Source organism: Eschrichtius robustus, chromosome 6 (assembly GCF_028021215.1).
Source record: "Eschrichtius robustus isolate mEscRob2 chromosome 6, mEscRob2.pri, whole genome shotgun sequence".
Classification (NCBI taxonomy): Eukaryota; Metazoa; Chordata; class Mammalia; order Artiodactyla; family Eschrichtiidae; genus Eschrichtius; species Eschrichtius robustus.
Genome location: NC_090829.1, coordinates 81,108,551 through 81,251,706, shown reverse-complemented (window position 1 = coordinate 81,251,706; position 143,156 = coordinate 81,108,551). Strand labels below are relative to the sequence as shown.

Genomic DNA, 143,156 nt, shown 5'->3' with positions numbered 1-143,156 from the left:
ATAGGAGACAGTGGGGGTGTGGAACAGAATGGAAACAACAGGGATGAAAGCAAAACTTCTCTGAGACCGCTTTTTTATATAATTTTAACTTTTCAACTCTGTAGTTGTTTTACATATTCAAAAATTAAGTTAAATTTCAAAAAACAAGCCTGCTAAGTGATGGGCAGAGGAAAATAGCACTTTGTCAGTTCTGAAGCATTATTAGTTCTGACATCAGAATGCTACTACTGGGTCTGATTTCAAAGCCAGCACTGTGGTCAGAGGCCTTAAGTCACCAGCATAACTAGTGGCCATGAGAAGAGTTCATTCTCAATCACTATACTTTTCTGAGCTTCTACTGTCTGTCTGACACTGTACTAAGTGCTTTGCCTCTCTAATCGACTTTATCCTCACAACAGCCCTGTAATATATTATTATATATTATTATGCCATTGTATCAAGGTTACAAGATTCATTGAGAAACTAGCATTTGAACTCAGGTTTCTTTAATTCCAATGTAAACAATAATAATATCACTGAGGATCTGCTATGTAACAAGCACTGTGCTAAGTACTGAGCCTGTAATCCTACACTGTGGAAACAGCCTTATACAGTGAAATAGGACCTTCTTCAGGCAAGGCAGTAGGGGCCAAACATGAAGTCTGCCTCGCTCTCTAGTGTCTTGGTAGATGTTTAAGATCAGAGCTTAATCACTTTAGATATAAAGATATATCCAAATTGATGTGCAGATCACCCCTGGGAAGAGTCACACGGGAAGCTGTAATCATAATCATAATACATCTTTGTAGCTTGGTGTAAATCACAGGTTTCTGTGACCTTAGGCAACAGGCAAAAGACTGGATTAGCGCCAGCTTTCTCAACCTCAGCACTATTGACATTTTGGACTCGGTAATCCTTGTCGGGGGCGGTCTTATGCTTTGCAGCATGTTTAGAAGCATTCCTGGCTTCTACCCGCTAGATGCTGGTAGCCACTCCCCACCATCCGGTTGTGAGAACCAAAAGTGTCTCCAGACATCACCAGATGTCCCCTGGAGAGGGGAGGAGCAAATGGTTGCCAATAGAAAACCACTGGACTAGACGATCTTCGAGGTCCCTCCCATCTCCAACAGTCTGAGACTCTGGGATCAGAGGACAGATCATTGGTAGGAGGAAAGGGTAAGGAATGTGAGGGAGCAGTGAGCTGGGAGAATTCCCTCCAGCCATGTGACACAGAAGTAGCCCGGGACAAAGACTGTGGGGGGAATGGCCTCTCTTGAATGGAGTCTCCTTCCACTGATAACTCTCATCCTCATTGCAGCATCTGTACCTAAGAAGGCAGCTCTTGAGAATATTAAGCCAGGACCAGATGCAGTGAGAGCACTGGAATGCAGCAAAGGCCTTCCCCAGGAGCCAGGCGGCCAACTGGAGAAGAAAACCTCAGAACACTCCCTAGGCTCTCGACATTCAAGTGAATTAGAGAAGAAGTTGGATGCAGAGAAGGCGGTGGAGGAGGGTGGAGAGACTGGCCAGGTGGAATCCAGCGCTCTGCAGGAGAGCCCTGGGGCCAGAGCCAAAGCAGTGTTTCTCCATGAGATGGTAAGGTGGACTCACTGCCCGGTCCAGCCAGTAGGGTCCTCTTTTTCCCAGGGGCTCTTGGTACAGTTTAAAGTTTTTTGTTGCTGTTGTTTGTTTTGAAGAACCAGTTTCTGCCAAAGGGACTTTAGGGCACAGCCTTCTAATCAGGTCTGGGATTTTTTTGCAGTGAACTTGTCAGGGATCCTATGGTGATACGAAGTAACCATCCAGCTCAGATTCCCTAGGACCGACTCAACTCTTAAATATTTCTGACCTGAAGTCACCATAAACCAGTAACATGTCCTGGGAATGTAATGACATTCAATCCCGGAAGCAGCACAAAACCTGCTTCTCGTATCCTGGTCCCAAACGTGATGACCATTCATGGGGGCCAGCTCTCTTCTTCCAGACATCCTGGATGGACAGTTGTCTATGTTTATCTGTAAAAATCTTCTGTAAGATTTTCAGGATCTATTCCTTCCTCCTATGGCTCTGGAGAACTTAAAACATGATGCCAGAGCACACTAAACCTTTTCCACTTTTTAGAGGTGGGATTTTCCAAGGTCTTTTGCGGGGGGGGATATTCTTGCTCAAGATGAAGTCGTGAGGAGGTTTTCCAGGGACATCCAGGGAGGAGTCTTGCATTTGGGAAATAGCTCTGTGACCTGGAGGAGTGTGCCATAGGGGAAAAGAAAACACTTTGCCTTTTAACTTGCTTCCAGGAACTTGGTTTCTGGGACACGCACAAAAGGCTTGTGGGCTGGGAGTTAGGGCAGTGCAGGCACACCACAGTGGCCTCCGGAGGGCTGAATAAGGGTTCCTGTAAGGTGTGTTTGTATTTCTAGAAGGAGAAGGTTGCAAAGAGCATTATGGGGATTGAATGTGGGGAGGGATCAAGTATGAATGACATTGCTTTGAGAAGCAGATGAAGTTAATGCTAGAAGGAGAACCAGGCTGGATTCATGGAAACAAGTAAAAGCGGCAATTCATTCATTCATTTAAAAACATGTATTAAACACCTGTTTTGTGTCAGACACTCTGCTGAGCACTGGGATCACTGCAGTGTACAAGACGGTCACCATCCCTGTCTTCCTGGAGCTGACAGCTTAGTAGGTGAAAGGTCATTAACCAAGTCTTTTCTAGGGTGATATGGAAGTATGAGTTGTGTGGGAGCATATAACAGGGGGATGCAACCTAGTCAGAGGGAGGAGGTGGGGTCACAAGGGTCAGGGAAGGCTCCTCTGAAGAATAGATATTTAGATTGAGAACTTAGCTAGGAGAAAGGGGTAGGGAGCAGAGTAGGAAGGGAGAGACTCTCAGGCAGAAAGCGTAAGATGTGCCATGAATTTGAAATGGGAAAGAGCACGAAACATTCAAGGAACAAGAACAAGGCTGGAGAACGGGAACGTGGACTAGAGAAAGTGAGGCTCAGAGCAAAGCAGGAGCCACGTCAGGCAGGGTTGCTTGGAAGGGATTTGGAGCTTAACCTAAGGGCAAAGGAAACTCTTCAGATTTGCTCAGAATTTTATCTTTTTTTTTTTTTTTTTTTTTAAGAGGTGGCCTTCGTCTTTTTCTTCTTTTTTTTTAAAAAATTATTTATTTATTTATTTATTTTTTTGGCTGTGTTGGGTCTTCGTTTCTGTGCGAGGGCTTCCTCCAGCTGCGGCAAGCGGGGGCCACTCTTCATCGCGGTGCGCGGGCCTCTCACTATCGTGGCCTCTCTTGTTGCGGAGCACAGGCTCCAGACGCGCAGGCTCAGTAGTTGTGGCTCACGGGCCTAGTTGCTCTGCGGCATGTGGGATCTTCCCAGACCAGGGCTCGAACCCGTGTCCCCTGCATTAGCAGGCAGATTCTCAACCACTGCGCCACCAGGGAAGCCAGAATTTTATCTTTTAAAGGTCACTCTATTCTGTGAGGAGAATGGCTTGGAGAAGGGCAAGACAGGAGGCAGGGATGGCAATTAGAAGGCTAGTCTGTGGCAGACCAGGCGAGAAAAGATGGTGGCTTAGACTAGAGTGGGGGAACTGGGGATAGAAATGGAAGGCTTTCAGAGCTATTTGGAAGGTCGAGTGAATAGGACTTGGTGAAGGATTGGATAAGGAGTGAGGGAGAAGGAAGAATCAAGGACAACCCATGAGTTTCTGATCTGAGCAAAACATGCACTATGGTCCACTTAACTGAAATGGCAGACTGGGGGTGGAGGGGAGCTTAGATGTTCATTTATTCATTTAAATGTATTGTTTCTTAGTAAGAGATCAATAATGTAGGAGCTGCAGAGAGTAAAGAGATGCCTCTGCCCTGAAGGAGGGCACAGTCTAGTAGGCAAAATGGAAATGTACACAGATAAATGCAGTATAGTAGAATTAGATCTCAAAAATACCCCTGCCTTCTGACCAAGTAATCCTACTCCTGGAAAGTTATCAGAAGGAAATAAAAGAAAACAATGAATCCATTTAAATTCACAGACCCCTTACTGAGCAATTACTCACAGTATACCAGGCATCATTTGGCCTTGAGGAATCAAAGATGGATGAACACAATTCCCGATCGAGGAACTCACAGTCCATTGGGAAAGATAAGACAAGCATCCAATTAACTGTAATATGAAATGACATGTGATCAGAGCCAGGGGAGAAGCGATGTCAGGTGGGTAGCACGTCAGACTTCCCAGAAGGGCCGTCCGCCCCTCGGGATAGAAGTGCCTCCCCAAACTGCTTCTCCTCGGGACAGAATTAGGCCTTGAGATAAGAAACAAAAGGAACTGAAGTTTGCTTCCCTGGCCCTGACCAGGCCTCCCTTCATCCCTTTCCTTTCTGCAGCTGTGGGCTTTGTGTAGGGAAAGGGAGGGGCCGAGGAGGGCAAAGAGAAGCTGGGCTTGAGGGGAGACAAGGACAACAAATAAGACGGAGCAGGAGGCACCCATCACAGTTAACAGCGGTTATCTGTGGGCAGTAGGAAGATATCATTTTGCTCTTTTTCATCCTTCTTTCTTTTAATATGTATCCAATCTTTTTTTCCATGTGGAATATGTATTTCTTTGGTAATAAGAGGGGAGAGCTATCTTTATTTATTTGGAAAGCAGGTGTCAGGACAAGAGTTAACATTTCATTCCACTGGGAGACTCTCATTCTTGTGAGCCATCGGGTCAACCTGAGGTTATATGAGATCAGGGGTTGGTTTGTTTTATTAGGCAACAGTGCACAGGGATTAAGTGCTTATGTTCTGGGGCAGACTGAGCTGGAATTCAATCTTGGTCTGCTGCTGTGTGGCTTCGGTAAAATGTTTAATCTATTTGAACACAGGTCTCCTCATCTCTAAAATGGGAGTAATTACAGTAGTATTTATCTTTTACGGTTCTTGGGTAAATTAAGAAAATACAGTTAATGATGTCATGGCACACGGTAAGCATGAATAAACATCCACAGTTATCACTAACGCTGTATCCTTTGTGTACTGAGGTTAGCGCCGCCAGGCACTGCTCCAGTCCCTACACTCTCCCTGGGAAACAGCGCGGATGTCCGCGCCGAGAGGGTCTTTGGTTCTAAGTAATCAGTTTCTTGATGTTTTTCAGGATGAAGATGATCCGGCCAACGCCCTGATCTGGCCTGAGATTCAACAAGAGCTGAAAATTATTGAATCTGAGGAGGAACTGTCCTCCTTGCCACCACCTGCTCTACAGATCGGCGCGACTCCGCCTATTCTTGAGTCTAGTCCAGGGCCTTTTGCTTCCCCGGAGCCTCCTGGGAGCCTGCCTTGTGGCTCCGCCCCAGCTCCAGTTTCCGCCCCTCTGGAGGAGTGGACTAAGGATCCAACCAATCAGAGCACACAGGGCACTTCCGCAGCAGCCAATAGAGAAAAGTCGGAGACAACCAGCATCCTCCATAGATCCGAGCCTGAAAAGGGCCAGCGCCCAGACCCCGCCAGCCTGACTCCTCTGGAAATGGTTCCATTTGAGAAGTCTTCTCCACAAGCAACAGTGGAGGTGGGGGGCCCAGGGAATCTGTCTCCTCTGCTCCTGTCTGCTCCTCCTCCTCCTCCAACTCCTTTGGAGGAGGCGCCTCCAGTCCAGCTATTGAAGGGTGGCCCTGAGAGAGAAGACTCATCTGGGAATTTGAGAACAAATCCATATATAGATCAGCTGAAGTCCAAAGGCAGCCCTGGGATCCCCAGTCTTCATCAGGGAGAGGAGCCCTCTTCAGAACAAAGTGAAAAGCAAAATTCAAAGAATGCTGCTTCTGAGGGCAAAGGCTCTAGCTTTCCAAGCCCAACCAGGGAGGTTGAGATTTCCCCACAAGGAGAGGAGGATGTAGCCCACTTAGTACAGGAGCCCTCAGACTGTGATGAAGATGACACTGTGACAGACATTGCCCAGCATGGCCTGGAGATGGTGGAGCCCTGGGAGGAGCCCCAGTGGGTGACAAGTCCCCTGCACTCACCCACCCTTAAAGATGTACAAGAGGCCCAGATGCAGGGCCCCCAGGGCCACCGACTGGAGAAGAGGCTTTCTCACAGGCCCAGCCTTCGCCAGAGCCATTCTCTAGATGGCAAAACCATGGTTAAGAGCCAGTGGACTCTTGAGGGTTCCTCCTCCAGCAGCTGTGCTAATCTTGAAGCAGAGAGGAATTCCAACCCTCTGCAGCCCTTGGCAGCCAGGAGCGAGATTACTGGATGGGATGAGAAAGCCATGAGGTCCTTTCAAGAGTTCTCTGGCCTGAAAAGGACAGAGGTTCCTCACAACCAGAAGGGACCAGGTGGTTTGCAGCCCAAATCAGCAGAATCCAGCCCTGTCAGTCTAGCAGAGGGAAAGGAAATGGGGACACACCTGGGGCCACACAACCCTCAAATTGAGCAAGGTAGTGATCCTAGGCCAGAAAACAGCAAGGAGAATTCACCGGGTGTGCAGGACAGCACCTCACCTGGAGAGCATCCCCCAAAGTTACAGCTGAAGAGCACTGAATGTGGGCCCCCAAAGGGGAAAAATAGGCCTTCTTCTCTCAACTTGGACTCTGCCATTCCCATCACTGACCTCTTCCGGTTTGAGAATGTGGCCTCATTTGGTTCACCTGGAATGCAGCTCTCTGAGCCAGGAGACCCAAAGATCACATGGATGACCTCATCTCACTGTAAAGTAGACCCCTGGAGGGTTTACTCCCAGGACTCTCAGGACCTGGACATTGTTGCTCATGCCCTGACGGGCCGCCGTAACTCAGCTCCTGTGAGTGTGTCAGCTGTGAGAACCTCCTTCATGGTCAAAATGTGCCAGGCCAGGGCAGTCCCAGTCATCCCACCCAAGATTCAGTATACCCAGATCCCACAGCCCCTGCCCTCTCAGAGCTCAGAGGAGAGTGGGGCTCAGCCCCTGGAGAGGAGCCAAGAGGAACCCAGCTCAACTGGTGGGACCTCTCAGAAACTTGCCAAAGATGATTCTCTCTCCTGCTTGGAAAGCCCGAAGGAAGAGAAACCAAAGCAAGATACAGGAGCCATTGAGTCCTTACCAATGGATGCCGCTGCATCTCGCATGTGCGAGGGATCCACCCTTTCTCCAGAACCAGGTTTAGTTAACCTGCTTTCCACTCAGGATGCAGTAGTGCAATGTAGAAAGCGCACATCAGAGACAGAGCCATCCGGGGACAACCTTCTTTCTTCAAAAATAGAGCGACCATCAGGGGGTTCTAAGCCTTTCCACAGGTCAAGACCAGGAAGACCTCAGAGCCTAATCTTATTCAGTCCTCCTTTCCCCATTATGGACCACCCACCCCCCTCATCTACAGTGACAGATTCCAAGGTCCTGCTGTCCCCTATCAGAAGTCCCACCCAGACAATTTCCCCTGGCCTTCTTTGTGGGGAGTTGGCAGAAAACACATGGGTCACACCAGAAGGGGTTACACTTAGGAATAAAATGACCATCCCTAAGAATGGCCAGAGACTGGAGACCTCAACAAGCTGTTTTTACCAGCCCCAGCGGAGATCAGTGATTCTGGATGGCAGAAGTGGGAGGCAAATAGAATGACATCAGTTCACCTGATGGTGTCTGAGAAAATGTCATGATTCATCTGGAAGTTATTACAGAGGCAACTTGCCTTTATTCCAGGCAGAGGTTATCCGATAAGTTTGGGCTCATTTTGGCCTCTTCTCTTTCTTCAGCCTTTTGACCATTTATTAATTAGGCCATTTGCCAGAAGAGAGGTCAAGGGAAGGACCAAGAGATGACATTTAAATAAGCCTATTTGAGCAGGCAGGGAAAAGTCAGGTTAGGGAAAAGGATGAAATGCTGGCCTCCAGTGATATTTGGGGCTTATAAGTTGCATCACTCCCCCATTGCCATTATCTAGTACTGTTGAGAGCTGGATGTGATAATGTCTTTTGAAAGAAAGAGAAATCCTTTGCCTGTGTTGGAAAATGTTGCTATTGAGGTTTGAAGGCCTCCTATTTACTTCATGCTTTTTAATGCTCTTTAAAGCATGTGTTCTTTTAGACCAGTTTTCTGATAAGCTTTGTAAAAGTGTACTATCCAGAGTAGAAGCAGGTTTGGAAATGCAAACTAATGTACACTTAGACATCCAAGTGGGTGAATATAGCCATGCTTTCCCTGGAATGCTTTCCCTGCAGATCTATCCCAGATGGCTCCATATACCAGCATAGAAAATCAGAATCTATACTCAAGAGCAAACTCTGAGACTGGCACAATCCAAGAAGACTTTCTGGCTCTGGCTTTTTATTAATTTGGGACTCCAGCTGCCACGATCCTGCCCTGTGATTTATAAATCCAGTAGTCGGGCAGGGTGGGGGCTGGGCTGAGGGTTACCTCAATGAAATGTGCTAAATCTTCATTTAGTATGAGATAGTGATCTGCTCTCCTTCCAATATCAGAGTTCACGAACAGATTGTCATCATAGAGAAAAGCCTCACACGCAGGCAGAACTACACTCCAAACGTTAAGTGTTTAAATCGGTGGGACTTTCGCAGAAAACACCTCTAGCTCAGTTTCACTCTCCTTCCACGCTAGGCTGGGACCAGAGTACCGGAGAGGATAAGGGGGGAGCCCTAGAAGGAGCGGGAAGAACGCTTGCAGGGTGGCCATCACTCCCGCTTGGTGAGAGCTGCCCTTCTTGAAAATGTATTTCATTTTAGCCAGTGGGTGCCTTCCTTCCTCCCTCCCCCTCCATTGGTCAAGAGCAGATTTGAGGCACCCCTCCCCCTTCCATAATCCCCCTCATCCAGCACCCACCCCAGGCACTCAAATTTGCTCTTCTCCTGTCTATATGCAAGGAGAAGCAATAAACCAATCTGATTTTACTTCAGTTATTTAGAACTTCAAATGGTTCTTTCCTTTTCTGCTGGAGAGAGGAAGGAGAATTAACATAACCTGCTGGCAGATTTTTGGTGCTCTTCCAAAAAGGGCTTCACAGGAGCCCTTCTCAATGCAAAACCCATCAGGGTATCAACACTTTCAAACCTTCTAAGACAACTACCTTGTTTGAGAAACAAAGAAAGATAGGACCTATTTTTAGCTTTATGCACCTCTTCTCAGGTTCAAGCCTGGCTGAACTCTGTCCAGAAGCTCAATCGCTGCAGACATTCCTCTAAGAGCTAGCAGTACCTCTGGGCAGGCCTCACAACCAAGGCTGGCAATGGGCTGGGTAGGGGCTGAACTGAAGTTACCTCCTGCAGTGAGAAATTGGAAGCTGATGTCCTGCAACAGATACACATCCCTCTCTCCCTTCTTCCCTGATAACGCCTTACAGAGAGTTTTGAAATCTTGTCCTGTACCTTTTAAGCCAGTGTCTGTGACAGAGATAAATGGCAAGCCAGCTGACGAGTTCTGCTCTCAGAGGGCACTGAGTGAGCAAGGGGAGCAGTTAATAGGCCTTTGGTCAGTGGTTTCTGCATTGGGTGAGCAAGACATTGGACCAACAGCCAAGGAGATGTAAACCCATAAGAAAAGCCCTAAGGTATAGCATTTTTCCCCTAGGCAAGAAAGGTAAAGGAATATAGTGGTGCCAGATGAGGAAAGCCGTGTTCAGGAGATCTGAAAAGTACATTTCTGCCTTATCAGAAAATGTGGCAGACAGGCTTTATGTCAATATCAGTACACTGTGGTGTCTACATTTTGACAAAGACCATGTTCCAGTTAGGATGTGAGAGAGGGAGGGAACTGCACTTTGCTTCACCATCAGAACTCTGAGCCAAGTAATGAAATATTTAAACTATTTTATGATTATTTAAAATTTTTGTAACACTTAGAGGATATATTTTTATTTGAGGATAGACTGAGAAGCCACCATTTACATATTAACAAGTGAGTTCAACTTGAGGCACCGATGTAGACTAAATGGCTGCCATGTTCCTTAGACTCTGACATCTTTCATTTGTAGCATCATCTTCAGAAGTGTGAGTGTGTGGATGTCATCCACATGTCATCACACACACACAGTGTGTGTGACAACTGTCTGGAGATATTCCCTACGCTGAGCTTTCCCAGCCAGAAGGCCCTGGAAGCTGACTCACCTTCTTGGTCAGTGTCCTGCTGCTAAAGTATGGACCTCTCCATAATCATAAACTTCCTGTGAGCTGGGGCCAGCCTGGCACTGATGAAATTCCATTCCGTGACAAGGAAAACTCATTACGTTTTCCCCTTGAAATTGTTCCCCCAAAATCTCCTGAGATTACCTACTTGGTCATCCACTTGGGACTGAAAAATGAACCCCCTGAGAATGGCTGGATGGAAATCAGACTGCCTGCTTCCATCTAGGGGAAGGAGAGAAGAGGTGCTGCTATTTATAGGAGGATCTACATGGTGCCCTAGAAAGGGCTACAGAAACAAATTCTCAACAGGCACCTTCGAATCAACTATGAGTCATCAAAATGGGGGTGGCTGAATTTAAAGTGAAATGCATGCATATTCTAATGTTTCTTTCAGTGTTAATGGTTGCCTAAGAAGATAATAACCTATATTTATTGGCAAAATGGTCCTCCCAGGCCAACCTTTTTTTTTTTTTCTTTTTTGCCAAAATGTAGCAGGTAAAGGGAATTTAGTTTTTATTCTCTGCTTCAAATGGAATACGAAGGGGCCTGATCAAAAACCCCATTAAGACACTGTTAGCCTAATCTAAGCCCTAAAATTCAAAATATTGGCCAAGGCAAAATTCTGAATTCTGGGGAGATTTAAAATGTAAACATCCTCCTCCTCAACAGACAATATTTATGAAGAGCTTAGTAATATTGCACTGGGTACCTCAGAACTCTGAAATTCTTGAAGAGTCTAATGAAAAAGGGGAGAGGGATGGTAGCAAATCAAACAGCCTATAAGCAACCAGGAGCAAGATCTAGAACCATTAAGTTACCAAATGAAAGCAGCAGGGGAAAACAGGTAGCAACTTAGCATCTTTTAATATGATTGCTAATAGTGTTCAAGTTACCTACTGACTTTAATCAAATTAAACACAATTACAAATCCAGTAGAAGGTACTAGGAAGACATTCAGGTGTTGAGAATTTTGCTTTGATCACTTAAAAACTTAGAGAGTGGTAACTAAGAATAAATAGTTCTGAGGTTTTGCATGGTCTTAATTAGTTTGGCTGTGAAGTCTTGTTGGATCTCAGCAAATGAGCCAGGTAACATCAGGGTTCCATACTCCTTGAGAGGGGGTTTTAGACACTTCCATCATCACAAAATGGGTTAACTCCTGTTGATGATGAAGTCATAGGTCCAAGATAAATTGTTAGTTTCATGTCTAATGTTTAGCACATGATAATCACATTTGCCTAAAGTTGGGTGGGTCAGTCGATTGTCTACACAGGCCTTGTGTTCTGCCTGAAGAGCTACTGGGAAACCTAAGATTCATTTGTCTGGGATTGGAATGGGAGAGGTTCAGCGTAGGTCCAATTCCCACCAGGATTGATTAGGACCACATTCTACCATGGCCTGTCCTATCTGATGACAACATGAATCTTGGGGTTAAATGTTGCCAGGAGTATGATTTCAGGCATTTCCAGCAGGAAGGTCAGTTCAAAATGTGGAATGACAAAGCATGTGTCCTCCTTCATCAACACCTTTCCTAGCAAAGTTAGACCAGAAGAGGGAGCAAGCACCTTTCCAAGCATGGAGAGGAATGGGAGATGGTAGAAGGGTGATTGCCTAAGATGAGGGTAAGTCCAGAGAGTATAAAATTGGGGCCACCACTGATCAACTGGCACACAGTAGATCATTTAGTAGCGTTGAAGTTCATGAGCAATGCAGGGGTCACTTCTATGAGGATGAAGGAGGATGTAGTTACATATAAGAAACCTATGAAATACAGAGCCATGTGTTTTACTAGATGAATCACAATGCTTTGCATTAACTTAATGCCATAGTACTTCCTGGCTTATAATTCTGTAAGGTAAAGCACTTTCTCAAAGGAGTCTATTAGAAAGCCACATGATTTCAGCTGTTTGTTGAGCTTGACAAATATGTTTCCAAAGATATAATCAAAATGTTTTTCTATTGATTAAAAAAGCATAAATATTAAACCTATCCTTAGAGACATTTAAGTGTAATTAAAACAGATTGTTATGCTTTAAAAATGTACTCTAATAAATGATATAAAGCATAATGCTCATGACGGCACTATGAACTAGAGGACATGGGATCAGCAAAATCAATAATAGGAAAAGTGGACTTTATGCATTCAGGCTCATTGTTCTACTTTGTTGTTTGATGTCATTTTTTATTACTTCAAGGTTTGGTCTCCTCACAGCAAAAGTCCTGATCGTTTGCTTCAGTAAAATTTTCTTGCTTTGTTATTTTACATCTTAATAATTGTCAAATATTTGCAACTTCACTCTCTTACTGTTGCAATCATACATGTCACCCAAGATACCCAGTATAAATCAATGGATGTTGTCATGAAAAATGAGAAGGAAAAAAAGCTATTACTTCTCAAAACTCCACAGCTTAAGGAGTTACGTGGGTCTACCTGCAAAGATGTGAACTCAATTTTTCTATTTCTTGAATTAGTCAGGGAGGACTATTTTTTTCAGTGATTTTTATTAATGGTGCTCTGAGGGAAAAAAAGCAAAAGTTTGCTATCCTGGCATATATTATCACAGAAGGGGGTTGGGGGAGGGGAGAGGCACTCAGTGAGTTGAAATGACAGGCCCTTAAAAAAACAATCATACAGCCTAGGCTCACAACTTGGTGATATTTGCAGTGAAAAATATTGTTGCCAAGGGTATTAAAATTCTAGCATTTCGGCAATATTCTGTTTAGAACTTTACACCACTCAGGCCTGCTCTTGTTCCTTCACTGCTGCCATAAATGCCCTTTATCCTATATACTCCCAGATCCCCACTCCTCTGTTTCTCTGAGTGAGCCTACCACCCTTCCCCCCTGCCAAACTGAAAACACACAGTTCCCCTCACTCCTAATCTTTCCTCCAGTTCCTCTAGAGCCCTTCTCTCCTTGAATCTCTTCACTGAACGTTGCCTCCACTCCTTAGACTTCAGTAAAACTTGATACTCACCTGAGGACACTTCTTTCCCTGCCCATTTCTCCCACATTACACAGACTACAAAAAGCCCAGAAATTTTATCCAGTTTCCCACTCCTGCTTATGCACCATTTCTTCCCATCTCATGCAAAAATCTCATTACTAAAATTTATGGCATCCAGCTATTTTACCTTTTCTGTTCTTTGTAGCCATGATGTAGTCCATGTGCCAGATTTCCCAGGCTTTGGCACCAGGCTCCCTGTTTCCTCTCTACCTCCTGTCCCATCGTCATCCTGGATGACTTCAACATTCCTGAGGAAAACTCATCCTGCACCCTTGCCACAGTTGCTTACAGCTTTTGCCTCTACTGAATTTTGACCATTTGCTTCCAGGGTTACACATCAGGCTGTTTCATAACCCAGAACTCTTATGATCCTGAACTCCCAATATTCTTCTCAGAACTCCTGTCTTTGCTCCTTTATTCCTTCTACTTGCTCAAGATCACTAATGCCTGACCCAGCCCTGCTCTTTCTGATGGCCAGCACCCCCACCAGACTTCATTCTTCTTCCCTAGCCTTTCCAGACCCCAAGGTGCATCAGCTCAGCTGTTCTCATAACTCCCTTGGCCACTAGTCCTTCAGCTATACCTGCTTGGCAAACCTACAAACCAGGACCAGGACTCTTACCACCCATCTTACTACCCTTTTACTGTGTCTATTGAGTTAGACTACAGAAAATCATAAAACCATGATGAAAGCCTTTGTAAATTTATGGCTTACCACCTCAGCAGTGGCCTCATTCCCAAAATTCACAAAGGCTATTCCCCCTCCCAGATGGACCACTCCTTCGAAAACATAATTGCTTCTTACTTCACAAGTTCATGCTATCAGATACACTGCCACTTCCCTTATTCATATGTATGTCCCTAAACTTTCTAACTCAGGAGAAGTGCTATTCCTCTTCCAAACGGCTCCTTCTTCCCAATTCACTACTCTGAACCAACTGCAACCTGAGCTCCACCCTCACTGCTTCATTAAACTTCTCTTGCTAAAGTTACCAGTGGTCTCACAATCAAATCCAACAGTCGATTCTTAGTCTCTTGACTTACCTTTTATATTTGATACTGTAATCATTCCTTTCTTGAAACTCTAATTCACCTCATCTCTTGGACTTCCATTTCCTTAGTCTTGTTCACTTGAAAGCTTCCTCTTCCTCTGCCCTTAAATGTTGTTATTCATCAGAATTCTGTCCTTCCTTTTTCACTGTACATACTTCCCCTACATTATCTTATTCATGTCCGTGGCTTTTTCTATCACACAATGGTGACACCCCACCCACACTTTTCCCATTTTCTCTTACATGGACTTTTTAAGTAGTTGGCTAACTGGTCTTGCTGCTTTAAGTCTCACACCCCCCCCATTCTCCAAACCTATCTTACATATTGCTGCCAAAGTTATCTAATACAGGATAGTGGTTCTCATCAAAATCCCCTGGAGAGTGTGTTCAAACAGACCTCTGTATTCATCCAGAGTTTCTGACTGTTAGGCTTGGGTTAGGGCTTGAAAATTCCCATTTCTAACAAGTTCCCAGTTAGGTGATGGCCGATGCTGCTGGTCCAAAAATTACACTTCCAGAACCCTTGACCTGAGAACTCTTTGGGTCATCGTAAGTCCTCGGCTTAAAATCTCTCATTAGATAGCTTCTGTCTACAAAAGGCCCCAGCCTTCTGTCCACTTAAGAATTACCTGAAGTGCTTGTGAAAAGTATGTATTACTGGGCTTCACCCTCAAGATTCTCACTTAGTAGATCTGATGCAGTGCCCATGGATCACTCCTTTGACAATCTGTGGCCTACAAGATAATAAAAATCCAAACCACTTAATGTGGAACTCGAGTCCCTCTGTAACCTATTCCTTGCCTAGCTCTTTAGCATTATTGAACTATTAGTTAAAAACTTAGTGCAAATCTATGCGAGTTGTTGCCTATTCTGTTCACACTGCATGAGCCCTCCCTCCCTCTCTCATCTCTGTGGTAAACTGGTGCTGCTTCAAAATGCATCATGTGTGTTACTGACACAGTGAGGCGTTCCCTGACACTGCAGCTTCCCAGCAAAGTTGATCATTTTTCTTCATTAATTCTGTCTCTTGCATATACTTCCTTGACTGAGCACATTCGTGTTACAATTATTGATTTACTTTTTTGCCTTCTAGTAAATGTGCTCTGAACATGAGTATCTCTGGCACTCAGCAGTGTCTAGCACATAGTAATTGCTCAGTAAATAGAAATGAGAGGGGTGGTGTGGAGGTAATTGACAGGGAGGGGAGGGACAGCAGCTTAGGGAATAAAACATGGAATCAGGGTAAACGGGGTATTGAGGAACGTTTCCATCATGCTAATAATGCCTGTGAACTACCCTCCTCTACTCTGATACATTTACTCACCTTAAGCCACCCAGACAACTGGTCAAGCATCTTCTTTCCTTTTCCAGTATCCCAAGTTCACCTAACTGATCTTTTGCTATACCATTTTTTCCACACACCATTTCCCAATATTTAACAATTACAAAAAAAGGCCATTCTTTAACGGGCATGCGTCTCCCCCCTATCACTAAACAAAGATGGTGTCCTTTATATCACATGATCCCTAAGTAATAGGATACACAGGTAACTAGTAATTCTTCTCTCCCCCATCTGAATGTGGCACCTACAAATGTCAGCTAAAATGGGTAGAAGCATGATGAAATGAAGGGTTTTATCTCCCTGATGCTGTCATATCTGGAAGGAGAAGGGGGGCATTTTGCAATTCCTTTAGTCAAAATTAATTTTTATTTATTATATTCACTCATTTGTTTGGCCAGGTTGGCATCTGGTCCTCCTGTGCTACTTCTTTAGAATATGGCCAAGACAGGTCAAACCAGAAGGGGGAATCATGTCAGCTTTCAAGACTAGTCTATTATCTCTAATAACAGACTAGTCTATTATTAGCCCAGTTATCTGGGCTACTTTTCATGTCAGAACCAATCTGGGGCCATCGTGATGAGACATCTTTATGCCCAGGCCACCCATTTTGCTCTTAGCTGTCAAGTAATCTCACTAAAATATTAGCCAAAAGAAGCATATCTTCAAGACCCTAAGGAAAGAATATTGAGATGGCAGCTTTCCCACCTTCCCCCACTCAAGAACCACCATATTTAGGCTGAACCACTTTACAAAAACAACCAACACACTGGTTATCTTGTTATTTTTCCAATGTACCAAAATTATTCCCACCTGAGGGCACTCACTTTGCTGTTACTGTAACATGGAATTCTCCTCAGTCTTGCTTCATCTGATCTTTGCTCAAAAATCATCTCCTCGAAGATGCCTTCTAGGGACTTCCCTGGTGGCACAGTGGTTAAGAATCCTCCTGCCAATGCAGGGGACATGGGTTCGAGCCCTGGTCTGGGAAGATCCCACATGCCACGGAGCAACTAAGCCCGTGAGCCACAACTACTGAGGCCCGTGAGCCACAACTACTGAAGCCCGTGCACCTAGAGCCCGTGCTCCGCAACAAGAGAAGCCACCGCAGTGAGAAGCTCACGCACCACAGCGAAGAGTAGCCCCCGCTCGCCGCAACTAGAGAAAACCCGGGCGCAGCAACGAAGACCCAGTGCAGCCAAAAATAAATAAATAAATAAATAAATTTATTTTAAAAAAAAAGATGCCTTCTAGCAATGCCATTCCTAGCACTTTCTATTTCCTTGCTCTGTTTTTAATTTTTGCTTTACCACACCTATTGCTACTATCAGGAGACATTAAATTATATATGTTTGTTTACAGCATATCTTGCACCCCCCCGACCCCCGCATGGTAAGCTCTGTGAGGTAGGGCCTTTGCTTTTCTCACTCACTGCTATATCCCCAGTGCATAAAATAGTGCCTGGTGGTCAACACGTATTTGGTTGAATGACCGAATACACTCAGATTGACTGCCAAATAATGTAACTTAAAAACAAAAAAAGTGTATCCATCAAAATATTTAAGGAAACAGTGGTTACACATAGCAGTCACCTTGGGTAGCTGTACACACACCTACTCCTCACAATGCTGCCTTTGCTGAAAACCTGTTGGGAACCCTTCTGCAAGAACTGTTTTCAGAGCCAGTTTATGAATTACGTGATTTTTTTTTTTTTTTTACTTCATAAGCCATATTGTGTTTCAGTGTAAAAAAGCCAAAGTGAGCACAGAAAACACATGAGAATGTATTTCAGGCTCTCAAGACAAGGCCTCAGAAATTTAGATGACTAGTGACATGAACTGACTAAGTATATCATCTCTCAAGAAAATGGACTGAAACAGACATGAAGGTTCTGGAGTACAAAATTAAAAACACACAGATCAAACTACCTGAGGACAAAAAAGTAAATTCTCATATTTCACTTCTGCTTGTAACTCTAAACATGCCACTGTAGGAGGGTTGCTGCTAGACTGCATCCATTCCTCCAGTTACTTGGTGTCTTCAACCTGCCCAGACCCCAGCCCAGGGGATCTGTGCTCATCTTCTCCCACTGATCTAATCACACACCAGCTCCTTCATAAGTTTGGGCACTCTATTCTGTCCTAAAAAGTATTCTTTCAAAACAGCTAACAATAAAAGGAAAATCTTTACAAGCAAAAGAAGTGAAAGAACAGGGAAAATGAGAACAATATCCTGTTTCAGGGTAAGAGCTTACACCAAAGTATATTTAAATGTCATACGGCAGATAGAACGCTGAGTTCCTACCTTAGAAATGCTTCCTCCCAGTAGGCAGCAGCAAAGAGAACCCCACCAGGACGAAAACCCACTTTTGCCCCATGCATTCCAATACTATCTGCCAGTCAAAAAAAAAAGACAATGAGTGCTGTCAGGCAACTCCACTGATCTCTTTCTGCAGCAATAAGGCCAGCTAAGGACTAAAGATAATGAGAAAGACTGGAAGGAAAGCAGACACACAAAAGGTACTCTGTCAAGTGATATATGAGATGTGTTCATAAGTGAATGAGTTATTCCAGAGCCATACAAACAAATCAATCTCTTTACTGGAGAGGCACACCTCTCCTCTGTATATTATTCAAATATACTAACACATGAAAGATCACATCATCTTGTTTATGGATACATTTAATGTCCCTTGCCCTTCCCACCTTTCAAAACATAATAGTATACAAAATATAAAATATCTTAAATATTTATAAAAATCGCAAGAAAAAAATAGAACGTATGAAAATATTTTTATCTGAGTTCTCCCTCATTGTTGAGAGGCAGCTTAGTTTGCCTTGAGTTCATAATTATTGAGTGGATAGGAGTATGCCCTGCCTAATACTATTCTGTCCCGGAGGAGCTTAAATAAAACATAGTAGTTGCAGAAGAGGATGAGAGCCATGGAAAGTGTATGGTTCCACTTCTCCGACCGCAGCAAGGAATAGAGCTGGTAGAAGACAACACTGCCCTCAATAAGGATAAGCAGATTTAACAGCCTTAATGGACGATGAAACAGGAACTGTAAGGAAGTTAAAAAGCAAAATGTTATTTCATAGAAAAGACTGCAGTTATTCTCACATTTTTCTTCTAAAATCATTTCATATTTACAGGCTCCTATGTGCACCAACAAGCAGATCTGCTTATTGAATATCAATCAGGCTATTTCTTGCTATAGAGACCCAAACCCTTTCTTTTTTCCTCAAGGAATAATGAAATACATCTTATTTCAACGCCCCTGAGACATGAAAAGGGATTATATCCAAAAGAACTCTGCCTCAAAAATTTTTCCTAGATTTTATCTTCGGTGTATATTTTATTTGAGATAACCAAAAGTATATTTATTTATCTAAGACAGGGGCTGGATAAAGGACCAAATGGGAAATATTTTAGACTCTCAAGTCAAGAGACAAAAATTGAGGATATTATATATAGGTAACTCATAACCACTTAAAATGTAACTGCTTAAAAATACAAAAATCATTGTTAGTTTGTGGGCTGGTCTAAGATATAAACACCTACACTAGACAAGTCTGCAGGGGGCAGTGGTAATATAAGTTGAAATATCAATAATTTCTTAATTTTTTTCTTAAACTGTTACCCACCATGCTGTCTCTTTTATTTTGTTCAGTTTTTCTGGATATTGAAAAGTAGGGTGAACAAAGACAGAACAATGAGGAAGGAAGGAAAAATTAGTCAGAATTAGAGTTTGGCTAAAAACAGACCTCACTGTTTTCATTCCCACCAAATTCTTCAGTCTAAGAGGCTAAATCCTGGTTGACTAACAAAAATGTATTATGAATAGGAAGATAGAGGTCAAAGATTGCAAACTGTGGTCATGGTAGTATATCAGATCTAAAAGAATAATTTAGACCACAGGACTCGAATCTGAGAATAAAACCAAATCATCATGACAGCTCTGAAAGGTAACTGGGTTCTCAGGATCCTTCTGCGGGAAAAAGAACATGTTTAACCTGCGTTTTATTACATGATCTCCAGTAATATCATGTATAAAATTGGTTCAGAATTAACATTCTAAAAAAAAAAAAATTAGGCAATTTCAGATTCTGTGGCAATTATAACAATTATAATTAAATGTGCAGGTAAGCTATAAACTGAATGAGTAAAAATGTGAGGACAGCCAGAGCTACAGGTAATAGGCACATTTTAAGTGAGTGTTCTTAAACAGTGTGCCTAAGAATCATTTCCAAATATGCAAATGCTGCAAATTCCTAGGATCCTTCAGAGATTCTGACTCTAAGTGACCCAACCACCACTTTGAGAAGCACTGATTTACTTTGGTCACGCAAAATCAGTAATAAGTTAATTTCCTTAATCTTTCTTCTATGGATTCCACCTGATTCTTCAGCTGTCCAACACTATCAAGGAAAATACTTATATTTCAAGCAGAAAATTTTAATAAACTATCTAGTTACTGTAGGTTTCCAGGGGACTGCAAGAGCCAACAGATGTCCTTAATGGCCTGTGGAACTCAGCTGGCTGAATTAAATATTCTGTGTAGAAACCAAATGCTTATGTAGTTGTAACCTAAGTCCACTCCTTCATCTTAAGGCAATCCCACAGGAGTCTAGGAGGTTATGGTATTTCCCTCATTCAAAGGCCTTTCACCTTGCCCCACCCTCCCCTACCATGTTATTTACAAGCATTCTGCCCAGATGCAAGTTTCCAGTATTTAATTAAAAGGCTCTTAGTTGCAAACACCCGCAGAACCAGAAAATCCAAGTACCCTCATAAGGAACTGGGAGGGATGGAGGGAGGGATGGGAGGGAGAAAGGGATTCAAGTATCTAAAAAGTAAATAAATAAATAAAATCTCCAATTCTTTTTCAGAATATGATCTCCATTCAAAGGCAATGCACTGCACTATGTACATTTTTACTAAAAACAGTTCCCTGCATGTACCTTCTTTTCCCCACTCCCATTAATCAGCTGGCCTTTCTCTTATAAGTAAATACATTTGCCTCCTAGAGCCAGAATTTCTGGAAAAGTGAAAGATCAAATAGAACATAACCCAAGGTGTAAATTCAAATGGAACAGAAGCTGGATTTAGTAGGTGTCTACTGCTTTTTCCTTTTAAACTTTTAAACCTTTTTTCCTTTTAATCCAAGAGCAGGTAAAAGGCCACACACAGATCATGGCATTTGCCTGAGTTTCAAAGGGGAAGTCAAAGTATTTTAAGGAGATGATATATATGACAAATACCAAAAAATAAAACCATCACATTATTACTGTATTAAATATTGCTTAAGGATACACAGATATATTATAATAAGGACACCACTAAACCAAACTATTACAAATAAAAGTTGTAAGATGAAAAAATGGAAGTCTTAACTAATTGTGTACTTGTTTCAAGTAATACTAGACTCAACAAATTCCAATGTAACTAGAGAAACCAGTCAAGCTATTAAAGTTGAGATATAGGTATTTCACCTTCAATCTGCCTTTCAGAAGATATTTCCAAAGGACAGAGACCATTATAGTAGTAAAATAATTACCCTGTCTTAATTTCCTAGTACGTGCTACACACTGTGCTATATGCTTACACACAGAGCAACCTCCTAACACTTACTCCTAAGCTTATGTTTGAAAAGAAATAAGCGGTACTTGCATAAAAGCGGGCATGGGATACGTCTGAAGGCACCGCCACGTTGTAAGGCCCCATGGCTCTATATAAGCACCTGCTGTGTCGCACCAGCACCCCTTGAGGCCATATTGTATTTTCTGACCAACTAAGGGAGAAAGAAATGCAATGTTAGCCTATTGGCAATTACAGATAAGACAGTGTCTGGCAAGGCCAGCTATGTTTCTATGGAAAGGATTAAGTATTCAAGGCTTCATCTGCCTGAATTCTGAAAATACAGTAATTCCATGGTCAAACTGGAAGCAGTCAAAAAGGATTTATTATAACTTCATTGCTATATAGTAGAGAGAAACTGCAAAGTTAACTCAGTGTCGAAGGACTTAAGAGGCTTAGGAGAACAAGCAGAAATAAATGTGTAAGGAAGGCATCTATGAGCCAGAAAATCCGGTGTAAGCAGGTGGACTGTCACCTCAATCCCAAGTGAGCAGAGCTTATTGGTGGAAATGCTAGAGGGAACAAACAAGAAGAGAGAGTGGATGGTAATAAGAGTAGTGGAGAAATTCACACATTATCAAACTAGCACGACATTTACTGCAGAATTATATCCCAAAAAGCTACAGAAAATCTATTCATTTATCACACACTTCAAATGCTTCATATATGTGAGAAGCTATACAGAAGAACACAGAGACACACAAGGTACCGACACACAGACTTTTCTTTTTACCACTTTCTTGGGTTTTTTTTATAGAGGTTTCTCTAGGAAAAAGAAGTTATGGAAGAAGCTTCATTCTTTCCAGCACCAACGTAATGGAGTTGGGATGGGGATGGGGATCTTCAGGTTAAGCTTTTTTTTAAAATATCTAAGTTAATTCATCTCTTCCTGATTTTGGAAAGGTTAGTTTCCTAGGGTAAGAACTGGGACAGCATTTTAAATATGTTAAAGAAAAAAAAAATTCTAGCACCCTGAAGCTTTCCCAGTTCAGAAAATGTTCCGTCGGCCTTGCTCACACTTACCAGCATTAAAGTGATGATACACCTCATGGCCATGTGCCATCAGGAGCCTGAAGATGTACAGTACTAGTACTGTGGATTGTATTTTCAATTTTTATTGAAATTTGTCCTTTGCCCACAGTCGGGTTTCTTTTCAGCCTGGCCCAATCTCTTTCAGTTCCTGGGCTTGAAGGCCTGTGCTAATCTGTATCAGACATCAAGGCAAATAATTGAAGGGAGCACTCTGAGGGGGAGGGGGAAGGGAATGTCACCTCAATCTGTCCCACTTAATTAGGAAAGAATTTCTAGGTGACGAGATTTGTGAAATGTTCAAATTATAAAAGGAAGATGAAGATGGTCCAGGTCTGAGAGAGAGGCATGATGAAAGGCTCAGAAGCAAGTGAATAAAAGGGTTCTAAAGTCAGTCATTCTGGACCACAGGGACCATGCAGAGAAATGACTAATAGGGGGACACAATGAGACAATGAGAGGAATACTCAGAAAGAACTCACTTAGGGACAGTTTTCACTTAAATTTAGGAAAAGCAGGGCAACATTCATTAGTGAGTTTAGGAAGAAAAGAAAAACACAAAGATGCAGGCTAAAACAACAACAACAAAACAAACAAAAAACCCAAAAAGCAAAAATAAATAAATTAATTAAAATGCGGGCTAGGAAAATCACTAGAACAAATTTACATTTATTAGAAAGAAAAGATGAGAGAAGCAAATTCCAGCTGCCTAAGTATAAGACAATTAGCTTGCAGCTACTCAGCTGTGGCAATGAAGATGAGAAGATGAATCTCACAGTCGTCTAAAGAAAATTAAAAATATGTCATGACTCTTTGAATTTGGGCAAAGGGTTAGGACTGAAAGAAATCTCCAAGATTATAGCTTGGGAAATAAATTACACATTCTAGAGTGACTGGGGAGTTGAAAGGTAGGAGGCATTTAAGAAGGGACTGGGGATGGTGGTGGAAATGAGTTAATGTCCCCTGCGTTCAGTTTAGAGGGATGATAAGCACCCACGTAGACAAAAACTAAAAATTAAGTGTTCAAAGCCAAGAACAAGAATGACATACAAAGCAAATAAACATGATCAGCAGCATGTAAAAAGGTGTTAAATGGTTTTATCCTCTAACCTACTTACATGTGCTGTGGAGCATTGCTGTAGGACCCATGTTCAAGCTTCTGCCACTTGCCCAGGTGAGCAGCTGATTTATGTAGCAAATCACAGTATTTGGATGGCAGCAGTTGTGTGGTGAGCATGACAAAAGCATTGATCCACACCATAATGAGGTGCTCACATGACCAGCGCATGTCATAGTACTGGGTACTCTGGAAGAGATCAGAAGAGAGAGAAATGATCCATGTACTGGTGAGCAAGACGGCAGGGATGGGTGCGCGTACACACGCCCTGCAGACAAATGCCACTCTGAGTCACACATGCATTTGTTGTCCTCCTGTCTGTGCAGAAAGTTCAAGAGCAGAGTCCTCCAAAATCCTTCAACCTGACTTTCTGGCTGTATGAGTTAGGGTTGGGAGGGAGAGGCAATTATACTTTAAGTGCTTCCTTTCTAGAAGTGAATGATCTCTGTGAATGACCACTCCAGCTGCAGATATGCTTCTCAATGGGTGAAGGAAGGGCACTAAAATGACCCAAAAGATTTTGGGCCCAAGTGACATCCAGATCATTTTTCTTTTCTACTAAAGTAAAGTTTAAAGGTTAGATTAAATTCAAGGAAACTCCTGATAACCATGTTAAGATCAACCACGGTAGGCTGAATTTTACTGAAACCTCAGTCCTCTTAAGCTACCACATACGGATTCTAAGTACAAGTTTATTCTCCCCAGAAACTGGGGGGAAAAAAAAAAATCTTAAAAAAAAAAAAATAAGAAAGAAAAGAAAAGAAAAAAAGAGGGGACCACCACGGGTGCATCACAGATATGGAAATATCTATCCACCAACCAGGTATTGGTGCACTCCAGATGCAGCCGAACTCCACCATCCAGGCTGCCAAAGGGGAGACAGAGAAAAGGGGGATTAAATAAGAAATACCCAGTTTATGTCATTCACACACAAATCCAGGAAGCACATAAAAGCAAGTAACCACCTACCTTCACAAAACACAGGGGGAGAAATGCAACATAGTAGGCACTGAAGAGAGAGTTGAAGAGAACTTCCTTGATTCTGTGGTTGAAATCTGCTTTCAGACATTCTACTTCATTGCGAATGAGGTCTGGAGACAGGGGGCAGCTGTGGCTGGGGATGGGTGTGGCATTATTAAACTGTTCTTTTAGAGACTCCAGCAATAAGGAGAGGAAGTCTTTGGACTTGGCCAAGCCACCCACAGTCGAGGCACCTTCCTCTACCGCCTGGTGCTGAACCATGTAGTTATAGTCTGCAAGAAGAAGTTGAGCTCTACTATCTTGGTGGAAACAGCAGAGAGGAACATAAACACCAAACCTGTAGAAAAAAGGGAGTATGAAAATGAGACCACAGAAGCCACCTAAGATCAGATCATATAACTGTGTTAGTAAAATAGTCATGATTCATCAGAGTGAACGTAGTATAATGGGGACTTTGCTGACGGTAAATTCATTATCTGGGAAGCTCTTTAATTTCTTCCCACAAAGGCAATATATATTCACTGTAGAACAGGAAACTACAAAAAATCACGACAATAGAAATTACCCGGAAATAATCATTTTTATAATTTTTACAGTTGGGTGCACAGACTTTATACTTTTTCTTTTATATGTTTAGCCTCATACAGTATAAACTGTTTTGTATACGGCTGTTTTAACTTTGGGTGTGTGATTATGTAGCGTGTATATATTGAGCTTTTTCTCATGTTGTTAAATATTTTTCTGCAACAATTCTAAAAGGTACTATAGTATTCTCATGTAGCTATACCATAACTTACTTATTTCTCTCTTGTTAGAAACTCAGCCTGTTTCTTACTTTCCACTACCATAAATACCATTGGGATAAGTAACTTCCCACACAGATTTTTGTGTACATCTGGTATTTTTTGAATGGCTTGCCCTTCAAGTTTCCTCTTCTTAGTGAGGGAGCTCCCCTGTGCACCCCCCCCCACCACATCACCCACCATACTCCCACAGGCACTCCTAGTTCCTCTTGCCTGGTTATTTTTCTCCACTGATCATACCACTCCATATATTTTACATGTTTTTTATTTTGGGTTTTTTCCCTTTGGTCTATCCTCCCCTCACTACAACGTAAGCTCCAAGAACCAGAGATTTTAGTCTGCTTATTAGTTCACTGCTATATCCTTGATGCTTAGAATAGTGGCTGAAACATACTAGGCACTAAATAAACACTTGAAGGATTAATGAAAACAATTCTAAAAGTACGATAAATAAATTTTTACAGGTAAAATGACTTGGCTAAAGGACTGAAAATTTGTGAGACTTTTCATAACTTCTTATAGTTGCTCCAACTTTGGTTCCTTAAAAAAATTTTAAACACTTCCCCAAGTCCTCATTAAGTAACTTCCACATTGTAACGTAGGTATGTATAGGTATGTATTGTATTGGGTTGGCCAGAAAGTTCGTTTGCATTTTTCCATGCCATCTTACGAAAAACCAGAATGAACTTTTTAGCCAACCCAATAAATAAAATGGTCATTTCATTGACATAAATTTAGATATTAAAAATAGCAAATAAAAAGACATTTAGTTATAAATTTTATTTTAAAAAAATTAACAAGTGTCACTTGTTCATAGTTCTCTATAGAGGGAGAAAGGATGAGCTTCTTGCTAAGTTAAGAGGATGGTTAGCAGTAGCTCTGGGATCCACTGTGAATGTGCCCTGGAGTAGTAGGATGGGAGGGGGTAAATGCAGAAATATCATGCTAGGATCATAAGCTTGAAATGAGCTTGCCACTCTGTCAATTTCATGTGACCATGTCCAGGCTAGCCTGCCAGAGCATGAGAGACTCATGGAGCAGAGCTCAGCTGTCCTAGCTGCCTAAACTGACAGCCGGTCAATCTCACATATGTGACTGAACCCAGCTAAGATCAGGAGAGTCTCCTGACTTCCAGCTGATCCCAACACATACACAGTAAATACATAGTGTGGTATGCTACCATGGCTCTGTGGATGTTCGTTACAGCATCATATGTCAACAGATAACTGATACAGGGTAACATCAAAGGCTTAGAGCATGGAGAGCTTTGTAAGGTAAAGAAAATGATTCATGAATTTTAGAGGGTTAGTAAATATTTAGACATAAAATTTGTTTAAATTACATGCTTATTTCATTGTTTTATAGGGGTGTGGAGAGCCTCCAAGAATAAGAAAGCTTATTTACAAATCTAAAAAAATGAAAATGTTTGCTAGCCATTTGATGATGGTAATCCTCTTCAGTCTGGCCAAAATATTCCTCAATATATCCATAGTAAGCCTTTCAAGTTAGATAGGGTTAACCTTCTAAATGATTCAACCAGCTATTGTTGATAAATAGAATAACTAAATCATTTGTTTCCAACTCAAACAGCTGAAATATTAATCTAGAAATACAGAAACAACTGATGTAAAATATACACCTTATAAGAAATCTGAATCATGAAAAATAATGTTTATAACAAAGAAAATTCACTCTGTATGAATTGAGTTGATGGGTGTCTTAAGTAATTGTTTAAGGAATTTAATTAGAAACAGAGTACAACCAATAGAAAGACTCTTCCTGCCATCCTTGGCCACACAATCTCTGAGTATGCCTTTATTTTATACTGTCGTTACCCATATAAATTCATGCTTACACCGCAGCACCATAAACAGTATAGAGCAATGGTTCTCAAACTTGAGCTAGCATCAGAATCATCTAGCAGGCTTGTTAAAAGACAAATCCTGAGCCATACTTCCTAGAGTTTCTGCTTCAGTTTGGGGTAGATTCTGAGAATTTCTATTTCTAACAAATTTCCAGGTGGTGCTGATGCTGCTGTTCTGGGAACCACATTTTCAGAACTACTGAATTTAGAGTAGTGGTTAAGACAAGGGCTCTGAATCAGAAAAACCTGAGTCTTTCTCATTAATTGTCTAACCATGGGAAAATTTTTTAACCACTTAATCTGTCTTTACCTATGGCAAAGATTGCTAATTGTCTGCCAATAGCTACTGTTCTCCTGTTTCTTCCATAGCAACAGAATTTTTTGTGTGTGTGAATAGCAGAAACATTTATTCCACCCAGCAAAGTCACTGAAGAAAAGTGAAGTCCCAACACATTTCTTTTGTCTTCTCAGTTATAAATAAAAGAACATGGGCTTCCCTAGTGGTGCAGTGGTTGAGAATCTGCCTGCCAATGCAGGGGACACGGGTTCGAGCCCTGGTCTGGGAAGATCCCACATGCCGCGGAGCAACTAGGCCCGTGAGCCACAACTACTGAGCCTGCGCGTCTGGAGCCTGTGCTCCGCAACAAGAGAGGCCGCGACAGTGAGAGGCCCACGCACCGCGATGTAAGAGTGGCCCCCGCTTGCCGCTACTGGAGAAAGCCCTCGTACAGAAACGAAGACCCAACACAGCCAAAAATAAAATAAATAAATAAATACATAAATTTTAAAAGAACAGGCATTTTATCAAAGAAGACATATACCTGGCAAATGAACACAATAAAAATGTTCAACATTACGAATCATTAGGGAAATGCAATTGGACTATAGTGAGATACCTCTACACACTTTAAAACAGGCAATATTTTTACTACTGACCATACCAATCAAATACTGGTGAGGACTACAGGGGAACTGGAATGCTTCCATACTGTTGACGGGAATGCATAAGGTAACCGTTATTCATTTTAGAATATGAAGCCATATATTCATATGAAGACTTTTATGCACATGTTCATAGTTAGTTTATCTGTGGTGGCCAAACTGGAAACAAACCGCAAAACCCCTTCTGTTATTTTTCAGGAAGAAAATGAACTACTCACACCTGCAACTTAGATGATTCTCAAAATAATTATGCATCATGAAAGAAAAAGACAAATACAAAAGTAAACATTAAGATGCCAATGATATTAACAGTCTAGAAAACACTAATTGAGTGGGAAAAAAAGTAAATCAACTGTAGTTGCCTGGGAGTCCTGGGAGACACGTCAGAAGGTAGACATTGGTGTTGTATGTTTGTTATTATGATGATGGATCCGTGGCTTTACAAGTATTAAAACCTACCAAGCTGTACATTTTAGGTACGTTCATTTCAATGCATACCAACTATACAGCTCAATTAAGTTTTAATAGAAATTGGCTTCACATAAAAATCTGAATCTCTTTTCTGAATCTCCTTTTCAGTAGAACTCTGCCAACCATGGGTTAACTCCATCACCTCTCCTTGTACATGGGAGGGATTCTGTTGCAGTAGCAATGAAGACTGGTGAGCAATGAAAGGTGTTTCCACTTGAGTTATCCAGGAACTCTGCCTGGGTCCTAAAAATCACATGCCTGGACTACACGACTTCCACTCTCATGCAGCTCCAAAATCACTGGTGGTTCTCACAACTGTCCTCATCTCAGGGTGACCTCTGAACCCACCAAAAATTCTGACATCCAGGACTCAACATTAGTCCCACAGAGCCCTGCAGTCTACCCTGGGAGGCCTTGGACAACAATGCAAATTAGACCACAACTGGAGTGAACACTATTCTCTGCCATGATACTATCCCCACTGAGGTATACAAAGTTTGCAACACTCACAAAACCTGTTCCTCTTCATCCGGACAGTCCAATATGGCTCTCAACATCAGTCCAACAGTGAGCAAACACCAAGATGAAAGCGGGCTTAAATAATAGTCTTTATTATGGCATAGAGCAGAGCAAACTGAGGCAGATAGTTTCCAAAAAGGGTGACCTGGAGCTAGAAAAATCCATCCCGAGCATGACATGAGACAATGCCACCAAAGAAGGTGTAAACCTCTGTGAGCCACCAGCAGAACCCAGCCTGGATCTCCATGGTCAAAGGTGGTTAGGTCCTGTCTTAGCCAGCTGATGGAAGAGAATGACAACACCTAAGTGCTCAGCCTATTAATGCTTCACTCCAGGGGATAGGAGAGCACAAAGGTCTACCTACCCTGACCACAGTGAGGTGACTAATGCCCAGTATGGGGATCATAGCAACAGAATTTTTAGTTGAGATACAGCTGCCCTGCTAAAGACTTAATTTTCCAGCCTCCCTTACAATCTATCCTGCTAGGGAGGGTGGAGCAAAAAGATAGCAGAAGCTTGAGTTCTGACACCACGGAGCTATCACAACTATCCGAGATAGCTTAAATACACACTGTGCAGGAGAGAGGAATGAGCTTCTAACTTTTTAAAGCCACAAGCATTTTGGATCTGTTATAGCAGACTAAATATACTACCTCTTGGGTCACTGTGATGATTTCATGAGGTGATGTTTATAAGCACCACCTAGCCCGACACTTAACACTTAATAAGAGCTTAATAAATGATAGCTATCTGTTAACATCTAACAAAGAAGGTTTTAGCCAAATGTAAACAAGTTAAAACTATGCAAAATAGTTTAATAAGCTAATATGTACAATAACATACCACTATACAACCATCAGAACGGCTAAAATTTTAAAAATGGAAAACATCAAATGCTGGCAAAAATGTGTAGCAACCAGACGCTTATAGAATTGCTGAAAGAATAAAATGGTATCACTTCTTTGGGAAAAAGTCTGGTAGATTCTGATAAAACTAAACACACTCCTACCGTGTGGCCTAGCAGTGCCACTCCTACATATTTCTTCCAAGAGAATGAAAAGGTATCTTTGCAAAAAAAAAGACTTGTATAAGAATGTACATAACAGTTTCTTTTTAATAGTAGTCAAAAACTGGAAACAACCCAGGTTGTTTAGGAGAATAGGAGAATAAACAAACTGTGGTATATTCATACCATGAAATATTACTGATACATGCAACCACACAGACAAATCTCAAAAACAACATGCTGAGTCAAAGACAGCTTGAAAGTGTACATACTGTACAATTCCATTTATATGAAATTCTAGAATTGGCAAACTAATCTATGGTGGGAAAAAAATCAAACACTGTTGCCTCTGGGAGACAGGGTGGTCGGGTTTGACTGGAAAGGGACATGAAAGAACTTCTGGAGTGATGGTGATGTTCCACACTGGGAAGAGGTTTTGAGTTACACAGATATATGCTTTTATCGAAACCCAGCATATGTACACAAGATTTGTGAATTTTATTGTGTATGAATTTTATCTGGTGGACAGAGCTAATGAAAATATTCTTCATTGGTAGGAGAGCCATACCTCTTGGGGATAATCTTAGTTTATGTCTACTGTCCCAGCTGTATCCCAGTTTAGAAAATAAATTATATGGTCACTCTAACCACTGATTTTTCTAATCTTCTGAACTCCTGCTTTATATTGAAGAATTCCATTTCCCTCCCTTTAATACCATCACTTGCATGACCCAAATAATTTCTTAAGACTTACTAATAAAATAGTAAAACTGGAGTACTCACGGGTAGCCAAGGAAAAGGAGATTGAGGACTGAATGGCTTCGGAAGAGATTGACCAGGGTCCAACAAAGTACCCATCCACACAAAGTAAGTAGCACCAAGCGAGCTGATATGAGAACCATGTAGTGAATCATTGATGCTGCACCTGCCTTAGTGGCCTGTAAGTTTGGAAGCACCAAAAAGAAAAGCTTGTAAGTGACTTTATTCAAAAGCAATGTGACTCAAGTAAGGACTTAGTAGATTTAGTGGAAGGTAAACTGTGGGGGAAAAAAAAAAAAAAAGGAAGGAAGGAAGGAAGAAAAACTGCCCATCCCACCTTATCTTCCTCATTCTTGAAGATTCGATCTCTCCAGGGACAGTTAGCTGTTTCCTCCTTGAATTCCCATAGTCCCTCACAAGACCTCCTTTAAGTTCCTACGATATCGTCTAATTTATTTACACTGGGGCTTCTCAAAGTATGTTCCATGAACCACACTCATCAGAATTACTGGGGCTGCTTACTGAACATGCAAATTCCTACTGACTTTCATCACCAGATATAGGGAACAAAAATCACAAGTCAAGGAACCTGTACTTTAACAAACCAACAAGTGATTTTTATATACATAAAGATAGTGAGCCACTAATTTATCTGACTCCGGACTAGACGGCAATGGCCTCAACAGCAGCAACAGTGTTTCTATTTTTCCTTGAATCCTCCTCCCAATCTGTTTGCTGAATTAATGTTTAATAAATTACTGAAACTTCAAAGAATAATCAGATCTTCTTTGACAAATCCCTATATAAATAAATGTTTCTTTTTTGACTTTTGCAAATATGAAAATAATGCATGATCATTACTTCTAGTTCTTTACATCACAGCTGTTCAAATATTCTTCTTTAATCCCAGATCTTTAAAACTGATTAAATATAGTAAGAAAACACACTTGTCTAAACATGAAGCTCTGCAATGTCATTTTCTTTCAAACTGAACTAGGAAGGAATGAGTGAAATGCAGGGGAAAATGACAGATTCTTATAACCTCTAAAACAGCAGTGTCAGAACTCAGAAAAACGATTTTCTGGAGTCAACAGCACATGGGCAAGGAGAAGGAGTTTTTCAGGTCCCTCCTATATATCCATTTCTTAGTTCACCCAACATACTACATAGCATATGTAATATATACACAATATATACTATTTGTGTAGTTACTTATAAATGCAAAGAAGCAGTTGAATTAATACTACGGCCTGGGCCTTAAACTGTAGAGCAGGCTCAAGCTGTTCTCAGCCCAGCAGGACAAATAGTTGCATATCACTCCCCTGATACATACCTCATGCCAATGTACCTCATGTGCCAAAGTCAAGGGAAGGCATTTAAGCCACTGGAATTACTCCATTGCCTCCATTCTCAAATGTTTAGGATTAGTAATGAATTTAAGTTTAATATTTGTCTTTCTTGGTTGGGCAGCCTCATAAAGACATCATAAGGACCTCAAAAAGAGGTCTTACTTGTCTGGGTTGCCACTGTATCCCCAGGACCTTGTGTAGTCTCTGTCACATATAGGTAGCACACTGGTTAAGAGCTTGGGGTTTGGAATAAGGCAAAAATGATGAATACATTCAAGCTCTGCTGCCCTGGTGACACTGGGATGAGTGTGATGAGGAAAAGAGTATGTTGCTATTGGAGAGTAAATAACAGGAGATCCTAACCTAGGGAGGGTCAAGATTAGTCCTATGCAAGTGTGGATGCTGTCATTTTAAAATTCTAAGTTTTAGTAAACTCAAACAAATGTCTCTTGCTAGCAACTCCACAAATGGTAAATAAATAATTTCAAGTGAATGTTACTTGAAACAATGTTTTAGATGCAACTCTTTATTTACATACATACAACTCTTCTTAACAATAGTTACCTAAAATCCATCCTGTTTTTACTGCAACTATCAAAATTAGAAAGATTGTACTGGAGAACTCAGAAACTAGAACTAAGCTCCTATTGGACAAATGAGATTTCTAACGGTTGAATTAGTATATCACACTTGAATTTTAAATATACTGTAAGAAAACCTTTTAAAAAGAACTAGCACAATTCATGTAAGAGTAAAGAAATTAATTTATAATTGCATTCAAATTATACTTGGACATTTCACATTTTCAACCTCTAACTAGCTCTAGCTACAAGTGGTAGAATACAGTGAATGAGCTGTTACCTCTGAGATGAGGGCCCATACAAGCCTCCTTGCAAGCATCACTGTGATGAATGCTGCCAGGTGGTAATCAATGAGATGAAAATTCTATAAAAGAAACAAATAACTGTATCAGAAAGAAATGTGTATCCAGTTGGAACTACTACATGAAGAGGTTTGCCCCCTCAAAAGATTGTCCTATATCATCTTACACTTACAGACCACAGGAATTTGAGGGACCTTGAAGAGACTACCTACCTTCTATTTCTTTCATGACAAATTGCTTTAACTTTTCAAACACTATTTTAAACTATCTGGAATGTAACCTTCTCTTTTTTTGCAAGTTTACTGTATTAGAAGGAAAAGATTACGGTATTGGGTTAACAAGTGATAACCTGCAGAATTATGGCAAGAATAATTATCTAAAATGCCATATTTATAATGAGTGTCAAATTTAAATTCCCAGGCTTCAAGAGTTACTGTTGTTGGTCTCTCTTTATGAAAGCTTATATTAATCTAATTGGGCATCTACTAATCTAAACTCCCTACTCACTGATACATCAATACATTCAGTCTTTCCCCTTAACTTGATTTAAAAACATGTCTTATATTTGATCTCTTCTTCCTATAAAATGATAGCATTACCTAGATGCTGTGTATGGTTCCTTCTAGTTCTAAGTCTGTATATATATAACCGTGATAATAAACAAAATGAAAAGTCATTAGCAACAAAAAAAGTTGGGATGTATTTTCATTTTGATGGTCAAAAGGTCTGTAAGTTTCCACAGTCCTCCTTCCAGAATTTCTCAACTCATTCAATAAATATGAACTAGACACCCACAGCGTGCCACGTAGTCTTCTAGATACTGAGGATACAATGCTGAAGAATGATAGACAAGATTCCTGCTCTCCTGGATCTTACTTTTTACTGCAGTGTGAGAGAGAAAGGGGATGGCAGAGATTACTAGTTGTTTCTTCTGCCATCACAAAATTTAACTGGACACTGACTCTTAGCTGACTAAAGGTACATTTCTCAGCCTCCCTTGCAATAACTACTTGCGGCTAAGGGATATGAGGGAAAGTCATGTGTGTGATTTCCAAGCCATGCCCTTAAAGGAAAGAGCTGTCTCTTTCTCCTTTCCTCCTTCCTGCCAGCTGCATGTGATGACAGGAGTTGGAGCCTTTGGACCACGGTGTCTGAAAGAAGCACACTGGGGGTAGCAGAGCAACAGATACGAAGAGTTGCCACACTGGCCTTATATCACCTACCTACTTTTTATACACTAGGGAAATAAGCATCTGTTCCATTTTAGACACCCTGTTACAGCAGTTAAACCCACATCTTTAATAAAGTTGCTTAAGGGGGGAGGGCAATGACAATAAACAAACTAACAAGCAAAAGCATTTCAAATAGTTATGCTGCTGGTAAGAAATAAAACAATAATGACTGGGAAGGGAAGTGCAGAACCAATTTAAATTGGTGCTTAGGGAGGATATCTCTGAGAAAGTGGCACTTGGGCTGACAGCTGAATGACAAAAAAGCACAAGCCATGACAAGATCTGGGGGCAGAGAGCTCCAGGCAGAGGAAAAAGTAATCACACAGGCTCTAAGGCAGGGAAATATAGGCCTGGTATGTCTGAAAATCAGCAAGAAGGCTGGAATGAGGTAATGAGCAAAAAAAGATTGAGTTTATATATTTTTTCCTATGGGGAAGTCGTAAGAGTGTTTTAGGCAAAGGGTGCCATGATTCTATTTGTATTTTAAAATTATCACGCTGATTGCTGTGTGGAAAATACATTGTATTGGGGAAAGATCAGTTAAGAAGCTATTGCTTTCAATTCAGATGAGAAAATATGATCGATTGAACAGGGTCAGTAGCGATGGAGTGGCCAGATTTGGGATACATTTTAAAGGTAAAGCAGTCAGAATATCAAGAGAGTGGCTTACCGTTCCTCAGACCATTTCCTTTTCCCTGTCTCTCTTTAAGTGTTTGGATTCTAACAATTATTTATCCCCTCTTAGTTTTGACACTCCTCCCTGCTCATCCTACTCCTCCAAAATAATGGAAGCAAATACACTACACCCCCTAGCTAATGTCTGGGGGGGTCTTATGTACCACCAATCCATCTAAGACATTTTTTATATCGAAAAATTTAAGTGCCTAATGTACCTCATTGTTAAGCAAATTTTGTTATATTCTAAATCACTGAAAACTAGTAATCTACTTATGATTAACTCTTTATAAACCAGAATATTTGATTAATCAAAGCGCTCCACTCCTGAATATTCTGAATAACTTACTACACCACTTTTAGCTTTTATGTTTCTTAGGGTTAAGACTCACTCAGCTAGTTATTTGATAGCTAGAATGAAACTTTACATATTCAGGTGCCCACATTTTCTTTTTGATAATTATTAAGATCTTGAAAATGAAAAAGAAAAACCATATATATAAATCTGACAAATTTCTGAGTCAGGCATGCCTAACAGAAGAAAACTTAAAAGAGACAAACCACTAGTTAAGACGTAAGTCCCTTGGCGACCAACCCAGTCAAGCTGCCACCTGCCATGCTTGAATACCTTCAGTGGTGGGAAGCAATTAGGTCTGCAGCAGCCCATTCATCTTTAACAGCTCACTGATGCAGGCCCTCAGATTCATGGGCTAAAATCTTATTTGCTATTCCACATATGTTACTCTTAGCTCCACAATTAAATTTTAAGCTTTGTGTGATCAAGGATTATGTGTGGCAGATAAGTTAGCCTGTCCACATGATAACCTCCTTTAAGTGTGCCTTCTTCTACTGTAGAGACTGGAAAGCTAAAAACTACATTTCCGAACTTTCCTGTAACTGAAGTTACTAGATTTGATTTAATGTCTGCCAATCACACAAACTGAGTAAAGTGGGGAGAGGAGCAGGGTAAAAGGCACCCATTTTTGGTGGTGTGAGTCACAGGCAAAGGAAGCCTAATTCTGGAGTCAGCAGCCACAGCAGCACTGGCTCCCTCCATTTCAAGGCAACATTTATAAGGGACTTTCACAAGAACTCCTGTCAGAAATGGTTGACTGGGAAAAGAGCTCTTTGATTACCTTAAAATTCAGCAAGTGAGAAGTTTCCATGGGATGTCAAAGTGAAAACAGTATAACAGAACTAACCAACGGTACTCATGGAGTAAACACAGAATAAATACAGGAAGTAAAGCATAGCAGATAGGTCTGAGTTTGAGTGTTCACTTTGTCACATGTGATTTTAAGCCAGTTTCATAACTTCTAGGTCTTATATTTCTCACTTATAAAATGCGAGTCTTAGAGTGGTACCTACCTGTTTTTAGAAAGAATAAATGAGATAATACTTGCAAATAACATAGTAAACATCTTAGCAAGTATTTGCCAATGTCACTGTTAAGATACTGAGGTATTTACTTATAAAACGATACAGCTGGAAGAAGCCTTAAAGATCATCTAATCCAACCTCATTTTACAATACCATGGCCAAAGAAGGATTTAAAATAAAAATGTTTATTCCCTTCTCATACTATCTTGAATATTTTGGTCTACATTTCCTTTCTATGTTCACTAGGCCAGGGAGGTTTTCTAATCATTTATAAGTGTCAGACACATACAATCTACCCAGGACAATAATCTTCTTTCTCCTAGAGCATATCTCCATTATCCATCCAAATCTGCCATTGCTGACCACTTACCTACTAGGTCACCTGACTATCCTGAACTGTTATTTTATATGCCCATCTGTGGAGAACCCTCTGGGCATCAAGATTACCACAGCACACTAAATAACTGGAAAGAGTTATAACTGCTGATGTACTTCAGCAGAGATGGCTAGTTCTTATCTCATTTTATTTTTGTAACAGAACCCAATTTTACTCAGGGTAACAATGAACCCAGCTAAGGTACTATATTGTCCAACCTCCCCTACAGTTAGGAGTGGGTACATGTGAAAATGACGTGAGCCTGGCGTATAAGAAATTCTCCTTTATGCTTCCCTCCGTTCTTTCCCCTTTCTGGAGAACAGGGACAGACCACAGCCACCTTGGAGGCCACATGCTAGAAGATGGCAGAGTCTCCATCAGCCTGGGTCCCCTGCCAATGGAAATGTGCTACTCTTGCCAACCAGGACAACTGCCTCAGACTGTTACATGTTTGAGGCATTATACAATTTGCGGTTTATTTGTTACAGAAGCTATCATTATCCTCATATAGCCATCAAAAGGGTAAAGTTCCTGGAATATAATCATACTTGCACCTTAAACTTTCAACAAATTTAACATGGAGTAGAGAAAGCTAAATATCAAAACCCTTCTGTGATATGGTTATAATAAACTACTTAAATGTTTTCTGCATTTTCATTTATATTTTTACTACTTCTGGTTATGGACCAAAGCCAGATATTTAACAATCTTATGACATTATATTCTGAAGGTAATCTGTGCTTTAATATAAAAACATTTTATTCCAAGAAAAATTAAGAAAAATAATTTCTACACATAAGTTTTCCTACTAGTTTCTTGGCTAAGTAACATGAAGAACTTAAAGGCCTGTTAAGACTTACCAATGAAGTACAAGAGGCAGGATGATTATAAGGATACCACCACACTGTTTTATAGATGTTGATGTACTGAATGAACAAAGCAACCAGCAAGTAGATGAAAAAGAGAAATTCAAAGAGCAGGCTCCCATCCACAGGCAAATCAGGAATCTGGCAATGACGAACAGGACCTGGGGTGATTAAGGCTGTGATAGGTGGGACCGGAAGGCCAATAGCACTACCATTCCTGAAAAGAGAAAATTATGGTTAATTCAAATGGTGATACCTTTCAGTGTCAAAGAGCACAAAGGGGTTCTGCTTCCTTCTTCACCTACACTTTAACTGTTGGGCTTCCTCAAGACTCTATTCTGGGACCTTCTGCTTGTCTCTTTTCCCTCTGTACACTCTCTCTCCATAATGTAATACGTGGTCATGGCTTCCATTATCTCCTACATGCTGAAAACTAAAATCTCTCCAAAAAGTTCACTGCTGCATTTTAGATCCATGATATCAAGTTGTCTACTGGACATCTCTGTGGTTCTCCTCCTAAAATCCTGACCCTAGTCCACGGCCCACCCAGCTAGCTGCCCAAATCAGAAACCTGGGAGTCATATTAGGAATTTTCTTCTCTAAATCATATATACTCCACTTTATAAATCTTTTTCCAAACTGCACTCTCCTCTCTAAACCCACTGCCTAAGTTCAAGGAGTTACCATTTTTCACCTGAACTACTGAGGTAATCCCTCTAAATTCAACTCTACTTTGAGCAAATCCTCCAACCTGCCTTCAAAGATCTTTCTAAAGTGAAACTCTGATAGTGTACTCTCTTGCCTAAAACTCTCTAGTGGCTCTCCACTAATAGCATAATATCCAAAAATCTTCAGTCTGTCCTATGAGGCCCTCTGCTTAACAGACTACTCTCATCTCTTATCACTCCTCCACATGCACCCTATATACTACCCATGCTATTTGCTATCTGTGAATAAACATGCTATTCCTTTGTATACACCATTCTTTTTACCAGCAATGCCCTCCAAAATCACCTTCCTTAAACCTTCACATACACATTTACAGACAAAATCTTTCTCAAGACTTCTAAAATGATCAAACATATCCTCTAAAAGCTTACTCTGACTCACTCAATCAAAACTGATTCATCTCTCCTCTGTGCCACCATTATACCTAAACTCTGCCTTTATTGCACTTTTCATACTGTTATACAGTTTTTTTTCATACTGTTGTATAATTTTTTTATATACATCTTTTTGTCTATCAGATCATAATCTTAAGGACAGAGACAGTACTTTTCCTAGTTCACTGCAAATACATATCTTTAGGTTAAGGAGACAGCAGACCAATACAGTCATGAAAAAGAGGGAGATCTCTGAAAACACAAATTAAAATGTAGAGATTTTAATCCCTATCTTCTTCTTGTTCTTTCTTCTGAGCTCTTTTGTAAGTCACAAATAGCTGGGCTATCTAAAATGATAAGATGAGGGACTTCCCTGGTGGTCCAGTGGTAAAGACTACACACTCCCAATGCAGGGGGCCCGGGTTCAATACCTAGTCAGGGAACTGGAACCCGCATGACGCACCCAAAAGATCCTGCATGCTGCAACTAAAGATCCCGCACACGCAACGAAGATACTGTGTGCCACAACTAAGACCCAGAGCAGCCAAATAAATAAATAAATAAAATGATAAGATGAGGGTAAGGAATAAAATTTCCCATTGTTTATATGCCTGTGAATAGAGATCTAAGGGTCTACTATTGCTAATAGAACAAGGAAAACAGGCTTGGTTTGGTTATTTCCAAAGAAGATTCTAGAGAAGGAACAATATTAGTGTTACCATTCTACTCTAAAATTTTCAAATATAGAATTCTACCAGTAGTATGTGACATTTACAGTACTTTAAGTGACTCATGGGAATATGAACTCTGCTCATTCTAAACAGTTAAGAATACCAAGGCAGAAACTCAGAAGAGCTAGAAGGGAAGAACAGGGATGGGGGGAGGGTCGGAAAAAATTATAAAAATTTCTTCCCCTCATTCTCAAGAGTACACTCCAATAGAACAAGCTTACCAAGGAGTAGGTTGTGATCTACCAGTAGGTCTCAAAACCTTACTTGCTCAATCATAAACCAATCATTAATACACCACTATCCTCTGATCGGTTCTGGGAGATGGGCCACAGCACTGCACAACTCCAGGAGGTATTTTTCACACAGAATACAACATGAAAGGTGCCCTCTGGAGTTGTTTGAGCTGGTGGACTTGGAGAGAATTAATGCCAGCAGCCATTCTATTCCCTCACTCCATTTAATCATAAAATATGGAAACAAAAAATTCTGATGAGGAACCTCTACTCTAGAACAAACTAAACATTCTCTAGAACAAATAAAATTTCTTATTCCTCTTCAGTCAAAAGTACATGCTAAAATATCTGTTATGGGGCTTCCCTGGTGGCGCAGTGGTTGAGAATCTGCCTACCAATGCAGGGGACACGGGTTCGAGCCCTGGTCTGGGAAGATCCCACATGCCGCGGAGCAACTAGGTCCGTGAGCCACAATTACTGAGCCTGCGCGTCTGGAGCCTGTGCTCCGCCAACAAGAGAGGCCGCGATAATGAGAGGCCCGCGCACCGCGATGAAGAGTGGCCCCCACTTGCCACAACTAGAGAAAGCCCTCGCACAGAAACGAAGACCCAACACAGCCATAAATAAATAAATAAATAAATAAATTTTAAAAAACCCAAAAGTTAAAAAAAAAAAAAATCCCTTAAAATATCTGTTATGATTTAAAGGTTTTTATAGAATTTTCCTAAGTAAAGCAGACTAATTCTGCTGTTAACAAAGTTAATAACACTCTGGGCTTCAAGAAAAATATTCAAAACAAAGTACAAAAGATCTATATTTGTGGAACTACCATATGATCCAGCAATCCCACTTCTGGGCATATATCCAGAGAAAACCATAATCCAAAAGGATACCTGCATCCCAATGTTCACTGCTGCACTGTTTACAATAGCCAAGACATGGAAGCAACCTAAACGTCCACTGACAGATGAATGGATAGAAAAGATGTGGTACATATATACAATGGAATATTACTCAGCCATAAAAAAGAATGAAATAATGCCATTTGCAGCAACATGGATGGACCTAGAGATTGTCATACTAAGTGAAGTAAGTCAGACTCAGAAAGACAAATATCATATGATACAGCTTATATGTGGAATCTAAAAAAAGGTACAATTGAACTTATTTACAAAACAGAAATAGAGTCACAAATGTAGAAAACAAACTTATGGTTACCGGGGGGAAAGGAGGTGGAGGGATAAATTGGGAGATTGGGATTGACATATACACACTATATATAAAATAGATAACTAATAAGGACCTACTGTACAACACAGGGAACTCTACTCAGTACTCTGTAATGACCTATATGGGAAAAAAGTGGATATATGTGTATGTATAACTGACTCACTTTGCTGTGCAGCAGAAACTAACACAACATTGTAAATCAACTGTCCTCCAATAAAAATTAAAAAAAAAAAAAAGGATGCCCTCAATCCTCCTCCCCCATATTTGTAAAAGCGCCACTCTTCTGTACGCCCATTAAATTCTGTCCCTAGTTCCCTTATCACACTTATCATTTCATACAGTATTGAAATATTCTCTCCCCTGGTAGACAGTAAGCCATGTGTAATCAGAAATCAAGATGTTAGAGAACTACTGACCAAAACAACTCACCTTGGCCAGACACCATAATAACTGCTTGCATGAGTTATCTCGTAACAGGAGATCCCAATAAGGAACATGGGGCTGCTGCTGAAAACTAACTGGGAGAATTCGGGAGGGGCCAAAAGGAGGGAGGAGATGCCAGCCCATAATATGTCCCGCCAACCTCCCAGAAACCCTCATGCTAGAATCCATCTTGGCTGAGAGATGCGTGCGTCACCAGGAAGTACCGAGTCAGACCAAATACGGCACAAGCAAGATAACTGGCCAGAGACAACCCAGAAAGCTAACCCCATTACCACAAAACCTGAGACTGCGAGCCAAGTGGCAGAGCAGTTCTCCTGGGTTCCCTTACCCTGCTGCTCTCTGTCCGGGTGCCCCTTCCAAATAAAGTCTTTTGTTTTGTCAGTTAAAAAAAAAAAATCTGTTATTTGTGATAGCCTATACAGCCTTGGCTATTATACTTCAAGCCAAAAGACAAAGAGACAAACATCAAATATAGTGATCCAGAGAATCAGTTGGAAAGAGGAAAGTATTCCTATATGTTAAACGTTTGAGAGGAGATATGATCAAAGATCTTAAAACCAAAAAAAGAAAAAAAAAAAGAGCTAAAATAAATAGACTCGGTCAATACATCTCAGAAAATTAATTACGGAGGTATCATTTAAGAAAAATTAAAAGTATTCTTCCTAGGGCTTCCCTGGTGGCGCAGTGGTTAAGAATCCGCTTGCCAATGCAGGAGACATGGGTTCGATCCCTGGTCCGGGAAGATCCCACATGCCGCAGAGCAACTGAGCCCGTGTGCCGCAACTACTGAGCCTGCACTCTAGAGCCTGCAAGCCACAACTACTGAGCCTACGTGCCACAACTACTGAAGCCCACGCATCTAGAGCCCATGCTCCGCAACAAGAGAAGCCACCGCAATGAGAAGCCTGCGCACCGCAACGAAGAGTAGCCCCCATTCGTTGCAACTAGAGAAAGCCCGCGTGCAGCAACAAAGACCCAACACAAACAAAAATAAAATAAATTAAAAAAAAAAAAGTACTGTTCCTCTGAAAGAATATAAAATAGATTCAAGAAGAGCAAAGTGACACAAATGTTTGAGATACAATGTGGGAGAGTTCCAGTCCCAGATTTCCCACTAACCAGTTGTGGTTTTTGAGAAAGTAACTTTATATCCCTGAGCCTCAGTTTCTTCATCTATAATACAAGGGCTGGAAAAGATTCTCTTCAAAGAACTCTTCTCAATGCTATCACTGAATATTCTCTTTCAAACTGTGCTGCAGGTCCCCAAGACCATGCCTAAGCCTGATGATTCGCTAGGAGGACTCACAGGACTGCGCATATAGTCATGTTCACGGCTACGACGTATAACAGCAAAAGAATACAAATCAAAACTAGCAGATGGAAAAGGTACCAGGCAAAGTCCGGAGGAAACCAGGTGCAAACTTCCAAGAGTCCTTTCTCAGTGGAGTCATATAGGATGCACTTAACTCCTTCAGCAACTAGTTATGACAACATGTGTGAAGTGCTGTCTACCAGGGAGGTTCATTAAGAGACTGAGCAGGCAAGGTTTTTTACTGGAGACTAGCCACATAAATACTCTTTACCTAGCACTACCAAAATTCCAGACTCCCAAAAGGAAAGCAGGTGTTCAGCATAACAATCCTTAGAAAGGACTGCATACAAGGCTGGCATCTGGGAACTTGACTGGTAAACAGTCCCCTCCACTGATACAAAAGCTTTCCTAAATAATAAGAGTGGCTCACTGTGCCTAAACTATTTGTGCAAACACTATGAATTATGGTAAACCCTGCTTTGTCCCTGAATGCAGGAAAGAGTTAACATAGCAGGCCTAAGACTGGCTTTTACGGAGCTAGCAAGCAGCAAATTTTAGGTAAGCAAACGGATAAAGCAAGAAAAATTTAAAGGAATAAAAAAGAACTAAAAGGGATAGAGAATGCAGTGATCATTTGGACATGCTCAGGTGATATTATTAACTAAGCATACAAGAACAAAACAAAGAAAAAAATCACTCTTAGTCCTTCTCAAATAAGATTCTCCCTCAACTAAAAGCTCTCTAAAAACTCAGCAGTTCACAGTATATCCTCCTTCTTTAGAAGGCAATCATCTAAGCACAGAGTCCCAAGAACAAATCCCTGCTCCCCACAGGTAGAAAGCAGGACAGGATGGATTTCAATTCTGATTGTGTCACCAAACTACCTCTTTGACATTTTCAAGTTTAACTTCAAACAGGTCATGAACACCTAACAAACGGGCAAATGCTCTCTTCTTCTACTGACTTCTGTCTTGCAGAATCAAGTATAACATCCAAAATTACATCACACTTAAGCAATTGTCTATTTCTCTCTTCAATACTCTACAGACACTCCAGAAATGAGTTCTCTGCATCTGGACATTGTCTTTCTTTATACACATCCTTCCTAAAACTATATTCTAGGCTATCTAACACTGGTTTTATCCACACTTTTTATACCCTTTCCCCAGGTCTTGTAAAACAACCTATTCTAGGCTGCTTCTTTCCCATCAAGAAACAAATATAGAACAGTCTGTCTTCTTCCAAAATAACCCCTCTAGGTAAAAATGTCACAAAATCATCCCTCATAATAGCTTTAGTGACTTTTCAAAACATGAGCAACTATTATTTTTCACTTCATTCTGATCTGTTGAAAAATAAGTCCTTCTCCCCACCAACCCAATTAATTGCTAAAGAAAGATATGTTAAAGGAGGAAAGTTGATGGAGAATGGTAGATCAAGGCAACCATAACTAGAACCTGGAAAGCCAGGATAGAAGAGCTACAAGGAAGACAGATCACATGCTCAGAGCTAAACTCATTTAAGAGCAGAGGTATTTTCTAAACGTTCCTAGTTCTTCCCAGTATTCTATCTGCAGACTTCAAGTACGTGCAGAACCATCTGAGAATGTGGTTTTCAGCTCTTTTTAAATAGCAGAACAGTTCATATTCCCTCCCCCAAAAGATATTTTACATGGTATCCTAATATTTAAAATACACAGGAGAAAAAGTTAGTCTCATTAAGAGAGGACTGGGAAACCTGAAGCCTAGACTACTAGGTCTGAATGACTTTTTCTCCCTTCTATGTGCTCCTAGAAGCAGCCCAAAACACTGAGGAGGGTTTCCATGGGACGGTATGAGAATCTAATCTAATCTAAGAATCTAGGGAAATCCTCAAAGTCAAAGTAATGAACAAAGAACTACTGGAGTTAATACAGAGGCAGAGTTAGAATATTTTAGCTAGCTAGAATCCTAGCTAGGCACAGCTATGATTTTCTACTGCAATTTGAAAGTACTGAATCACTAAACTGATGGTCAGTATATATTAGTAAAATTAAAGCATGAACTTCAAATAGGAAACATCCTTCATCTCAGTATCTATGCTGGATAGTACTTTTCCTCAAGAGCATTTTCATATAGTCTCATTTTTTCATTTTTCTTTATTTAAAAAAATAAAACAACACATGTTATTTGTAGAAATTTTGGAAAATTCAGAGTAAAGTTTTTAAAAGTTACTGCAATTTACTACTTCATTTATTTCCAAGCATAAAGTATTTATGAAGCAGAAAGTATTACCGTTTTTAAAATGAGGAAATCCAAAGAACAGGAGAGTAAAAATATTACTCTAGGATAAATTATAAGTACTCTGTATACATATGTAAATATAAAATTTGGATTGAAAATTAGTATAATGAGAATCAGAGCCTGGAAAGTCCCTTCAAACTGGAATTTCAGGGAGAGACCCACCGAAATGACAACATCAGAACTGATTCTGAAGACTGAGTAGAGCTTGGAGTGGAAGGTCAGAAAGAAAGAAGGGCAGGCCAGAAAGAGAAAGTGCACAAATAACATCAGGAGGGCCTGAAAAGACAAGAGTAGTACTGATTGCTAGCTGTGAAAATTAGAATCCAGGCCAGAGAAAACTCTATTCAGGGAGGAAGCAGAAAAAAAAAATTATCTTGACCAAACAATCCAGTAAAAGCCATCTCTTTCTACTGCTACATGATCGAACCTCCTGATGAAATGAGTTATCCTGGATAATTTTAGAAATAATTCATTCTAACTTTTGAAAATTAGGAATAGAGATAAATTTCCATTAAGAAAATCAAATTCTTTATTCTCGTACAACATGACACAAATCTTAAGATGTTTAGGCTACAGCTGATAGTTTATTCATTTCATTTTGAACAAAATAATTTTTAAGACCCTTGATAGAATATGACAATTTTAGAATCTCATGTTAACTGTCAATTTTAATTTGCCCTCCCCAAAAAAGAATGCTAGTAAGTAGTTAAACCATCACACTCATCTTGAACTGTAATTAATTTCTCCCTTCTTTTAATAGCTGAAAAAAAAGGTGATGACTAGAATTTGGATTATCAGCCATAAGTATGAATCAGCCTGTTTTCACTTTGTGGGCATCACAACTTTCTATCTCCAAAGTATTCTGAAATACTAGGTTTTCAATCTTTAGGGTCAGGATTTCTACTTCAGTGTCAGAAAACAATCTTGATAAGCAAATATCTGAATAACATGATGACTTCTGTATTAGTCTTACTGATCATAGGATATTACAAATTACGAAAAGTCTTATTTCTTCTTTACCTGTTTCTCAGGCCTGTTCCATTGCCACAGCCCCCACCAACCAAAGTCTGCAAAGAAGGTAAAGCTGAACGGCTTAGCTGCTGCCGACTAGGGCCCCTCCTTCCACCGGGCATGTCCAGGAACCAGTCTGCTTCCAGTGCCACCTGTAGCTGCAACCCAGGTTAACGGCTGTCAGCCTGTTTCAACACTGAACAAAAAGAGACATTTAAATATCAGTTTACTATTTTTAAAGTAGGCAGTTTAACAAAACAACCAGAAGAACTGAGTGAGCAGACCTTGTAAAACCAGATTGTCAAACAAATGCTCCCAATGTCTATTACCTAGTTTATTCTAATGAAAGGACTACTCAGTCTCCAATGGGTCAGAAGCCTAAGTTCTAATCTAAGCTCTGTTTGAAAGATATTACAATCAGGTAGAAATTTACAAGAAACACTGAATATATACATTTCCAGTTCAAAAGTAGTATTTCACAGTAAGCCACTTGAAATGCAGAAGAATCAGCACTGTCCAAAATGTTAGGTTTTGTTATCAAGGGAATCTAGATTCTGAGATCAGTTGGGTCACTTATGATCTGACTTTGAGGCATTTAACCTCTGAGTTTGTTTCCTCATCAGAAAAAAAAGCGTTCCTTGTCCTACAGAGGTGGTTGTCAGGACTGACAAAGATGCGTGAAAGTACATCAGAAGGTCTTTTAAAGCTTTCAAAGTAAAACTGTTCAAGTGGTATCTCCATATGTTAGAGTGAAAATACTGGAAAGAGCTCAAGTGGATGGCCACTCCAGGAAAACTGATGTAAAATCATTTAGAAATTACTGAAACTGCAGGATTAAAAGACAAGTAATACATAAAGACCATCACTGAAAAGAAACTGTTTTTATCAATCTATGGCAAAATCACGGATCCGCCAATATGGATACCAAAAATCTGTTTCCGAAACAATACAACTTAAAAACTGAGGAATGACACCGTGGAAAAACCCTGGTTTTCAAAACGTTACAGCAGATATCCTCTGTTCCCTATTCCTAACAGCTTTCGGCTGCAGATTAACAAACGCCAGGTGAGACAAAGCATTCAAACCGCTGGATGTAGGGGCAGCTGGTCCTTGCTCAATTAACGAGCAAAGGGAAAGAAAAGTGTGGAGCAAAAAAAATGGGACGGAAGAGGGCGAGAGGATGGGGTGGAGGAAGGTGGGCGGCGAGAGGACCACAAACTACAATAGACTGGCCCCTAAGAGGGGATGACAAAGCGGCCCCCGCCGCGCAACCTGGAGGGTCGAAGCAGGCCAGGGACAATCGGACAGCGCGGCGGCTCGGTAATACTCACGCATGGAGGAGGCCAGGCCAGTGGGGAGGGATCCCTGGGAGGAGGCGGCTTTACAGGCTGGACCCCAGGCAGGAGAACTCCCTGCCCAGGTTGAGACGCTCCAAACCAGCTGCTTGCCCGCGGGCCGTCCCCTCCCGGAGAGTCGAGAAAAGGTGTCCAGGCTTCGCGCTGCCAGACCCAGACACCGAGTCAGTGCCAGAGTCAGAGCCAGAGCTAAAGCTAGAGGCAGAGCCCGGCCCCGTCAGCGCTCATCCTCAGCCTCCATTACCGCGGAGCTGAGCAGACGTGGCAGCGCACAATGGTGACGTCAGCTCCGCGACGGCCTACCGCCCCAGCCGCGAACAGGGCCCCGGAACTACACGAGAGCCAGGGAGTGAGCACCGCACACCCTCCTGCGTGCACCTGCGCAGTGGAACTCGCCTTCGCCGCTGGGCTCGCGGTCCCGCCTTCCTCGCTAGCACTAACCAACGTATTTCCTCCCTGGGCTTCAGTCACCAAGCTCCAACGACGTGCGGACAATCATGTCAGGGCTCATTCCTGTTATCTCATGGACTCCAAGTAACAACCGTGTTCAAGTTATCAACCCCCTTTTTACAGATGGGGGAGGTTGGGAGACATCACCTGGGCTCAAGTCACTGCTAGGTAAAGGAGACCGAGCCGCCAAGTCGTGCTTCAGCAACAAATGTTGCGCTTATTTTATGTTAAGAAAAGGACTAGGTAGATGGTGGAGTTACAAAAGTGAATACCCCAAAGAGCTCACAGTCTAGTAGAAGAAACAAGACACCAGGAAAACACAGTAATTACAATTTATTACAATAAATATAACACTAAAAGTATGCCCAAGGGGACTTCCCTGGTGGCACAGTGGTTAAGAATCCACCTGCCAATGCACGAGACAAGGGTTTGATCTCTGGTCCGGGAAGATCCCACATGCCGCGGAGCAGCTAAGCCTGTGTGCCACAACTACTGAGCCCGTGTGCCACAACTAATGAAGTCTGTGCACCTAGAGCCCATGCTCTGAAACAAGAGAAGCCACCCCAGTGAGAAGCCTGCGCACCCCAAGAAGAGTAGCCCCAGCTCGTGGCAACTAGAGGAAGTCCACGCGCAGCAACGAAGACGCAACGCAGCCAAAAATAAATAAATAAATTTATTAAAAAAAAAAAAAAAAGTATGCCCAAAGTCCAGAGACAGCATGCAAGACACGGTACTAAGCTCCGTGGGTGGTGGTGTCAATCCCAAGAAAATCTTCACAGAGAGCTTGGGGTTTAAAGACAAGACTGCAAGAACGAATAAGCCGTTTCATTTACACTTCCCTTTATATAACATATATAGCTGTATACCTATACTGAACAGCAAAGTGTTGCCCACTGTTTATTTTCCTGAGTCACCCCAACTGTTATAAACTGCTATTACAAAGAGATGTGTGCTATATACTATATGCAACCCTTTGGGGTCTAAGAGTACTGTACACATTCAGGTGCTCAACAAATCTATGCTATTTAGTAAGAAGCAGTTCGAGGTTGTGGCAAGAACTACTAGCCTAGGTTGTGCCAGTAACTATCAATCTGTGGGCGAAAAACATACCCTCTCTGGCCTTCAGTTTTCTGGCTGCAGAGAATAAGATGTTTTCAAGATGTTATAGAATGTAAGAGACAAATATTACACATATTTTTCCCTGGGGACGCCATTTATTCATTCTCTCCTGGGATCCGATTTCACCTGAGAGCGCGCGCGAGACAGAGGGAGAGAGGTGGCTATATATGTGGATATGTGGATAGCTCGGCTCTAAACAAACGGGCAGATCAGCTGCAGCCTGCCCGCACCGCATTGTGGTTAGCTACGCGGTGGGTGCCCAGCTTCCCCGCGCCGTCTTCCCAGGGACACTGTGCTGCTGGCCGGGCTCGGGACCAGGATCAGGAGGCAGAGCTGCGCGGGGCAGTCTCAGCGCGGGGCGGCCCTCCGCCCACGTGGTGCGGCCCCACGGCCATCTTTGTGCGGGGCTGCGCTTCCGCCCGCTCGCGCTGCAGCCGGGACTCGGCAGTGGGTGGGCTGGCGATGGAGCGGTGGTTGCGCTCCCAGCTTCGGTTGTGGCTGCTGTTGCTACTCCTGCCCCCGGTGCCGGGCCGCCAGAAGGAGTCAGGTGGGCTCCGGACAGGGCCGAGCCCACCGCTGGGGCTCGGGTCTGGCCCGGTCCCGAGGCGCTCTCCCGCGCCCCTCGCTCCCCGTTGCGGCCGGCGCCACGCTTGTGCTGTGGTCGCTGCGGGGCAGAGCTGGGCAGGGGGCACGGGGGCATCTCGGAGCGGAGAGTGCGTTTAGGTGTCTGGCGGTGCTTCTCCTGCCCAGGACCCTGGAGAGTAACCCATCCTCCGGAATTGAGTGATAGAGGGGAGGGGAGGGCCATGCCCCTGTTTACCCACAGATGGTATGGCCCACGCTCGGCTACCCTGCGCCTCCCTAACACATTGGGGGATAATTCGTGTGTGTGTGTGTGTGTGTGTGTGTGTGTGTGTGTGTGTGTGTGTGTGTGTAAATGCCTGGGGCTTTCAATCGATCCTCTTTGTGGGGCTCAGTTTGATTAGTAAAAGTTGGGAATCCGTGTCACCAGTTTATCCATAACCTTCTGAGTGTCAAGCATGGAATTTTTCCCGTTTCTTGGATACCTGGCAGCCCGAGTAAAGGGGCAGACTTGATCTGAGTGTAGGAGAACTGTAGAATGAATCCTTCCTGGAGGTTCATTTCCACCAGTGGGAGGAGAAGAGGGTGTCTAAAAGTTTTGACCTTCTGTTGGTTCTGCCTGCCTGCTGCTAGTGAATAAGAGTGCTCAGGGATATTTTGTTAACCTTCATTTACTTCACTTTTTGAAGGTTCAAAATGGAAAGTATTTATTGACCAAATTAACAGGGCTTTGGAGATTTATGAACCATGTTCAAGTCAAAACTGCAGCTGCTACCATGGGTGAGTTCTTTTCTTTGACGTGTCTTTAAGAATTTAGATCTTGTCAGGAGGAAATTCCCTAAAATCCCCAAGAGACCTTGGTTGCAGTGGTCAGAGAGCCAAGCATGTTTTGAGAGCAGACAGGGTCCTTGAGGTGGTTTTCTTATTTCTGGGGGATAAAAATACCCTGGGAGAGGAGAGGCCCAGGTGCCTGTTAGCTCCTTGTGGGAATTAGTACATGTACTTGTCTGCTTTCTCCCCTGGACTGAAAGCTTCTTGAGGTCAAGACCTATGTCTTATATTCACTGTCATATTCCTGGTGCTGGCTCTCAGTAAGTACTCAATCAATACTGTTGAAGGAATGAACATACATTTAAATGAATCGAATCATAAGTTTCTTGTTGGTTATCTTTAATGTATGCAAATCAGGGCTGGAGTGTGTTATGGTAGAAAGATTACTTTGAAATCAGCCTTGGGTTCTAGTCCCAGATCCAAGACACTTCACTTCTCTAGGTTTCAGATTCCTCATCAGCTAAATAACAGGGTCCTTTAACTCCTCATTATGTTATGCTGTGATTCCTCAAAAAATTCACCTGATGTGTGTGATACTTAACTGAAAACTTGCTATGTACTGAACTTGAAAGGGGATTCAAAATAGTGTAATTTCTGGTTACTCCTGTCAGTCATACATACTGCTAGAGTATGCAGGGTGGTAGGGGCCAAACAGACTAGAACATGGGACTCAAACAGTGTCAGGCTGTAAGGCGTAAACCATATCTTCTGTGGGATTCAGAGAAGGGGAGGTCAGTGGGACTTCGGTGACTGGGAGGACGTGGGTGTGGCATGAGTAGTGAAGGAGGAATATGCATCAGGCCAAGGAGGGGCAATCCAGATGGAGGGAGGTAGAAGAGATATTGACTTGCTTTTTCCTTTTTGTGGCTTTGTCGTTGTTGATATTTTAGATCACCTAAGGTGCTTCCAGGAAAGAGGTTGCTCATTCCTGCCCTCTATTCTTTCCCATAGCTTACTGTGTTCTCTAATACTAAGCCTAGACCCACAGATAGGAAGTAGGTGGAATGGTATGATTCTCTTGTTCTGCCTTCCTTGATGATTCCCATTCTTTCCCAGTGTCATAGAAGAGGATCTGACCCCTTTCCGAGGAGGTATCTCCAGGAAGATGATGGCGGAGGTAGTCAGACGGAAGCTAGGGACCCACTATCAGGTCATTAACAACAGATTATACCGAGAAAATGACTGCATGTTCCCCTCAAGGTAAGAGCTGTGAGGTACATATATCTTCTGATCTTATTGCATAAGGGCTTACTTGATACTACTCTTATAGAGAGTCCAATGAAAGGGACTTACAGGTAAACCCTTCCTCACATTTCAGAAGGACTACAAAATAGTGACAAACTATTCTGCTTGCCTGGGAATTTTTCTTGCCAACCTCTCTTCTCCTATCTCCTATATCAAAGCCTGTCTCCTCTCTCTTTGTAAGGCTGGGGCACATCACTGATTGTGCTGGCTGTGACTCTGCCCTTTCTCCTTCCCCAGTTATAGTAGCTTCAGGACACAGGCTGATGAGACCCAGCATGAGTGAGCTGGGCTGAAGGAGGAGGAGAAGCGTTGACTGATTGTCTGTCAGGGGCCAACTACTATTCTAGATACCAAGTATTCAAAGGAAGGTGGTGGAAAAGCAAGAGAAATAACTGGTGCTGCAGATTACGCAGGCTCCACTGGCCAGGACTTTAGATGTGAGAGCTGAAGTTACATATCAGTGGGCTGAGGGCTGGCGGGGAGGAGGGAGGGTCACAGACTAAGCCTGCAAGTTGGCTTTAGGCAGCATTATGTACAACAAGTGATAAACCTTCCTCTTAGGAGTCTTTTTTTTTTTCCGGCCATGCCGCTCGGCTGACCAGGGATCAAACCCGGGGCCTCGGCAGTGAGAGCACAGAGTCCTAACCACTGGTCCACCAGGGAATTCCCAGGAGTCTTTAAAAAAAAAAAACCACACAAAACCTCTACTCTTTATAAAATTACAAAGTACAAAACCCAGAAGGCAGGATATTCCCTTCCTAAGATCTTTTTTCTAAATGATGTTATGTCATTACAAGTAAAATAAATGAGCAGTATTGTAAAAAACATGCATCCATTTGGTCATAAGGATTTATATTATTTGTTCGTAATAACAACTTTATTATAAATTAGTATATTTTCACTGTAATGTAAAATATGTAAAAACAATAACAACAACAAAAAAATTAAGATCATTTAATATCCCACAGTCTGAGGTAATCACAATTTTGGTTATCAAGTTGTCAGGGGCAAATAAGGTGGTAGTGGGGAAAATCACTGAGGTATTTTATTTTATTTTTTCTTTTTTTTTTTTTTTTAGATTTTATTTATTTATTTATTTTTGGCTGTGTTGGGTCTTCGTTGCTGCACACGGGCTTTCTCTAGTTGAGGCGAGCGGGGGGCCACTCTTCGTTGCGGTGCGCTGGCTTCTCATTGCAGTGGCTTCTCTTGTTGTGGAGCACCGGCTCTAGCCGCGCGGGCTTCAGTAGTTGTGGCACGCGGGCTCAGTAGTGCTTCGTGGGCTCTAGAGCGCAGGCTCAGTAGTTGTGGCACACGGGCTTAGCTGCTCCGCGGCATGTGGGATCTTCCCGGACCAGGGCTCGAACCCGTGTCCCCTGCATGGGCAGGCGGATTCTTAACCACTGTGCCACCAGGGAAGCCCGAGGTATTTTAAATAGAGATTTGTTTCATTACTTGGAACAATAATAGAGACTTTAACTACAAATTATGAGCATAGAGGAATTTGTAATTTCTACAAATGAGAAAGAAAATATGAATATAGACATTGTTGGGCTTTGAAAGCTTTTCCAATGTTTAATAGTTAGCTGAACAATCTCCAGATCAAATTAAGCAGTACTCTCAAAGTTTCTGAAAGGCACATGGCTCTTATTCCAGACCCCAGAGCTTTTCGGTCAGAATCATGAGCTCTTAGAAATATTAAGAGAGCACAGGACCTTTCACTGACAATGAAAGGTCCTAATGTGTTGAAAGTTCCCTATTCCAACTATTAATACATATACAACTAAGGAAAATAGAGGTAAACAAGAGAGAAATAAAATGAAATATTCAGAACCAGTGTCCTTAATGAAATGGACACAGTTGTGTAATATCTCAGACTCTCATCTGGCCAAAAGTAGTATCTTTCTAGGTCTAGATACTTTTACTTCACCCGGTTTGAGAAATATCTATGACAGTTAAAGGATTCAGTTCTGAACAAAAGAAACTGTAAACTCAGCATTTCAAGGATGAGCTGAGAGATTTTGCTGAGGAACTGGAGCACCATCTAATTAACACTGGAGGGAGTTCCCTGGTGGCCTAGTGGTTAGGATTCTGGGCTTTCACTGCCAAGGCCTGGGTTCAATTCCTGGTCGGGGAACTGAGATCCCTCAAGCCATGTGGCGTGGCAAAAAAAAAAAAAAAAAAAAACCGGAAATAAACAAACAAACAAAAAAAACCCACTGGAGTCACATCATTTCAAAGGTAGAGAATAATGGTATTATTTAAATAATAGCTTTAGTGAAGTATGGTTGACATAAACTGCACATATTTAAAGTGTACAATTTGATAAGTATATATATAGAACCAAAATAACATATCTCTCACCACCAAAAGTTGCCTTGTGCCTCTTTGCAATCCCTCTCTCCCCCTTTCCCCGCCATGCCTTCCTCCCACCCCTGTCCTCAAGCATCCACTGATCTACTTTCTCTCACTATAGATTATTTCCTAGAGTTTTATATAAATAGAATTGTACAGTATGTGAGAGAATGCTATTTTAAAAGCTGAATGGGAAAGAAAGTAAGTGTTTCAGCTGTTACATGTAAATGTACTGCAGTAATACACTTTTTTAAAAACTTTTTAACGAGTAACTTTTTTCGGTATCAAAGGAGTGTTACATGGATAAACAACAAGGTCCTACTGTATAGCACAGGGAACTATATTCAATATCCTGTGATAAACCATAATGGAAAAGAATATTAAAACAGTTTATATATGTGTGTAACTGAGTCACTTTGCTGCTGCACAGTAGAGATTGGCACAGCATTGTAAATCAACTATACTTCAGTAAAAAAAATTAATATTGGGTCTTTGGATATATGAATAGGGTGTATCTTTCCATTTACTTACATCTTTAATTACTCTCTCCATTGTTTCATAGATTTTAGTATGTAGGTCTTGAATGTCTCTTGTCAAAATAATCACAGGGTATTACATATTTTTGATGTTATTGTAAATAGTACTTTATTAATTTCATTTTCTATGTGACCATTGTTAGTATATAAAATATGCTACATTTCTAAATTCATTTACTAGTTGTAATAGGTTTTGGCTAGATTACTTAAAATTTTCTACATAGATGATCATGGATCTACAAATAAAGTCAGTTTAAAATTTTCTCTTCCCATTATATATCTTTAATATTCTTGCTTTATTGCATTTGCTCATATTTCCAGTAAAGTGTTCAAAAGAAAAGAAAAAAAAAGAGTGTTACATGCACATGGTAAAATATTTGGATAACTCAAAAGTATGTACAATGAAAAGGAAGTTTCTCTACCACCTTACACCCCCCTCCACCAGACCACTAGTCCCTGAGTCCTCCTCTCAAGAGACAACTACAATTACCAGTTTCTTTTACATCCTGCCAGAAATAATCTCTGCATATACAGTTATCTAGATTCATCAACAAACTAGAACATGCTATATCTTCTGTTCTGCAACTTTCTTTTCCTTTCCTTGTAACAGTAGATTTTGAAATTGTTCCATAGGAGTACATGGAGAACTCTTCTTAGCTGCATAAAAACCCATTGTATGGATTTCTTTATTGAGTCGTCTGTCAATGGACACTTAAATTTTTCCCCACCACTCCCCTTTAATTTTTTTTTTTTTTTTTGACTGTGTTGGGTCTTCTTCGTTGCTGTGCACGGGCTTTCACTAGTTGCAGTGAGCGGGGGCTACTCTTCATGGCGGTGCGTGGGCTTCTCACTGCGGTGGCTTCTCTTGTTGCGGAGCACAGGCTCTAGGTGTGCGGGCTTCAGTAGTTGCAGCACACAGGCTCAGTGGTTGCGACACGCGGGCCCTAGAGCACGTGGGCTTCAGTAGTTGTGGTGCTTGGCCTCAGTAGTTGGGGTGCGCAGGCTCAGTAGTTGTGGCTCGCAGGCTCTAGAGCTCAGGCTCAGTAGTCATGGTGCACGGGCTTAGTTACTCCACGGCATGTGGGATCTTCCCGGACCAGGGCTCGAACCAGTGTCCCGTGCATTGGCAGGTGGATTCTTAACTGCTGCGCCACCAGGGAGGTCCTCCCCTTTAATTTTTGACTAATGTAAACAATGATGCTGTAAACATCCTTGAACTTAGACCTTTGAACACTCATGTGAATATATCTTCAGGCTAAACTCCTAAAAGTAAAATTAATTGTCCAATTAATGTGTTTTTAAAATCTTGATAAATAGAAGCAAATTGTCCTCCAAAGAGGTTGTGCCTGTTTACACTTTCACCAGCCTTGTATCATGTGCTCAGAATAGACCTCACACTCTCACTATGTATTATCAGACTCTTTGATCTTTGACAATCTGATTGATGGAAACTGGCATCTAGCTTCACTAGATTTTTTCTTTTGTCATGGTGATACTTAATTTTTTTATTGAAATATACTTGACATATAACATTGTATAAATTTAAGATGTATAACATGTTAATCTGATACATTTATTTTCATATGATTGCTATTGTGATAATTAGCACCTCTATCATGTTACATAATTATTCTCTTTTATAGTAGTGGGAATGATTAAGTTCTAGTCTCTTAGCAAGTTTGGTCATTATAATACCATTTTGTTGTCTATAGTCAGTACACTGTGTGTTAGATCTCTAGGGCTTATTTACTGCTCATTGCAAGTTTGTACCCTTAAACAACATCTGTCCTTTCCCCCCATTCCTCAGCCTCTGTTAAGCACTTTCTCTGTTTTTATAAGTTTGGCTTTGGGGGCATTTCCTTATAGTAGTACAGTTGACCATCTTTTCTTATGTTTATGAACTATTGATATTTTTTGTAGTTATCACCCTGTGTATAAATCAATATTTTAAATCACTCATTTTCATGCTGCCATAAAATTTTGGTCAGGCCTTGGAATGTTGCCCCCCAGTATAGTGCTGGTCAGGACCTCAAAGGATGGGGCAGAAAAGTTAGCTGTCAGTGTATACTCACTTTTTTTCCAGAAATCCTCTGAGAATTCCCAGGAAGTCTATTCTGAAAGCAATATTACAGTCTTTGTGATTATATACATGGGACTCTTTCTGGCTTGCAAAACTGATTTTGATAGTGTTCTGTATTCAGGTTGAAGGTAGTGAAAGGTTTCCTATCCTTCCTCATAAACTATGAGACTTAGTTACGGTGGAAATAAAAATAATGTCTTTGTGAGATGCAAAGCCCAAGGGACACAATTAGAAAATCAGCTTTTCCAGTTCCTATCAAAATTTGTATCTTGCTTACTAATTAAACGATTCCATGTAGGAGAAATAAAGAAATGCTGGGAATGAAAAGAGGAGAGGAAATGGTAGGAGTAGCAATAACACTCCCTTGAAACTTAGGATGATCTAGTTGGAAAATTTTATTAAGTATTGTAAGCTGGAGCAGCTTAGCCGGAAAAGATAACTGGCACCATATGGAAGAGTGGAGTAGTCCCTTCAGGAGCATTGCTCTCAGGACACTTTGCAGGAGGCTGATGATCTGAACACTGGCTTGTCTTGCTTTGAAAGTGTAAGCGGGACCCTGCCTTGTCCGAGAGCAGGCACTGCTCTGGTGAAGTTGTGGTATTTCTGGTTGACAGGTGTAGTGGTGTTGAACACTTTATTTTGGAAGTTATTGGGCGCCTCCCTGACATGGAGATGGTGATCAATGTACGAGATTATCCTCAGGTTCCTAAATGGATGGAGCCTGCCATTCCAGTCTTCTCCTTCAGTAAGGTAAGTATAGGAAGAGCCATATGAGGGGATGGAGGGTGGTCCTCTAGCATATAAGCAGGAGATGGCTGTCTGTGGCAGAGTCTGATGGGTGATGGTGAGGATGAGGCCTGAGGTCCAAAAGTGGGTCTGTGTCCCTGTTAGCTTCACAGTCATTGAACGATAAGACTGAGCAGATGGGGTTGAGGACCCACAAGTGATGTGAGTAAGGTTGCTTGTGTCTATAGGGCTAGGGATGGAGGGTAGGGAATGAGAGAGGCCTGAGGAACCTCTAGGACATTGGAGGTGGGATTCAGAGATCCTACAGAGCATGGGAGAGAGTGGCCCAAGAAAACTCATGGGCTTGGAGTTAGGGAAAACCTGCATTCAAAAAAAATATTTGTTGAGCTTCTACAATGTATGTATCAACCATAGTATTAGGTATCGTCTGTCCGGCCACTGTATCCCAGGGTCCCAGCCTGGCTAACAGTGAGACTGAAGGTGCTAGATAACTTCACACAGTTTGCACCCAAGCAATGCAGTGAGGGGGTATGCCTGCAATACCCAAGAGGGATATGTGAGGGGGTGATCTTTGGGTCTAGTTATGGAGAGATAGGAGTACTAGGACACACTTGTGGGCTTGGAGAACTTGGGACAGTGAATATCTTAGTGCTCAGGTTCTTGTAAATGGTGTATTAGCAGGAATGGGCCTTCATTCCCTAGAGACTAAATATGAAGCATTTGGGGGCAGGGATGGGGGCAGGCTAGAAGAGAGTGGATGGGAGATTCTATGGGAGAAGAGTGGGTTTAGGAAAACCCTCTGAACTTTGAGAAAATAACTCCATTTCTGATTTGGTGTCCAAAGCAGAGGAACTTTTTATCCCCACTTTTTCTTTATCACAGTTTACTTTCTCTCTAGACTTGTTTATTTCCTCTGTTGCAAGTGGGCTGAGGCCACATTTGTGTTGCATTTCCCATGGTTTAGCCTCATTTCTCAAAAGTGCTTGGTCCCGTTATTTCTCATGAAGCCCTCTCAGAAGAACAGATAGAGGCTCCCATGTAAGTCAGTAAGGACTTTGTGTTTATTACTTATCTGTTTTTTCTGTGGATAATAAGTATGACCATCAGTATACTAACTTTCCTTTCATCTTTAATTCCCTCCTTTTTTTTTTTTGAACCAGTGACTCTTAGTTTACAAGGGAGGGATTTTAGTCTATCAGCTTTATAATAAATGTGCAGTTTCTTTTGAGCAGCTGTTATGCCTGAGGTGCTTGATAAATCACATACCATTTTTTAAATATTTGAAAGAAGGCAAACAGCATATTGCATATGTAGTTCCAATGGAAGAAACAGTAGAATTAGAGGCTTATCAGTGACCAGAATTTTAAGAGAAGTAACCATGTAAAGGGAACAAATGGTTTCAAACTTTTTTCAAAAGATGTGGGATAACACCCCTCCCCCCCATTCTGCCCATCACTACTTTTGACCCTGATCAAAAAAGAAAAATAACCGAAAAATAACTCAGAATTTATTGACCAACCAATGTGAGCTCAGCAGTGCCACAGTAATAGGTAATACTAACACTTATTGAGTATTCACTTTGTGTCAGACACTGTTCTAAGTTTTTTACATGTACTAACTCATTTAATATTCAAAACAAGCCTATTAGATAGATAATATTATTGATATTATTATTTATCCAGTTATAAAGGTAAGGAAACTGAAGCATAGAAAGATTAAGTAACTTGCCTAGAGTTGGAAAGAGGTGGAGTCAGATGATCTTTCTCAAGAGCCCACACTCTCAACCATTGCACTATATTTCCTAATTCTTGCTCCTAAAAGACCTATCTAGGAAATAACTAAGAACTGGTAAGACAGTATACACTCCAAGTGTAATATCAGTTAAAAGATGAGACAGCTATGTGATCATTCAGAATTGGGTATATTATTTCCTTAAACTAAAAACTCCAACAGTGTATGTCCTCTAGAAAAACAGAACTTTGGGGAACTGGAAAAGTTGACCTTTAGTGTGATTTCGTATTCTGGGATTCAGTCAGCCCATGAATTTTAACCCATGGTCACTTTTGCCTTTTAGCATCTAGAGTCTAGACTTCGCAGACTAGGGAAAATATATCTTTGACAATATAACACTGGGGCAAGGCCTTTTCCAGATCCCGTGGCATGAATGCAGTTTGCTGCTTCTTCTATTGCTCTGAGACTGACTTAGAATAACCTCTCTGTTTCTGTTGAAGACATCAGAGTACCATGATATCATGTATCCTGCTTGGACATTTTGGGAAGGAGGACCTGCTGTTTGGCCAATATATCCTACCGGTCTTGGACGGTGGGACCTCTTCAGAGAAGACCTGGTAAGGTAGGTCCTTTAGAGAGGTTTTATTTATCCCTCTTTGTGGGTCGTCTTGAAGTAAACAGTAAAGTATAAAAAATTAATTTTGTTTAAAAGGACTAACTTTTAAGCTAAAAATGAAAGACAAAAAACTATAGCATAAGCAATTTTGTATGAGTATAAAAATATTTACGTATCCATAGAAAAAGAGCAAAAGAACCTACCCTAAAGTGTCAGCAATGCTTCTGTGGGAGGGATTCTAGAAGCCTCTTCTTCTTTAAAGTTTTCTGTACTGTTAAGGTTCTCTAAATAAGAGTGAGTTACTTTGATAAGTAGGAAAAAATGAATGACCATACTGTGGGGAAGGATAGAAAATTACTTGGAAACACATAAATGTACTTTATAATTAAGAGCTAAGTCCTTCAGGCAGGGATGGTGTAGGCATAAATGTCCCATAGGTATCTCCAGTACAAGCTTATTCCAAATACTCTCTAATTCACAATTGAAACCTGCCTTGGCCTGTTGACTGTATCCTGCCATTATTTCAGAATTTAGATTGTCCAGGTCATCAAGCTGTAGGTATTTCTTACCTAGCTACACTTTACATGAATGATTCCAACAACATTGGTACCTAATGAGCAAACTTCTAGAAACACAGCCTTTCTAGGTATTCTCTCAGATGTAGGGAAAGCAATAGTTTAATTCAACTTCATTTTCACAAATATCTATCACCTGTACTAAGTGTGGCTGGAGATTTAAATGAGATGAAGAGAAAGTCCCTTCTCTGGAGAAGCATATAAGGCCGCAGTCCTCAGGGGCAGCTAGAGCCACTGGGTAAAGAAACAAGTTTATTATTCAGTAGGTATAATTAGGAAGTTATTTTTTAAGATAACTTGGTCTCATACTTCATAGAACTGGACCTGGAAATTGTTCTTGTCCAACTCTTTATTTCAGGGATGAGGGAATTCAGGCTCAGAGAGCTTAAGTGACTTGGTCAAGGAACCAATTTAGGCCTGAAGTCTAGGTTTCAAAGTGCATTATTCTCTCCACTTGACTAGTTGATATTTCCTGTGTTCTCCAGACATTGAGACCATCACTTCTTACTTAGCATTTCATTTTGAACATAATTTTGAGAGAGGGAAAAATGGAAATGTCTTTAACCTTTTTTCTCCAAGTTATTCCTGACTTTAGTTTTCTAATCCTTTTTTTGTTTTCTCAGGTTCTTGCAAATACCCTTTTCACACTCTTCTGTCTTTTTGTAGCTCTTTTCCCACCTGCTGTACATCTACTTTGTTTTTAAAATCATTTTAAAAACAATTTTTTTCTGAATATGAAACCTTTACATGCTCATAAAACTTTATAAATGTGTCCAACCTAGGCAACTATTTCCCCGCTTATTGGTATCTTAGAAATCTTTCCATGTCAGTACATATGAAATGACCTCATTATTTTAAACAGTTGCATGGTATTCCATCGGATAATAATTTAATTTATTGTGTCCTTTGATGGACATGTAGGCTGCATGTTTAATATATGCATAATTTCTTGTTTTCTGGACTATTTGAGAATATGTTACATACCTTATGACCCTGTACCCCTTAATACTTTGGTGCATATTTCCTAAGAGCAAGAGTGTTCTCTTTTATAACCACATTGCAATTGCCAATTACAGGAAACAATATTAATTTAATACTTAGTTGTCCCAATAATGTCCCATAAGGCACATTCCCCCTCCAGTACAGGAGCCAATCCAGCATCACGTGTTGTATTTAGTCCTCATGTCTCTTTAATCATTAATCTGCAGTAGCTCTTCAGTCTGTCTTTCTCTTTCATGACTCTGACATTTTGAAGAATTCAGGCCACTGAACATTTTTGATACAGTGACACTGAACATTTTTAATAGAATGTTCTTCAGGTTGGTTTTGTCTATTTCCTCCTGATTAGATTCAGTTTATGCATTGCTGGCTCAGATATTTACATAAGTGATTTTGTGTGCATCCACCTCTCATTAGAGATGTTAATTTTGATCACCTGGTCAAGGTGTTATATCAGGTTCCTCTACTGTGTAGTTACCGCCCTTGTAAACTAATAAGGAATTTTTAGGGAGATAGCATATGTTTTAAAATCTAATCTTAAGTGAGTTTGTTTTCCTTTTGATACCTTCCCCTTTTATTCTTCAATTGAATCTATTCATGATTATAGAATTGCAATTTTATTTTTTAGAGCCCTCCATTCAGAATCTCTAGCCCCATGATTTCATTTCTCACCTTGAAACTTTAGTAATCTGCTTGCTTATCTGCACTGATGTCTGCCTGGCATTTTCCTATTTTTATAAACTTTTGGGAGTTTATCCCCATTGACTTACTTTTCACTCTGTGGAAGAATTCAGTGTCCCTGTGGATTTAAAGAATTCACTCTATGGTCAGCGGAGGGGTGGGGTTATAAAAGAGGGCTGGGGCAGCACCAAGCTGTGGTGGCCACTGTTAGTGCTTGCCGGGAGACAAAAGTCCTAACATGGGTCATTTGAGGGGTGGGTAGGTGGGTAGGAAGAATGAGGGAGAGAAAAAACAGAGATGATACTTGGTTCAAGTCTGTGTATGCGGCTTTCCCCAGGGACCAAGGAAATTTGTACTCAACATTTCAGTATAAATTGATACATTTTTTGTTGGGTAGTTTGGCAGTATATATGAAAATGTAAAATGTGTGTATCCTTTGACCCAGCAATTTTACTTCAAGAATTTATCCTAAGAAGATAATTAGACAAGCATGCAAAGATGTGTGTACAAGGATATTCACTTCAGTGTTGTTTCTTAAAGAAAAAAGTTTAAAACTACCTGAAAGCCCACTAATAAGGAATGAAGTGAATTACGACATGGTTATAAAATGGAATACTGTGCATGAATGGAAAGTAAAGGTAGCATAGGACTTAAAAACAGGGACTCTGGGTTCAAACCCTGGCTCTTATTAGCTGTGTGACTCTGGACAAATTGCTTAACCTCTCAAGGGCCTCAACTATAAAGTAGGGTTAATGAAACCCACCTTGTAAGCTCATGAGAATGAGTTTATATATTTATATAGCACTTAGAACACTGCCTGGAACATGGTAAGTGCTATATAAGTGTTGGCTCTTATTATTATCTATAATATGTCCTAATAAGAATGTTAGCTAGCAGCATGCATGGTATGATCTCTGTTATATAGAGCAAGGTTTTTCAGTCTTGGTACTCTTGATGTTTGGGGCTAGATCATTCTTTGTTGTAGGGGGCTGTCCTGTGCATTGTAGGTTGTTTAGCAGTATCCCTGGCCTTTGCTCACTGACGCCAGTAGCAATCCCCTAGTAGTGACAATCAAAAAGTATCTTTATATATGGCCAAATATCCCCTTGGGTAGAGGGGCAAAATCACCCCCAACTGAGAACCACTGTTGTGGAGAGATGATTGGAAGGAAGTTCTTCACTGAAAGGTTAAATTGTTAAAAGTAGCTATCTGTGGGTGGGGAGATTCCAGATGAATTTTTTTTACTATTAGAATTGTATATAATGAGTATATACTATTTTTTTCATTAAAAATAAAAAAAACAGAAAAAATCATAAAACAAAAAACCCCATTGCTATAGTGTTTATATTTTGGTGGGAGGGAATATGAGACAGAGAAATAGTTGGACTGGAGAATCAGGTAAAGATGATCCAGCAAGAAAGGATAGAAGATAAGCCAGGAAAATAGGGAGCCGTCGTCTCACCTGAGAGAAAATGGGTAATGGGACACTATTTGAATCTGAAAAGTATCTCTGCCTGAAAAGTTTATGTCCTAAGTCTCCCCATTACAGCAAGTAGCTCACCAATCCCTCATTAACTCCAGTTCAGTCCAAGCCCCTCCTTTTTCAGAGGAAGCCGCTACACAAACTTCTGTGAAGGGTTCCTACAAAGTAAGTTAAGAATGACGCATCTGTGGATTAGCAGTTTCCGCAAGGAAGGCTGGCTGTGGTAATGGGCACTGAGACCTGAGTTTCAGGGACTTTGTCTTTATGGAGCACTAAGTACAGTTTTGGGGATACCAGGTGCTTTGCAAAATCAGACTAAATGTGATGATAACTCCTATGCATCTAAAACATGAAGTCAGGAAGTGATTTGTTTCCTTGCCCTTAATTCAATTTCTGATATTTTCTGCAGTTGTCTTTGCCTGTTAATTTTATCAATAGACTCTAATTGAAGTGGGGAAGAAATCCTCATTGTACTGAATTAAATAGCCCTAAACATGTCACTTAGTTTGGGGAACTTTTCTTTCAATGTTGTTAACTTATTTACCAAACCGTAGATTTGCAGATATTGCTTGCTAGCATCTCCATAGGAATGAAGTAATAACAAAAGGGAACATAATGTTATTTCGAGCTTTTCCTTTTGAGTAGCCTGGATCAGACTGATTTAAAAATGTAAAGATCTCAACTAATCTTCAGAAGTGGTTCAAAGACATCCTTATATAGTTAAGGAAGAAACATAGAAACTAATGAAATCTATTTTTAGGTCAGCAGCACAGTGGCCATGGAAAAAGAAAAATTCCACAGCATATTTCCGAGGATCAAGGTGATTATACTTTCTGACGTTTTACAAAAATATTCTTCCAGTTAATGTGCAAAATATAAGTAATTTTGAGGGTGTGAGGAACCCTAGTTTAAAGAGAAAGCTAAGATAACTAAGAAATAAACATAGAATCACAGAATTTTAGACTAGAGAAGAACTCAAATTATTTGCCCAAATCACCCTAAGTTGAACTGAAATTCAAAGAAGTAAAGTTCATCTGTCCAGTCATTCAACAGACATTTACAAAGTGCCACAAGTGTGATGGGCTTTGACTATATATAATGCTGAACAGAACAATGAGTTGTCCTCTTGCCTGAGAGATTACAGTTTCCTAGGAATAGCTTATGATCGTGCCCACAGTCACTCTGCCACTTAATGGCAGAGCGGGAACCATCACCAGCTCTTCTGACTGCCTTTTTCATCGGACCATGTGGTTGCCAAATAGTGGTGGAAGCGCAGACTGAGACTGGTGAAAATGGAGAGGGAAGCAGGGAAGGAAGGGAGGAAGAGGGAAAGAGAAAAGGTTGGGGAAGGACCCTGTCCATGTTGTTCAGCTCCATATCCCCGGTGCTAAGAACAGTACGCACCACATAGATGCAGAATGAGTATCTGTTGGACAGATGAATACAAAAGAGAATGTGAAGGGAGAGAGTTTTGCAGTTTTCTCAGAGCATCCTTGTCCGAGGTCACAGCCTCTCTTCACTCGCAGTGGACTTCAGCCCAACAACAACTGCTTACGCTTCCTTATCAACCTCTCTGGTTCTCAGATCTTCAGATCACAGATTCTTAACTTGGGACCCATGTGTGGACTTCAGGGGTTTTAGGGATTCCTTGAAATTATATGGGGATATGTGCATTTTTCTAGAGAGGGGGTCCACAGTTCTCATCAGATTCTCAGGGGGTCCATGACCCCTCAAATGTCAAGACCATCTGCTACGAGGACCATAACTAGGACTTTTTCTACGTGCAGTTTTCAGGTGTTTGAGCCCTTCAGTTTTCTTTTTAATTTAAATATTATACTGGATTTTACAGAGCACACCCCACAAAGGTCACATAGCTATTTTGGTGAGTGGTGATTACCTAGTCACACAGCTATGAGTACCAGTGATTAGAGGTTACATGAATCTTCTAAAGGGGAAATAATTCCCTGGGATGTGGCTATAGTGCCCAGAACAACATAATCCTAAAGACTAGAATGCAAGCAAAGAAGGGCCAAATACTCCCCTTCCCTGAAGGGTAAAGTGGAGAACAGCCCAGGACCTCCTAGTTGCTGTAGGATCTAGTATCCCCCTCCTCTTCTATTAAAGTAACCAATGAATTGTCCATCTGTGTGTACAGTGTTTTCATTGGGTCCGATTACTACTTACCTTTCAGAGATTGGGAACAGTATTATGGTGTAGGACACATAGTTTTATGTCATGTGTTTCTTTTATAGGACAAGTCCAGAACGAGATCCTCTCATTCTTCTATCTCGGAAAAGTCCAAAACTTGTTGATGCAGAATACACCAAAAACCAGGCCTGGAAATCTATGAAAGTAATCACCAATCATCTGACTAGAACTACAGCAGTGAACATTCTCACTCAAAGAACATTGCCACCTGGGTAGAATTTCAGATTAGGTTTCCTCTCAGTGGTGGGATGAATATAGAGAAAGTTCCATGGACTAAAATTAGCATATATGGAAATTATTCTTTTTCAAACTCACATTGCTTTTCTGGCCCATATTATGACTTGTATTTTATACAATTTTGAAGGTTTAAACAGAGGTCACAAACTTTTTATGTAAAGGACCAGATGGTAAATGTTTTAGGCTTTGCAGATTCTAGAGTCTGGGTTGTAGTTACTCAGCTCTGCCATTGCAGTGTGAAAACAGCCATAGACAATATGTAAACGAATGAGCATGACTGTGTTCCAACGAAACTTTATTTATGGCACTGAAATTTGAATTTCATGTAATTTTCCTGTGTCATAAAATATTCTCTTTTGGATTTTTTTCTAACCATTTGCAAGGTAAAAATAATCTTAGTTTATGGGTTGTGTACAAAAATAAGCAGTGGGCTGGATCTGGCCTGTGGGCTGTATGTTTGCCAACCCCTGGTTTAAACCAGTGGTTCTCAACCCTGACTATACAATCCAACCAGAGAACTTAAAAATGAATAGAATGAATCAGAATCTCTGGAAATGGCATATAGGCATCTTCATTTGTTTAAAACTCCCCAAGTGATTCTAAGGTGAAAGCAATGACTGGCTTCTTTGGTTTGAAGTCCATCTCTATCCTCTTAACTCTTTCTTGCCTTATTCAAAGAACTTTAAGCCCTAAATGTCCTCATCTGAAATTTCCATATACCATATGAGGATGATATGAGAAAAATGTTTAAACTTCTTGTCAGAAAAACTAAGTAAAAACTAAGAAATACTAAGTAAAGCTGCATGTATTTATTATGTGACTGCTTAATTCAAACAGGAGCAAATGCAGTATAAGAAACTTTGTTAAAAAATAAAAATATGAAAAATGTAGCCATTCAGCCCAGCATCTACTATGGGAGGCTGCAAAAGCAAACAAGACTTGTTCCCCTCATCAAGTTTACCCTCTGCTAAGGTGGCTGGAATACAGATGGGGGTCTCAAACTCCGATACCCCCAGGGGCTGCAGTAGTGAGCAGAAGAGAGTGCTGAAGGTCCGGTCATTGCTGCCCAGGGGAATAGGAGCTCGCTTTACCAAATCTTCCTTTTTTTTCCCCAAGAAAAGTTGGAAATCTGGGTTTTTGTTAAGGAATATCCTACCACCTATAAATGTTGGCAGTGGTTAGAATATTTATTTTTAAGTACGTTGTGAGCTCAACAAAATTTGTGTGTGGGCTACACCGCTAAGCCTATCAGCCACCATTTGTAACCTCCTGTGCAGTATGATTTACACAGAGTGAAATGTACTGCAGGCCATGACCTCTGAGTTCAGGGGATTCACATGGTTCCACGGGAGCTTAAACTCTAAAATCAGACAGAACCAGGTTGAAACCCGAGCTCTTCTACTTAGGGCCATGCGACCCTGAGCAAGCCTCCCAACTTCTCAAAGCCGTGGCTGCTTCATCTATAAAGTGGGATAATCATGCCTCCTGAGTCTGTTTATTATAAGACTTAAATGAGGTCATGTTGATGAAATGTTTAGCAATGCTTACTGCACAGTGGTCTTCAATAAATGCTCCTACTCCTAGTATTAATAACTTCCTTTTCACTGAAAGGATACCTTGGGAAAGCCAGCTGCTAAGGATGTCCATCTTGTGGATCACTGCAAATACAAGTAAGACTTCCAGAACTCCTGACTCTCCTAGTTTCCCTATTGCTTTTGGAATAGCTTCACTTTGGGTGAGAGTTTTAATACTAGGGTCCAGCCGGGGTTTGTGAAAGTCACATTAATTCACTTAGCTATTATTTTCTCAGAGTCTGCTGTGCACAAGGCTCTGAACTAGGTTCTGTGGGAACTGTGGAGACATGAAATGTGGTCCCTGCTTCCAAAGAGCTTGCGTGCTTGTAATCAAAGGGATGGGATTCCTTCTCTCCACACCCCGCCCAGCCAAGAGCTGAAGTTAGATCAAGTATTTATTAGGTTATTAAAAACAATTTACGGTCCAACATGAATAAAGCATATGTAACTAATGTATTATATTTAAATGCCAGGACTAAGGATTATATGCACCGGTAAAACCAGGTCAGGAGGAGGGCAGTGGGGGGATTCAGAGAGATGAATGCTGATTATACTGCACAGTGGGAACTGTAGGGTAGAAGCAGCTCTAGTTGGAGACAGGGGTACATGCATGAGAAATGCTGAAAAGAAAGTTCTTTTCTAAGTTAGCTTTTTTCCAGGGGGCATTTCGTTGAAGACTGATTAGGTATGCCTGGTGTCTTCTCCAGATTTCATAAGAGGGAATAGGGAACAGGGCACGCCTTTGACCAGGTAGGGTACCCTATGGGAAAAACAAGGCTTTGGGAGGCCATGATGAGTTCCAGACTTTAGGCCTAGAAAAACTTGTAGCAAAGGGTGAGGTACTGTTTCCATCTGAGCCTTGTATCCGCTGTACCCAGCACCCAGCTGCTGGCCCTATCTGTCTCTCCCTGGAGAAAGTATCCCTCTTTTCCCCCTCACCCTGATATTCCCAGGAACAACCTCTAACCCCTGGAACAACAGGGAGTTTATAGAAACTTCACAGGGACATGTTGATGTGTCCTTGAAGACTGAAAATGGAAAAAGAAAGGAGAGGGGGTAATAAAAGGAAAGAAGGGGAAGAAGGAGTAAGAAAAAAAGGTCATATTTGTGCAAGTAGGCATATAGTTTCAAGTATATTTTGCTCTTTCTTTTCCAGGTATCTGTTTAATTTTCGGGGTGTAGCTGCAAGTTTCCGGTTAAAACACCTCTTTCTTTGTGGTTCACTTGTTTTCCATGTCGGTGACGAGTGGCTGGAATTCTTCTATCCACAGCTGAAGCCGTGGGTTCACTATATCCCAGTCAAAACAGATCTCTCCGACGTTCAGTAAGCAGCTCTCCCCCAAGCAGAGTTTCCGATGACTCCCGCAATCTGCCTCTAAGTCCCCAGCCATTTAAGACATTTACTCCTGATGACTTTTTCCATTGAAAGCTTTTTTTTTTTCTTATTTGGTTCTCAAAGATAGTATTGCATTATTATCCAACTAGGCTGAGTGGGATTTAATTTTTTAAAGTTCTCTAATGCTGATTCAAAATGTAACATTCAGACAGTATGCAGTGAAAAAGCTCTAATCTCTCAAAGACTAGAGATATGGGTATTCAGTTGTGTTATATTGTCAAAAGGACTTTCAGATACAGCATGAAAATTGACCTCAGTGAAACTGAGGCAAATTTCCTCTCATGATGGGAGGGGCTAGGATGAGGAATGGAGAAGGGCCAGAAATGTAAGCTCAGTGCCCTCTTCTGGGGGCCAGAGCAAGAAACAGGAGGGGAATTTTTTTCTTTACTATTGATTTTTGATGTGTATCATTGAACATTTCTCTATTTTTCCAAATATGTTCCGGAACTACAACAGATTGTCTTTCAGATTGTGTGAGATATTTGTTGCTGCTGTTGTTGTTGTTATTTTGTTCCTGTGAGGACCTGATATCTTTGCTTTAAAAAAGACATAATTCACCATCCACATATCTAGAGATTAACGATAGACCTCAATCTATGATCTCTCTGACTTAGTACTAATGAGCTTGGTCTGTATTTCAGAGCCTAATAATTCTTTCCATTTTAGGGAGCTGTTGCAGTTTGTAAAAGCAAATGATGATGTAGCTCAAGAAATTGCTGAAAGGTAAGTTCTGTTCATTTTTCTTCTTCCACTTTACTTTATCATCCCCATTTTGCCTGAGCTAATGTCATAAGAATGCTGTTACCATGGTGATACCTGAATTTCAACCTCATTATACAGAGATGATCAGAATCAAAGCTGTCTTGGGGGAAAACACACATTCACATATGTCCCAAGCCCATCCTTTGTAGAGTTAGACTGAAATCTTTGAAGTCATTCAAGTACTGTTTCTGAGGATAGGCTGTTTACATATTTGTTTTTAAGAAAAAAAAAAATCATGTCTAATTCCAAATGCGTGTGTGTGGATATGACGGCTATAGAGTTGGTTCTGAAGATCAGAGTTAATTTATATAAAGCACTCTAAACAGTGCTTGGCACAGGTAAACACTCAAATGTAAGCTACTAGTATTATTCAATGGTGTGCTTTAAATATTCTTGTTAATCTTGTCTCTAGGGGAAGCCAGTTTATTCTGAATCACTTGCAGATGGATGACATCACCTGTTACTGGGAGAACCTGTTGACTGAATACTCTAAATTCCTGTCCTATAATGTAACAAGAAGGAAAGGCTATGATCAGATTATTCCCAAAATTTTGAAAACTGAACTCTAGTAGTCATCATCGAGCCATAGTCCTCTCTATGGCAGCAGATCTCAGACATCCTGTGGTGAGAAGCTCACTGTGAGTGTGACACCTATACCTTGGATACTATTACCAAGCCAAATATCTGGTTTTCCTTATCATGCTGCACCAAGAGCAACTTTCGAGAAAGATCCAAAATGTGTTTAATATAGATATGAAGCAGCTCAACGCTTTGGCTGAATAAGGACCAGAAATCATGAGATGTGGGTTTTGAACCCGATTCCGCCTTTCGTTTTCTTAGGACCAATCACAGCTTGTGCCTCAGATCATCCACATGTGTATGTCCCTCACTTTGGAACCGACTGTGCCCACGGGGTGATGCCCTTTGTCTCATTGTTTGGAGTAGAAAGTCAATCATTTGGAACTAGTACAACCCATCACCACAGCCCTGCAGTTATTCTACACTTGATTTCTGTCGCTATGTTTTAATGTAGAAAGCCCTTTAGGGTTTGTGAAAAATACTTGGGGATTATTTCCTAAAAGGTCTAAGGAAGCAGTAGTGTGCCATGCCATGATGTAGGAGCTCTCTGTTGTAAAAGCCTAAACTCTTTGGTACTCAGGAGATTTCTAAAAAGCCACGTAGAAGGGGGCCAATTGCATGAGCAATTTTTGCAATTGGATTTCAAGTTCCCTTTTTGTAACTTCACACCCTTCTTTATGCTCTCTTTCAAAAAAAAGAGATAAAAACCTCTTAATAAATTTAGGAAATGGTCCTTACTTTTTAGAGGAATTGTGCATAAACCAGCATCTCTTCCTCATTCTTCACACACCCTTAATGTTTTTCCTCCTTGAGTTGGCAGTAGTCCATGCTTGCAGGGATCTCAAGGAGTGTTCATGTGTGAAATGGTGTTAAGTTGGGAGTTTAGAGCATTCAACTTTAGCACTTACTTATATAGGAGATGTTTGTTATAGTGCACATCCATGTTGGAGTGCTTCCTTTTCCCTTTTTGAAAAAGACACTTGGATAGTAGTTTAATCTCTCAGGCTGTTCTCCCTAACATAGTTGAAAATGAATAAAAAATTTTAGATTAAAACCCATATAGTCCATCCCTGGTGGCACAGTGGTTAAGAATCCGCCTGCTGGGGCTTCCCTGGTGGCACAGTGATTAAGAATCTGCCTGCTAATGCGGGGGACACGGGTTTGAGCCCTGGTCTGGGAAGATCCCACATGCGGCGGAGCAGCTGGGCCCGTGAGCCACAATTACTGAGCCTGCGCGTTTGGAGCCTGTGCTCTGCAACAAGAGAGGCCGCGATAGTGAGAGGCCACAATAGTGAGAGGCCCACGCACCACGATGAAGAGTGGCCCCCGCTTGCCACAACTAGAGAAAGCCCTCGCACAGAAACGAAGACCCAACACAGCCATAAATAAAATAAATAAATAAATTAAATTAAATTAAAAAAAGAATCCGCCTGCCAATGCAGGGGACACGGGTTCAAGCCCTGGTCCAGGAAGATCCCACATGCTGCGGAGTAACTAAGCCCGTGCGCCACAACTGCTGAGCCCACGCTCTAGAGCCCGTGAGCCACAGCTACCGAGCCCGTGTGCCACAGCTACCGAAGCCCGCGCACCTAGAGCCTGTGCTCCGCAACAAGAGAAGCCACCACAATGAGAAGCCTGTGCACCGCAATGAAGAGTAGCCCCCGCTCGCCACAATAGAGGAAGCCCGTGCGCAGCAATGAAGACCCAACGCAGCCAAAAAAAATCAATAAAATAAATTTATAAAACAAAAAGAAACAAAAAAACCCATATAGTCCGATGACACAGAACCATCCTTGTCCCTTAGGCCCAAACTTTCCACAGAGAAATCAACTCTTTTCCTTTGCCTTTTAAGAACTGTTTGGTATTAACTGGTTTCAAAATTAGTAAATGTGAGATTCAGTTATATAAAATCAGGGACTTTATTCCACTTGTGAAACGTGTTTGGCCTTTTAAACTCCTTTCACAAAATCGTAAGCCTACGGACCTTCTTAGAGGACCTTCTGGTAAGATCATTGCATAGAATAAGGCAGGTGTTTAAAGTTGTATTTTTTTTGAGTATTAAAAACTCATGAGGACTGTGTCCTTAGGTGCTATAAGTCTGGCAATAAGCAGTCCAGATTTCTGAGTTGTACTGTGGTTTTGCCTTATCAATAGGAGGCCCTGGTAGACATTATTCTGTTTTAATTTTCTTCTCACTAAACTAGGAGCAAAATTTTCTGTCCTTTGGATTAGGAGCTGAAGGTGCATTTCCCTGGGAGTGTTTCCTACTTTGCTTCAAGATTCAGCTCAAGCATCATCTTCTTTCAGAATCCTTGTTTTCATTCCTCTAGGCAGTTAGAGGCTATCATAATACTTTGCTCATGCCTGTATTATATGGTATCACATTGCACTGTAGTTATTTGACTGTTTCTCCTACTGTTCTGTGCTTCTTCATGGGTGGGAATCATTTTTTACTTACCTGATTTCTCCATTATCCAGCACAGTGTCTCACACAGCACGATGCACAGAAGAATGTTGGAAGGATGGATGGATGGGGACAGCAGGCTTAACTAAATCCTATTTACAGACTGCCCAGCTGTTGACTTCAAGGGGGACTGGACAAGACTGTAAGAATTGGATCAATGCAAATTCTCACCTACCCTTTGAAGAGTTAATAAGAACATCTTTGTATTTAAGTACAGCAAATGTTATTCAGATTTTACAGTTATTTGTTTACCTCTGTGTAGATGGTATGAAGATGGTGTGTAATGACATGTAAAATGTATGGTTTTGAAAATAATTTTTATCTCCATAACTTTTGAAGTTGTTGTTTGTTGTTAATACTATCTGGGTCTCAAACTTACCCTTTCTTCCTCAGAGAGCTAGAAGCCACACTTTTCTTCAAGGAAAGAAAATAATTGAATTTATTTGAGTGAAGTGGGATACTTGGGTAACACAAGTAATGATTTTCCTTTATTTGGGGAGTATCATCTGTGTGATGTTGTCAATGTGCCACCTTATTCTGCTGTTACATCAGGTTTTGCTAACAGAAAAGAAAAGAAACCACCTCTAGCTGGTTTAAGCAAAAGAACTTTTTAGAAGGATATGAGGGCATCTCCGAGTAGTTGGAAGGGTAGAAAGCAGAGCAGTTTCAGGAGTATCAACAAGGGTTTGGATAGTTTCTGGAGTGCCGCTGTGTGCAGTTCCAGAGACTGCCAGGCTCTGTCTCAGCCCAAAATTCCCAAGAGAAGAAAATTTAATGGGCTCCTTTGGGTCCGTTCTGAAGAGGATAGTTCCCTACCCTTTACCCCTGCACTGACTATGAACAAGAGCACACACCGATACATTAAAAAACCATCTTCTCATGCATCTAAAGATGCCTTCACTTAACGTAATCCTACTGCATCCCGAGGTAAGATGTTGTGGGTGAAGCAGAGGGGTACAATTACAAATCACTCATTTAATATTTATCAGATACTTCTTGAGCATTTACTGTGCACAAGCAGTGGGAGGTAAGAAATGTTTACAACAGGCTCCCTAGCATGAAGGAGCTCTCTAGGTGAGATGATAAAGTAAAAATAATATGAGAGGCTTCATAGGCAGAAGGTGATTAAGGTGATATGAGGCCTTAATCATAAGGCCAATTATTCATAAAGGCAATGTGGATTTGAAGTTTAGAGGGAGAAGAAATTTCTATCTGGTGCAGATGGAAACTTACTGGAGGTAAAACTGAGTTACACTTTGAGGGATGGTTAAATGAAGTGGTCCTTGGAGTTCTCAGAATTCATTCTCTTTACCTGTGGTAACAGTTTATGTCATATATAATATAATAAAATGTAATATATGTAGCAAGGGCAGTACCTGGTGAACCTAGCAGGGAAAGGGAACCTTCTGCCGCCTGGGAGAAAATTCATGATGGGGGGAGAAGCTACTGGGTTCTATGAGCAGAAATCAGCAAAAGGTCTGAGGGTAGAACAGTGGTGGTTCCAGGCACACTGTGCTGACTGCACTGAAATTTTCCCTTGATGCCTCTACTGTGGTGGCAAACGCACATCCCGGGGAGGAGTGAGCTAAATGTGAAAGGGTGGTCTGAGTGCACCACGTGACACCCTTTGGCTTAGTGTTGCTCTGAGACCCTTCAAAAAGGCAGACCACAGAGCAGGGAGAGTATTTTCATAGTGGTAAAGGAAGGTAAGCCCCAGGGGCTTGGAGCAGCAGGAGAGTGGGAGGTTGACAGAGCAGTCGTCTGAGGAGCTGAGATGGAATAGCAGCAAAAGTGTGAGCGGGGCCTAGGGTCTGCGGACTTCTTGAGCGACCAGATGGCAAAGGGAACCTTACAAATGAGGCTTAGTTACCCAAATGAGAAGCCAGCTACGGAGTTAGCAAAATGTGCCCGTTAACATAACCTCATCTGTATCGGTAAGGTAGTGGGGGGACATTTGAGTTGTATATAAATGATTTCAGTAATAACTGCCCAACACTCCCACCCTCCAATTCAAAGTTCTCCTCATCGCAGAATGATTCTGGGGTCATCTTAAGCATTTAGATTTTCCACATGTAGACTAGACAGACTGGACAGCCATTTCCTTGGGTTTTCAGGCCTTGGGACGTTATCCTGGTGCCCACCTCCGCCTGTATGGGGTAGGCAGCAACCTGGAGCCAGAGCCAGGAGTCGGGATCTGAATTCTTTATTGGACAACCTATGTGCCAGCCATGATAGGTACTGGAAATAGATGAATATAAACGGTCTCTGACCTCAAAGTTAGTCTACTGAGACACATAGCAAATAAGAAATCATGATGCAATATAGTAAATGTTACGTTGCGAACTGAATCTAATCCTGTCTCCCAGACACCAGAGAGATCTTCCTGGCGCCGTGACTGACTCAGCTAGTCACTCTTATCAGTCACTTCCTGGGCCTTATCTATAGAATTCCATCTATCAAATTCCAGAACTCTATTTACTGTATCCTACTAAAGAGTGTAACGATTTCTAATTACACCTAGAAAGGAATCAAGGATGGGTAGGGATTGGCAAAGAGAACATGTGACTATATTTGGTTGCTAGCAAAGATTAAGTGAATTACACAAACCAGTTTGAGAATATTTTAAATGCGTGCATTTTAATAAAACCTATACTTTGAAGCACATGTTAGTGGAGACTGAGTGACGGGAAATTATTGCTGGACTATCAAGCAAACGCCTGGTAGAAATTCCAGAAATTGTCCTGCCTTTCGAGAAACAGTAGGCATACGAACTAAGGGGAGTAAAACCCATCTTGTGAAGCCCAGGGCCTATTTCTTTAAAAAGTGTTCTGGAAATCTCGGGGAAACTGGCACCAAGACCCCTCTTCAACGCCTCGGTCCTTTCCGAAAACCAGAATGGACCCCACCCAGCCAGGGAGTCCGTGACAGGGTTAGCTGGGCTTGTATTTGCGCAAATTTGCCTTCCCCTTTCCGTACTCCACTTGTAGTGAACACTGCACTTTCTTCACCTACATGGGGTTTCTGCCGTTTTAAATACGCTAACCTACTTTACCTTGCAAACACGTCTCACCGCTTGCAAACTGCCCAACACCCCCGTTTTCTTGGCGCAGGAAGGCCAGGCAGAGGACGCCGGAGGCGAGGCCACAGGGCGCTGAGCGTGTTTACTCGCCGCCACCTCACTTCCGGCGGACCGGCCCGGCACCGCAGAGGTCCGTCCCGCCTCCAACCGGAAGTGTGTTCGGCTCCGGCTCCGCCCTTGCTCCTCTTTTGGCTTTTGCCCTCGTTGGGGCGGGACTTCCTGTCTCGTGTGTCGAAGGTCCTCCAAAGTGAGGCCCGGCACTGAAGGCAAGTCTGTCAAGCGGTGTGGCGGCGGGTACGGCCGCGAATTAGCTCGGGCCTAGTGTACGGGTACTCGTCCACTCCTTCTTGCAGTTATCCTCTTTCTTCTCCCACGGCGCCTCCGGGAGGCCTTGGCTCCCTGAGCGCCCAAGCGAGTGTCTGCCGGCAGGTTCGCAGAGGGCCATGGAGGTGCGGCCGCCGGCGCCCCGGAGCTTCCTCTGCAGGGCGCTGAGTCCTTTCCCTCGGGTCTTTGCTGCCGAAGCTGTGGCCGCCGATCCCAAGGCTCTTGTGGAAGACCAGAAGCTGCCTTCCTACGTCCCAGAACCCCAATACCCGGAATCCGGATGGGACCGCCTCCGAGAGCTGTTTGTCAAAGAGTAAAAGTGCCTACTGTCTGTGGGGAGGGGCTGCGAAGGAGGTGACCTGCTGCCTGGGTCATCTAGGGCGAAGGACCCCAGGGTGGTGGGATTTATTTTTACGGGACTTAGGGTTCTAATATTTGTATTCCAAGTTTGTATCCTAACATTGCCATTTGGTAGTTCTGTTGATTGACAGACCGGTTTTCAGGTGGTAAGGGTGAGACTAACTGAAAGTCAGAGCTTTTAGGAGTTTTAGGGACTATAGTTTTAGCGTAATCCCCCGATTTTACAGATTAGAAGAATTGAACCAAGCTACTTAGTGATCCTAGAACCAACATCTGCAGGACTCCACTCCAGTATTCTTTTTCATGTTTCACTTGATCCCAAATTTTCATGAACAGCAGCCCTCCTCCTCGCCATAAAAGTGGAGGTTGGAGAGATAACAGAGAGTTGTAAAATTTTTATTCTGCCAATAAGGAATATATAAAAAATAGTAACAACTGTTATCTCATCAGTTTATAAAAGAAAAGATATTAGCTGGATTCACAAATAAGGATGTTTCACAATAAAGAATAAATAAGCCTTTGAACTAACTTTAATGGAAACCTCAGGATAATTAGTTAATTTCATCATTTTTTTAAAAATTCATCACTTACTGGTGAAAAGTTAGTCCTCTCATGAAGTACTTTACCATATACTACACTGTGTTATCAAGTGGATAAATTAACATTTAAGTTTTATTATGTTGCTGAGGTAGGGCAGGGGAGCTGGTGGAATTGTACTTAATTACTTTATTTAGTTTCATCATCTCATTTTAAAGATACCGAGGCCGCCCTTCTCATTGGTCGTTCCAAAATTTGAGATACCTGTGAACGATCCTGTGTAGTACACAACAGGAAAGTGTTATTTTGATCAGCTTTATAAACAACAGAATGATGAGCTGAAAGAGATTTGGAAGATAATTTAGTGTGACTTTCATTCTCCCTTCCATGTCATGGGTGAGGAAACCTAGGTTCAGAGCGGTTGTGTTCTGGCTGCAGGTCACTTAGCAGTGGATGACAGAACCTGAACCACAACCCCATTGCTGTTACTTATAGGCCAGGTCCTTTCCGCCACTGTGCCTTGTTTGTTCACCGTTCATTAGCTCTTAGGGCCAATCATGTAACTTCTTAGAGCGTCTATCGATAAAATGAAGAAAAATATCACCTATGTCATGGAATTTTTCAGAGGATGAGAAAGTGGAAAGCATATGCATTTCCTGGCTTGTTAAATCTTAAGCTCTTTTACATTTACTCTTTTCTGAGTTCTACCAGTTTTTATGTAAATGTTTTTGGTCCTTATTCATTATAAAAGATAAAATATAAAGTTCAGCTTATAGCAGTTTTTCCTCTTGAAAGAGGAATTAGTTTCCTAAGAGATTTTATTTAGGTTTCTCTCTTGTATATGCAGGAACTATAAAAACTTACTGATTCTGATTTCAACAATGTAGTGGTTGTTATTGGCAATTAGAATTAAACACTTGTACAGCCTCTGAAGAAAGCAAGTTAGTAATGTAAAAAATTAACATTTAGTAGTTTACTTATGTACGAGGGCCATTATTTATAGTAACTGAACACTTACAAACTTACACTTACAAACTTAGCTATTTCTTAGAGCAATTTCCAGAGGACATCTTGGAAGCTCCAGTATGGGTTCTGGTTTCTTATGCTTTTGAGAGTAATAGATTGGATGAAATGGTAGTTTTTCCCTGTTATTTTAGATTTGTCTGTGTTGCCCACTGCATAGTGAGCTTTCTTATTCAATGGTCTTTAATAGTACAGGCCCATCTGAGCCATAAAAATTAAATACTCAGAAAGATAAAGTTTTGGTTTTTTTTTTTACATCTAGGAATTCATTCTGGCCTATGTTGTCCTAAAATCTCATAAGCTCGTGTAATTTCCAAAAGTTATCTAAAAATTCAAAAAGGGAAATATTGATCTGTACATCCAGTTCACAAATTCTTTCTGTTTACAGGGATATAGTAGAGCTGTAATAGTCATCAAATAAAATAACCTTAAAAAAAAAACCTTTTTATTGGAGTATAGTATGCACCTAGAAAAATGTACATAAGTATACCAGTCAGTGACTTTTCACAAACCAAACATAGCTGTGTATGCAGCCCCAAGACTGTTAACAGCATCCCAGAATCTCCCCCTGGTGCCCCTTCCCTGTCACTGCCTTCCCAAGAATAACCACTAGCTTAATTTCTGAAAACAGAGATTAGTTTTGGCTGAGATTTGAGCTACTTGTAATATAATTATTTAATTCATCAGAAGATTTAACTGGTTCTGCCCATCATGAAAAGTAGCCCTTTTAGCATTTAGGATAATTCTGATCATACTGTCTTTTGAAGAGAGCAGTATGCATAAACTAATCCCAAACAACACTGTCTTTTTGATGTTTTAGTGAACAGCAGAGAACGTCAAAAGAACTTCAGGATATTTACAAGGCGGCAATTTCAGCAGGCATCATTGGCTGGGCATATGGGGGTATACCAGCTTTTATTCATGCTAAACAGCACTATATTGAGCAGAGCCAAGCAGAAATTTACCACAACCAGCTTGATGCAGTGGTATGTACTGGTGTTTTAATAGTATTTGAGGGCACGCCAATTTAGCTGTTCCTTTTACACTTAGTCATCTAGTTAGGTGGTAGGGTTGAGAAGGTTTAGGAAACAAAGTCTGTACTTGACAACAATGGAAGTACTAATGCTAAAGTGCATACACAAGCCTCCTCAGACCACTTTTCTTATCTTCAGAACTGATCACCACTTGTTTTTTGAGGCTTTTTTTTTGAAATTGTATCAGACTTAGAAGTTGCAAAAGTAGTACCAGTGTCCCACAGTATCCAAGGGGGATTGGGATCCAAGGACTCCTGCGGATACCAAAACCTGAAAATGCTCAAGTCTTTTGTATAAAAAGGCACAGTACCATAGACCCCCCCATATTCATGATTCCACATCCTCAGGTTCCAAATCTGAGGATACAGAGGGCTGACTATACAAAGAATTCCTGTATACCTTTCAATCAGATTCTCCAAATGTTAAAATTTTACGACATTTGCTTTCTTATTCTCTCTCTGTATAAAGCATACTATTATATTGTCGTGAACTGCTTGGGAGTAAGTTATAGACACAATGAGTGCTTCAGCATGCATTTCCTAAAAACAAAGACATTTTCTTACATAACCACAATATTATTATGCAGAGCAAGACATTAACACTTACAGAGTACTGTTATCTTACCTATGGACTTTATGTAAATTTTGCTAGTTGTCCCACTAATATAATTTATTTTAAAAGTAAACAATTCATTAAAAAATTTTTTTTCTGGTCCGGGATCTAATACTGGATCAGGTGTTGCATTTGCCTGTCATGCCTCTCTAGTCAGTCTCCTTTAATCTGGAACAATTTTTCTGTTGTTCTTTGACTTTCATGACTTCGATATTTTTTAAGACCATGGTCCATTTATTTTATAGAATGTCCCTCAGCTTGGATGTTTGATGTTTTCTTGTGATTAGACTTCACTTACGTGTTTTTGCAGGAATACCCTAGAACTGATGTTGTATTCCTCAGTAAGTAAGGATAAGAAGCACAAGATATGTATTTGTCCCTCAACTGGTTATGCTTACTTTAGTCACTTGGTTAAGATGGTCCCTGCCAGGTTTATCCGCTGTAAAATTACTGTTTTTTTCTCTTTGTAATTAATAAGTGTCTTATGAATACTTATTAGCTACTTTGAGACTATGCCAGTATCCTATTTTTCATCAAATTTCTAGCCTCTAGTTTTAGTATTCAATGCTGATTTTTGCCTAAAGCAGTTATTACTGTGGTGGTTGCCAAATGGCCATTTTCTAATTCCATCATTCCATTTATATTTATTGGTTAGTATTCCGCTGTAAGGAAGAGCTTTCACTTTCCCTCTATTTATTTATTTGTCTATTTATAATTTATTTATTCAGTGTGGGCTCATGGATTCTTATTTTATTCTGTAGTTTCATAATCCATTATCATCATTTATTTTGATACTCAAATTGGCCTGGATTTGGACCATTGGAGCCCCTTAACGCTAGCTCCTGTGTCCTTTTGATATGTCCCCATTACTCTTTGAGCACGCCTTTACTTTCTAAAAGGCACAGCAGGGTGTTTCTGGTCCATCTTTTACTTTTTAAGCACCAGCCCTGGCATAAGCCCATTTCACCAAGGAGCTATAGTTTCTTTGAAAATGGTATTTAAAAACCAAGTTCTAGTGCTAGGTATGCTCACTGCTACTGAGGTATCATGGCTTCTAGGCTCTAGGCAGAGTTAGGAAATGTGTATGTGTATGTATGTGTGTGTGACTTATATACACATTCATGCACATTTCTATATCTATTTCTATATTTATCTACCCATTTATTAAAACCCATGAGTTCGCACTGATACACCTTTCAGAGAGGTTTTGACTTGCCCAATATCATATAGTAGTTAAGAGTACACTTAGGGATTCTGTCACATTCTTTAAAAATCTTGGCTTCACCCTCATGATATTATGCCAGACTTGCTTCATTGTGGTCTAGTGAAAATGAGTTGTGGAAACAGACAACCTAACTTCCAGTTCTGACTTTATTCCTTATTGGCTGAGAAAAACTTCCTCTCTATGTTTTAGTTAAAACTAAAACACCTGCTTGAAGAAAATGTAAAGATTAAATGAGGTCATATGTTAACAATTTTTACATAGAAAGTGGTCAGTAAAGATTAAGTTTTTTTTCCTTCCTTTCCTCCTTTCCTGCACATCTGTATTACTTTAATCCTTACCCTTTACAGTTTACTCTGTGCTGCTTCTTTATTTTGTGTTTTTCTTTTCCCCACAATTTCTTGAAAAAAAGTATGTCTAATACTGATTTTAGGTCTGTCATAGTGTTTGTTATATAGATTCTTAGTTGCTACTTAATTGATGGATTACTTGTTTGACACTGCATCTCTTAGTTCCTTTTACACCTCCTGATAGAATACGATGTACATGGCATTTTCACTTAAGTTTCAGTACTTAAAGAATGATATTTCTAGACATTTTCCTATTGTTTCTATGTGTTTAGGTCTCCCTACTTAATGCCTAGCTGACATTCCTCCACCACATTTTTAAAGTAGGGAAAGTGTCAAGGTGTCTCAGAACCTCACAGCCTCTTTATTAACTTTAGCAATCTGCACATCGTGCTGCCACACGAGGCTTCATCCGGTACGGCTGGCGCTGGAGTTGGAGAACGGCCATGTTTGTAACTATATTCAAGTAAGTTCTCTGAATTGTGATGAACGGTCTTGGGTATTCTTTTAGGAGCACATATTTTGAGCAGTGGAATTATAAAATTTGAACGCCCATATAAAAGTGATTCATGATACCTTTTTCTTAAGAACTGTTATCTATTTACCTAAAAGATTGGTTCAGTTGTACTTTTGTATGCATGGATGAAGGTCTGCCAGCTAATATCAAAATAGATACAGGGTTGCTAAGTCAGAGGAATTCTGCAGAACTCTTCTTTACGTTCTGTTGCTTATTGGCATATTAGCAATCTGAAACACACTGAAGGAGCCTAGACTAGCACCAGGGATTGACATAGTAGGCTCTTCTAAACTAATACGTATCACTTTAGTGAAAGTTACAGTCAAGAAGGTAAATGAGATATGCTTTAAATTATGTTTTCCTCCTCCTCCCTTCTTCTCAGTACAGTGAACACTGGTCTAAATGTGTACCGAAATAAAAATGCCCTAAGCCATTTTGTCATTGCAGGAGGTAAGACATTTTTGTTTTGTTCTACATTTTTCAATCTCAAATATGGTTTAGGAAATATGTAAGGACTTATAAGTCATGGCTACTGAATTCTTTGGTTGGCTTCTCATCACATCTCATTCAACATTCATGTAAAATGTATGGAAAACGTTGTGCTTGGTCCTTGGTGTACTTGTTGAACAAAACAGATAAGGTCTTTGCCTTCACTGAGTTTTATCATCTAATGTGGATGGGAAAAAACACGTTGCTAAGATAGAAAGTAACAAATAGGTGGGGCAGGGGGACCTAATGTGGACAGGGTGATCGAGAAGACCTTTCTTCTTTTTTTTTTTTTAAACATCTTTATTGGAATATAATTGCTTTACAATGGTGTGTTAGTTCTGCTGTATAACAAAATGAATCAGCTATACATATACATACATCCCCATATCTCCTCCCTCTTGCGTCTCCCTCCCACCCTCCCTATCCCACCCCTCTAGGTGGCCACAAAGCACCGAGCTGATCTCCCTGTGCTATGCAGCTGCTTCCCACTAGCTATCTATTTTACATTTGGTAGTGTATATATGTCCATGCCACTGTCTCACTTCATCCCAGCTTACCCTTCCCCTCCCAGTGTCCTCAAGTCCATTCTCTATGTCTGTGTCTTTATTCCTGTCCTGCCCCTAGGTTCTTCAGAACCTTTTTTTTTTTTTTAGATTCCATACATATGTGTTAGCATATGGTATTTGTTTTTCTCTTTCTGATTTACTTCACTCTGTATGACAGTCTCTGGGTCCATCCACCTCACTACAAATAACTCAATTTCGTTTCTTTTTATGGCTGAGTAATATTCCATTGTATATATGTGCCACATCTTCTTTATCCATTCATCTGTCGATGGACACTTAGGTTGCTTCCATGTCCTGGCTATTGTAAATAGAGCTGCAATGAACATTGTGGTATATGACTCTTTTTGAATTATGGTTTTCTCAGGGTGTATGCCCAGTAGTGGGATTGCTGGGTCGTATGGTTGTTCAATTTTCAGTTTTTTAAGGAACCTCCATACTATTCTCAATAGTAGCTGTATCAATTTACATTCCCACCAACAGTGCAAGAGGTTTCCCTTTTCTCCACACCCTCTCCAGCATTTATTGTTTGTAGATTTTTTGATGATGGCCATTCTGACCAGTGTGAGGTGATACCTCATTGTAGTTTTGATTTGCATTTCTCTAATGATTAGTGATGTTGAGCATCCTTTCATGTGTTTGTTGGCAATCTGTATATCTTCTTTGGAGAGATGTCTATTTAGGTCTCTGCCCATTTTTGGATTGGGTTGTTTGTTTTTTTGATATTGAGCTGCATGAGCTGCTTGTATATTTTGGAGATTAATCCTTTGTCCAATGATTCATTTGCAAATATTTTCTCCCATTCTGAGGGTTGTCTTTTCGTCTTGTTTTTGGTTTCCTTTGCTGTGCAAAAGCTTTTAAGTTTCATTAGGTCCTATTTGTTTATTTTTGTTTTTATTTCCATTTCTCTAGGAGGTAGGTCAAAAAGGATCTTGCTGTGATTTATGTCATGGAGTGTTCTGCCTATGTTTTTCCCAAAGAGTTTGATAGTGTCTGGCCTTACATTTAGGTCTTTAATCCATTTTGACTTTATTTTTGTGTATGGTGTTAGGGAGTGTTCTAATTTCATTCTTTTACATGTAGCTGTCCAGTTTCCCCAGCACCACTTATTGAAGAGGCTGTCTTTTCTCCATTGTATATTCTTGCCTCCTTTATCAAAGATAAGGTGACTCTATGTGTGTGAGTTTATCTCTGGGCTTTCTATCCTGTTCCATTGATCTATATTTCTGTTTTTGTGCCAGTACCATACTGGAGAAGACCTTTCTAAGGAGGTGACATTTAAGCTGATACCTGAAGAATAGGAAGGAACAAGGCTTGCAACGAAGAGTAGCCTAGGCAGGGAGAACGTCAAGGGTGAAGGCTCTAAGGTTTCTCAAATGCAGGATGATATGACTGGAACATAGTGAATAAGGGAAAGAATGGCTTGAGATGAGATTGGTAAGGTGAAGTAGAAAGGAGCCAGATTTTTCATGGTAAGAGATTGGATTTTATTTTAAAGCTCTCTGCCTCTGGTAGATAATGCCCTCTTTAAAATGAATGTTTCAAAAAAAAAAAAAGTGTTGAACATTTTCGTTACCTTTCCAGTACAAATCCAGTACATTTCCAGAAATGTAAATGAAGTTTACTGCATATACATGCAAACACTCACTAATTCATGTACGTTCTCTCACATACAAAAACATACATATACTGCACATAACAGTTTTTTACTTTTTATTTGGAAATAACTTCAAGCTTATGGAAAGTTGCAAAAATAAAATACAAGGAACACCATGAGCAATACCCTTTAGTACTGATATTAGTTATTAACATTTTTTTTTAACTCCACCCCCACCCCCCCACCCCCCGCACCCAGCTGCATGGCTTGCAGGATCTTAGTTCCCCAATCAGGGAATGAACCTGGATCCTCGGCAGTGAAAGCACAGAGTCCTAACCACTGGACCGCCAGGGAATTCCCAGTTATTGTTAACATTTTAGCCCATTTGCTTTATCACTTGTGCTCTCTTTTATTTTGGGTGCACTCTTTCTCTATGTATACACACACAGGCAAACGCACATATACGTAATTTGAGCTTAACGTTTTAATGAAAACATTTAAAAATATAAAACTAGAAATAAGCATTAATAGCATTGTAGCAGCTAGAACTTGCCCTGTTTTAACTTGTGAACATTTTTATATGGATATTCTGTAGGCTCAAGTGCCTATATCCGAACCAAACTCTTGTCTTTCTGCCCCTACTTGCAAATTTACTCCTGTTACATGTTCTCTGTCATCTGTTAAATTCCAAAACTGGAAATCAGTTAATGATGTGGTTCTGCCCTTTATTTCCCCTTTCCAGACTTCTAGTTCTATCAGTCTTTTTTTTTATAAAAAATTTATTTATTTTATTTATTTATTTTTGGCTGCATTGGGTCTACGTTGCTGTGCGCGGGCTTTCTCTAGTTGCAGTGAGCGGGCTTCATTGCAGTGGCTTCTCTTGTTGAGCGTGGGTTCTAGGTGTGTGGGCGTCTGTAGTTGTGGCACGTGTGCTCAATAGTTGTGGCTCGCAGGCTCTAGAGCACAGGCTCAGTAGTTGTGGCACACAGGCTTAGTTTCTCCCCGTCATGTGGGATCTTCCCAGACCAGGGATTGAACCTGTGTCCCCTGCATTGGCAGGCTGATTCTTAACCACTGTGCCACCAGGGAAGCCCTAGTTCTATCAGTCTTATTCCTTAGATATATATGGACTCTCTCACCTGCTCTTTGTTCCCATTGCTACTACAGGTCTTCCCTGTTTCTAATCTTGGTTTGCTTCACCTCTACTGTTATCTGACTTTTTTGAAATATGAATAAGATTTTAACAATTTTCTGATTCAGATTCTTCCATTGTTTCCCATCACTCTAGTGTCGATTCTTGACCTGACCTCCATGCACCACTCTTGCCCAAAACTTATAATCTACTTGGATTTCTCAAACCCAGCATATTCTTGCTTTACAAGAATTCTTGCTTGAATCCACCTTCCAACTCCCACAACTAATTTCATTCAGCTCTATACTTAACCTGTCTTTCAAGTTTCACTTCATCTGTCAGCTTCAGCTTCCCTAGAGGGTTCTCCTAGCTCACATTTTCCTATCTTAGGTACCTTTCCCCTGTGTTCTCACAGTTCACTGTAAACAGTTTTATCAAAGCATTTATAACACTATGTTGTAGCTGTTTACTTGTTTTGCTTCCCTACTAGACGACTTACTTGAATTCAGAGAAAGTGTTTGCCTTTTATTTCACAATTGTTTAACATATAGCAGGGTAGAATAAAGGTTTCTTGATTGAATGTAAATATTAGTAAAATAAAAATAGAAAAATATATCTGATACAATATATATTTTAATCTCAAACCAGCAACCAACATTAAAATTAACGGTATAGGGCTTCCCTGGTGGCGCAGTGGTTGAGAATCTGCCTGCCAATGCAGAGGACACGGGTTCGAGCCCTGGTCTGGGAAGATCCCACGTGCCGCAGAGCAACTAGGCCCGTGAGCCACAACTACTGAGCCTGCACGTCTGGAGCCTGTGCTCCGCAACAAGAGAGGCCACGATAGTGAGAGGCCCTCGCACCGCGATGAAGAGTGGTCCCCACTTGCCACAACTAGAGAAAGCCCTCGCACAGAAACGAAGACCCAACACAGCCAAAAATAAATAAATTAATTAATTAATTTTTAAAAAATTAATGGTATAACACTAATTTATCCTGAAGTCAGACTCAGGTAAGGATGTCTTCCCTCACCAGTATTATTTGGCATTGGTCTGGACATTCATAAAAGTATATTCAACATCTAGAATGCCTCAGTAAGGAGGTTGGCAAATCCTCTCCCTCAAAAGTAATAATAAAACTGGACAAAATTATCAAAAGCAACCATTTAAAGATTCTGAGAATTGACCAGAGGCACACAACAAATTGAGAAGCATTTATTCAAGAATTTCTACTGAATCTCAGGACAGTGGGAGTAGTCTGTAGTGTTTCAGCTTGGGGCTGGTTCCACCTCCTAACACCCAGCTCCATGATGTAGAAGTTCCACCAGGGCAGGGCAGGGCAGGCTGGGAGGAACAACACTTCTGCTGTTTGAGGTGACTGACTTGATATGGAGCAGAGCACAGAAAATTCCATGCCTAAGGGTGTTGCTGAAAACAATAGCAAACAGTTAAGGAAGGACAGTATCACACAGCTAACCTGAGGCTTTGATGTTGTTTGGGGCAAGCAATAGACTGGCAGATGAGGCAGAATCTTACCAGGGATGTCCAGGGAACAAGAAAGCCAAAGAGGACTTCAGTAAGATCTTACTAATCCCCAGAACTCCAGAAAGTTACCTGTATGTGTAAGCACACTCAGGAGAGACTGGTAAGGGCCTAGCAAACTACTTATCTTTGGTTAATTGTGAGGCCTCATGAACACAGAAAGTAAAATCCAGAAAGGATTTATAAACTGCCTAAACCTTGAGTGCATTCTTCAAGCCACAGACAGATCCACTGGCAAAAGGTAGCAGCCTTACTGGCTTAAGATGTGTAATCACAACCTCTGACAAATCATTGACTGACTACCAAGCTGGTATGATTCCTAGGAAGCCAAACATAAAAATAAAAACTGAGTAGAGACTTCTGTGGCTGCACTCTACAAAAACAACAACAACAAAAAACAAAGACTCCACAGAATTGGTACAGGCAAATCACTACCTAAGCAAAGAACCACAGCCATGCCCCTGGGTAGGGAGATGTTCCAACTCCAGTGTTGCTATAATTTATTACCTAAAATGCCTGGTTTTCAAAAACAACAAAAATGTCACACACACACACACACACACAAAATGTCACACAATATACAAAAAGAGGAGACTTAAAAAGAAGCAGTCATTGGGTATGTCTCTGACAGAGGCCATCTATTGGACATAGCAGACAAAAGACTTCAAGCCATTTTAAAAGAATTAAAAGTGTGATGACAATTACTCACCTAGAAAATATCAATAAAGATAGAAATTATTTAAAAAAGAATCAAATGAATATTCTGGAGTTGATAAATACAATAATGGAAATTAAAAATTCACTGGAGAGGAGGTGCTCAACAGCTGATTTGAGAGAGCATAAGAGAATCAGTGATCTTGAAGATAGATCAATATAGATTATCTTTTATCAAGGACAGAATTTTTTTAAATGAAGACAAATGAACAGAGCCTCAGAGATCTATGGGACACAATCAAGAATACTAACACATGGATAATGGAGAGGAAAGAAAGAAAAGGGAAGAAAAAGTATTTTAGGAAATTATGGCCACAGACTTCCCAAGTTTGATGAAAAACATTAATCTATACATCCAAGAATCTCAACAAACTCCAAGAAGAATAAACATGAACAGATTCACACTTAGACATATAGTAGTTACACTGTTGAAAGATAGAGAAAAATCATGAAAGCAACAAGAAAAAAACAACTCATACTGGAATACCCAATAAAATTAACAGCTGACTTCTCATCAGAACAGTGGAAGCCAGAAGGCAGTAGAATGACTAAGTGCTGAAAGGAATAAACTGTCAATCAGTAATTCTATATCTAGCAAACCATCCTACAAAATTAAAGGCAAAAGACGTTGGCAAATGAACGAAGAGAATTCATTGCTAGCAGACCCGCCTTACAAAAACATTAAAGGAAGTTCTTCAGGCTGAAAGGAAGTGATATCATATGGTAACTTGATTCTACATGAAGAGCATTGATAAAGATATAAGTAATTCTTGAAGGCAGTATAAATACATATTTTCTTCTCTTAACTGATCTAAAGTTACATAATAATAAAATTGAAGTGTTGGACATATAACATTTAAAGCTATGTGTTATGTTAATAGCACAAAAGAGGAGGAAGGAATGGACTTATATTGGAGCAATGAAATGACACCAAATAGTTACTTGGCTCCACAGGAAGAAATGAAAATTACTAGAAATGGTAAATACATAGGTTAATCTGAAAGAGTTTGTGAATCTGTTATTTCCACTTTCTTTTCTTAACTGTTTTTATTATTATTTTACACAACCATTTAACCCTATTAAAATACATATGGTTGTGTAAAATAATAACATTGTATTGTTTTTAAACATATATGCATAACATAAATGACAATAATAGCACAAAGAAGGGAGAGGAGTGGAGCTGTATTAGAACAACGACAATAATAGCACAAAGAAGGGAGAGGAGTGGAGCTGTATTAGAACAATGTTTCTACATTTTACTGGAATTAGTACTGATCTGAAGTAGACTGTGATAAGATGCATAGTATAATCCCTAAGGCAAATAATAAGATAGTAACTTTAAAAAATAGTAACAAGGTCAAAAAGGAGTTAGATAATATAGAAAACAAATAGCAAAATGGCAGATCTAAATCTAACCATATCAATAAAAACATTAAAACATGAATGGATTAAACATTCCAATCAGTAGGGATTGTCCAACTGTATTTTAAAAAGGATCCAACTATATGCTGTCTACAAGAGACATATTTTAGGTTTAAAGGAACAAATTAGTTGAACATAAAAAGATGGACAAAGATATACTGTGCAAACAGTAAGAAAAAGAGCTTGCGTGACTATACTAGTATCAGGCAAAATAGACTTTAAGACAAAAGTGCTAGAAGACAAAGAAGGACATTTTATAATGTTAAAAGGGACAATCCACCAAGAAGATACAACATTTAGAAACATACGCATCTAACAACAGAGCTCCAAAATACATGAAGCGAACACTTTGAATTGAGAGGAGAAATAGACAACTCAGTCAGTTGCTGGAGACTTTTACAGTAGCTGGAGACTTTAATACTCCACTTTTAATAATGGATAGAACAACTAGAGGGAAAATCAACAAGGATATAGAAGACTTGAACACTTATCAATCTACATGACACAGTAACATCTCTAGAACACTCTACCCAGCAATAGCAAGATTTTCATTCTTTTCAAGTGCACAGGGGACATTCTCTAAGCTAGACCATATGCAAGGCTATAAAACAAGTCTCAATAAAAAGGATTGAAATCTCACAAAGTATGTTCTCTGTCCTCAATGGAATTAAACTAAAAAGAAATTGGGGGAAAATCACAAATATTTGGAAATTAAACAACACATTCATAAGTAAACCAAGGAGTAATCACAAGGTAAATTTAAAATATTTTGAGCTGGATGAAAATGAAAGCACATTATATTAAAATTTATGAGGTGCAGGGACTTCCCTGGTGGTCCAGTGGTTAAGACTCCGCACATCCAATGCAGGGGGTGCAGGTTCGATCCCTGGTCAGGGAACTAAGATCTCGCATGCCACAGTGCGGAAAAAAAAAAAAGAAAAAATTATGAAGTGTAGTCAAATTAAAATAAGAAAGATCTCATATGAATAATCTAAGCTTCCACCTTTAAAAACTGGAAAATGAAGAGCAAAATAAACCTAAAGTAAGCAGGCAGAAGGAAATAATAGAATTAGAATGACACTCAATGAAATCAAGAGAAAAATCAATGAAACCAGAAGTTGGTTCTTTGAAAAGAGCAACAAAATAGACAATCCTTTAGCAAGACTGACCAAGGGGGAAAAAAAAGATACAAATTACCAAAATTTGCTCAAGAAGAAATAGAAAATCCCTATAGCCCTATAACAAATTGATAAACTAAATATTTAATTAAAATCTTTTCACAAAGTCCAGGACCAGATGGCTTCCCTGGCTATTAATATTTTCCTAATACCAAAGCCAGATGAAGATAGACAACTAAACTACAGATCACTATCCCTCAAGAGTATATACACAAAAATCCTTAACAAAATATTAGTAACCAAATCCAGCAACGAATAAGGATTATAACCATGACCAAGTGGAACTTATTTAAGGAATTAAAGTTTAGTTTGAAAACGCATTTGACAAAAGTCCAACATTCATGATAAAAACAAACTAGGATTAAAAGGGACCTTCTTTAACTTGATAAAGATTATCTATGAACAACAGCTAACATCATATTTAATGGTGAAAGACTGAATGATTTCCTTAAGATTGAGAACAAGACAAGTAGATGAATACACTTGTATTTAGCATTATACTGGAGACTTTAGCCAGTGCATTCAGGCAAGAAAAAGAAAGAAAAAAATCCAGATTGAAAAAGACTGTTCACAGAAATATGGTCCTGTGTAACAAAGAGTGTGACTCCATTTTTTATGTTTGGCTTCTGGCAGCTTCTAAACCCCACCACTTGTCCTCCACCACCCCCCTTTTTTAATAAATTTATTTATTTATTTACTTATTTATTTTTGGCTGCGTTGAGTCTTCATTGCTGCACGCGGGCCTTCTCTAGTTGCGGCAAGCAGGGGCTACTCTTCATTGCAGTGCGTGGACTTCTCATTGTGGCTTCTCTTTTGTGGAGCACGGGCTCTAGGCATCTGGGGTCAGTAGTTGTGGCTCACGGGCTCCAGAGTGCAGGCTCAGTAGTTGTGGCGCACAGGTTTAGTTGCTCCGAGGCATGTAGGATCTTCCCAGACCAGAGCTCGAAACTGTGTCCCCTGCATTGGCAGGCAGATTCTCAGCCACTGCACCACGAGGGAAGCCCCTGACCCCCTTTTTAATGAACAGTTTTTTAGAGCAGTTTAGGTTCACAGCAAAATTGGGCAGAAGATAAAAGATTTGCCATATACTTCCTCCCTGCTGCATACACATAGTCTCTCCGGCTATTAACATCCCAGTACATTTGTTACAATTGAAGAACCTAAATTGATACATTATCACCCAAAGTCCTCTTTACCTTAGGGTTCACACTTGGTGTTTTACATTCTATAGGTTTGGGGAAATATATAATGACATATGTCCACCATTATGGTATCATAAAAAGTATTTTCCCCCCTAAAAATCTGTGCTCTGCCTGTTGATCCCCATGCTCCACCCTCAACCCCTGGCAACCATTGATCTTTTTAACTATCTCCATAGTTTTGCCTTTTCCAAAATGTTGTATAGTTGGAATCATACAATATGTAGCTTTTTCGGATTGGCTTCTTTTACTTAATAATATGCATTTAAGATTCCTCCATGTCTTTTCATGAGTTGATAGCTCATTTCTATTTAGCGCTGAATAATGTTCTTTTTCTGGATGTACCACAGTTTATTTTTCCATCACCTGTTGAGGACATCTTGGTTGCTTCCATGTTTTGATGATTATGAACACAGTTGCTATAAACACCTGTGTGCAGGTATTTGTAGACAAAAGTTTTCAACTCTTATGTCATTGCTGGATGGTATAGTAAGAGTATGTTAGTTTCATAAGAAACTACCGGTCTTCCAAAGTAACATTACCATTCTGCATTCCCACCAGGAATGAATGCAAGTGTCTATTGCTTCATATCCTCACCAGCATTTGATGTTGTCAGTGTTCCAGAGTTTGGCTATTCTAATAGGTTTTTTTTTTTTTTTTTTTTTTAAACTTATTGCCTCACTTTTTTTTTTTTTTAACTTTTGGGTTTATCTATTTATTTATTTTATGGCTGTGTTGGGTCTTCGCTTCTGTGCGAGGGCTTTCTCCAGTTGCGGCAAGTGGGGGCCACTCCTCATCGCGGTGCGCGGGCCTCTCACTATCGCGGCCTCTCCTGCTGCGGAGCACAGGCTCCAGACGCGCAGGCTCAGCAATTGTGGCTCACGGGCCCAGCCGCTCCGCGGCATGCGGGATCCTCCCAGACCAGGGCTCGAACCCGTGTCCCCTGCATCGGCAGGCAGATTCTCAACCACTGCGCCACCAGGGAAGCCCCCTAATAGGTTTTTAAAAAATATTTTGTTTGGATAAGAAGCCTAGAAAAAAAGACCAGATTTTTGCTGTCTCTGGATAATGGAATTAAAGGTGATTTTTGTTCTTGTTAATTTAAAAATTTAGAAAAGACGGGGACTTCCCTGGCGGTCCAGCAGTTAAGACTCCGCACTTCCAATGTAGGGGGCGTGGGTTTTGATCCCTGGTCGGGGAACTATGATCCCACATGCTGTGCAGCACAGCCAAAATATTAAAAAAAAAAAAAAAAAAAGTTAAAGAATTGGATAACTGGGTATGCTGGATGCTCTAAACGCATAGTCTATAAAATAATAATAGGGTATTACAAACAACTTCATATCATCATTTGAAATTTTTTTTTTAATTTAGAAAAGTTAAAACAATGAATATGTAGTACTTAAATAAGAATTATAAACCTCAAATGTTAATTTTAAAATTGTTACCACCTGAAGTGTCATTCGTTGTGTTGTACGTAGTGAAAGAGGAAAATGAATGGACATCTTGGGTGTACAGTCGTACAGTCTTAGTGGGAAGGAAAGAGGACCTATGCCCCGGCCACCAGGTGGCGTTGTAGGCCAACTGCCCACTTGCAGGCCTGCTTGAGAGGTGTAGCGTAGCAGTACAGAAAGGTGAGGCTGGGGGAGGACATGAACTGCAGGGGCTAGTGAAGGTTTTGTTATTTATTTGGGGAAAACTTTCCTTAAAGAAGGAAGAAATGAAAGAGGTGAAAGTGAAGAAATAACAGATTTTTAAGGCGAGGTTGGCAAAAATGAAGCAGAATGAGAAGAGGCTGGGTCCATAGAACCGACTGAGCAATTCTGTTTGTAAAAAGAACGTTTCTTCATTTGAACCTGCAGAGTGGATGAGAAGCTGGCTGTATTGGCATTTTAGATTCAGGAAATCTAGGTTGTGGTGGTATATTTATGTTGGGTTCAAAAAGCTTACTTGGAGATTTATGTCCTTCTTATGGAGGAACATTTTTAAATGGAACTCTGGTGTTTAAAGATGATTTAATATTGCCCCTTGTTTGTTTCTTTTAAAATAGCTATCACTGGAAGTCTTTTTAGAATAAACTTAGGCCTGCATGGCTTGGTAGCTGGTGGCATAATTGGAGCCTTGCTGGGGTAAGTGTTAACATGGTTTGATTCTAAATTAGTATAATTTCATTAATGCCTTCTCTGTTAAAAATTGCAATCATTTCTAAAGAACAAATTTAATACTTAGAGCCTATAAAAGGTCTCTAGTCTTGTATTAGCAGTAGCTTTGACTGTCCAATTCTGATTGTACCCCAGTTGTTAATTTTACTTCTAGTTTTCACTGGATAAAAACTGTTTAAATATCTCTAACACCTGAAACTATTTGAGGTTTGAGCAAAGGTACTTATAAGCAGCAGGAAAAAGGAATAAGAAACAGTTAACAAGCACATTCTATAAAAAAATTTGGGGTTAGGTTTTGTTTGTTTAGTTTAATAAACTTTAAGAATTTTCTTCTCCAACTTTTTACTTTGAAACATTTCAAACCTGTAGAAAACTTGAGTGAATTGAACACTGAACACCCATATAACTCATATAATCCTTTACTTAGATTCACCAGTTGTTAACATTTTTCCATATTTGTTTTCTACCTCTCTGTGTACATGTGGGACATGTGTATATTTCCTTTTCTATTTTTTTTTCTTTTGGTTAAACCATTTGAAGTATTTTAGACCTCATAATTCTTCAGCCCTAAATACATCAGCATGTATTTCCCAGGATGAAGAACATTCTCCAATGATATCACAATACGATTATCACAATAAATAATTTAGCATTGATTGATTGAATACTGTTTAAGATAGGGTCCATATTCAGAATTCCTCAGTTATTACAATAATGCCATATATATATACTTTTTTTTTTGATTTTTAAAATATATATAATTTTTTTAAATCCAGGATCTAATTGTTACATTTCGTTGTTATGTCTCTTTAGATTCCTTTAAGCTAAAACAGTTCCACTGCCTTTTTTTCGCCCAGAATATGTCTCAATTTTGTTTATCCCCTCATGATTAGATTTAGGTTTAATGTTTTCACCAAGAATACAACATAGGTGAGGTTGTTTCCTTCTCAGTGTATCACATCAAGAGACATATTATGTCACCCATTGTAAGTGATGTTAACTTGGTGTATTAGTTTTCTGTTGCTGTGTAACAAATCACTACAAACTCAGAAGCTTCAGACACCACGCATTTATTATATGGGGTTGGTCAAAAAGTTTGTTTGGGTTTTTCCATAATATCTTACAGAAAAATGCAAATGAACTTTTTGGCCAACCCAATATCACTTTTCTGTAGGTCAGAAGTCTGGGTAGGCTCAGATGGGTTCTCTGCTTAGTATTCAGAAGGCCAAAATCAAAGTGTTGGCCAGGCAGGTTCTTACCTGAAGGCTCTGTGGGAAGAATTTGTTTCTATAAAATTCAGGTTGTTGACAGAACCCTGTGGCTGTAGGCCTGAAGTCCCCGTTTCCTGGCTGGCTGGCTGGCTGGCACCACCTTGTTCCTAGAGACATCCACATTCCTTCTCACGTGCCCCCTCCATGTTCAAACCAGCAACCAGCATGTGGAATCCTTCTCATACTTTTAATCTCTCTGACTTCCATTCTGCCACCAACTGGAAAAAACTCTCTCCTTGCAAAGGGTTCACCCAGATAATCTCTTTTTTGATTAACTCAAATTCAACTGATCAGTAACCTTAAGCACATCTGTAAAATCCATTTTGCCATGTAACAATTTAATCATGGGCATAATATTTCATCATATATTCATAGTTGAGAAATTAGGGCAGGAAATTTTGGGGGGCTATTTTAGAATTCTGCCTACCACATTTGGTATCTACTAAATTTCTCCACTGCAAAGGTATCTTTTTCCCATTGTGCTTAATAAGGAATCTGTGGGGTGAGACTGTGTAAATAGCCCGTTCTCCAGATGTCTTTCTTCTAGTGGTTTCAGTGATCCATTGATGATCCCTAATGTAATCAGTTATTGTAAAAGTTGCGAAGTGTTGATTTGCTAGTTCTGTCATTTCTTCTGTTTTTATTAGTTGGCATTTATCTGAATAGAAGAGTTCTTTCTCCCTTACCCTCCCTTTTTCTACCCCACTTTGGGGAGGAAACACTGTAACTTTATGGATTCTTTTTTTTTTAATTAAAAAATTGTTTTAAAATTCAACATATTATAATCTATTGCTGATGTTTTTGTTGTATTGTTAATATACCAGCTTGGTTTGAAGGGAAAAATTGCTGAAATTAGCCGCAAAAATATTTTTTTATTGAGGTAAAAACACATAACATAAAAATTACCATCTTAACCCCTTTTAAGTGTACAGTTCAGTAATGTTAACTATATCCACATTGTTGTGCAACAGATCTCTAGAACTTTTTCGCCTTGCAAAACTGAAACTCTGTACCCATTAAACACTAATTCTCCCTTCTCCCACCCCACAGCCTCTGGCAACCACCTTTGTGCTTTCTGTTTCTGTGATTTTGACTACTCTAGGTGCTTCTTATTAGTGGAATCATATTATATTTGTCCTTTTGTAACTGGCCTGTTTCGCTTAGCATAATGTCCTCAAGGTTTATCCATGTTGCAGCATGTGACAGGATCTTCCTTTTTAGGACTGCATAATATTCCATTGTATATACAGTACCACATTTTCTTTATCCATTCATCATCAATGAACATTTCCACCTAGCAAAAATAATTTCTAAAATGTGGTTACAACTTAAGTTGTAACCAGAAGGAATTTAAGTTGTGTCAGAGTCAAAAACTTCTCTTTGAAAACATGAACCAAACCCTCTTCATTACTGTAATAATTATTATCTAAATCAGTTTCTCAATGGATAACTGTTGGCATTCTGGGCGAGACAGTTGTGCCAGACTCTTGAATTTTAGGATGTTTTGGCGGCTTCAGCCCCAAAAGCCAGTAGCATCCTTCCCTCAATATCCTCCACATTTCTTGTCCCTTAAGGGGCTCTGGCACCATTCCTGGTATTAATTTCATTTCTGAGAAACCTTCAGTATAAAGCTATTTACTAGAACTTGTCATAAATATATTTTTTCCCGGTTTATTTATCATTCATGATAAAAATCAGAGCCAATTTATAGACCTGTTGTTTTTATACCAGTTAAATTTAGGAAGTTGCAATGATTGTTTTTCCTGTTGTTCAGACCAGGAAGGAAATTATCTTAATATTTTTTTATTTGACAAGGACACTTTAATTATCAAATGTTCCTGTACCTGTCAGTGACCAAGTGGCTCGTTTGGTGCTGCTCACACCTTAGCAGAGACACTCATATTTTGCGTGGTTAACAGCTCTTTCTCCTAAGCATTCCCTCTGCCTCCCCCTCAGCACTCCTATAGGAAGCCTGTTGATGGCACTTCAGAAGTACTGTGGTGAGACAGTTCAGGAGAGAAAACAGAAGGATCGAAAAGCACTCCAGGAGCTGAAACTGGAAGAGCGGTAAGGAGCATGTTAAGACTGGGGTGTCTGGCTTTCCTATCCGTGGACAGTGGTGCCCTCTGAAATAAGTACTCTAAATTGCCGCTCAGTTCAAAGAGTCTGTTTACTGAGTCCTTCACCTGGCACCTTACCTGGTCTTTTAATCCTTTTTAATTAAGGAGAATGGAAAACTGAAAGACACTAATTGAGAATCTTTCCTTAGATACATTTTTTTTTTAAGTTAAAATGTTGTAAATCTCATTTGGTTGCATATTTTTTCTTTTCCTATGTTTTTCACTGCATAGGAAATTACCTAAAGGAAATAAACAGCAATGAGTGAGCTTTACTTGGCTTTATTTAAAAGATGATATCCTTGTTTACACATACGTCTATGAACAATACTGAGCAGGTTAGGCCTCCACATTCAAAGATTCTACTTCTTGCTGTGGACGCAATAGGCGTTAGGTAGATATAGTGGCTGTTCATGGACTAGATGCCACTGAGAACGATACAGACTGTCACCTGTTTATCTAGTCACTCCTTGGGGTCCAGCAATAACAGACTAAATGCTAATTCTTTTTAAGATCATCATAATAGGCTGCCATCTAGCACTTTGGTACAAATGATTCTCATGGTTCTGCTTCCTGGCCACTAAGATGACATCTGCTGCTGCTACTTTGGTAGTTTGGTAGATAAGCAGTCTTCTTTTTCCCATGGTTTTATTTGAAACTTCCATTTGTGCTACACACACACACACACACAGACACACACACGTAAATTCTTAATATCTGTAGATCTGTTGTCCAAGGACAGGTGCTATAGGAGAAAAAGCATTGATTTTAGAGCCAATGAAACCTTGAAAACAAACCTTAAATCCCAGCTAGACTATTGATTAATTCTGTGACCGTAGATGTTTTCCTTAACTTCAAGCACTCAGTTTTCTCAGCTGTTCTAAGGGCAGAATCACACCACAGTGTTCAACATACGTTTGTTTTGTTCGGTCTTCTTCTCCATAGTAAGAAGGTGAGTGAGATATGCAGCTCTCTAGGTTCTAGGATAAAGTACTTAAAATTCTGAATGCCAACATAAAATTTGATATTATGGAGAGTTAAAAGCATGAAAGTATTAGCTTATTTCTAGCCCTTTAGGTGTCCTAAGAGACTTCTTTTTTAAAAAGGAATCTTTGAGAAAGGAGTTGGAAAAGTAAGGAAAATATCTGGTTATTTGAATCTGATATAGGAAGTTATAGAAGAATTAACATTTGGAAAAATATGAACAAATAATAATTGTATTCCAATCAGAAAAAAAAGAAACCAGAAAAAAAAAAGTAGAGAAGTTGGCCAGTTATTTAGAGATGGAAAACCTCAAGAATGGGTAAAAACAACAACTGGAAAGGAAATAGTGTCAGAAGTGTATAGGTTATTTATATATATATACATATATATATAATATATATGTGGTATTTCTGAGGACAGTTAATAAATAGTTAAGAACCTTTTATATGTCTGCTTCTTTGCTTGAAAATAACTACAGTATAGAGAAATCAACAAAGTGAGAATCTAGAAAATTGACATAGTGAGCAGAAAATACAGAACATTGGCTGTATTTTCCATAGAGCTATGAAAGAAGATATGGTCAAATCTGGTTATGAAGAGTTGAGAAGAAAGTCATAGGTGACCCTGATAATCACTTAAAGAAAGGAAGACACCAATAGTTGACTTGGAGAAAGAACTGATCTGTTATTTGGAAATTAGATTTTTTAACTCCTAGTAAATATACGTCTGTAGTGTTGCCCTATGTGACTTTTCCGTACTGAGATTACCAATGTTATAAGCTTTGTGCATGTCCCACAAGGTCTGTCAACAGAGAGTTTAACAGAGTGGCAGGGGGTTTCACATCCCCCCTGGGCCCTGAGGGCAAGAGGACAGATTGGTTTCGAGGCTCACACCTTAGCTCAGGGTGCTTCAGCAACTGCATGTCACCCCTTCGAGAACTCTGGAATATCTTAAGGATCAGAGCTACTGCCCTGGCAATGTCCACGTTGGTAATGTGAGACTCCTGGCTGGCTTGTAAGTGGAACAGGTTAGGAGAGAGAAGAAAGTCATTGTATTTGAAGTGCAAGGAGCAATGTTTGCTCACAAGTTGTAAGGGAGTATAAGACAAACACTATCTTTCTAAAAAAAATTCTCTCTAAAAACCAAAGAAATAGAGCAGTACTTGATATATGCTTCTTGTTCTTTGATTACAGGAAAACCAGACTACACTTTACTGAGCTCCTCCCTGAAGAAATTGAAAGTAATTTACAGAAAAATCGATCCAAGGACGATGCTAAGAAAATTGAAGCACTGCTAAATCTTCCTAGAAACCCTTCGTCAGCAGGTAAACAAAACAAAGACTGAACATGCTCTGGACTTAAAACTCATTGGAGAGTTGAAAGGAGCTGTGTCGCCATGTCCATTGAATGCCAGTTGATTGGACTGCTGACAGATGTAAGCACTGGCATCTGTAGTGGCAGTGACTTGCTCTTACTTTATTTTTTAACCAAGAATTGGGATATTGTACTCTTACTTTACTCATCCTTAAATTTAAGTACATACTTGTATCTACATTGATCTATATATTTGACATTATATCTATATTGATTGATCAATATAGATTTCTTTTCCCTGGATTATACAATAGTAAATTAAGATTTCCCAAAAGATTAAAGTTGAATTGTACAGGTTGTAAATTTATTCTTGTAGCCCTTTAAAAGAGTACTGCAGGGATCACTAGGAGAAGGAGAGGAAGGAACCAGGTAAGGCAGATGGTCTGTGAAACCCTTGTGCCCTCGAGTCCTAGAAACAGTAAGGACCTAAATGTGTAGTCGTGTTTGGTTCTGTCTTAATAAAAATCAAAGATGGTTCCTGTGCCATTTAAAATAATATAAAACTTAACAAAAAGGAAGTAGATAAGCATTATTAAAGAAACAACCCGACCTTGTTTCCTCTCTCAGTAATGCTGACAAAGTATCTCTGCTGTAGTATACAAGAGTTACTCAGAACAGATACACTGTCTCTACGCTCCAGGAGCTTGCTGCCTGAGAAGGAAGCCGCCCTGCAGATTATAACTTTTACTAAATGAGAGGTGAGAATGACTGAATTGAGTGTACTGAGAGAAAAAAACTGCTAGTGCTTTGTTTTGGGGTTAGACCTCTTGGTTCCTACTATGAAAATACTGTTGTTCACGTGAGCAGGGTTTGTGAAGCAGCCTAGAGTAGGGGCTAAAGCCGTGGGCTCTGGAGGCAGAACAACTGGCTTGGAATCTCAGCCCTGGAGCTTCGCAGCCATGTGACCTGCAGCCAAGCCATTTTACTTTAAGTCTCAAGTTTTCTCATCTGTCATATGAAACAGTATCCACTTCAGAATGAGTATTAAATGAAACGATGTTTGTAAAACATAGCACAATGCTGCGGCACACAGGGCATTATCTAACAACAGGTATTAGCAGTTAAAAGGATACGCACCAGCACATTTTCACCATGATTTACATATTATTGCCACACTCCCAAAAGCATGTTTTTCTTAATTATCCAATTCATAAATTGCTGACAAATTGGCACTTAGTCAATCTGTTTATTGTTTTATTCACAACCACATTGAGATTAAATCCTTCAACTTATAAAATTATATGGTTGGTTTTAAAATAATTTTATTCATATCACAAAAATATCAGAATAATAAAAGTAAAAAATACTACTCCTTGAAAAAATAGTAGTAACACATTTATTAAATGTAATAAGCAATAATTTACTATAATTTATTTAAAGTACAAGTAAGCTGTCTCTTAGGTTTGTACTGTTTTGTGGTTACTTCTAGAGGTCTCCTTTTGATCATGTCCAAGCATTATGAATCTTAACTAAATGTGGCAATTCCTGGTGTGGTTTTTTTTTTGGTTGCTGTTTGTTTGTTTAAATTCTTGTAATTTTGTTCTATGAGCAACCATTTAAAAGTGTACCTCTGTTCCTTAGACTATATAGAGTAATCTAGCCCCTTTACAGCTACCAAAATTAAACATTTTAAATCCAGCCCCATTTGAGAAACTTGGTCAACTTGCTGTGCAACTCCAGATTTTCAAATGAGAATGTCTGATTGCCCCAGGTTAAGTCACATCCACTCCTGGTCCAATGAGCATGGAAGGCAATTTCAGAGAAAGAGTAGTCATGAGTTAAGTAATGTAGGAACAGCAGTTGGCCACTTCTTTCTTTTCAATTCTCTGCTGATGTCAGAGGGATCCAGAAATACCATGGAGGAAAAGCCACGTTAGGGATCTAAGGAAGCCCTATGGAGTGCTATTTTCATTACTTCAATCAATTTCTGCTAAAGACAGCTTACTCTTTAGTACATACACAATAAAACCTATCTCATTTTAAATGAGAACCTTCTCATAAAGATTTTACAAATGAGATTAAACTAGCATAAAGCCATTTAAGGAGAGTATCAGTCCAATGTGAACTAAACAAATTATCACTCTCCAACCTTACTATTGCTTTGAGGTGTAAGTAAGTCCCCTACATACCAACATTCAAGTTGTGAACTGTTTTTTTTTTAATTTAACTAAAAATAAATTTTAATTCCTTTATATGTCTTTGAAGTAACCAAATAGATATGCCAATTTTTATTACAAAAATGAACTTATGAAGCTGTTTTCATTTGCAGTTACTTTCTAGAACAAGTTATTGGTTAGTTCATAAATTTTAAACAGAAAAAAAGTGTGTGTGTGTTTTGTACACATGCACAACTTTTGCTAAATCTTTTCTTAGAGAAGTTTGCATTTTCCTCCTTAACAGTTTATTGGTTGCGTCAGTCTTAACCACAGAGGTTAGCAGTGTGTATTAAGTATTTTGCTATGCCCTTGTTCTCTAATACAGTATTTACTTTGGCTCACCAATTTTTTCCAAGGAATTATCAAGAAGCATTCATCTGGGCTTTTCATAGTATTGATTTATTTTTTAGTTGCTCCTATTAAAAGAAAAAAACCAGTTCAATAAAATCTATTCTTGTTTGACCTATGATCTGGTAAATTTGATTTACTTTACAAAACAAAAAATAAAGTCATTCTGTTTGCGCTTACTAACAAGTTGCGAACTTTGAAGATGCGAACATGTGTTCGCATGTCCAATCACATAAGTTAGTTCAAGTGTCTGGCATACGTTGTCACGTGCGTGCATCGTTATGCTTTTGTGTACTTTACAGTACTGTATAGAGTACAGTAGTAACAGTATCTTTATTTCAAGCCCAGCATGTCCGGAAGCAAGCGTAAAATCAGCGGTATATAGCCGCTGTGTTAGTCGGGTACCTAGGCTAACTTTGTTGGACTTACAAACAAATTGGACTTACGAACACGCTCTCAGAATGGAACTCATTCGTATGTAGGGGACTTACTGTATAAGTCATTCATTCTACCTGTCAGAGGAAATTATTTTTAGATGGATCTACTTCCTCCTGAACCTAGTAGAGAAGTGGGAGAACAACAAAGGAGAGCACAATGAAAATGAAGTACTGGCTAAACACCAATATTTCCATTATCCTCATCTAGGTGTACATACACCATACTTCGCACACATTAACATTAAATTGCTTTTAACAACATAACATCCTTCTCCATTCCTTCGTCAGATCAAGTCTCTGAAATTGACCTGATTGATTGATACTGGATAAATTCTGTTTCCAGAAGCACTTTGATGTGTGTGTGTGTGCGTGTGTGTGTGTGTGTGTGTGTGTGTACACACACATACCAGTTAATAGCACAAAGCTGGATTGATGAAGGAAAAGAGCACCAGAGCCAGGAAATCTGGGTTCTGGCCCTGGCCTTTACAATTCAAGTCACCTCCCAGGACTTCGATGTCCTTGTCATTAGTAAGAGTAGTTAGTATTCACTAATGTCTCTTCCAGGCCTAAAGAATTCTGTGTTTCCAAATCCTTGGTCAGGGTCACCAGAGCTACTTCTGTCCCCATCATACTCCTCTAGTCACTTTCAGCAAAGCCACTGGAATGAAGAGGCTCCTAGAGAACAGATACATGAAGGTCGAGGTGGGATAATCCTGGCCATTTGAGGAAGCTCCAAGAAGAGGTCGATCTCAGATGGAGGTGGGACCTGAAGAAAACATTAAAAATTTTTATATTTTTTATCACAAGGGTATTCCCAGCTTGAAGTAACATTGTAGATATTAATCTTGATGGCTAAAGAACATAAAGGCAAGTCTAAATTATGGGAGAATTTAGGACAAGTCTGACAATTTTTACTACATGAAATATCAGGCAAATATTAAGCACCAGCTATCACCAACCAACCAAACATTATAGATCAAGGCACTCACTCACCTATGTGTGGGGCAAACAAAGGTGTATCAGGCACGCTTGCTCTTCTCAGTAAGCCTACAATTTGGTAAAGGATATAAGACGTGGCACATGAAAATAAACCCAGGGTGGAGAGTGACGTGCTAGAGAGAGCACTGCTCTAGTGGTCAGAGGCAGAACTGCTTGAACTGGGCAAGATGGCCACAGAATGCTTGTGAAGGAGACTGGGTTCCTGGCTTCATTATGAAGGATCAGCTGACTGAGCAGAAAACTTTTACGATGGAAGGAAAGTCAGGGAAATGCTAGGTAACTGCAGAACTGAGGGGAACATCCTGGGAAGGGCATCCTGGAGAATGAGCAAGAAGTTGAAATGAAAAGAAAGCAGGACAGGAAGCTGAGAGACTGCTGTGGAGAAAATATGCATAGGCTGCTATGCTGCTGTGAAAGGAACCTGAGCTTGATGTCGAGTTTGGGTCCTGGTTTTGCTCCTTATTTGTCTGACCTTAGGCAGATCACTCAACCTCCGGGAGCTTTGGGTTTCTCTCCCATAAAACGGAGATAGAAAGATCTTGCTCATAGAGATTTTTATAAGGCGAAATGAAATAATGCTTTTGTAAAACATAACCTGTTATGTAAGTCTCAGGTATTATAGTTCACTTTCTTTTCTTTTTAAAGGTAACTCTGCAGAATCTCGTTGTTTAACGCCGCTGTTACCCTAAACTTCACAAGTCAAAACTGAACTGTTTATGGAGACTGATTTATAGTGGTTTACCCTGGTCCTGATGTCAGTCTTTTAGATTCTAATGTCTCAATGTTTCTCTTACCTGAAAAGACCTGGGGATTTTAGGATAGCACAGAATTGATGTAAATTACTAGTGTGACTCACAAAAGCTGATGCTGTGTTTAGGCTTCCTTAACATCCTTGGATGAATAGTAACTACCCCATCGTATGTAGAATCAGATCAAATCTAAAGTTTTGGACACCATTTATTGACATTTAGTGTGTTCACCTGGAGCTTCTGGAAACTGCCGTGTGAAGAACAATAGAAACAACTGAGGATGTTTAGACTGAAGAGATCAACTGGAATAGGGAAAGTAAAAAGTTCTGAAACTTTTCCTGTAGACCCTGGGGTCTCTTTTGTGTTTTTAAGTGAGAAAATGACACAGAGAGGTAATTCTTTATGAAATTCGGCTCTGTAATTGGGTCAGTGGGAGATGACTCTGTTAGTAAGAGGCAGACAGATCAATGAGATGTTACTGAATTAGTACAGAGTGACCCCAGTCTGTGTCCAACAGTACTGAGGGATACAGGGAAAAAGGAGTGATCAAAATAAGGAGATAGCCCAGGAATAGTACACGTGTTTGACAGATACTGAAAGACACTGAGTTGACTGGCAAGAGGGGAACATTTCAAGATGGCAGAATGGCATGGCAAAGGAAGAGGTTACAATAAGCAAATTTTATGTGGGGAGAAAGGAGAGAGGTGCCAACCATCTGTTTAGAGTACGTTGAATGTGGATTTTGAAAAGGTGGTAGTAGTAAAAGATCTTAAATTTGGTTCTGAGAGGAAGAAAACCCTGTGTTCACGAGCACAAGACCTCACATATCCCACACTGGTAGAGAAGATACCTCGAGGTGTTCTGGTCAGCCCAATCCTTCCACAGATCCTATGGAGATGGGGAGATGCTTTCCATTTCCATGCTCTCCTTATTCCTCCTTCTCTCTCTCCACCTTGCAGCATGTCCTTGAAGACAAAGCACAAGCAATAAAAATCTAGGGAGGTAAGTTTCCCTTAAATCACGCCCATGTATTTCAGCAAACCTTCAACTGGCTTAGAACTAGAGGAGTGGTTCTCAACCAGGGGTGATTTCCACAGCCACCACCACCATCACCCCCTGGGGGCATGTGCAATGTCTAGAGACATCTTTGGCTGTCACAACGGGGGCAAGAGGTGCTATTGGCATATAGTGAGTGGGGGCTAGGGATGCTGCTAAATGTCCTACAATGCACAGATCAGCCCCCTGAAACAAGACGTATACGGCTCCCAAAGTCAGTAGTACTAAGGATGAAAAACTCTCAACTAGACAGGTTCACAGTCTGTATTAGAAACACCCTTGAGCCCACCAGACCTCTTTATCCTACCCATGGGGTAGGTTGTTCATAGCAAAGAGTCTCTAGTCACTTCCTCGAGCCTTGACATTTTTTTGTGCTGAAAGTTGGGAAAATCAGCAGATGTTGGTCTTCCAATTTTCTTTGCTCAGTGTACAAGATTTCTACTCCAAGAAAGGTTGGTGTTCCTTCATGGTGACTATAGCCTTAGTGCTGGCCTAGCAGTTCCTCTTCATTTAATTACAGATTGAGGGTAGCATATGTGTAAAGCCAAAAATTTAGATTCATAGGAAAAAAATATCCTAGATATCTCTTCTTTCCTCACTCCTGATCTTTCATCCAAAAATAAATTCTGAACAATTGAGAATTGGTAAAATCACCTGTAGCCATAGAGTTGCTCAACTACATCTCATTAGCGCATCTTACCCTCCTCCAAGAAAATGATTCTTGCCCCTAAACCTTGTCATTCTGCGTTTCCTCCAATTCCAAATCAAAGATTAGACTATCACTTTGTATCAGATATGTTTTCAATTTAGTTAGCAAGCCTCAGTGTCTCCAAGAAAATATTACACATTTAGGGGAAAAATAAAAGGACTAAACTAGAATGTGTCTTGAGGGCAGTGATCTCTCATCTTTGTAACTCCAGCGCCTAGTAGAGTGCCAGGCACATAGTACGTGTCCAAGAAATATCTGTCCAGTGAATGAACAGAACTTGCTGAGACAAGTAAAGGAGACACTAAAGTTTCCATAGATTTGCTCCAAAAATGAGAATAAAATAGGCTAAAACCTCGGAGAGGTGTTGACCCATACTGGTAGAGTTTGGGTGTCCAGGAATTGAGATCGTTGTGATAGTACAATATTACTTACTGCAGGACAGGCATGTTAGTGTTACTGCAATGATCACAGAAATCCCACATGCTGAGACTGGGATAATAATGGCCCAGAGCAGGAGCTGATTAGCAGAAGGGGCTGGTTTGGCTGCTGAAGGAAAAGAATAGTGTCAGCTCTAATGTGTTTCCAACTGCCTGATACCCATTCTGTGCCCCTTATATTGACACAACTGTAAAGCATTTTTCACTTTTTTTGCCTGGTCAGCTCTCCAAAATGCAGCTTCTAGCATTTTTCTTGCATAACTCTTTAATCAGACACATACTTGTGGGCAACTAATACCAGATGTCAGATATTAAATGTGAAAAAGAAAATTTGAACTTTTGCATTTACTGAGTTAAGTTGGCATAAAAAAAGATTCTCAGGAAAGCCTTTAAAAGCTATCTTGTCTTCGTATCTCATTTCTATAGCTGATATTACTATGTATTGCTACTAATAGTTGATATTGTGTTCTAGATATACCTTTTTTTCCTTCTCCAGCTCTGTCATGACTTCTCCCTTTTAGGGTGTCCTCTTTAACACACACACACACAAACACACCCCTTACAGTAGCTGCCTAAAGCTACAGAAGCCACTTTGCATTCATTATCAGATACACATTTTTCATCATACAGCCTAGAGCTTCTGGAAGAATAGAAGAGACCCAGCAAAGAACCAAGCGTGGATGTGGCTTGGTAGTAGGTAGGATCATCCTGAAGGAGAGCTCTACAAACTGGCTATCAGCTGTAGAACACAGGGAACAGAGAAAAGACAGGGCACACGAGGAAGGCTGCGGGTGGGAGTAGAAAGGTGTATGTGGTACTGCTGTCAGTCCCTCCTGCTCAGGAGCGGCAGCTACACCATTTATTTTCAACCCCTTTGAGGAAGCGTTAGCAACACCTGGAGAAGGGCAGGGACACAAAAGGAATATTATAGCAGCTCACCCTCTTCTGGTTTCTCTGGAATGGCTTACAAATAAATATTGAGCATTTACTAAAGTACCGTTTCTCATTTTTCTGATTACAAGCCTTGGGGATAAATTTCGGTCTTTAGCTTATTGGACTTCTCATCAGCATTCGGCCCAGTTGACACTCTTCCTCCTGGGACGTCTATGACACCACATTCTTCAGTTGCTGTTTGTTGTGACTCAGTTTTCTTTGTAGGCTCTTCTTCCTCTTCTTGTCCTTTAACTACTGTTGTTCCCCACGGTTCCATCTATGGTCCCATTCTCCTCTCACTGGCCCCGGTAATCATGGGGTGATCTCATCCACACCCAAGGTTGGAAACACCAGCTGATTTCTAAATCTGTATACCATATTTCTGATCTCATTTCTGAGCCCCAAATTTGTATTTTCAGCCGTTGACTATATGGTTGGATGCCAGCATCTCCACCTGACTAAAATTGAACTGAGTATCCATGTATTCTTTCCAGAGCATATCTACCACCTGCATTCTCCCATTTCAGCGAATGGCAACACCATCAGTGACCCAAATAAAAGGGGAGGCTTGCCTTTGTGCTCACTGCCCAGTAGCTCCCACTGACTTTCTATGCTGTATTGAGAAAATCTCTGCAACTGATTCCTTTTCTCCAAATCTCCTGCAGCAACCGCCTTCGTTCACGTTTTTCTGATCTCCAACTTAGTCGCCTTTATATTGGTCTCTTTGCCTCTGGTTTTCTAGGCTCTAATAATTCCTACACATTCTGCCACAGTGATCATTATAAAATGCACATTTGACCATAGAGCACCTACTACTTAGAGACTAGGGAAAGTCGTTTTTTTTATTTTTCTCTAAAACACCAGATTGGGTGGAGACATCGAGTGATTAGCAGGGTTGGCCTCTGCAGACCAGAATGACACCCAAAATAACAAAGAAGCTCTTGCTATTATCCTGGGGGTCTAGATGTTTCACAAGTTCCACCTCACTCCTGACTTCCTCTCAGAGGTCACTCCTCATCCATCCTCAAGCCTCACTCAGCCTGGAAAGAAGGTATGTGTTTAAGAGAAAGAAGGGGGAACCAGTAGCAGCAAACCTGCTCTGTTGTGATGCCTATTAGGAACCTGGTAAGGCACCACAGGGCAGACCCAAAATCCCAAGTGCATAGTTGCGTGAGGACATCTGTACATATAGCCCATTAGACAGCCTGAGTGGGACTCCCTGATTCACCCCTTCCACACACACACATATATCTTCCAGTACATCAAGGGTTAACAAACTGGGCAGGCCCAGGCTAAAAGAGCCATAGACCCAATCTGTTTAATTAATAAATTTGGGGTAAAGAGTGGGTATTTAAATAGTAAAGCTTTATTCACATTGACTTATAACTATTCCTATCAACTATACACCTAATTTACGTTTGTTTATATGCAGTCACCCCTTGACCTCCCCCACAAATGCATTATTTGCTTTTGACTCTAAATGATACTTGCCGTCCAGTTCATGAGATCTGATGTATTTAAAGCTCTCTGACCACAAAGACAACACTGGTGCCTAGCAAGATGCTTGGTATGTGATAACTACTTAATAAAAACTGAATGAAAGAAGGAATGATTAAACACATACTGTTAATCATCTCTCCGTTAGTCATTGTGAATGTGGACCAAGTAGGACAAAGAACTAGTATTTTGAATTATCGTGAAAAGGGATACTGCTTCTCCTTCGCATGAAGGAAGAATTGAGAGAAGGCAAACTAGGGAAAAGATGATAAAGCTGGGCAGTCTAAATCATCTTTAAATAATAGCTCCATCCTTTTATATAAAGGAATACATTCTATTTCCTATAAGTTAACAAACTACCATGCACAGGCCAAACCTGGCCTACCACCTATTTTTTTAAATAAAATTTTGTTGGAACACAGCTATGTCATTCATTTATGTCTTTTCTATGGCTGCTTTCATGCTATAACAGCAGAACTGAGTTGTTGCCAGAGACCATATGACCTGTAAAGAATAAATATTTACTGTCTGGCCCTTTTCCGAAAATTTTTGTCAACCCTTGCCCTAGAGTATCATATGTACTCGTGTTCCAAATATAAATGATGTCCAAAATAAAATATAATTGAAGCTGCTGTTACTAATTTGTGTGCTACTGTCTACCTTAGTCATGATAATCTAAAATTGGTTAAATAATTATATAACAATAAAGTGACAAGAATGCTGACTTAATAAACTAGTTTTACTATAGGATTCAAAATTCATTTTTATAAATTCTTCAGAATACATAAAAGATGATAGAGATGAGTTTGGACTATTAATAAAATCATGTCAAAACTTGGGTTAATTTCCCCCCCAAGTTTTATCTCACTACCTATTGAGGAAAATAAAGAATCCACTCAAGATAGAAAGATCTAGAGTAAGTCATTCACTAAGATGATCTACTAGACCATCTAAAATATCTCCTCTACTACAAGCAAAAATAAGAGGAAGATGTAAGACATGCTACACATAATATATTATACTCGATGTATAATTTTTTACCATGCAGCCACAAAACATCATTGTTATAAGTGGGGCTGGGGGTAGGGAGAGGCCTGGTGGTGCTCCATATAATCAGCCAAACAAGTTAGAAATGTATTTCAAGTATCTGAGTTCTTCCGTAATAACCCATTATGGGTTTAATATGCATAAATGTATAAAAGCCCAACTTTTTCCATTTTATACTTTCAGATGATCTCACCTCTTGGGGAAAGAAAATTCTACAAGTTTACTACTTGTAGGGTAAACTATTTGGTCATGGTTTTGGTTAAACATGACCACTTTTTTCAGGCATTGTCCTCAAGTAGTTTGTCATTCACCTTATTTACCAGACTTGGTTCTGAATGAACCAGTAGTTCTTAAAAGGTACATTCACCCTCAAAAGACAGTGATTTGACATCATGGGACCATGGGGAGGGGGCCCCCAAAATGAAAGTGCCAAAGCCCAGAGAGCAATTCCAAAGAAGGACAGTTCTTAGTGCTTTCGATAACAACAATAGTGTCATAGTAACTTCCTAAGATGTTGACTTGATGGATAGAACTTACTTGGATGTCTAAATTTTAGAATGTTTATTAAAGAAAATAAAATTAGTCTAGTAACGTTATAGTCAAACCTTGTACAGTGACCTTAATAAGTCATAGTGATACTTTCATTATCATTTTATTTGCATGTCTAAAAATACTGCAAAAAAAATACTATCAGAGTCAATATACATAATTCTGTAATGCATCTGGCTGAGTTATTTTCTTTTTAGACTCTACACAGCAGAAACTTCCCAGAACAATATCACTTACATTTTTGCCAGTTGAAGGTCTGTGACACTGTTAAGCCTCCATACTTGACAAGACACGCGAAGCTGTGGTTGCCTGTCATATTGAAATCCAGTTCACTGCTAATCGTGTAGAGCTCAGTTTCAGGATCCTGGGAAAGTGTTGTATTGGTAGCATTTAATTCTTCTCCATTTTCCAACCAGGAAAGGTGAGGCTTTGGAAAACCTCCAGAGGTTGAGCAAATTATCCTTCTGATGTTGTTAGGAGATGGATTTCCAAGATCAGTTATACTAGGGACAGGGAAGTCAGCTGAAGAAAGAACAAGGATGTAAGTACATATCATTACATATTTGTGTGTGTGTTTATATTTTTAATAAATACCTAGCTTTAATAAGAATAATAAAATATAATTGCAACTTCCCATTAAGTCATTAATATTTATGTATAATTCAAAGACTAACTTTGGTTTGAATTGGTTATATCAATTCTTCATAAGGAGGTAAGAGGGCACTTATTAAAGAAAGAAGTAGGTTCATGTGAATAAATATTGACATAGTATCAACACTTGCATTTGCAAGAGGTGAAGAAAAAAATAATAGACAACACGTTAATGTTTCTTAGGTCTGGACATTATCTCATTTCGTCTTTACAACAACCCTAGGAGGTAGGTTGTAGATCAAAAAAGGTCAAATATCAGTAATTTCATATGACTTAACCTAATACAATGTTTCACTTTATAAATAACCAAATTGAGGTCTAGAGAAGTCACAACCGATAAGTGGCAGAACTGGGATTTGAATTCAAGTTTTTCAGATACCAGACCTTTCCCTTCCCCTGACTTCTTTTCTTTTCTTTCTTTTTTTTTTTAGAGCTTCAAACATTGCTGTTTTATTAAAACATTAAAAATAAGATTATATTGAAAAATATATTCTCAGAAAAATACTAATGCCATGGTATTAGAGATACAAACAAGCAGATTAAAATATGTCTGCCTTCTTTTCTTTTCCTTCCCTTTCTTTCCTTTCTTTTACTTCTTTTTCTTCTCTTTCTTCCTAATTTTTGAGGTATACAAAGTAGCTCTCTTTTATGTATCTATTTATTAATTCATACTATACTAAACACCTGGGAACCCACCATCCAAATTGAGAACCAGAATATTGACAGTAACTTGTGTAAATCTACTTGTATGGTCTTAACTTTGCTGTCTCCCCACTTCCCACACCTGAGGTAACACTTCTCTAAAGTTTGTTTAGCATTACCTTACTTTTTCAAAAGTAGTCTTTAATCAGATAAACCTCTGTGTAAGTTTTACACTATTGAGCCTGTAATCTCAACCACTGTACTTTACTGATTTCCTTGCTCTTCTGATACGCCTTATGAGGACAGAGAGACCTTCCTAATATTCCTCCAAGATACTTGAGGCACTCTTTCATTTGTGTATTTGCCCCCTAATAAGATACTAAAGTAAAGCAAAGCATAGTGAAGTGACTGCAGAGAACACAGGAAAAAACTCCCCTCACCTCTTCCTCACTTATTGTTAGGCTTCAAGAATTTATACTTCTTAGCATAAATGTGGGGAACCAATCCCCCCATACTTCATCTCATATATTAGTTTTCTTTTCAGAATTCAGAGTCTCACAGAGAGATGTAGTATAGCACAGTGGTCATCAAGACCAGGTTTTTTGTTTTGTTTTGTTTTGTTTTTATTTATTTATTTATTTTTGGCTGCATTGGGTCTTCGTTGCTGCGCGTGGGCTTTCTCTAGTTGCGGTAAGCAGGGGCTACTCTTCGTTGCCGGGCACAGGCTTCTCATTGCGGTGGTTTCTCTTGTTGCAGAGCACGGGCTCTAGGCACGCAGGCTTCAGTAGCTGTGGCATGCGGGCTCTAGAGCGCAGGCTCAGTAGTTGTGGCGCACGGGCTTAGCTGCTCCGCAGCATGTGGGATCTTCCCGGACCAGGGCTCAAACCGGTGTCCCCTACATTGGCAGGCAGATTCTTAACCACTGCACCACCAGGGAAGTCCCAAGACCAGGTTTTAAAACCAGTTTTGCCTTTTAAGACTGGGCCAATTACTTAACCACTTTTAGTCTTAGTTTGCTCATCTGTAAGATGGGGATGATAATACCTGCCCCCAGCGTTGTAAGAATTAAATGACATCGTTAATATAAATCACATAGAACAGAGCCTGACACACAGGAAGTTAGTTAATAGACTAATGTGAGTCTTAAATTTGTCCTCCTTTAGATGAGTTCCCTCATTTAAATCAACTTGCCAGGTGAAAGCTTCCAGGACTGCCTGGTGGCACAAAGTTATGACAAGTGACTATAAATGCCAAGAAAAAGAAAAACTTGGATCTGGTTAGGGATAGAGTCACCTTTCTTTTTTGAATTAATCCTGTTCCTAAATTAAGTTTGACATTTTCTCGAACCATTTTTAGTTGACATTATTATTTTTTACTCCTTTAATTTATCCTATAAGATCAAATGATTACAGTGGTAGCTAACAACAAGAATATTCTGTTTGTTTCTCATAACATCAGTATGTCATGTTTTAACTTTGAATAACAAATCCAAGTAACTCATATCCTAATTACGATTCATGTTCATTTCTGCACTTCGCTTTTCTAAGAAACATTTAACCACAGGAATGCCACTAATACCAAGGATCATATTAAAAACCATCTTTTCAAGGTCTGGCTGGGCTTAGAACAGCCTAAGCTCTGTCTCCTATCCCTTCTATAAGGTGATCTGTTTAGAGTAACAGCTCCTAAGGCTTTGCAAGACTGTGAACCATCAAAGAATTATTCTTTTGTCTCTCATTTTAATCAATTAACCCAAGTTTTCACCACTCTTAATAGGTAGGGTAAGAATATCTTATTAGGAAAGGAAAAGTTGCATATGTTTTAGAAAGTTAATATGTTAACTAGTTAATTAACATTAATATGTTAACTAGTATAGCTAGCTCCTCAAATGTGCTGCTTAATGAAGGCTTTCATCCATTGATACTATGCTGCTATTACATCATTTAGCAAATATAGAGAAAGCAACTTGTCCCAGTTAGCCTGAGACTTTCTCAGTATTAGCACTGAAAATCTCATGTCCAAGGAGGGTAACCCCTCAGTCCTGGGCAGAACGGGACAGTTGGTCACCTTGGCCTTGCTTCTCAAACTGCCATCCTCAGCAGCAGCACAGGCCTCACCAGGGAGCTTGTTAGAAGCGCCAGACCTGCTGCATTTGAATCTGCATTTTAACAACATCCCCAGGTTATAGGCACCTTATCATTTGGGAAGCACTGTTCTAACTGACTCAATTGGAAGTACCAGAATTGGTTCTGTGTCTAATTAAGCAAGCAGAGTTTCCATTTTCGTCTTCCCTTACCTGATTTTGGTGCCCCACCTTCCTTTTTGAGGCCCTCAGCACTCCCATGCTACCCCTTTAGCTGTCCTTGGTCTCCTCCGATAACCTGCTACTAGGGCCTGCCCTCCCTGAAACTCTGCCTCTCCTCCTTGGATTTTCTTCTTTATCTTTCTATCAAAATGTACATGTTCTGAGTCTACTTCTGTCTGGATATTCTGTTAGAAAACTAAGTATGTCTCTAATGTAATTAATTAATACAGGCTAATATGTCTGTGGTGCCATCTCCCCCAGGGAACACATTTTTATCTTTAACAGGGATCTTGTGGGGAAAAAATGCTGAAATTAGCAGGAGAGGCTATAATAGTGGGAATTCCAGGAATCGACACAGGTCTGAATTTTGGAGGAGGTGGGCTTCTCAGAACCCCTCACATCTCACCACCATATGATCATTTGCTCTCTCCATGGGTAGGGAATACACAGAGTGAAGTTCAAGATAATTCCATGTAAATTTGGCTTACCTCCTAAGCTTTAGGTATGATCTGGATGTTACAGCTAAAGATTCAGCATAACTGAAGACCAAAAGCAGGGAAGACCAGTGAAGACTTCACTAAGGATCCACTTAAGTTAACTGATATCAAGGTTAATTATTATCTTTTATTAAAAGGTTCGAGTCTTTCCACTAAAGCCTCAAGTGCCCAGGAAGAAAAAGAAATATGTTTGAATTTCAAGTATGAGGGAATGGCCCAGGACTACCATTTCTCAATGAGGGCTCAGGATATATTAATATCCTCTAGCAGTATCACCTGTGGTTAAGTCACGGCTTCTTCCTACCCTGCCCTTCACAGTTCTCTAACATCTAACTTTGTAGGAATGACCGTTAGAGGAGAGCTTCAAATATACAATAAATATAATAGTACAATAGCCATAGTATTTATGCCTGCATTGCTCTTATACCTTTCAACATACTTTACAAGAATATATATATTACTGGATCAAATCCAGTTAATAGTATAGCTACATCAAATCAAATGTGTCCCTTTATGATTCAGAAGATACTTCAGGTCATTAGAGTGCTCCAGGGTGATTGTCATGAACTTGGATTGTCGAAGTGCAAGAAATGCAACTAATAGATATTTCCAGGACATCCTGAGAAAACAGTTAGGGTTCACTGTAAAACTAGAGACTCAACCCTAAGAAATGAAGTGAGATACACCCCTCTTTGGTAAAATTTCCACTTAAATCAATAGGAGTATGTCTTTAAGGGCATCAAGAGTCTGCCGGCTTATTGAAAATCAGAAAGTTCCACTGACCTCTGACGATTAACTTCACCGAAGTCAGGTGCTCCAGTTTGTAAGACCCTTTCTCAGCCTTCTGAATAACACAGGTGTAGGTGCCATCGTCCGACAGGCGCAGAGCCAGGATCACAATGCAGAGGTTATTGGTGACGTCAGTGATGGTGCGGTTCTCGTACTTGGGCCACACCTTCACTTTTCCAGACATGACAGCCAGCACCATTTCATTATCCTTTTGCCAGTAGATGCGAACTCTCTTCAGTTCTTCAGTGGATATGTTGTAATCACAGGATAGCATTGCTGCTTCTTTCACTGTTTTGGTCACCTGGATGACGCCTATGGAGAGGCAAACAGAACAAGATCTTATATCTATTAAATATAGATGCCTGCACAAGCAAGAATTTGGAGTTGGCAGTAACAGAATTGAGTGTTGTATCCAGTGACCAAGCAGGATTGGAGTGTTCAGTTTGATTTTGGTTTCTTTGGTCTCCAGTGCTTTTTTTCTCCATTTAAAAAATTGTGATTAAAAAATAACATAAAATTTACCATCTTAACCATTTTTAAATGTACAGCTCAGTAGCATCAAGTATATTCACATTGTTGTGAAACAGAACTTTTCCACCTTGCAAATCTGGAACTCTGTATGCATTAAACCACTCCCCTTTCTCCCTCCCTCCAGCCCCTGGTAACCACCACTCAACTTTATGTTTCTATGAATTTTACTACTTTAGATACCTAATATAAGTGGAATCATACAGTATTTGTCTTTTTGTGACTGGTTTATTCCACTCAGCATAATGCCCTCAAGGTTCCTCCATGTTTTACATGTGTCAGAATTCCCTTCCTTTTTAAGGATATGATGATAATGACTAATATTCCATTGTATGTATATACCACATTTTCTTTACCCATTTGTCTGTCCACGGACAATGAGAGAGAAGGCACACTAGTCCCAAAAGAAGAAGGACTTTAGGAGACCAAGCATATGAGTGCCAACTACCAGTTAAACAATGTTATCAGTCCCACAGGGATAGGGAAGCCATAGTTAAGGAATGTGAGATTTTGAAGGAATTTCCCTGATCATTTTGGTGGTCTTATTTTACAGGTGAGGAAACTAAGCCCAGGAAAGGAAACTGCCCCAGTTTTGCAGAGAACTTTTCGGGCCACTCTCCTTGTTTACTGGTTTCCCCAATTTGAGGCCCAGTTCTAGGATAAGTAAGCCAGCACTGCCCACTCCCAGCTGGGCTCCATCACTGGGCTCTTTTGCTTTGAGAAACAGTCCATTTCCTTCCAGGCCCGGCTTGACCCATGACGTCATTCTGAAATGACTCTCCTCATCCCCACCTGACAAGGCTTCGGTTACTCCTCTGGACCATTTCTGCCCTCTCTAGCTACCCTAAACAGACGGATATCTTGTCTTTATCTCCCTTGGCTATCTGCCATCCACACAACAGGTGCCCTACAACCTAGGTTTGCTAGAGAGTCCCCATTTAAAACATTTGCCCATTTCCCATCAGCATATCTCAGAAATATCAATATTTCAGCATCCAAACTCCATCTTTTTGTTATTTCCTAAGCACTTATCAGTAGCACCAAAATCCCTGTCAGACTATATTTTCTGGTTTTTTGGTTTAGAAGGCATAGTAACTTTTCCTATGCTGTGCTTGACCTAAAAGCAGAGTTCCTCTAAAGCCCTGGTGCTTTCACAACTGACCACCCCCCCAAACCCCACAGTGCTACCATGTTACATCCTCCCTTTGGTAACTTCCAGAGCCACACAGAACCCCTGGGCAGGCCCATGTCTCACTAGGATAGGGATCTCATCTCCAGGCCCACTCTCCTTGGGCAGTAGGATCATGGGACACTAGCACCTCTCCATCTCACCAGCTATTCTACCTGCCTCCATCAGACTGGATGTGGCCCTACCGCAGCATTTAGGAAGAGAGCATTGTGATGGTAGGTATTTTCACAGCAGTGTGAAGTACCTCAGAATGATCGAAGGCACTTCTTCTGACAATCGTGCCGAACATTGCCAGCCCTAGATTTAGGGAATATAACTGAAAAGGGGGAAATAAATGAAAAGCTATACTTGAGGGGAGCAAAGAATAGCTAAATAACCCAAACTCTCTTTAAAAAGAGATACAACGAAAGCAAAATGATATGTAGAAGGTGCATGGACTATGGATTCCTGTTGATTTGGGGTCTAGTCCCAGCTCAGCCATTTTCTGATTAACCTGTTTCCTCATCTGTAAAAATGTTATGATGCCTACTTCTCAGGATCATTGTAAACTTAAATTCAAATAAAATGATATAAATGGAAAAGTCCCTAGTACATAGCAGGTCTTCCGTAGGAGTTTCCTTTCCTCTCTCTCCCTCCTCTCACCCCCAACTCGTACTTTCTGGTCTCTTTCATCTCACTCAGGGGTTATGTCAGACACATGGAACCCTGGTCTTGCTATGGACCAGACAGACCCCATGATAGAAAGCAACTCACTCATCCGGGGTCCTAAATAACTGTGTCTTTCCTGTGCCCTGTTTATTCCCACCCAAAAAGAATCCAGGATTTCTAAATGATTTTGACATGTGGTGACATTAGCAAAAAGAAATCCTAACTGAAAGTGAGCTAATTTCAATCATAGTTCTTAAGGAGTTTTTGTCCAGCCATCTGAGGAGAAGTGTGGGTGTTTGTCTAAAGGTCAACAGCAAACCATCAATGGGCTCTTCGATGTTCCTATGTGAGATCCCCTCACCAGACGCTGGTGGTGAGGAAGAACCAGACTGAAAAGAGGAACCAAAAATCTTCTGGGCAATTCCCACCAGGACCTGGCTTCCATACTCAGGGACTGCTACACGCGTTTACAAGAAAACAGTCGAAAGATTTCTGAAGGGTTTTGTCCGCTTCAGTGGTTCTGGAGGGGAAAGTCAGGTCTCAGCATCACTGCCTAAATAGTTGGATTTTGAGCTTGCTTTGCCATTTTACAAACTGGCCTAGCAACACCTACCTAACAACATGGGTTGAGGTTTCTGTGAGGGAATGCAAGTAAAACCTTACATGGTGCCAGGCACACGACCCGGACCATTGGCTTCCCCAGACATCCACACAGCCCTGTCCCTTGCTTCCTTCAGGGAAGGTGTCCCCTTGTGGTGAGGCCTTCTCTGACTCCCTAACCAGCACCTTCCTCCCTGACCCCACCCATCCTGCCACTTGTTAGCCCCTTGCCCTGATTTATTTCTCTTCGAGCTTGTCTCCAGCTGCTATATATCAGCTGGAGTTACTTCGGGGGCCATGAGAGCAGGGGCTTTATCTGTTTTGCTTGTTGCCATATCTGCAGAACTAGAACGGGGCCTGGCCCATAGTAGGTGCTCCATAAATATTTGCTGAATGCCTGGCTAAGCATTAGGAGATGGAATCTGGTTCCACCGCTGTGCATTAGAATCATAACCTTTAACAAGGTGATTAAACTCCTTGGGCCAAGGTATAATTTCTGCAAAATGGGCATAATACTATCTCCCCGACTTCCTTCACATAATTACCATGGGGGTCATATGACACCCAGATGTAAAGTGTTTTATTAACTGTAAAAGCTATACAGATTTTTTTCATGGGGCTATTTCTCTCAGACACAGCACCTCATGTGTTGAATCACACCCAGGATGTGGCCAGAATCACTGTGGTAACCAGCTGACACTTGCACTGAGTCAAGTCCCCAACCCCTGCCCTTCCTGACCACTTCAACTCTCCACCGATAAACCCCCAAGAGAGGGAGCTTTTTGCCAACAAGTGTAGAGGTCACTAGTTTTAGACAAATAATGTACCTCTCAAAACTCAATCTACAATGGAATATTATTCAACCAAAAAAGGCATGAAGTACTGATACTTACTACAACATAGATGAACCTTGAAAACATTATGCTAAGTGAAAGAAACCATACACAAAGGCCACATATAATATAACTCCATTTAGAAGAAATGTCCAGAATAGGCAAATTCATGGAGACAGAAATTAGATTAGTGGCTACCAGGAAACAGGGCAGAGGGAATGGAGAGGGACAGCTAATGGGTATGGAGTTTCTTTTTAGAGTGATAGAAATGTTCTGAAATTAGATAGTAGTGATGGTTTCACAACATTGTGATTATACTAAAAACCACTGAATCGTACATTTTAAAACAGTGAATTTTATGTCACTGCAGGGGGAAAAAATACATACAGGACAATTGGGAGATACAATAATAAAATTTAATTTATAGCTTTAAAAAAATAAGAACCCAATCTAGGAAGCCATGAGTCTCCCCTAGTCCCTCCAAACTAGAGTGAGGCAGTGTGGACACTGGGCTGGCCACAATGCCCCTTCCTCGGAGGTGAACCCCAGCAATGGTCAGCAGGGCTGCACCACCACTTCTCCTAAAGGAGAAAGAATCAGGTGCGCACAGCAGCTTATATCACCGTGTACCGTAATGTATCTCACTGAGGACTTTGGTGTGCTTTTTAAATAAAGGTTTTCCCTGACTCTAGAAGAAACACACATTAAATTTGCAAAGAATGAAAAATATGGAAAAGCATAAAAGTCACCTGTAATCCCACCACCTGGAGATTTACTGTTAATGGTCTGTGTGACCTTTAACACAAAGGAAGTGACCTTTTTGGACCCTTCTAAGTGCTTTTGATTAAGTGAACCAGCATCCTCGGGGCTTGTGTGGGCCCCAGGCTGGGTGCTGGGCACACAAGGAGACTAAGAGGTAACTGCTCTCCAGCAGCTGACAGATTTAGACTTGTCACCTGATTTTTACATTGCTCCCAACTTTCTCTCCTCTATAGGCCCAGCCTATATACTCGTTATAAATCTGATCCTTACTTTTGTGTGTCTCCCTAAACAGTATATGTCTAAAATGCTCGGGGACTTCAGCAGCTGATATCACAGTAGTCAGAGCAAGAAGCGTGGCTTTCAGGGTGCCTTGGCCAGCAGCATGCAGACAGAACATGGTGGGAGGGGAGAGGCTTTGTTTACAGCGGCACTCTGAGGGCACTCTTTTCCTCTAGCTCAGTGTTCCTCATGCCACAGAATTCCAGGCCAACACCTCTCCTGCATCCCTGGCCTACTCCTACCCAAGGCCTCTCCCCTCCCCTGAGAGCTGTGTCTCCCTGAGAGGACCGCAGCTCTGAGGAAAAGCTGCCCATGTTAGACAACCACCAGTTTCTGGAGCACATGAGTCCAGTGTTTCTGCCTCTACAAACCGCACTAGAAGTGGAGAGGAGCCCTGCTGGTCCCACCCTGTGCAGGAAAGAGAGGTCCCTTGTCCCGGGCAGCAATGGATGGGGTGTCAGGGGGAAGTGCAGCTCTCCTACACAGGAGAGGAAAGGAGGGGGTAGTGTGCAAATCCCCTGCCCTGAGCAAAGTCCTCCGTGATTGTACTCCACTCTCTTTGTCCAGTCTTGTCTCCCACAGGCCATGCACAATCCACACTTGCACTTCAGTCTGGCAAATCCTCACCAGTTCTACATCATACACATTCTCCAATCCCTCCATCTCCCTCCAATCCCATTCTTTTCATCGAAGCTATCATCAAGTACTATAAGCTACTAAATGGTTTTGGCAGTCACTATGGCTGCCCTACAAGCCGTTCTTTATGCTTCAGCAACACCATTTTTTTAAAAAATATATCATTTAGAGCTTTACTACTAAAGCTAAAGGTCTGTGGACCAGCGGCATCAGCATCCCCTGGCTGCTTGTTAGAAATACAGAAATGGGGCTTCCCTGGTGGTGCAGTGGTGGAGAGTCTGCCTGCTAATGCAGGGGACACGGGTTCGGGCCCTGGTCTGGGAAGATCCCACATGCCGCGGAGCAACTAGGTCCGTGAGCCACAACTACTGAGCCTGCGCATCTGGAGCCTGTGCTCCGCAACAAGAGAGGCCGCGATAGTGAGAGGCCCGCGCACCGCGATGAAGAGTGGCCCCCGCTTGCCACAAGTGCAGAGAACCCTCGCACAGAAACGAAGACCCAACACAGCCATAAATAAAAATAAAAAAAATAAATTAAAAAAAAAAAAGAGTTAGCCCTCCCTAAGAATTATATTAAAAAAAAAAGAAATACAGAAATGCAGGCCCCTCCCCAGGCCCACCTAAGCAGAAACTGCATTTAAAAAAATATATACAGACTTTATCTTTTAGAGCAGTTTTAGGTTCGCGGCAAAATAAACGTAAAGTACAGAGCGTACCCATATACCGCCGCCCCTCCATGGGCACAGCCTCCCCACCACCGATATCCGGCGCCAGAGTGGTACGTTTGTGACAGTCGATGAAGCTACACTGACACACCACTATCACCCAAAGTCCAGTTTACACTAGAGATCACTCTTGGCGTTGTACATCTTATGGGTTTTGACAAATGTGTAACGACAGGCATCTACAATTACAGTATCATACTGAGTATTTTCGTTGCTCTAAAAATCCCCTGTGCTACATGGAACTCTGCTCAACATTGTGTAATAACCTAAATGGGAAAAGAAGTTGAAAAAGAGTAGATATGTATAACTGAATCACTTTGATGTACATCTGAAACTAACACAACGTTGTTAAGCAACTATACTCCAATATAAAAAAAAAAAAAAACCCTGTGCTAGAAACTGCTTTTTAACAAGACCCCCAGGTGATTGGCATGTACAATTAAAGTGTGAGCAGCACTGGTATAGACCGTGTCACTCCCCTGCTTAAAATCCTTCTATGGCTTCCCAGTGCCTCCAAATAACATTCAGATCCCTGGCCTTCCAGCCCTGTGGAGTCTGGTCCCTGGGTCCCTGCCGCCCCAACACTGCCCACCTTCACTTCCTTGCTCCGTGTCCCTCACATGCTGCTCCTTCTGCCTTCACCCAGATCACTCTCACCACTGTCCCCTCTGGCAGAGAAACAGAGAGTTTCTCGGTCATACATTCATCTGAATGATTGATTAATCTTCATCTTCTTCCCAATGACTGTAAATTCCACGAAGGCAAAAGCCAAGTCAATTTTGCTCACAACTTGTCCCCAGGACCAAGAAAAGTGTCTTGTACATGAGAGATGCTCGGTGTTTGTTGAATTCATAAATGATTAAACAAAAGAATAAACCTTTTCCCCCTGGCTCATCCTCACCTTTGTGCCTTTGTTCATGCTACTGCTCGGCCGGAATGCTGTTGCCACCCGCGTCCTCCACCGTAAAGCCTGCCCCGCTGCTGCAGCCCACCCTGGTCCCAGCTTTCCCAGGTCTGGGGCGCTTACAGTCAGGGCCAGTCACTTCACTGCTCTTCACTTGCTTGTGGGTTTGTTTTGCCTTCTCCAACTAACATACTCACATCTCTTTGAGGGCAGGAATCCCAGCCTCAGTTTTTAAGGCCCACCTGATACACAGTAGGTGTTCAGACAAAAGAAACTCATGGATTCCTTTGTTGACTCAGTATAGCAACAATAAAATCTGGATGTAGCTGTAGAACAAGGTACTTTCCTAAATATCTTTCTTTAGCTCAAAGTTCATTTCCTTCCATTTGCCCCTGACTAATTTTTCTGGTATAATTGCTATAGCCTTGGTTTTAATTTTCTTTTTATACTTTCTCTCTTTTTTATTGTTTCTTTCTCTCTCCTCACCCCCTTTCCATCTGTCTCTCTCTCTCTCTCTCACACACACACACACACACACACAGACACGCTTGCACGCATGCATGCACACATACCACATTTCTAGCAAGCCTGTAAATTTCCTTCTGAATCTTTTAAAACTCATTAAGATTCCCCAGAAGACTCTAGATTGGGAGTGCTGCCCCCGACTACCCAAAAGAAAATTGTAACTGTTGGAAATATTACTGTCCATCAGATATACAAAATCTGATGTGAAACTTGACTCATGGTTCTCTTGGTTCAGCAACAGTGTAAAATAGCAAGTTTTACAGCTCAGGACAGACAATGTACAAATACCAGAGTCACAGTAATCCCTTCCCTCCAGTGCCCTCCCTCACACCTTAGTCATTCTGGGTGATGGCTGCAGTATTAAGTAACCGTCGCTTAAGACAAGGCCCTTTGATATTCGGCTCTTTGCAGATTAGGAAACGCTGCAGGAGGCAAAGCCTCCTCTTTATTTTGATGAAACCAGGTAGCATGCTGCTCAGCACAAAGCAGATCTTTTATTTGTTCTGACTTTAAAAAAAAAAAGTCAGAGCCACCCTGTCAGCAGGATCAGCACCACCCTTCCCAACAGCCCCCCAAGTTCAGCACCTGAGATGGAACAAAAGCCTCCAGAAGTCCAAATATCCTTTGTAGGACACACCCGAAATACCTATATAGTAAGTTAAAAATAACTCGAAATATGATTTGTGCTAAATCTGATACTACTTAATGTCAGATGCCTGTGTTGACAAAGGGCATCAGCACCTAAAGCATACAAATAAATATTGAGAAAATTTTAATATTAAGAAGATTGTATGTTACAACTTTCTTTTCCCCCTTCAACTTGGAAAGAAGATCATCATTGTTTAGTTTTAGAAGCAGAAGACTTTAGCTGTGTTGTCTCATAGAAATGTAGTTTGGGATCCAGAGCCCAAGGCCAGTGCCTTAGCGTTTCACAAAATGTAAACAAGCACCTAGTGGAAGAGATCACAACTCTGAGCTGTCCTTCTGAATCAGCTTTTGGCTTTGTTAAAATAACACTGCCCCACCTTTCCTTTAAGGTCTGTGTTCTTGAGCTAACTTGGCCACTGGCTTGCTGTGTGATCAAGGGCAGGTCCTTTAACCTCTCTGGACCTGTTTTCTCATCCCTAAAATGAACTGAAATACCCTGAAGGTCCCTTCTCTCTCACAGAAGGAGGCAGCACAGAGAACACCATTTCCTCTCTCTAAACCCTGAAGCAGTGGACTCAGTCAAGTTCCTGGAGGTTGCTTACCTGAACAGAAGTAAAAAAGACCGGCCAGCACCAAGAGCTGAAAGGGCTTGAGGTATGGGCGCTTGGGTGGGAGTGTTCCCCACTTCAGTGTGTGATCCATGGCTTCTGCTGATGAGGATGGAAAACAAAAGCAAACAATTTCAAGCCAAATGAGACTCGGGCACCTCACAGCTTACACCAGGCAAGGCAGAAGACAATTCAATTGCCCCCACACAGAGGGTTCTCTCGCAATGTTTGCAAAACACACTGAGGAGAGGCTGGATAGTGTACCTGGGTGTCCAAACTCCTAAATATAAAATATTATAGATTTATTTTCACAACCTGAAAAGGAGAAACTAAAAGTCACCCAGGAAGGAAGACTGGCCCACCATGGGTTGTAAAACCTGTTAGTTGCCCGCCTGAAATGAGTCAGAGATCGTAATCTGAGCAACCTCTAAATCATGGCACAATCTCGAGGGAAAAGCAAAAACTGGCGGACCTCTGCGGAGGTGACCCTGCCTGTGCATGCATGTTCCAAGAACCAACCACAGCTCTCCCAATGCCAGAAGGGATGATGAAGACTGTTAGAAACACAGAGAACTCTAAGGGCCCTGGATATCAGCAAGCCCACCCATGAAAGCTTGGACCCTCTTCAGAACATACCGAAAACACAGAGCACCAGGGAGGGCATATTTTGTCCAAGGCAGTACTTAAGTCACGAAACTACTTCTTTCTTAATGTATTAACAGAGAAAAACAAGTGTTTCCATTTTTAAATACTTCTACACAAAGAGTATGTCTTAAAGGGGTAGAGGATCTCAATCAATGGAAAAGTGTCAGTAAAAAGGGAAGAGAAAAGACATGCTGAAAACATTACTTATTTATATTATGTACTATAATGTGAGGAAGCTGATTTTTTTTTTTTTTTTTTAGTAAATATATTAAACTTTAGGAATAAAAATGAAAGCTGTGCTCCTATGTGATCCTCTCAGATTGCCACCAGAGACATAGTCTAGTGCTACCCGGGAAATGTTTGGGACCCCTCTTTGAGGCAGTGTTTCAGCCAAACTGGATTGTTTTATCAGCCACACTCCATTTTTAGTCAGGATTAGCTTGGATTCACTTATTCATCAGAATTTTACTGGTTTTGGAAAACTCAAATTCAGCCTCCAAAATTAATATTTTCTACCACCTAGGAAACTTAAAATAACGGGCCATCACTCTGATGATGATTCTCCAAGTTATGTTGGAATAAGAGACCCCCTGAAGGCCCTTTGGGGGGAAAGTATGCATCTTGGAGGTAAAGAGTGATGGTATGTTTGTTTAAAAAGCAGTCAGGTTGTTGGTCACTAGGTCTACCAAGCTATCCCGTATTAAGATAATAGTAAATGTACTTACTTGCTGAAGAACAATTCCTCTTTTTCTCTTGTGTTGAAAATCGAAGGATGAGGCCCCACTTCTGTTCTTTTCTTGCTGTCTCCAAACTACTGGCAAGTCACTCAGTTACCTTTGAGTTATATTTAACAGAGGCAGCATTTCCCCTCCCAGCGTCCTTTTACTTGGTAGAGAACTCTGATGTTCAGAAACACTTAAGTCAAATCAGGGGACGAGCAGTGTTATTTATGTGCAGTTTGAGGAAGCTCCCTCTGCTGTCCTACTGTCCCCTCCAGATGGTGTCACAAACCACACAGCCACCCTCCCTCACCTAGTGTCAGCACTGCCTCAGTGTCAAGGGGAGAGGAAACTGCACTGGGCCGCCTGGGGGAGGGGGTAGAAAGGTGCCCCACCGTGGGAGGGGCCGACCCATCGACTTTGGTGGTAGATCGTGTCTACGAGCCTCATGAGCTGGCTGTTTCTGTGCTGGTCTCAAGTTTTGTTTTAGCACCCAGAAGTACCCCCTCCCTAGTCACAGTCATGTCACTGCAGCAGTGGACCACCCGTCTCATGTGTCGTGGACACTTTGGGAGAGTGCTTAGCTTACAAGGCCACCCTTACCTACACTCCCACCCCTCCACCCCCACCATCTTCACCGAGTGGGCGCCTGCTAGCCAAATTGGACATTGTATCACCCCAGCCCCAGTAGAGTAACCCTCAGGTGAACACAGCGACAGAACCAAGGGGTGGGGTGAGGAAGACTTTAGTCCTCCCCTGACGATTTCCAACCAGCCTGCTACCTCTGTGTAGAATTCTGGAGCATTCCATGGGTGAGCAGCCAACCCATGTTGGTCCAGTGGATCTCCTTTGCACCCGTGGAACTTGATAGCACCTTGTCTGAGCCTGCACCTTTCTCAGTCTGCTTCTGGCACTGGGGCTTCTCTGTTGCCTTGGCATGGGATCCCCTTGGAAATTCTGTACTAAAGCATGTGCAACTTGGAAATATGAGGGGCTTAAAACCCATGGGGCTACTCTTGACCAAAAGGGGCTGGAAGATGATGGATGACTGCTTACTACTTTTGTCACCCAGATGGAGAGTTGAGAGACACATTTCATGAGGCTTTCCAGAAGGTCCCGGTGGGATGGAGTACCAGTTGCCTGCAGCAGAGGCCAACGCGGTAAGACACCATTGGACTGGCTTTTCTTCCTTCCCTGTTTCAATTCCCCTGTCCTGCACCACTGGACTTACATTCCCAGCAATCTAGGGCTTTGTAACTAACTTTGCTTTCTGGAGAATCTAGGCTAACGTAGGAGGGATACTTATATGGTAGAGATACAATGGTTTCCCATCTAAAATAAATGTGTAGAAGTAAAAAGGTGAGTCAATTTAGAGGAAAAAAAGAAAACGATAGGAGACATGATATATGAATAAGGTAAATACAATACGCTTGGTTTTGCCCCTGAACAGGGTGATCTTTGTAAAATGGTGATTCAATCTTTCCTCTCTCGACCTTAGAGCTGTTTCACTCTCCTCAAGCTGATAAAAGCCAGGCTGAGCTAAAACTGTGCCACGGGGCAGGGTCAGGCTGGACCCCAGGGCTACTGCAAAGTCTTTGCATATTGCGTACTCAGGGTCCAAGGTGCTAGGACAGCTTAGGTGCTGAGAAAACCCCTTTCCCACAGTGGACTCTCTGTTGCCAAAGAAACAAACCCATTTTTGCATTAACAAAAATTTTCAGGAAGTTGTGTTTTTGTTTTTTTTTAACAAGACTGGCTGCAATCCCAGCAGTGAAGAGTCACAAGAAGCTTTCTGACCTCTGTTTCAGGTCAGTCCCCCAGGGCACCCACCTGGCAACAAACACCCTGATTTCTGCTATGGAGCTGGAGTGTTGTTGCAGTGACTTTCAGCCTCTCAGTGGAGCCCCTGTGACTCCTTTCTCAGCTTCATTCAAACCCATCTATGTAGCCTGCACCCAGAATGGGGTGGCCAGACCTGGGCTTTAAGACCACGGTGCTCCCGTGTGGTGCCACAGTCTGTTAAAGCTGGTGGAAAAAGCCACCAGTGTGAGAGCGGTCACCTCTTCTTTGTACGCGCTCACATTCTTTCTGGTTCTCTGAGATGGAAATCACCAGAATTCTTAAAACGGAAAGAGAAGTGGACATTCAGAGCTAACCCTGATCTAAACGGAGGGCTCTTTCCCTATTGCCCACTGCCTCTCTCCCTCCTGCATTTGGCACTCTACTCTGTGCCTGAAAACCTTGACTCTACCATAATTCCTACACCGCCTTTCCCCATCCTCTCTGCCCATCCAAACATCTTCCTTCCATAAAGGAGCATACCAAATGTCACTTCCTCAATAAGCTCTCTTTGACTCTTTTAATCCCCATCTGCTCTTCCCCCTCTCTGAGCTCCTAATGTCTGTACCACTCCTTTGTCACATCTAGCCAATCCCCCCTAATTTACTGAGTGCCTACTGTGTGCCTAGAACTGTATCAAGCACTATGGATGCAAAGGTGAACAGAATGGGAGAGAGAGAAGAACAAGATGGACAGACCCTAAGAAAAAGAAACAAGCAATCGCAGGAAAAGATCAGGGCAACCGGCCAAATCTGAGGCTGCAGGATGGTGAAAATGGCAACAAAATATTGGGAGGTATGAGTGGAAATAAGACATACCATGGCCGGGAATTATCTTTGTTATCTTTCAACATGAGCCCAGATCCTTATTGAAATATAACATTTGATTTCAAACTAAATGTAGAAATGGATCCAGAAAAAAGTAACAAGCAATAATAAAACAGATGTTAAACTGGGTAATTCAGAGAAAAGAGCAATCAAAGGAGAGCTGAGATATCTTTAAGACTGGCCAAGGGGTTTTGAGGTTCTTGATAATGATCTTTCACTGCCTTGAGCTTTTAATGGATGTAAATGCCCTTTACTTCTGTGGATGACCAAACTAGAGAAAATAATCTTAAATTGAAGCCGGTGATATTTTGGTTGTGTTTAAGGAAGTTTTATTTGTTTTTGTTTTTGTTTTTTTGTGATGAAACTGGAAAGGGCAAATTTCAGAGGAAGTTGCAGTGTTTTATTACTTGATCCTTTAAGAGAAGAGACAAACCCTGTATCCATCAGCATTTGGGCTTCTCTGCCTGAGGGTAGGGGCCTGCCCTGGAATCCTGGCAGTTTGTGATTCTAGGATTCTGGGGATTGAGTTACCACAGACATTGCCTGCTATCCCCCTACCCACACTGTCCATTAGGGCTGCTGGCAAAGTTACAAAAGTCATACTTTTTTCAGTTTGTATTTCGTTTTCCTTGTTCCCCAAGAAACAGTAAGGAGCCAACCATCTGGCAGTAGAAGAATACAGAGATGATTTTGGTGCTTTCATAATGGGACAGTGTAGCTGTCATGAAATCAATCTTGAATAAATGAAAGCTGAAGAGACAAGTGAACAGCCCATTAAAGATTGAACAGTAGGGTGTTTACTGCTTAAACACACTAAACTATTTAACCACCCCTTAGACGAAGTAACCACCTTCCTTTACTCTCCTCCTTCTTTCTTCTTCCCCTTCCTCTTCCCCTTCTCCTCCCTCGCCTCCTCTTTCTTCTTTCTTGCATATTTTCCTGAAAAGTGAAATAGATAGCTGCCCTTTGTTTCTTAGTGACAAAGTAATCTAGGGGAAAAACAATCTTTAACAAAAGGTCATGGTCTCCATATTTCAAAAAAAGGGGGGTAGGGGAGTAGTCTAATTCCATGCATAAAATTAAAGAGAAATTGCATGGCTTTAGTGGAAAGGGGGAATTTATCTCTCATCAACTCTTCCCAGAAAGAGCAACATTTAAAGTATACGTTGCACAGACACATTTAGCTGCTATTTGAATAGGAGAAGAAATCTGGCCATTTGCAGCCCAATGTATTACAAGGACTGCCCCGTGAAGAGCAGAATTTGATGGAGTGAAGGGCCTTAACAGCACCCTCACACTGACTCCCTCCCGATCCTGGAACTGATTTTGCCGGTGTCCACAGGGGGAGGCTGAGGGACTCTCCAGTGGCTGTCACTACTAGGAAACCTGCCTAAACCGGCTTCCTCTGTGAAGTCTTGGTTTCACTCTCACTCTTTTTAGATTCCCCACCCCAAACTTCAGTTCTCTCCAAAGAGCAGTTTTAGGAATGAACGCCAGAGACCAAGGATGAGGGAACTGACACCTCATCAGAGGGAGGAGGAGAGGGCTAAAAATCTGAGAGCACCTAAGTGTCCCCTGACTAGGTTTTTCTTTACCCATAGTCCCAAGGATTCTTCTAGAAACAAAAATGAGAGTGGATTCAGGTAGGTTAGCCTAGGCTGACCCGATGGAGGGGTTGTGGAGCAGAGGCTGGGGGTGGGGGGAGGGGTGGGGAGGGAGGGAGTGGGGGAAGGGTGGGGGTGGGGAGGGAGTGAGGGGGGGAGGAGTGGGGAGGGGGAGGGGAGGGTGGGGAGGGGTGGGAAGGGAGGGAGTGGAGGAGGAGTGGGGAGGGAGGGAGTGGGGGAGGGAGGGGTAGGGGGTAGGGGGGCAGGGGGCACAGGCAGGGAACTTTAGCAAGGCTCCCCAGGTTTTTGGTTTAAGGAGTAGTTACTTTCCATTTCCTGGAAGCTATATTTTCACCCACTGAGAGCCAGTCTTGTGGGCAGTGAAGTTCCTTTAGGATGAACCTGTGGCCAGGAGCACCAAAGGTCCATTGCAAAGCCGGGAAGGGGAGCGTGGGGACTCGGCTGACCAGCTGAGCTCCCCTCCCTGTCGGAAATCCCAGCAGGACTGGGAGAAGCAGAGCAGTGGAGGCCATCTGGTAGAAAATGTACCAAAGAAGGTTTTAAAATCTACGTGGGTCTCCAGATCAAAGGCTGGGAAAAAAACAACTTACAGAAGCAAGCTAGAGCACTCGGGGACATGGGGGAAGAGGGGCAGGCAGGAACATGGACTTCCCCAGGTCTCTTTCTGTTCTGCTTAGAAGGATAGAAGCCACTGCCAGCTCTTAAAACACCAATTTGTATCCACTTATCTCTCCACTCAGTGTTCCCATCCCCACCCTCTGCCATATTTGATTACTGCCTGCTTATTAGAATTACAGCACATATCTTAGACCTTTCTTTAAATGCTACTTTTACACTGTCGTAAAGCAGAGGCCTCTTTTGGAAGGAGCATGAAATATTTTAAAAATCAGATTCAGGAGGTTCAGAGCGTTAATGAACTCAGGGTTTAGTCTATCATATCATTTCAAAGTTTGTGTAAATGGCAGTACAGAGAATGGAAGAAGTCCTGGACTGAGAGTTCAGAGACGGTGGACTCCAGGCCTACTTCCCTCTGCTTGTGTGACCCTAAGGAACTCTCTTCACTTCGTTGGGCCTCAGTTTCCTCACTATAAAGTAACAGGTTGTGCAAATATCCCTTCTGACGCTAACATTTTGTGATTTAAACTTTGCTCTTATGTACATATGGATTCTCTTTTTAAAAAGTACTTTGCGGGCTTCCCTGGTGGCGCAGTGGTTGAGAATCTGCCTGCCAATGCAGGGCACACGGGTTCGAGCCCTGATCTGGGAAGATCCCACATGCCGCGGAGCAGCTAGGCCCGTGAGCCACAACTACTGAGCCTGCGCGACTGGAGCCTGTGCTCCGCAACAAGAGAGGCCGCGACAGTGAGAGGCCCGCGCACCGCGATGAAGAGTGGCCCCCGCTCGCCACAACTGGAGAAAGCCCTCGCGCAGAAACGAAGACCCAACACAGCCAAAAATAAATAAATAAATAAATAAATTTATTAAAAAAAAAAAAAAAGTACTTTGGGACTATTGGCCAGAGAGCCTGTTGATAAGCTGATCTTCAAGTTTTTTCCTAGCCTTCTTTAAAATCCTTCAAGCAGATACCTGATTTCCATTGTGCAAAGCTGGTGCTCAATCTTACGGAAGATGTGCTTGGAAATGATTCAGTAAGACGGAAAGGAGAAAGCTTAAGACCGTGACCGCTCTCATAACCCAGTGACAGGTCCGACTGGAAAATAACTCACGCCTCAGGACTGAGGTGGCACCGAGCAGCCGTGCATTACTGGGGAGGAAATGTCAACCTAAACTTGAATCTTTGCTTTTACTTTTACTATTTTTTAAAAATCTTTGCTTCTCTTGTGCACTGGCTGCTCCGGTTATTTCTGGGCTTCTGGAAATTTTAGTTTGTCTTTTAATTGTTCTTTAAAAATTAGCCCAGACATAATTTTCTCTAGATGCCTCTGTGAACGCTGTAAGCTGATAATGTCTCTCTCATATTTGCCCACCTTGTACCTTGAACATTCTCCTTTGTCACAGTGCTCGTGGCCTAATGTCATTACACCCTACGAAGTCTCCTCTATTTGTGTGATTCTTGCCCTACCTCAGTAGCTGCATGGAGTGCCTAGCAAAGCGTCTAGCACATTTTATATGCCGTATTAGTCAGGGTTCTCCAGAGAAACAGGACCAATACATATATGGAAAGAGAGAGAGATTGATTTTAAAGAATTGGCTCATGAGATTGTGGAGGTTGGCAAGTCCAAAATCTGCCGGATAGGCCAGCAGGCTGCAGACGCAGGTTAAGAGGAGTTGAAGTAGCAGCTCCACCTGAAGACAGTCTGCTGGTAGAATTTCTTCTTCATTGGGTGAGAGCAGTCTTTTTTCTATTAAGGCCTTCAACTGAATGGGTAAGGCCCACTTATATGGAAGATAATCAGCTGGCTTCATGTCTACTGATTTCAATGTTAATCTCATCTTAAAAATATCTTCACAGAAACATCTAGAAAATGTTTGACCAAATATCTGGGTACTATTTCCTATGCAAGTTGATACATAAAATTAACCATCACAGATGCTCACTAAGTCTTCTGAAGTGAGTTCATGATACAGGATATGTATGTGAACAGCCGCTTTTGGCTTCCTATTTCTCCTGGACTAGCTTTCTTCTGTTTTCTTCTAAAAAGCCTCTACTTCATTTTTTACCCACTTTAAATCATTTTAACAGATGTGTATTGTGGTCCTATTCTGTGGTACGTTTTTCCTTTGAAACTTTTTGTTATTTTGTGTTTGCTGCAGAGTTCAAGGGGCCCTGTCTATTAACCATTTCCTGTTAGCTCTATCTTTTTTTTTTTAATTTTAGCTCTCATGATTTAATGAGGCATGGTGGCATGGTATTACACATTCAGGCCCATGAAGTGGCAAAGATTTGTTTAATCCCCTGTTTTTCAGTTATCTATGCTTCTGTTTTCCTTCTGTTGAACTAGCCTTGGCCATGGTATGGTTGGAGAGGAACTGAACATCAGAGCCTCATATTTCTTGGTTATCAATGTGAAAGGGAGTTTACCCTAGAGGCATTACCTTATCTGAACATTTGGATTCAATTATAGTAATGATACTATCACAAATGACACAGAGAAATGCTTACAATGTGAAGCTCAGTGGTTAAAAAAAAAGGATATAAAATTGTATATACAGAATGACCCGATTTTTTTTTTAATGTGCATAAAATAAAGATTGTAAGTATTTAAAATCTGAGTGGTGGAATGTGTTTTTTCTTCTGTGCTTTCTAAACTTTCTTTCTACATGTAAAATAAAAATTCTTAATGTGAAAAATTTCCCTTTCTCTCTCTCCCTACTCCCAGCAAACTCTCCCATTAGCCTCCTGAGAGGTAATTATAATCATTACTAACAGTGTGACATGTATTCTTTCAGTCATTTTACATACACTCACACATGCACACACACACACAGAGCTCTTTTTTCTTACATAAATAAGACCATGTATATTACTCACTCGAAAACTTAATTTTTTTACTTAACGAAATGTCTGCAAGCTCTTCCCTTGTGAGCCTGATTATTTACCCAAAGTCTACTGATTTAAATGTCTACCTTTTTGGAAAGGTAATTATAATAATTCATAATTATGAATAATTTATTCATAATTATGCCCTAATTTAGGAGAAGGAAACTCATTCTCCACTCTAAACAGAGATTGAGGTTATTTCCAATTTTCTGCTATGAGAAACAATTCTGCAAAGAAATCCAGAAACATTTATCTTTGTGAACACATGAGAATTTTTATTTATTTATTTATTTTATTTATTTATTTAGTTTTGGCTGCGTTGGGTCTTTGTTGCTGCACGCGGGCTTTTCTCTAGTTGCGGCGAGCAGGGGCTACTCTTTGTTGTGGTGCGAGGGCTTCTCACTGTGGTGGCTTCTCTTGTTGTGGAGCACAGGCTCTAGGCACGTGGGCTTCAGTAGTTACGGCACGCGGGCTCAGTAGTTGTGGCTCACGGGTGTAGTTGCTCCCTGGCGTGTGGGATCTTCCCGGACCAGGGCTCCAACCCGTGTCCCCTGCATCGGCAGGTGGATTCTTAAGCACTGCACCACCAGGAAAGTCCCTGAGAGATGTGTTTTTTAAGAGAGACTTCTAAAAGTTTTCTCAACTTTTCTACTGGAAGTATGCATTATTTTTTATCATAAAAAAGGAACATTTTATTAAAAAACAAACAAATCAACAGGCTAAGATGAGATCACTCAGCTGGGTGCAGTCCATGAGAGCAGGGCTGTGCCAGGACCTAGCATCCACCTGGTACACAGTAGGTGTTTAATGCCTGTAGCAAGAAAGATAAGCACAGCAAATCAAAATTCTTGAGAAGTATACAGAATACTTGCATATGGTGATTCTAATATTTTTCAGATGATATTATTTATTCAGACAAAAATACTTAGTTTTTCTTTGCTTTTCTTTGCTATCAGGATGAAAAAATTCTATTCTGCAACCAAATAAATGACAAGAGTTAAAATTAATTAATTCTAACAACCAACCTAAGAGGTAGGTACTATTATTGTCCCATTTTATGCGCGAGGAGCCCAGACCGTGACAAAGGCCGCGCACACACTAAACACCCTTTTCCGAGTCAGGGGCCACATGCTGTTTACTGCCCAGAGGAGCTGGACTGGAGGAAAGGCCGAGATCACAAGTGAGTCCCCAACAGTCTCTCAAAAGCGGGGGGTGGGGGTGGGGAGCGGAGCAGCGCCATTTCGCGGCGCCTGGCGCTCCCCGGCGCCCTCCGGAACTGAGGGCGCCGGTGACGCGGGTCCCGCCACCCGACCCGGGCGCTGAAGGCTCCGCGCCTCGCCCGAGCCGAAAGCGGCGCCCGGCAATCGTTCCACTCCGTTGAACCTGGGCGTGGTCCGCGGACGCGGCGGCGGGGTCCGCCCTGGGCCTCCTCGCACCCAGACTTCCCCGCGCCCGGCCCCGCCCTGAGCCCGCGCGCCGTGCCCTCCTCGCGGCCAGCAGGTACCCCTCCCCGCCGTCGGCTCCCACACCCGCGCTCCTCGCCTGCCGGCGACCAGTGCCGCCCGCCCCTCCTCCCCACCCTCCTCGCCCGCGTCCCCCGCGCGCTCCTTCCCCGCGGTGACCCGGGGGCCACCCCGCACCCCTTGTCGGGCCTGGACCTGTTCCCCACTCGCCTGCTTCTTCCCCCCCCCGCCCCCCGCAAAATAGCAGAGGACTGCCGGGAAGCAGCTGCCCAGATCTCAGTTGTGAATTTATAGTTCGGGGATGAGACTATAAACTGTAAAAGTTAGAGGAGTTTAGAGAATATCGGCGTTCTGAGAGCGGGAGGCCAGAGCAGTACGGTGTAAAAGCTAAAGGAAATTTCCCACAGAACGAGGTGGTCATCGCCCCCAGCCTCACTCGAAACTCACAAAAACACATTCGGGTGGAGCCAGAGGAATTACAGAAAAGAAGCTGAGGACTTTGGAAGAGGGTACAGGGGGTTAAAGATTGGTCTTCAGAAGCCAACTAAGCTTGGTCTCTGAAGCACTCAGCGCAGAGACAGGAGCCCAGGCTGCCTCGGTAGCTCCCCTCCTGCCCCGCAATCCAATTTACCATGGGAAAGTTGAGATCCAGGATGGGTGGCTTGTCCACAATCACACACCTGATTCTGGGCAGAGCCAGGACTATCAGCCCAGAACGCCAGTTCCTAAGCATCATTTATAAACAATAAAATATGTAAGTAATGTTTTACAAATAGTCTTTGGGAACCAGGAAACTCAGCATGATCAGTAACTCAGTAGTGGTCTGCTCAGTCTGTCATCATTTTTCTCAGGTGCTTGCCAGTCTGTATTTCCTGGCCCACAGCAGTGCAGCTGCAGAAGGACTCTTGGAAGCCCAAGGACTTGAACTTAACCCTGAGTAAATAGATTTTAGGGAAGAGGAGGAGGGGAAGGCATCTTGGATGGGGAAAGAACTTGAGCTGAGGGGAGGGTGAGCTGGGCCACCGGCGTTTGAAAGTGTTCTCCTGGCCAGGGCCAGTAGAGTGGCTGATAGAGTGGGAGCAGACAGTGGAGGGCTTTGGAGGTGAACGCTGCAGGCTATGGGGCACAGTGGGGAACTGGAAACGCACCGACAGGGAAACCAGCACTTTACTGGGGATCAGATTCATGGAGAGAGTGTTAGCTGAGACCCCAGGACTCTAGAACTCAATCATTTAGAAGGAAAACAAAATGTAAATATTGCTGTTGAAAGGAAGGTTGTGGGAGAAAGTACGGTCTTCTAGTTCAATTAATAGAAAAATCATTTTCCCTGGTTGTGTATGAATAATGAAAATACTGCTTACTATGTGCGAAGCACTGTTCTAGGTGCTTTATAAAAATTAATTCACTTACTCCTCATAACAAACCCACGAGGTTGTTACTGTTTTTGCCACCACTTTACAGATGTAGAGGGTGAAGCACAAAGAGGTTGCTCAAGGTAAGTAGGTCTGTGCTGAGGCAAGGGCCCAGGATCAGAAGATTTGGGTCCCAGTGCCTCCATTTGTTGCTTCTGTGAATTTACCCTCTCTGACCCTGCTTTCTTTTTTTTTTTTTTTTTGGAATTTTTTTTTTTTTTTATACAACAGGTTCCTATTAGTCATCAGTTTTTTACACATCAGTGTATACATGTCAATCCCAATAGCCCAATTCATCACCCCACCCCCCCACCCCCCCGCCGCTTTCCCCCCTTGGTGTCCATACGTTTGTTCTCTACATCTGTGTCTCTATTTCTGCCCTGCAAACCAGTTCATCTGTACCATTTTTCTAGGTTCCACATATATGCATTAATATACGATATTTGTTTTTCTCTTTCTGACCTACTTCACTCTGTATGACAGTCTCTAGATCCATCCACGTCTCCACAAATGACCCAATTTCGTTCCTTTTTATGGCTAATATTCCATTGTATATATGTACCACATCTTCTTTATCCATTCGTCTGTCGATAGGCATTTAGGTTGCTTCCATGACCTGGCTATTGTAAATAGTGCTGCAATATCTGTGAAGTGCATGCTGTAATCCGGGCCTACTTATGAGGCAGGATGTGCGGGTGCTTTGCAAACAGTGTATTGTGATACCAATGGAAAGTGTTAATGTTTAAGTAAAGGAGGGATGCATTCCAAGGCCAAATTCAAACCAAAAAGAGAAAATGACAAGCTTGGTTTGACTTGCAGAATTTAATGGGCTTGCCACTCACGGAGAGGCAAAGATGGAATCGTAGTTAAATTGGGGGTTTGGAGTCAGATGGATCTAAGTTGGAATGCCAGCCCTGCCATTAATTAGCTCTGTGACCTAAGATAAGTCACATAACATTTATGATACTGCGTGGCTGATTTACTCATCTGTAAAATGGGTCTATTCCACTCCCCATAGAGCAGTTGTGAGGATTAAATGAGATGTCCTTAATACTGTGCCTGCAAGATGTGAGTGCTCAGTAAAATGTAGATAGGGCTATTATTTTTCCTGATTTTTTTTTTCTCCCCATCCCGTGTGTCTTTATATTCCCCCAGAGACAGCCTCACCATGAGCGGGGAACTGATCAAGAAGTATGTGGCAGCCATGGTGCTGAGTGCAGCTGGAGATGCCTTGGGGTACTTCAACGGGAAGTGGGAGTTCCTCCGGAATGGGGAAAAGATTCACAGGCAGCTGGCCCAGCTTGGTGGCTTGGATGCCATAGATGTGGAGAGGTGGAGAGTCAGTGATGACACGGTGATGCACCTGGCCACGGCAGACGCTCTCCTGGAAGCCGGCAAAGTCTCGGACTTGGCTCACCTGTATTCCATCCTTGCTAAGCATTACCAAGACTGCATGGGAGACATGAACGGCCGGGCGCCAGGTGAGAGCAGCCAGTGGAGGTCCTGGGCAAGTGGAGAATAAAACAGGCCCAAGGAAATCATTAAAAATGTTGAATGAGATTTAAATATCAAGGAAACATTAGTTTTTATAGTTGTGACAGAAATAGAAACAACCTGAATGTTCTGTAATTTATTTAATTATGGTGACACATCTGCAGCCATTTAAATTATGCAGATAAATATTTACCAATATGGAAAGATATTGTATATTAAGTAAAAAAAATTAGGTTACAAAACACTATGTATCTTATGAACCCATTTTCTTTTTTTTTTTTTAAACATCTTTATTGGAGTATAATTGCTTTCCAATGGTGTGTTAGTTTCTGCTTTATAACAAAGTGAATCAGCTATACATATACATATGTCCCCATATCTCTTCCCTCTTGCGTCTCCCTCCCTCCCACCCTCCCTATCCCACCCTTCTAGGTGGTCACAAAGCACAGACCTGATCTCCCTGTGCTATGCGGTTGCTTCCCACTAGCTATCTATTTTACATTTGGTAGTGTATATATGTCCATGCCACTCTATCACTTTGTCCCAGCTTACCCTTCCCCCTCCCCATGTCCTCAAGTCCATTCCCTAGTAGGTCTGCATCTTTATTCCCTTCCTGCCCCTAGGTTCTTCATAACCTTTTTTTTTTTTTTTTTTAGATTCCATATATATGTGTTAGCATACGGTATTTGTTTTTCTCTTTCTGACTTACTTCACTCTGTATGACAGACTCTAGGTCCATCCACCTCACTATAAATAACTCAATTTCATTTCTGAACCCATTTTCATTAAAAGTATATATGTATATCTCTGTTGGGAGAGGTCTGGAAGAATATACACAAAGATGTTAATCATTGTATCTGGGTGATAGGGGTATTTATAGTTTCTTATTTTCATTTTACTTATTTGTAGCTTCTGAGCTTTCTTTAATAAAGAAATTTTTTTTTCTTTTTAAAGAAGACTGGAAAAGGTTGTGTAGAGTCCCCTTTTCTGGTTCCAGGTTGCTCACAGGTGGTTCCTGCTCACTTTGGGAACTTTTTACAGCCACTTGGGCCACCAGCTGATGTGAATCGCCTTTCCCCTAGCTCCTCCTGTATTAGTTAGCTTGACCTACTGTAACAAAATACCACAGACCAGCTGGCTTAAACAACGGACATTTATTTTCTCACTGTTTTGGAAGCCAGAAGTCTGAGATCAAGGTGTCGATTTCATTTCTTCTGAAGGAGACCTTTCTCTTTGGCTTGCAGACAGTTTCCTTCTAGCTGTGCCCTCTCACAGCACACATTCCTGGTGTCTCTTTGTGTCTCCAAATTTCCTCTGCTTATTAGGACACTGATCAGACTGAATTAGGGCCCACCCTAACATTCTCATTTTAACTTCATCACCTCTGCCCTATCTCCAGATACAGTCACATTCCGAAGTACTAGGGGTTAGGGCTTCAACATATGAATTTTGGGGAATACAGTTCAGCCAATAACACCTCCTGATGAAAAGCTCCCCGCTCCATAAACCCAGGGGCGTCTAGTATAAGTACTCTGGTGTAAGTAAGGCACAATGTTGCCCTGGGGTTTGGGGTTTGGAGTTTGGGGACATTCATCATCATACTTTTCGGCTTTCCCGTTCCATCAAGGAAAGTTGGAGACGGGGCTTGGTTCTCTCATCCTGCGGGGCCTTCGCTTCGGTACACTGACCCCATGCCCTACCGGACTCTCCCCAGGGGGCGCCTCAATGCAGAACGCCATGCTGCTGGAGCCAGACAAAGCCGATGGCTGGAGGATTCCCTTTAACAGCCACGAGGGTGGCTGCGGGGCTGCCGTGCGGGCCATGTGCATCGGTCTCCGGTTCCCTCACCACAGCCAGCTGGACACCCTGATCCAGGCGAGCATCGAGAGTGGCCGGATGACCCACCACCATCCCACAGGCTTCCTGGGAGCCCTTGTGTCTGCTCTTTTTACAGCCTATGCTGTGAATGGCAAGCCTCCCCAGCAGTGGGGAAAAGGACTGATGGAGGTGCTACTGGAAGCTAAAAAGTACATTGTCCAATCAGGCTACTTCGTGGAGCAGAATCTGCAACATTGGTAAGTTTGTAGGTGCACGCTCCTGCTAGAAGATGGTTGAATCTGTGTGCGCACATGCGTGCATGTGTATGCCTAAAACTCAGAGATCAGAGCAACCATCCTGGTTCTCACCATCCAGTTCTGTCGTCCACCGCATCCAGCTGCCTCCCCACCCACCTGCTAAGGATTTCAAGTACAGTCCCAGTGGTGGTGTCCACCAAGTCGCCAAGTGAAGACCTCAGGGAGTAAGGCAGCTACACTGCTTCCCTCATGCGTAGGGATCCTGTTCTCTATAGTTTTTGTGGCTGTTCTTTTTTTTTTTCTGGCCACACCGCGTGGCATGCGGGATCTCAGTTCCCTGACCAGGGATCGAACCCATGCCCCCTGCAGTGGAAGCGCAGAGCCTTAACCACCGGACCACCAGGGAAGTCCCTATGGCTATTCTTTACTGAGATGAACTTCCCTGCTTATTTCCTGGAACTTGTTTTCTCCGTGTTGTCTTGACACACAAATAATACTGTGAAATCCTTGGCTAAAATGATCTAGAGATAGGTTTTTCCACCAGCTAATTAATAAGTGGTAAGGCCACATCTTCCCCTTTTTTTGAATTCATTTCACATTCCCTTTCTTAGAATAAAAAGGTCCAGAGGCTTTCTAATGAAATCACCCATGGTCATGATGTTCCAAAGTTCTCTCTTAAAAAAAATAGTAACCGTATAAGGAGATGATGTGTTAATTAGGTTGATGGTAGTGATCATTTCATTATGTATATGTATATCAAATCATCATGTCGTACAACCTTGAATATGTACAATTTTTGTTAAGAAAATAATATAAAGTAAATAATAAAATAAAATATATAATGACAGGCTAAATACATAAAGTTCACCCTTGAAAGTTGACACTTGCCATGATTCTCAACTCAGGAAAAACAAGGCTTTATTTCTCACCTTTAACTTGCTGTATATCTTCTTTATGTAGCAACAGGTATCAATGCCTTATTTATATCATTCCTTAGCAAAAATGTATTGAATGAATGTCACTTAGAGCTCATTTTGATTTTTTTATACCATATGATTTTAGTACCAGAAGTTGAAGTCATCTTGGAGCTTTCCCTGCTCGCGCATCTATCTGGTACCTTTCCTAATGGCTTTTGACTTCATTTTTTCAATTGACTGTAGATTTTTTTCCTTCCTACAGGTCTTACTTCCAAGACCAATGGAAAAAGTACCTAAAACTCAGAGGGATTTGGGATGGCAGATCAGCCCCTACCTTCCCCAAGCCCTTTGATGTGAAGGAGAGGGATGAGTTCTACACCTCCGTGAGCTACTCTGGCTGGGGCGGCAGCAGTGGACACGATGCCCCCATGATTGCCTACGATGCCATCCTGGCTGCAGGAGACTCCTGGGAGGAGCTTGCCCACCGAGCCTTTTTCCACGGTGGAGACAGTGATTCTACAGCTGCCATTGCTGGCTGTTGGTGGGGAGTGATGTATGGTTTTAAAGGAGTGAGTCCCTCCAACTATGAGAAGCTAGAATACAGAAAGCGGCTGGAAGAGATAGCTAGGGCTTTGTATTCTCTTAGGTCAAAGGAAGATACCGTAATTACCCTTTAGGGAGAAGTGACATTCATTTCTGGTGGTTTCTCCTCTTGTGTAGTCCCTTTTCTGCTCGGTTTCACTTTTTTCAAAGTCAAGAGTCTTAACCTTGTACTCAGGGAATTTTGAGATAACAGTCCCTTGGGCACCTGAAGGTCAGTCTTTCCAAACTTATCCTGTCCTCGCCCCCCACCCCAAATCTACCCCTCTTCCTATCCTGAAGAGTCTTTATCTCAGTTGATGGCGTCAGCGTCTCCCAAATTAGAAATCTCATAGCCTCATATTGAGTCCTCATTTTTACCATCTAATCTTTTCACTAAGTTTTTTTCTGTTTGTTTTAGGGTAGGTTCCCCAAAGTGGACTCTGAGACAAGGATTTGAGTGCAAGTAGTTTATTTGGGGGGTGATTCCAGGAAGCACTGTTAGGAGAATGGGGAAGTGAGACAGGGAAGGGAGGGGAGCCAGGACAAGGTGCGTTAACGAGCACGTTACCAGTGCGGGCAGCTGGGACTCGGTCCGTCCGGGTCCTCTGCGTAAGGCACTCAGAGTTGTCCCACCGACTTCTATCTGATGTTGGTGGAGGACCACTCCCAGGCGTGCTAACTCCCTGGTGCTTCCGGGCCTGCCTCTCGTGCAAGCCAAACATGAGTGTCCTCAGGTAAAGTCTCAGAGATGTTTGCCGTGGCAAGCTGTATGGCGCATGGGAACAGTGAGGGGTATATGTGGGGTCCCGGTAGCATCAGCTGGTTGGTTCTACCTCCTGAATATCCTTCAAATCTGTCATTCTTTTACCTTTTTGCACCAAGTATGTTTCAGCCGGATTTCTGCAATCCAGGCTTCTCAGGTCTGAGGAGATGCTGCTTCTAGCTGTGCCCTCTAATTTCCTGGGCACGGCACTGGACATGGTGCCAGTTGGTTGCTGCCTATTTGCTTGCCTTTATTCTCCTCTAGGCAGAACCTAGCATGGTGCCTGGGCACACAGGAGATACTTAATCAGTATATATTAAATGAATGTTGTTTATTAGCCTCCTATCTGGGGCCTCTAATTCCAGTACTGCCTTCCTCATCGCCCTCCAGAGTGATCTTTACAAATAACAAATTGATCATGCTGCACTTCTAATCATGTGAGATGAATACTCACCCCCTTTCTTCATTCCTTGGTGCTCTTCCCTCTCCTCTTTCACTTTCAAGCCCCAGCTCAGGTGGCATCTCGTAGATGAAACCTACTCTGACTGTACAGGCTCTTGGCTCTCTCTCCTCACTCCACCCACAGCCTTCTGTCTCTAGCCCTCTCACCACACTGATCCTGTTGGGTGGTGATTGTGTGTCTTCTGGGGACGATCTCAGGCTACTTGTGAGGGCTTGTGTCTTATTCTTTTTGTCGCCTCCCCGTCTGGCCCATTAGAGATATTCAGTATTTACTTTGGAAGTTCATCAATTTGTGTTCATGTGAATGCTTTCAATATGCAGTGCCTCATCTGTTTCAGATGCCCTCTACTTCATGATTGTCAGGAGTGACCTGTGCCGGCCTGAAAGAGATAGAGGGTTTGATGCTTTAACCAGGCCTGTGTGCTGACTTAAATGAGACAAAGCTCTCAACTCTGTATTTGAAGCAGGACTCCAGCAAAGGCATGAGATTTATCATTCTTTTATGCATAAAGAGAGAAGAAAATTCCAAAACTCTTTTTTCTGGTTCAAAAAACTCTGATGTGAGCTGGGACGAAGTGAGAGAATGGCGTGGACTTATACATACTACCAAATGTAAAATAGATAGCTAGTGGGAAGCAGCCGCATAGCACAGGGAGATCAGCTCAGTGCTTTGTGACCATCTAGAGGGGTGGGATGGGGGGCTGGGAGGGAGACGCAAGAGGGAGGAGATATGGGGATATATGTATATGTATAGGTGATTCACTTTGTTATACAGCAGAAACTAACACACCATTGTAAAGCAATTATACTCCAATAAAAATGTTAAAAAAAAACGTGTATTTATATATTTCAGAAAACAGACATGTTTTAAATATTACAACTAGGACAGCAGATTCTTCAGCAGGACAATCAGAATTGCAGACTTTAGGGGTGGGGATTTACAATTTACAGAACATGGTAATAACCTCTTAGATTCAGGTGTCTTAAGTTCAGGTGTACAAGAAGACTTCTTTGTAGAAATATTTTGAGGA

General features: G+C 41.2%; 6 protein-coding genes across 16 annotated transcripts in view; 4 read left to right on the top strand and 2 right to left on the bottom strand.

The window, feature by feature from the left end:
- ARHGAP31 (Rho GTPase activating protein 31) overlaps positions 1-16,671 on the top strand; it is a 117,176-nt gene extending 100,505 nt beyond the window's left edge. The window contains exons 11-12 of the mRNA XM_068546698.1: positions 1,298-1,575; positions 5,126-16,671. Coding sequence (XP_068402799.1) covers positions 1,298-1,575; positions 5,126-7,564 — 2,717 coding nt within the window. The 3' untranslated portion in view covers positions 7,565-16,671. The remainder of the gene's footprint in view (positions 1-1,297; positions 1,576-5,125) is intronic.
- A 1,399-nt stretch (positions 16,672-18,070) lies between these two features.
- Positions 18,071-47,328, bottom strand: TMEM39A (transmembrane protein 39A). 2 transcript variants are annotated; one of them, XM_068546699.1, is made up of 9 exons: positions 47,045-47,328; positions 45,723-45,909; positions 37,362-37,584; positions 32,817-32,900; positions 30,631-30,785; positions 24,231-24,579; positions 23,263-23,450; positions 21,149-21,269; positions 18,071-18,539 (listed from the first exon to the last, which is right to left on the bottom strand). In XM_068546699.1, exons 2-9 carry the CDS (start codon positions 45,833-45,835, stop codon positions 18,306-18,308), a joined length of 1,467 nt encoding a protein of 488 aa, XP_068402800.1. In that variant the 5' UTR covers positions 45,836-45,909; positions 47,045-47,328; the 3' UTR covers positions 18,071-18,305. The 2 variants fall into 2 exon arrangements, 1 of the variants encoding a protein (XP_068402800.1); XR_011074321.1 differs by lacking the exon at positions 18,071-18,539 and adding an exon at positions 22,139-22,319 and having other exon boundaries at positions 21,183-21,269.
- Positions 47,329-49,027: 1,699 nt separating this feature from the next.
- POGLUT1 (protein O-glucosyltransferase 1) lies at positions 49,028-72,645 on the top strand. Of its 2 annotated transcripts, XR_011074320.1 has the most exons (12): positions 49,028-49,184; positions 49,909-49,999; positions 51,107-51,250; positions 56,878-57,013; positions 59,242-59,363; positions 63,856-63,915; positions 65,348-65,447; positions 67,152-67,210; positions 68,271-68,438; positions 69,177-69,233; positions 69,685-69,910; positions 72,330-72,645. XR_011074320.1 is itself a non-coding variant. In XM_068546697.1 (11 exons), the coding sequence occupies exons 1-11, from the start codon at positions 49,100-49,102 to the stop codon at positions 69,839-69,841; spliced, it is 1,179 nt and encodes a 392-aa protein (XP_068402798.1). In that variant the 5' UTR covers positions 49,028-49,099; the 3' UTR covers positions 69,842-72,645. The 2 variants fall into 2 exon arrangements, 1 of the variants encoding a protein (XP_068402798.1); XM_068546697.1 differs by having other exon boundaries at positions 69,685-72,645.
- Positions 72,646-75,613: 2,968 nt separating this feature from the next.
- Positions 75,614-123,765, top strand: TIMMDC1 (translocase of inner mitochondrial membrane domain containing 1). 5 transcript variants are annotated; one of them, XM_068546689.1, is made up of 10 exons: positions 75,614-75,660; positions 75,824-76,031; positions 78,459-78,624; positions 81,231-81,319; positions 81,753-81,820; positions 93,259-93,337; positions 96,598-96,708; positions 98,936-99,066; positions 102,621-102,815; positions 103,701-109,045. In XM_068546689.1, the coding sequence occupies exons 2-9, from the start codon at positions 75,838-75,840 to the stop codon at positions 102,779-102,781; spliced, it is 999 nt and encodes a 332-aa protein (XP_068402790.1). In that variant the 5' UTR covers positions 75,614-75,660; positions 75,824-75,837; the 3' UTR covers positions 102,782-102,815; positions 103,701-109,045. The 5 variants fall into 5 exon arrangements, with proteins under 5 accessions (XP_068402790.1, XP_068402791.1, XP_068402793.1 ...); XM_068546690.1 differs by having other exon boundaries at positions 75,619-76,031; positions 102,657-102,815; XM_068546692.1 differs by lacking the exons at positions 102,621-102,815; positions 103,701-109,045 and adding an exon at positions 123,716-123,765 and having other exon boundaries at positions 75,619-76,031.
- CD80 (CD80 molecule) lies at positions 102,663-125,245 on the bottom strand. 2 transcript variants are annotated; one of them, XM_068546696.1, is made up of 7 exons: positions 125,171-125,245; positions 123,795-123,902; positions 114,911-115,228; positions 110,270-110,554; positions 106,002-106,112; positions 104,655-104,769; positions 102,663-102,822 (listed from the first exon to the last, which is right to left on the bottom strand). In XM_068546696.1, the coding sequence occupies exons 2-6, from the start codon at positions 123,892-123,894 to the stop codon at positions 104,693-104,695; spliced, it is 891 nt and encodes a 296-aa protein (XP_068402797.1). In that variant the 5' UTR covers positions 123,895-123,902; positions 125,171-125,245; the 3' UTR covers positions 102,663-102,822; positions 104,655-104,692. The 2 variants fall into 2 exon arrangements, with proteins under 2 accessions (XP_068402797.1, XP_068402796.1); XM_068546695.1 differs by lacking the exons at positions 102,663-102,822; positions 106,002-106,112 and having other exon boundaries at positions 104,692-104,769.
- An 8,803-nt stretch (positions 125,246-134,048) lies between these two features.
- On the top strand, positions 134,049-142,908 carry ADPRH (ADP-ribosylarginine hydrolase). Of its 4 annotated transcripts, none has more exons than XM_068546688.1 (4): positions 134,049-134,137; positions 136,988-137,313; positions 139,041-139,401; positions 140,581-142,908. In XM_068546688.1, the coding sequence occupies exons 2-4, from the start codon at positions 137,001-137,003 to the stop codon at positions 140,993-140,995; spliced, it is 1,089 nt and encodes a 362-aa protein (XP_068402789.1). In that variant the 5' UTR covers positions 134,049-134,137; positions 136,988-137,000; the 3' UTR covers positions 140,996-142,908. The 4 variants fall into 4 exon arrangements, with proteins under 4 accessions (XP_068402789.1, XP_068402786.1, XP_068402788.1 ...); XM_068546685.1 differs by lacking the exon at positions 134,049-134,137 and adding an exon at positions 134,210-134,457; XM_068546687.1 differs by lacking the exon at positions 134,049-134,137 and adding an exon at positions 134,518-135,174.
- Positions 142,909-143,156: the final 248 nt, after the last annotated feature.

Coding starts and splice junctions, on each gene's coding strand:
- TMEM39A (XM_068546699.1), bottom strand. CDS start 45,835: ATGCCCGGTGGAAGGAGGGGCCCTAGTCGGCAGCAGCTAAGCCGTTCA. Junction 32,901..37,361: donor CTGCCTCTTGTACTTCATTG/GTAAGTCTTAAC, acceptor TTTCTTTTATAG/AATTTTCATCTCATTGATTA. Junction 21,270..23,262: donor AGCAATGCTCCACAGCACAT/GTAAGTAGGTTA, acceptor TTTCTCCCTTAG/TTGGTCAGAAAATACAATAT.
- POGLUT1 (XM_068546697.1), top strand. CDS start 49,100: ATGGAGCGGTGGTTGCGCTCCCAGCTTCGGTTGTGGCTGCTGTTGCTA. Junction 57,014..59,241: donor CAGTCTTCTCCTTCAGTAAG/GTAAGTATAGGA, acceptor TTTCTGTTGAAG/ACATCAGAGTACCATGATAT. Junction 69,234..69,684: donor GCTCAAGAAATTGCTGAAAG/GTAAGTTCTGTT, acceptor TCTTGTCTCTAG/GGGAAGCCAGTTTATTCTGA.
- ADPRH (XM_068546688.1), top strand. CDS start 137,001: ATGAGCGGGGAACTGATCAAGAAGTATGTGGCAGCCATGGTGCTGAGT. Junction 137,314..139,040: donor CATGAACGGCCGGGCGCCAG/GTGAGAGCAGCC, acceptor GACTCTCCCCAG/GGGGCGCCTCAATGCAGAAC. Junction 139,402..140,580: donor GAGCAGAATCTGCAACATTG/GTAAGTTTGTAG, acceptor TCCTTCCTACAG/GTCTTACTTCCAAGACCAAT.
- TIMMDC1 (XM_068546689.1), top strand. CDS start 75,838: ATGGAGGTGCGGCCGCCGGCGCCCCGGAGCTTCCTCTGCAGGGCGCTG. Junction 78,625..81,230: donor ACAACCAGCTTGATGCAGTG/GTATGTACTGGT, acceptor TATTAACTTTAG/CAATCTGCACATCGTGCTGC. Junction 99,067..102,620: donor TAGAAACCCTTCGTCAGCAG/GTAAACAAAACA, acceptor TGTCTCTTCCAG/GCCTAAAGAATTCTGTGTTT.
- CD80 (XM_068546696.1), bottom strand. CDS start 123,894: ATGGATCACACACTGAAGTGGGGAACACTCCCACCCAAGCGCCCATAC. Junction 115,229..123,794: donor TCTTTTTTACTTCTGTTCAG/GTAAGCAACCTC, acceptor GCCTCTCCATAG/GCGTCATCCAGGTGACCAAA. Junction 104,770..106,001: donor ACTAACATGCCTGTCCTGCA/GTAAGTAATATT, acceptor TTTGTCTTCAAG/GACATGCTGCAAGGTGGAGA.